The 141,457-nt window shown below is 31.8% G+C and overlaps 1 protein-coding gene across 2 annotated transcripts; it reads left to right on the top strand.

The window, feature by feature from the left end:
• Nucleotides 1-21,990: 21,990 nt before the first annotated feature.
• LOC118189269 (uncharacterized) lies at nt 21,991-128,715 on the top strand. Of its 2 annotated transcripts, none has more exons than XM_085825526.1 (16): nt 21,991-22,118; nt 23,019-23,108; nt 35,859-35,969; nt 36,481-36,652; nt 62,292-62,421; nt 64,723-64,877; nt 67,728-67,805; nt 72,008-72,160; nt 88,563-88,643; nt 92,286-92,437; nt 93,096-93,171; nt 94,640-94,811; nt 102,626-102,744; nt 102,842-103,204; nt 107,593-107,728; nt 117,560-128,715. In XM_085825526.1, exons 2-16 carry the CDS (start codon nt 23,038-23,040, stop codon nt 118,237-118,239), a joined length of 2,649 nt encoding a protein of 882 aa, XP_085681652.1. In that variant the 5' UTR covers nt 21,991-22,118; nt 23,019-23,037; the 3' UTR covers nt 118,240-128,715. The 2 variants fall into 2 exon arrangements, with proteins under 2 accessions (XP_085681652.1, XP_035215742.1); XM_035359851.2 differs by having other exon boundaries at nt 22,009-22,122.
• Nucleotides 128,716-141,457: the final 12,742 nt, after the last annotated feature.

Raw genomic sequence — 141,457 nt, 5'->3', positions numbered from 1 at the left:
ATTTATATTATTATACATTCTTTTATGCATGTTATTTACACTATTAATATTTTATTTACATGTTTGAAACTATTTGTTAATATTTTAATGATAAAATAATGCACTTATATGGTTTCATATACATTTATTGATATTATACATACACAAAAAATGTACTTCCCAAAGATTAGACATTAGAAAACTTCCCAAAGATGATAATTTCGAGTTGCGAAAAAGAAGCTTGGGAGCCTTTGAAGGCGCAGTAAGTTTCTTGTTAATAACACACACACACACACACACACACACAAAAAAAAAAAAAAAAAAAGAAAAAAAAAAAAAAAAAAAAAAAAAAGAAAGAAAGAAAGAAAGAAAGAACTTTAAATCAATTATTGAAAACATGCTACATATGTATAAAAATTTAGGCTGTTCCATAAGCTTTGCTTCCTAAATTCACATTTGAACTTTTTCCTGAAAATCTGGGTGCCGTTAGTGAAGAGATGGGTGAAATATTTTATAGACATAAAAAAAAAAAAAAAAAAAAAAAAAAAAAAGAAAGAAAGAAAGAAGGCATGGAAAAAATGGACAACTTTGATGACAGCTGACTACTGCTTGGTGTTACACCGAGATGGATCCCATCAAGAACATAAAACGAAGAGCGCAAAGCAGAATACGAGAGGTCCACGGAAACTTCGACACGTGAAATAGAATTGTGTATTTTACATGCATTTTTCGTAGCATAAGCTAAAAAATCTGGTGTGTACACCACATGACTTCCTTGTACGGAATATTATACGCATTTTTTCTTGCATTTCATTTAAACTTATTGGATTGAATTGTTGTGGTTTATGCGCTGTCGGCGCTACTTCGCCGACAGCGCATAAACCACAACAGAATAAATGCATTCTTTAAAATTCACACTATTTGTTTACCATAGCGACACTCTGGCGCTAGGTTCACTTAACAGTATTATATTTCGCTCATATTATAACTTATGACTTTTTTCTGGTCATTAACTGCTAAAGAGTTTTGACTACTAAGAGTTACGACAATGATTTTAGTAAGTGGCAGATACTGTATATCCCAGGGTTTAATTTCTAAAAATCAAAAGTACCGGAGCTCTATGGAAGACCTTCAGGTAAGAGGAACAAGCATAAATGAATAAATATAAACTAATAAAACAAAATACGACTAATAAAATTATTAATAATCAAAAAATTAAATAATTCGTTATTAAAAGAATTAAATAATTAATAGTTAAAGTAAGTAGATAATTAAAGTTTAATAAAATACAAAGAGATAAATTAAAATTTAATATAATTTTATTTTTTAATATTATATAATTTTATTACTAAAATTATATAAAATTAAATTTTTTTTTACGAATTTTAATATAATTTTATTACTAAATATAAAATTTTCAAGATCAAATTTTTACTGAAATTATTGTTCAGTTACATAAAAGAAGTACCAGAGACTTCTTATTTAGGGCTCCGATGGGCTCTGGCGCAATTTAAGCTCTGGTGCATCCGAAAATTTAGTTTGGGGATATTCTTCGTTGATGTAAATTTGTTTTTGAACTACGCAATAGCTATTTTCTTATTTCATTGGTGCAAGATTTCCGACTTGCATCAAAGAAATAAGCTATTTTGTCGAGATTTCGTTGAGGTGAACTAATTTAAAGTTTAACGCAAATTAGTCCTGAAAAACCATTTTCCTCCCTTGTTAAACCTACCATTGATGTTCTTTCCAAATTGAAGTAAACAAAAACGCATGTCTGGGAAATCTTGAAAGTCATTTTAGCATTGCATCGAATTATGTTGATACAAGTTGGGCAGAAACATGCACTAGACGATTGTGGCATTTGAACAGTTTTAATAGTAAGGTTATACTACCTTTCGTTTTTCAACCATTATAATACTGGTTACGGTACACTCTGTATGCCATGTTCAGTATAATACAAGGTCTTTTAAAACTCATGGTCAAAAATTTAAGGAGTGATAAAGATGAGTATTAGAAATGCCTTCACGAGTAAAGATTCATCCATTCATGAATAACACATATGCACTGAAAATCAGGCTGCGCTGCTAGCTGTTGCAAAAACCAACCTGCAAACTCGATACGTGGTGCATAATCTGTAAATATCAAGGCTTGCATTTTCTGTACATGGTAAGGGTGTAATCCTTCGTTTCTTAATATTCTCCAAACAATTGAGTACGACACATTTACGGCCCGGAAACCTCTCGCGTGCTGATGATCTTCCATTCTTTGCAGAATGTCCTCTACAACTTGTGACGTCTGAACACTTCTGCCACGCTCTGTATCATACATGCCGGTGACAAAGGATCCCGTTTCACACAGCCACTGGCGCGTGTTTCTCTGAAAACACTGCCTGTGCAATCTTTCGACTTCCAGAGCATTCCTATTCGCAAGACCATACATAAAATGCATGTTTTTCTAAATTTTAAATGATCACATTACAAAATCGTTATCCTCCACTCCGGACGGTATATAATGGTCAGAGAACGTCGACTGTAGATACTTTTAGCCTTGACTTTGAATTCCGAACACAGCATTAACATTTGAGAAAAAAAGAAACTTAAAACCTTTCTATCCAAAAGTCTTCTTTAGAAGTTATTTATAGGAAAAAGAAATAGTGTAAGACCTTCAATTTCCATCCTTGAAATTCTCTTGTTCAAAACCAGGATCGAGCTTAGGCACAATTTGTGTATTTTTGTAAATAATCTGATCAACTTCTCAAGACATGGTCCGCTTGCACGCATTTGTGTTTTAGCACATATTCATGATTTAAAAAATATAACAAAAGAATATTTCTTTAGGGGGGAATTCTTCCTTTCTTTATTTCGTATAATTTTGCACTTCAATGCGGCTTTTAAGCAAATGTTGGCCTGCTGACAATTCGAAACATAAAAATTTCTCCTAAATACTCATCATATTGTTTGAATTAAAAGATGTAACAAATTAATTAAATTCCTTTTTATATCTTCCTTTGTTTCAAAGCATTTTATGTCACTGAAACATTTCCTAATCGATATTACATCCAAATGCATTTGCATTCATCGATTACAGCTTTAATAAACTTATTTGTAACCCCCTGCAACATATTGGAAACAACAGAAAACACATTAATAACATGCTTTTGTTGTGGTTAATCATTACTTACAGAGAATTATGTATCTTGCCATTATTTTCAGCCGACGATTCCCAGTTATTTAATTATTCATTTCGAATTTCTTTGCTTGGTTCTTTGTGCTCTTATCCTTTGGAAAGCGCTGATGGGAAAGTTGCAAGATGGTGCGCATATAGGAAATTGATTGCTAAGTAGTATCGTTTTCTTCGTTAAAATATTCTAAGCATCAGTCGCAATATGAGGATTAGAGTAATCTATTTAGATTCTGAGACGTAGCTCATCATCCAGCTTATCAAAGTTCTTATACATATTATTTTAATCAATACAAATCTAAATGTGTGGAAAATTTGAATGAATTAAAAAATATTTGTTATTACTTGTTTTTAAACCAAGGCTTTCCGTGAGAAGATGCAAATGCCATTGGATGAATGCTATTGAACTGTGTATCTCAAATGATATTCAAATTCTTTAATATATAATGCCTGCTTACTGAACATTATTTGAGCATTTCGTCTTTCAGTTGAAAATGTCATAAATTCAAGCATCTTAGCAAATTCAGACTTTTTTCAATTGCCATTCTTGTACGGATGATTCAATTGCAGGAATAATTCACTCTTGTAGGGATTCAATTTTCAATAGCAAAATAATATGAGATCAAGGAGACTTGCTAAAATATCTCCTGTGCTAGATATTCATCTTCCAGTAAGTTCTTCCTACGATAAGGAATTTGAATTTATCATGAAGGCTTTTATGTTCACGGGAATAGTGTTTCCTGGTTACAAAAGTGGTCGTAGTAAAGAAAGACGAATCTTCGTTTTGTGTCTGGATGTAATGTTAAGCCTCGTTTATGTATACTTCCTAAGTGCAGGCTTTTACCTTGCCGTCAAAAGATCTTCTCATTCCGCAGGCCATGACTTTATCTCATCTTTTGCGAGTTTGATTGGATTTTGTGTGCGATTTATTCTTCTGAAAAAACGAAACAGTATTCGGAAATTTGTAGAATTTTTATCAAAGTTGAGCAATGACATGATTCTTCCCCCAGATTCTAAGTCGTTCCGCTGTTTGACGTGGTCTGGTTGTATATTTTCGATTTCATTTCCACTTCTGATGATGGTATTTGGTGTTATTTCGACCGATTATCACATTAGCAATGAGAAATACCAGAAACTTTACTTTTTTGGATCAAACATTCCGAACAATGGTACATTTTTGATGAAATACATTCCTATTATTTTAAGGGCTTTTAATGTGATACTTTTCAAATCAGTTCCCCTTTTGGCTATTACATTATGCACTTTTGTTTTCACTCGCCTTAGAAACATAAACCAGAATCTTTTATTTCAGCTACAAAGGGACATTGAATTGAACTCACCAGCGAAATTGTTTTCCGACTACACAAATTTCTATGGTAGAATAACAAGCATTATAGAAAAAGAAGAAAAGGCATTTTCTTTACTTTCATTCTTTGTGTATGGTTATATGCTAAGTAGTGTATTTTCAGTAACAAGTTACTTAGTAACGAAGTCTCCTGGTCCCAGACACCTTTTTGGAATCATATATCAGCTGTTAACTTTTATCGAAATAGTGGTTTGTTTCGTGTTTCTGAGTATGAGGGCAGCAAGTGTTAACGAATCAGCAGTGGATGTCAAAAATATTATCCATACCCTTCCAGCAAAAAGATTTAGTTTCAGCCCCAATCTTATGGCAACACTGCTACAACTAACAAATAATTTTGCTGATGAAGTATGCGTGACTGGTTGGGGTTTGTTTACTATCAATCGTGGATTTATTTTGACAACTGCAGGTGTTGTTGTGACTTATGGTGTCATCCTTGCCCAATTGGGAAACTAAAGTACTGTGATGATCACAAAATGACTTGATGTGCGTGTGTAAATGGAAGTTTTTTACATTGTATCTTCATTTTCGTGACTAGTTCGGGACTGTTTACCATCAGTCGTGGATTTATTTTGACAACCGAAGATAATGTTGTGGCTTATGGTATCATCCTTGCCCAGTTAAAAAACTCAAGATGCTATGAAAATCGCATAACAACGTGATGTGCATATGTGAAAGACAGTTCTTGACATAGTAGCTTAATTTTGCAATTGGTTCGGGTTTGATTACTAGCAATCGTGGATTTATTTTGAGAACTTTATGTATTATTGTGAATTTGTTGTCATCCTTGCCTAATTAGAAAACTAAATATACTACTAAAATCACAATTTTTGGCTTGTTATAGAAAAACAACTTAATGTGTATGTATGAAAGAAAGTTCTTGATATTATAGCTTCAAGATTTTCTAATTTAATTTAGTAAAAAATAATGGTTAACTACTTTCGATGAGATGTAAGAAAATTACCATTCATTTTTTTTTTTTTTTAATTTTTTTTTAAATTTTTTTTTTTTTTTTTTTTTTTTTTATTTTCATCTATTGTTAAATACTTTGGCTAGTAAGTTTATGGTTAGAATTAAGTATTAACAGATCAAAAGCAATTTTTAATTCAAATTTGCAGCAACTTTTGTATTTGGCTAAAATATCATAACACTAAAGTATTTTGCATTGGACAAAGTTGTTGGAATTTTTGTGAAAGTTTGCAGTTTTGTCTGTCAAATAGAGAAAGTTTGCAGTTAGTATTTTAAAAAGCATAAATTCTAAAAATACTTTAGAATAATTTCATCATGTTTTGGCTTTCTATAGAAAAACAGTGCAGCTAATGAAGAATATTGATCATTTCTAACTTAATAACAACATTCTGTAGTAGGGACAGTAATCAATATTCTCACTATTTTTTCTTATAGCTGCACAATGCAGAAATGTACATTTTGCTGCAATGTATAGTGAAGTTACTTAGTTCTTTGTACTTTATGATCCTTTTTGTTTATACGTGTTTAATAATTGTGCATATATGTACACTGCTAAATGCTCTAACATAGGTTTTGTGATACAAAATAGGACTTTTTCTGAAATAACATTACTTTTTTTTCCAGATTTCGATTCAACTTCTCAAATTACGCCTAGATATTAAATTTTATAAACTTTGGTGAGAAATTTACGGAGAAATTTAAAAATCTATCTTGGCACTTTTTTTTTCTTCTTTTCAGTTTGAGCCAAGAATAATTCACTTGGCGAACTTCTTAAAATTTATAGCAACCTATTTTCCATTCCCTTTTTTTTTTTTTTTTTTTCATTGTCCACGAACGGAAAAAACGTCATCGTTCATATTTTCAAATAATTTTAACAAAGTGCGTAAATCACATTTTCGTTATTATCGCTTATAATAAATACGCCAAATTTTAAAACGCGCCAAAATGAAAATTCATGTATATTTTCGGAAATTTTGAACAAAAAATTTTAATTTTTTCTAGTATGCGTAGAACTACATCTACTTTAAGAAGATGTCAAAACTTTTACAGATTATAATTCAAAATGTCTTTCGAAAAACTTATAAAAATTATTTTAAAATACGAATTTTTAAAATAAATCATAAAAAAGGGCGAGTTTTATTTGGAATGAACTAAATTTCGAAATATGAAAGGAAGAATCAAATAAGTTTAATAAGAAAAAGAGTTATTAATAAATATATATCAAATTCAATTAACATTGAGGGTCTAAAATTTTGAGAGCTAATTTTTTAAAAACTACTCGTGCGATCTTTGCAAAACTTGGCATTTTGGCATAGTTTGAGTCGTAGAATCGAAATATGGAAAAAAATCGCATGCCATTTCAGAAAGAGTCCAATTTTGTGTCAAAATACCTATATTAGAACAATGATATATATAAATCTAATGCATATCAGCAAAAGCAGGAATTATGTGGATCATCGTGAATATCTTTATATAGCTGTCTTGCAGTTAGTTGGCTGCGCGCGTAGTCAGTAAAAGCGCTTATATACAATAATTTTGTAGAAATCAGTTAGTCATGTGAAGGGAAAATTTATTTACACTACTAAGTTAAAACACTTTTTCTTCTATATAACACAGGAAGTTCCCGCATCACATTAAAATTAAAAATAAAGTGATATATTTTCAACCGTAGATTTATTAATTGCAATGGTCTTCGCTAATTGCAATCATATATCCTGCAGTAATTAAAATATATTAACTGCCGTACATTAAATAATTTTAATGCTAAGAATTTTTTGTTGTAAAAAATTGTAAAATTGTTCTGATTTCCATTTTGAAAAAAATGCCAAAATGTTTTTTAAGATTTATAATAGAAGAAAGAAAGAAATATTAGCTAATTACACATTAAGAAATTTTCTTCTTTATTTCATTTCTCCCAGAATTGTTAGGAAAAAAATTGAAATTATTTTATGAGGAGATTTTTAATTCATTTTCTTATCAAATTAACATATTAAACATAATACAACTGTAAGGAAAGCAGAATATAGCCTACACTGTATTCAAAATGTGCGTTTAGTTTAATTAGCATAAAAATAATTCATCAAAAAAAAGCTAACAATTTTGATGTAAATTCCTCCTGTCATTATCGGAAGACCATCTGCCATTTTAAAAATATGCCTTAGTTATCTGATAATCGTAAAAACGGTTGAATATTCTATTTACATGTTTCTCCTTTACTTTAGATTATAAATTAATATGTTTTTAGAATCAATAAATCTAGTAGAGGGTAAATAGTCGCAGTATATTGCAGCTAAGAAGATTTACCATGAAAACGTTTTTAAACAATTCTGAAAGCTTTCAGATTTTATATTACACATAAGGGACGTTTTTTTCTATTTACACAGGGATACAACTTTGAGAGTTTTTGAGCTAATGTCCCTTTTGGCTAAAAACATTTAAAAACAGCATATCTTTAGAATTTTCTATAGACAGTCTCGCGCACTGGAGATAAAAATGCTTCTCTCTCTTTTTTTTTTTTCCTCTCCTTACAGTGTTACCATTGCTCGCTTTGAAATCATTGAGTTTCTAAAACAAAAATTCGTTAAAGTTTTACAAAATAAGAAAAAGGCAATAAAACAAATTTCGAATTCCCTATTCAGGCTTCCAGGTGCTCATATACGGGGAAGGAGTAAGTTATTCAAAATATGATGCTCTAGGAACCATTGTATTTTCACAGTGCGAGAAACATGCACGCATTCATGCAGATTCTTCATTATTTAATTTCTTTAAATATAAAACAAGGCAATAATATTTGGTGGCAACAATTTGAAAAGTTGTGCATCGCTTTTAGTGATTCAACGAAAATGCCGTTTTTTGGGCTAAATAATCGGAAAATTGAGGAATTAATTTTGAATACCCATAACTTTTCGAGCAATTGAAACGGATGATCACTTCGAAAAATGTGCATATGTTTCCAGATATTTTTAGCTTAAATGTTATTAATATTAAAAGGAAAAAAAATACGTTCTGTCGTATTTGAATTTCTAATTAAAAAAAGGGCTAGATTATCAAGTTGATTTCAGTTTGTGAATATTGGCTAAAAGCCTTTTAAAATTAATTCTGAAACGCTGTCCAAGAGTTTTTATATTTCTAAAAATTTTATTTCTTCCCAAGGGTAGGAAACAAGATTTAATAGAAGTAGCCGAAATATTATTTGAGGAAGTGCCGCTAACTAGTAAGGTCACTGAAATTAAAAAATAATCACTGAAAGTCAATTTTACAATGAGGAACAAGTTAAATTAATTCTAAACGGAATAATTACTGAACGCCTGACTTAAAAAGCGAAAGAAGAACGCCTGGCTTAAGAAGCGAAAGAAGAACGCCTGGCTTAGGAAGCGAGAGAACACCTAGTTCAGGAAGTGAGAGAGCAACGCCTGGCTCAGGAAGCGAGAGAAAAACGCCTCGATAAGGAAGTGAGAGAACAAGATCTGGCTCTGGAAGCAAGAGCATTAGAAATAAAGCGTCTTGAATTTTAAAATCACTGAAAGTTAATTTTACAATGAGGAATAAGTTAAATTAATTCTAAACGAATAATTGCTGAACGCCTGGCTTAGGAAGCGAAAGAAGAACGCCTGGCTTAGGAAGCGAGAGAAGAACGCCTGGCTCAGGAAGCGAGAAAGAAACGCCTGACTTAGGAAACAAGAGAACAACGCCTCGATAAGGAAGCGAGAGATCAAGGTCTGGCTCTGGAAGCAAGGGCATGAATTAGAAATAAAGCGGCTTGAAACTGAAAATCAATTTATACGAGCTACAGAATCAACAGCGAATATAGTAGAATCGAGAAAAAAAATCCAGTTGTCACAAATTACTTCAAAGTTTGACGAAAAAAGTGATGAAATGGGACGGCATTTGATAAATTTTGTTAACGGCTCAGGTTCCTAAGAAAATTGAGTGACTTATCTTTGGGGTGTTTTATCTATCGAAATCTCTAATATGTTAGGCAGAGAACCATCTGAAGATGCAACTAACTAAGTAAGAATATGTGAAAAATCTAATCTTAAGAAGATATAAACTTAACAGTGAAAAGCTGAAACAGCGCTTTTATCGACATCAAAAACTTCTGAAAACTCTTGGCGAAATTATGCTCATGAACCTTATAGTTATTTTACGTAGTGGACTGGGTATTTAGAAATTAAGACATTTGAGAATCTGAAAAATTTAATAGTTATCGATGAACTTAAATATAGGGTACCAGTGGAAGTAAATGTCATTTTCTCGACTAATGGATAAAATTTAAAATTCCATATGAGCTAACAGAAAATTAGACAAGTATGAGAGTATTAAACAGAGCTTTAAGAAGAAAAATCCTAGAAAACAAGGTTTAAAACTTTAAGAAAAGTCATCAAAACGTGAATATAATGAAAAAACTAAGTAGTTATCGCCATAGGCATAATCCTAAAGAAATCTAGAAAGATTTTAATCCTAAACCTATAATTAAGACAGATTGTACTAATAAAATTCATGAAAGGAAATTTGAGAAACGGAAACAACCTCGTTGTTATGAATGCGGATCCTACTCGCATCTTCGACCTCAGTGTAATAAACTCAAGAAGAATTTAGAAACTGTACCCTCCAATTAATTTTCCAAAAATAATTGTAAGGATGTTATTGCTCCATATACCTGCCTAGGTAAATGGCTATAAAATGCCATACTTAGAGATACCGGTGCAACTTTATTTTTAATTTGTCAAAAGTATTTACAGCCTTCCATGGATATGGGAGACGCCGTGTGCATACGAACACCTCTGGAAGAACATCCAGTCTGCTTACCTTTGGCTGAGGTAGAGCTTGAATGTGATCTTGATCATATAATAACAAAATCTTAGGAGAATCATTAAATCAAGGAAATTATCTTTTAGGCAACAAAACCGCTGCATTATTTGAAGAAGCAAAATGAGATGACGTTCAAATTAATATGATAAACGCCATACAACTCAACAGCTACGTGCTAATTGCTCAACAGCGACGTCTAAAAGAAGCAGAAAATCTGGTTTTAGCAGATGAGTTAAATTCTGAAATTGAACTTGACGAAAAAGACACACTGACTGAAAATGAATGTTTGCTTCCTGTGAAATATGAATGTTCTGAATTAGATCTAATCAAGACCTCTCCAGAAATATTTATACGAGAACAGAAGAAGACCGCCGAACTGAAGCCACTTTTTGAAGAAGCTAAAATAAAATCTTCTAAAAGTACGAGGTATAGGTTGAAAGACCAAATGGTCTTTTTCAAAAATGAAGATCGCGATGGAACACAAAGACTATTGATTGTTGTTTCTGAGAAATATCGGAAACAGTTGATGACTATTTGACACGAAGAAACTGCAATCCATCTTGGTGCAACAAAGATCAAGGATGCATTATTCAAAACTTTTTGTTGGCCAGATTGTTACAAAGATGTCGAGAATTTTATTAAAACTTGTGACAAATGTCAAAGATTTGTAAAACCGCAAGATAAAAAGAAAGCCCCATTGAAAATTGTCTCTGTTATCACAGAAATATTTTCAAAATAAATGTTAATGCTTGTGGGCCCCGGCTCGTGACACGTTCAGGAAATAAATATCTTATAACTGCAATCTGCATGTCTTCAGAATATCCGGATGCAACTCCTGTCGCAAATCTTTGTTTAACCACGATTGTTGATGTTTCCTTCAAATTTTTAGTCGAATAGGATTTCCAAAGGAGGTGCAGACCGGCCAAGCGACATCTTTTACGAGTACGCTGACAACGAATTTCTTAGAAAAATTTGGAATTAAAGCTGTACGAAGTTCTGTTTACTATCCACAAAGCAATCCAGTAGAGAGGATGCACTGAGCTGTAAAACGAATTCTTCCGAGTAATCTACTATTAAATCTACTATTAAACAGATGACTGCTAGTTTTGTGTGGCCTGGAATGAAAAAACTAATAAAAGACTGGCCCCAAGTTTGTATCAGATGACAAAAATGTTACTAGGCACATCAAATCTAAATTTTCGGAATATCCAGAACCAGATACCCTCTTCAGAATAGTGCATATCGATCTCATTGGCCCATTACCTCAATTCAAATGGGTACGTATATTGTTTAACCTGCATCGACCGATTTACATGCTGAATGGAAGTCATCCCATTACCATACATCACTGCAGAAGTTTTACGCAAAGCCTTTTTTGAGCATTGGATTTGCAGATTTGGCGTCCCATATAAAATTATTACGTATCAAGGAACAGTTTCAATCACAGTTCAGGAGTTTGGCTGTAATATGTGGGGTTAAAGTCCTTCACACTACAGCGTATCATCCCCAATACAGTGGGAAAATTGAGAGGCTTCATAGAACGTTGAAAACTGCTATAAAGGCGCATAATAATGCACAGGGAATTGAAACACTACCAACACTTCTGCTGGATCTTAGATCTGCTTTACCATGTGACACAAACCACTCGATGATAACCCAAATGGTATATGGAACAAACATTAAACTACCTGATGAATTTTTGATCCACCCAGTTTCAAAATTGACCCTGCTACCTTTGTAAGTAAGCTGCTAAATTACATGGATAACATAAGTCCGATAAAAGCACGATGTCCCATCAGAAACCCATCAGAAAGGTTTTGTCCATAAAGATTTAAAGTTATGCTTCCACGTTTTTGTGAGAGCAGATAAAGTGAAAAAGGCCACTTAAACCAACTTATACAGGACCGTTTCAAGTATCTGACAGAAATGAGAAATATTTTTCTGTGCTCGTTAAAGGCAAAAGAGTTAATATTTCTGTTCACAGACTAAAGCCCGCATACATTCTAGCTACTGATTCTGATGCTGTTCCTGACAAAGTGATTGTGGATAACAAAACTAACTATCATGCAAACGAGAAGTTTCCCCACTCTTACAGCAAAACTCTTACAGCTCAGACCCGTTCCAGTATATAGGTAAAATTGCTCGTCCGGTTTCGAGATTGAAATTAAGCCTACAATTGTCTCTCCGTTCCTCACCACTTGTACTTAGTGTCGTAACTTAGTTACTGGTGAGGAAGTAATGTTAGCAACTACTCCGGTAAAATAAAAAGGAGAAGAAGAAAAAGTTATTGATTCGAGCTTTTTTGGCAACAGAGAAAAAACTGACGATAACTGTAGAACTAGCATTCTTATTTAGAACGTTAACTTGAACTAGACTTTGAGAAACTTTTGATTCGGCTATAATAGAATATTGTTATATTAATGATTATCCTTTTAAACTAAAAATGTAAATAATATTATGCCAATATAAAACTAAGAAAAGCTAAGTCATGTCTATGATTATTTCTACGTGATGAATGATATATTAAAGGAAACGTTAGTTTTTCCCCTAGTAGTTATCAGGAGTATAATACAGCATCAAGAAAATTATTTTCTTGAAATTTATTGAGCCCTTATAACAGTTTTAATATAAATTGGAGTAATTACTATTTGATTTAAAAGACACGCAATAATTTGTAACCTTCTGATATAATTACTGCAATAAATCTTTTAACTATGAAGTTGCGCATAGAAAGGGGAAGCACCATCAAAATGTTGACTGTTTAAATTGTTGTACCTATATATTCTAGGAAGTTTAAAACTTCACTGTTTAAATTTTCTAATAACAGAATATTTAATTTCATATTTTTATTTAAATGTTTGAAAGGCACTTGTACTCATTTGTTGTCTGGGATAAGGTTCGGAGAACAGCCTTGGTTGCGCCAACTTGGCTCCTTTAAGGATATGGGCGACATTTTATTATGCCAACGGAATTAAATATCATGTGGGGAATAGGTGCTAGGGAGAAACGGAAAATACGTGGGGAAAAACGGGATTAAGATGTGTTTATATTTGTTTGGCATCTGATTCCTAATTTTGTTCTGTTATGTTGCTAAATTAGCATTAAAATTTGAGTAATGTGCGTCTATTGCGAAATCGCAGGGCAATTACTTTTTGATCCGATTTTATACATGTATTAATATATCACATTCCTGCTCATATGATCTACATATGTGTCAGATAACTAGCTACTTTTGACACTTATTTCTGGATGTGTATTATTTTATAACTTTTTCTGCTTTGAAAACATAAGTATTGAAACATTATGTGTATGCTTGTGAAAATATTATTTCAGATATTCTCGTATAACTAACTATACTATAATCTCATATTATTCAGTTCTCATATAACTACGATAGAAATGTGCTTCTATTATTTACTTTAAAAATGCAGTACTTGATAGCCTTCCACATAGTAGCCATTCTAGAATTAGTTCTGTAATGTTATATAATGTTAATTGTCTTATGCATTTTTTGTCTAAATATTCATTTTCATAAAGAATATATAATCAATGTAGAGAATGCGAGTTCAATATATTTTAAAGACAGAGATAATAAACAAAAAATAAAAGGGAGACTACACATGCAACCAGATAAAAGTGACCATATTCTAAAGTCATCCTAGAGGAAGTATGTCATCGGATGACAACCATAACGTGGTCTTTCTCCCCTTTTTGTGTTAAGGCTGTTCTTTGAACAATTTGTTACAGATATGCTTGAACACCGTTGTCTTGTGGACAAATTTAATGTATTTAAACTGAAATTTTTTCTTAAAAGTTCCATAGAATCGGAAGAAAAACTTTCCCCGTGAGGGAAGGAAAAAGTTCCCCTTCAGGGAAGGAGTTTAAGACATTAACGCATTTGCGTTGCTACGCTATTATCATATTTCCACTAAGAAATGTAAGGAAACTTTGCGCCTAAAATATCCGTGCTTGAAGATGCATGCGCTTAAAAATATTTTTCAGTTATTCTGTAAGTTTGACTAATAAAGTTGGTTGTTCGATCAAAAATGACGAGATTTCTTTTAAAACTTCATAACACTTTGATAGTTCTCTTACTTTCATATTTATCTGCATTATAGTTCTTATATTAAATTAGAAGTTACGTTTTAGTTATTGTATTATTAATACCTTTTATTTTCAAGAACTAATTTGATATTCTCTTTTTCATCGAAATGCGCGTTAAAAAAGTATTAAACTACAAGAGGTTTTGAGAATGCGTAGGTTTCATCTGTCCCTTTAAAGCCGAAACTGTTAGATTGCCAAAACTGTTTTATTTGTATATCTTCATTGTTCTGTTCTTTAAAAGCTGCGCCCCTACCTTTAAGGTACACTGCTCAAAAAAAAAAAAAAAAAAAAAAAAAAAAAAAAAAAAAAAAAAAATAGGACAGTCCTATATCTCCCGATCTACTGGGCCGATCGACAAAATTCAAATTGCGTTCTTCATGCCTCGAAAGCGCGACTTAGGATATATATTAGATTTATATATAGCACTATTCTAACATAGGTATTTTGACACAAAATCGGACTTTTTCTGAAATAACATACCAATTTTTTTCCATATTTCGATTCTACGGCTGAAATTAAGCCGGAATATCAAGTTTTGTAAAAATCGTACAAGTAGTTTTTAAAATATTAGCTCTCAAAATTTTAGCTCCTCAATGTTAATTGAATTTGACAAATATTTATTAATATCTCTTTTTTTTACTAAACTTTTTTTATTTTTTCTCTCACATTTCGAAATTTAGGTTCATTCCAAATAAAATTTACCCATTTTTTGTGTTTTATTTTTTAAATTTCTATTTTTAAATAATTTTTATAAATTTTTCGAAAAAAATTTTGAATTATAACCTATAAAATTTTTACCATCATCATAAAGTAGGTGTATTTTTAAGCATATCTGCAAAAAATTAGACTTTTTTATTCAAAATTTTCTAAGATATACACGAATTTACATATTTTCGCGTTTTGAAATTTGGCATCTTTTTTTTTTGAGCGATAATAACTCTATGGATTTTTGTTACACTGAATTGCCACAGCTATTTTTAACCTTAAATTTCAAGTAAAATTTTACGGAGAATTAATTATATGAAATTTTTTCCCACAATAAGGCGTAATAAATATTTATTAATACTATATAAAAATCTATTTTTTAAATTATAGATGATATTATTCAAATTTTTAACAATTTTTTTAAAATTTCTCTCTTCCTTTTTTTAAAAAAAATAAGAGTACGTTTTTCTAAGAGTAAATTTTTACCTTCGGCGTTTTATCGTCTGCTATTTTACTTCGTTTAAATCGAATTGTCTAAAACTGAGAATTTTCGCTTAATGTTTATTTGAATTTAATGAAAATATTTTATGACATTAACTGCATAATTTATTTCTAAACAAACTGTTGCTTTTAAAGTGGCTGAAAGAGCGGCAGATACTATCATCCCTATTTTTAAGGCACAGTATACTTTTATAGAAATATAAGATTTAGAATAATCATTTTTATAAAAGTCAAATTATGATATAAACATACAACCCTGTAGAGACTGAATTAATGGAAGTTCAATGGTTATGTAGAAATGATCTGCAGCTACTTAATGGCTGGATAAGTCAGCAGATTCTGTGGACAAGCAAGAATAATTATATAAACGACACCCAACATTCTGTATTTTTGTATTTAATGTCAATTTAATCTGTAAAAATGTATTTTTGTGCTTAGGTTATTTTCATTATATCCTTAAAATTCTAATTTAGAATGTAATTGTCAAGAACTGAATCCTAATCATCAGTAACATAATAAGTAATTATTACGGTTATTAATAAATCCTTCTTATAAAGTAATTGCAAATATTTCAAAAAACTTTCTGTCTGAATGCAAATATTTTTCTATGCAAAATTTTTAATTTATATTAATCAAGATTACACACGACATTATTTATTTGCACTTCAATTTTTACCGTCAGCTCTAGTAGAAGTTACAAATCAATTATATTTAATTAAGGATTGGATTGGATTATTTAATTATGGCAAAGCACACGAGGGCTATCTGCCTAAAGGGAGGGATGCCTTCGTGGAGGACTTTCTAAGGTAAACTGGCTCGTATACACGTTATACATGGGGAAAACCACGAAAACGCCGATGCGGCCAGCCCGTTCGCGAGATTCGAACCTCGGACCGAACTACCAATGATCAGCGTCTTTACCGCTCGGCCGCTGGTGGGCTATTTAATTAAGGAATGACCATCTAAGTTTAGAAACAGCGTACCGTAACAGCAATTCAATTATTGGCGCCGTATCTTTCATGTTATTCCCGATTGGCAAGCTACATGATTTTTAATGAGTATTCGGGTTTCGCTAGTAACTTCATTTGGAAATCGCGCTTAAACTAGGTTAGTTGGTTATTTGAACATAGAAAGAATATGGGAGCTATTTGGTTAAGATGCTTTCCTAGAGAACCTTGGTAAAGAGAACCTAGAAAACTACGAAAACCAACCATGCAAAACCCTGGGTTAGACTTCGCAACAAACAATTAGTATTTAACAATCTTCAAATGCTAGGCAACTGGTGAGGCTCCAATTAAATCTCCAATTTAATATTTTATTTGTAAATATTTAAAATATTGTTGTATACTTAGACACAAAAAGTAGAACTACCAAGCCGTAGTGCAAATGAATATTCATTTTCTTTTGCAATAATTGTATTCACTTAATATTCTTGGAATATGAGCTAAAGAAGGAACGTTCTCGGAAGATTAAAGAAGTGTTTAAATCCAGTGATATAAGGTTTGTCTTAGAAGCTCAGGATCAAAACGATTCTGCAATTGCCTAGTAGTTGACTTGTAAATGGTTGTGAATTAAGCAGATGACTTTTAATCTTACGTTTTCTGTCAGACAACGTATTCCAAATGTTTTGTATTGCATGACAATGCATCTTTTCATTATTCAATAACCAGTCGGAGAACCGCTTGTGTTTCGAAAATAAGTATGTGTACTCAATCGTCCTGCATGTTTTTCAAATTTGTCTTCTTGTGATTTTTTTCTTTCCCAAAAACTAAAGTTGCCTCTCAAAGGAAAGTTTTTTGATATCGAAGAGACAAAAGGAGTATAACATCTAATTTTAGAGGCATGTCAAAAACAGATCTCTACAAGCCTTCTCTTCCATTACATGTTGTGCAGTCAGACAAAAAGTTGCATCAGCGTAAATTCTATAATCTATTTTTATTACACTCTGATTACTTTACTAACGTACAGTGAATATATACTAAATCTTTTACATCGGCTTAAGTAATTCGGAATTTTTGACGGAATTGTTGTCGGAACTAGGACTTAGAAGATAGGTCATATTGAATATTTCGATAATCCAATAAATTCAAGGTCGAAGTTTCAATATTTTATTTTCGGAGGGAGGGGAATTTTTTTCAGTATTGTTCCATTATCCTAAGTATATTTGCTTCGATTCTTTATTTTTTCTATAAAAGCGGAAATCTTACGCATGGTATACATACAACGCATAGCTTCAATTAAAATTTAATAATATACAGGGTGTTTATAATTAATGTTCCACATTGAAACGGTCATAAAACAAAAACTACTGGATCAAATGTTATCAAACCTGGTAATCGTATAAAAGAGATCATAGGAATTTATTTTCCGCGAAGAAAGGGAAGTTCCAAACCTCACCACCAGGGGGAAAATGGCGCTGTATGCAATATTTTTAAACGAAATATGGGTCGGAATCTAACTTAACCTTGTGTTACACGGGTTTAATATGTTACATACCCTTAAGAAATTTTGAAGAAAGAAAATTACCGTTTAAAAGCGTTAAATTCGATAAACGTCGAGTGTAAGTGAGAAATTCGTCCGTGAAAACCACGAATTAGCGATTAGAAAATGTGAGATCGCAAATCACTCGCACAAGTGCGTACAATCTGGAAATCGTTTTCTTACAGATCGCTAATTTGTAATTTTTGAAGCCTGAATTAGGCCCTAAAACATGAAGATACGGATTCAAAACGCTTTTAATCGATTTGGGCCAAAAAAAATCCCTCATGTTATCTATCTAGTTCCATTGCATTCTCCTACTGCATTCGATTGCATAGCAGTCATTCCACACCGTTTGGTGTGGAATGACAGCTAGTTTTATAACTGAACCATTTTTCTCTGAAGAATAGTTGACAGCTGGACTACTGTGATTTCAGCTCACTTAGAGTCAATGTTAAAATGTTTCGTGATACATGAACTGCAGTAACGTGGCATTTTAGATACTACGATTTTTATGCATGGCTGGGCCCCACCTCACGTGTGTCGCACACTTACTTAGGCAACATTTCACGAATGAACGTCTTATAGGCCAGCACTTCCCCTCTTCCCACCAGACCTCAACCCCTGTGACTTTTAGCTATGGGGTTTTCTCAAAAGCACTGTTTATGGTGATAATCTAAAGAATTTGGCAGAAATGAAAAATGTTAAACACTGACGTGTCCGTAACATTCCTCCCGATATGCTAAGAGCTGCTGTTGAAAATGCAGTAACAGGATTTAACTTGCTTTCGGAAAATGCTAGACGCTACATTGAACATGCTTTGTAACACGTTTCGGAAAATAGTAAACACATTTTCAGCAGATGTTTTCGAGTCTTATTTCATTTAAGAATCTTGTATACAGCGTCATTTTCCCCCTGGTGATGAGTTTTTTTAACTATTTTTTCCTCGCTGAAAATAAATTCCCATAACCTCCTTTACACGATTCCCAAGTTTGATAACATTTGGTACGGTAGTTTTCCTTTTATGACCATTTCAAATTGGAACTTTAATTATAACCACCATGTAAATTAAACTTTAAAAGTTTGACAGTTTAGTTCAAGTCCCAGCTTTAAAAATATATATATAAATATAATCTTTTATATTAATCTTCTTAGAAAAAATGTTTTAAGAAGCTAATTTTTTCTCTCGCGTTATAGATTGTATAAAAAAACATGATCTTTAATATGATTTAGATTGTTTCAGCCGATATAAGAATCGGGTCACTCGGTGGTGAAGAATAAACACTGCTGGACTGTTTTATTTCTTTGTCATTTAGCAAAAAATCTTTTAATTAAAATATTTATCCTTTGGACTTTGCTCTATACTTTGTTTATAGTTAAAATGTCTAGAAAATGAAAAAGCTGTCTTCAGCTGAAACACAGTTGATGCAATTGATATTTTAAAAAATTGACAAGAATGCAAAATTTATGGAAATCTAGCAATCGAAAAATCTTAATTTTCTTGTGTGAGCACTTAAAATAACTGTAGAAGGAAAGAAGAAAATTAGGGAGAAAAGCAAGCAAAAATTTGCAGGAAAATTTGGCTCTTAGACATACCAAGATGTTTCAAAAAGTTGGACGCTTTTGAATATACTTTCATTTTACTTCAAAGAATTTAGGCGTTCAAAGAGAAAACAATTGGGCGTGTAGACCAGCAAATACCATCAATTGAACTTGTGTTATCAGAAAAGACAATATAGTTTAGATTATATGGTTGTATAAATTTAAATTACGTTATAGAACATCATATCGTATCATAAATGGAGAATCCCATGATTTTCTCATTCGAATTATTTGAAGATTCAGGAGTTTATCCAGTGATGTATGTGGATGTCACCTAAAGATGTTTTTTTTTCCTCCTGATGAAACAGCGGCCGAGCGATAAAGTCACTGAACGCTGGTAGTTCTGTCTGAGGTCCGAATCCCGCGAACGGGCTGGCTGCATGGGCATTTTCGTGGTTTTCCCCATGTGTAACGTGTATGCGAGCCAGTTTCCCTTACAAAGTCCTCCACGAAGGCATCCCTCCCCTTAGGCAGATAGCCCTAGTGTGCATAGTCATAATTAAATAAACCAAAACCTTTTGATGAAACCAGTCTTTCCTTTCATCTCATACCTTTAAATTGTTTAGCCTAGCTAAGACTGATAAAGGCTCTGACCAAATATTGATGAAATGGATTTAATTGAATTATTAAGTTACGTCAAAGCAGGGCTATCTGCCTAAAAGGAAGGATACCTTTGTGAAGAACTTTCTAAGGGAAATCAGATGGCATACACGGTACACATGAGAAAATCTACGAAAACGCCCATGCAACCGGCCTGTTTACCGACATTCGAACCCCGGAGTGAACTATCAGTGTTCAGCGACTTTACCGCTCGGCCGTTTGTGGTCCTTTATGAAATGGAAGGCGATAACTTTATTTAAAATGATTGTCAGAAACATCAAGATATTTCGAAAATTTGGATACTTTTTAATATACTTGCGGAATGCTTAAAGAAAAAGAGCAAGAATAAAGTAGAATGAAGAAAAAGAGCAAGAATAAAGTAGAATGCCTGAAGAAAAAGATAAGAAAAAATACATTTTACGGTAAAATTTAGCATTTGTATTTTTTTTTTTTTTTAATTTAAAACTTTTTAATCTTATGATATTTGATTTTTACGATTTAAAAAAAAAAAAAAAAAAAAAAATTAACTAAAATATGAATAACATTTAAGAAGCCAAATGTAAGATAAAATTGTGTAAAGCAATGGGCACAATGATAAAACTGTTTAAAGCAGTGTATGCAAGTCATCCTAAGTTAAAATGTCGCAATCCTAAGTTAAATGTCTCTCTTATTTTTATATATATTTTTCTGAACGGAACATTGAAAGGCGTGTTAACTGTGCTTTACTGTATTTTCTCTTTTAAAATACGCAGTTTTCAAACGCATCGTAGTCTGGGTTACAAAGTTTTCCTCCGAAAGAAACGCAATTCAAATAAATAAAATCAAATTCTGGAAAATTTATATTAATAAATATATTTAAAATGCTCAATTCGAAGGAATAAATAGAAAATTTTAAAACTATCTGAAGAGACAATGCAACACAAACAATTAAAATAAAAGTTAAGACTTTAAAAATTGCCTAAAATAATAACTATGACAAAAAATATATATAAAGAAAACTATTTGAAAAAAAATAAATGCTGCACCTTTATTTACGCTGTTCAAATAGGTAAGTAGAAATTTTTAAAACAGTTATTCGAAAAAAAAAAAAAAAAAAAAACCATGCAACTTAAACAATTAAAATGAAATTCGAAAAAGAAAAAAATACTTAAAATAATAAGTTATAATTAAAAATATAATATAAAGAATATTATTTGGAAAAAAGGAACGATGGTGACTTTTTTTCCGCTCACAGGAAAGGAAACTAGGTTGCCATATATTAAGAATTTCTCCAAGTGAACTATTGTTGGCGCAAACTGACAAAAAAGTGCCAACATAAATTTGTGAATTTCTCCGTAAATTTCGCTCCAAATTTTACAAAATTTCATATTTAGGCGTAATTTGAGTCGTAGAATCGAAATATGTAAAAAAATTGGTATGTTATTTCAGAAAAAGTTCGATTTTGTGTCAAAATACCTATGTTAGAATAGTGCTATATATAAATCTAATATATATCCTAAGTCGCGCTTTCGAGACATGAAGAACGCAATTTGAATTTTGTCAATCGGCCCAGTAGATCGGGAGATATAGGACTGTCCCATTTTTTTTTTTTTTTTGAGCAGTGTACATAAGATCTTTGTAACAGAAAGGCAAATTGCCAAACGATCGTAAATTTAATTACACACCTGCTCGTAGCAACAGTTTGAGAGATTTCGAAATAGGACACGTCTTTTAAAAGTTCAGATTGAGTATTAACGTTTGGCAACATCCTCCAAATGTCAGCGGTTTTGGTGTGGTTGATTGACGTTTGTAAATAAACCTCTGTTTGAACTGAGGAAGAAGGATGGTAGGTAAGGCATACTTTTTTTAGGCAAATTAGTTATTACATTCCATTTGATTAAACTCTGAATTTATGCCCTGATTTTCTATTACCTTTAGAGTTAAGAGCGTAGTTTATATTCGGGGGACTGTTTGAGTAAATTTATTAAACACTGAAATTTGATTTTAACTTGTATTTATTTTTCTGCTATTTACAAGGAACTCAATAACAAATAATTATGATAAAAATAAATAAATAGTTTAATGAAATAAAAATTGTAAATACTTACTTCAGTTTTTTTGTTGTGTATGAAATAATATGGAACTCTTAAAATGAAATAATATATAATATTCAATATGAATTATTATGAATAATTCTGCTAGGGAAAAATATAAATAAAGGTGCACATTAAGTCATTTACTTTAATGTGTACCTTTATTTATATTTTTACCTTGCAGTAAAATCTTTGTTGGGTTTAAAAAAGTAAACACTCTACTACACAATAAGTAAATTTTTATTTAGTACCATAAATTTAAGTGCATTTTATGTTTCTAAAGTGCAGTATAATGTATCAGTCAGGTTGTTTGAATACAGTTGCAAATAATAAAAAGTACTTGCATGATTTACTAATATTGCAACCTCTAAAACAGTTATTACTCAACTAAAACCAGTTTTAGGATAAATTTCACTTACCTTTTCCATCTGTTTTTATACTTTAGTTTTGAATATAATTTATACTTGAGTTTTAAATATAATTTTCCATAGTTGTTTTTATACCGTTTTATTTCTTAAGAAAAAGCTTGAGCATATTTCGGTGCTAGTTTTTATATGTTATTAAATTTTATTAATTTTTATAACTAATGTTTGTTATCTTAACTACAAAAGCCTTATATTATGCTAACTTTTTTTTAATTATGAATGCTACAGGAAGTGAATCTAGAGGACAATGACTGTAACCTACAGTGCAGAAGTAGCCACTAGCAGAGGATTTGGATGTTTCTGGAAGTTATTATTTAGGTACATATATTTTCTGTAACTAGAAGCATTTGTTTTATAATTGCTATACTGATTTAATTATTTCATTATCATAATATTCAGAAATTAAAACTTGCTAACAGAATTTCTTTCTAGATCATTTAATTTTCTATTAGTTTGAACATGAACCTGAGTGTATTCTTTTTTAGGAAAATTTTAAAAAAAAATCTGAAATGTAATAATTTCTGCAATAATGAAAAGTATATATGAAAATTTAATTCTCATACCAAATTTCAAGGAATATGTTTGAAAATCTGCAAGTCTGTTCCATCATTATTGTATTTATCTGCTGAGTTCTTAAGAATCCAGCATTATTTTTTACTTGCAAGATATATTTCATCTCACAGTTTCAGTTGACCTTCATATCATCCGAGAAGGTTCTTCACAAATGTTTCAAAATGTAATCCTTCTTTGATAAATATATATGTCAATTGTAATTCTTTCTTTGAAAATTAGTAAAGTTTTTTTATTTCTTCTTCGTGCTGTTGGGAAATAGTTCCTTTTAGATATCATAGTTGTTTGCAAGTTCTTTTGTGGTATTGTGCATTTAAGTCTTTTAATTTGTGGTTCTGTATATTACTGTCATCATTTTGTAAGATTATCATTGAAATACTGATTGTCTGGAAGCATTTCTACCTCCTCTTGATAATGCTGAATCAAATTTTTATTGTAATTCTTCTTTCTTTATATACTTTTATATATTTGTCAATTGTAATCCTTAAATAAAGGGTTGCTAACCCTTTATTTAAGGTTAGTTAATGAAATGTAATTAATGAAAATGTAATGTTAATGAAAATGTAAGTGAAATGATAAAATACTTTGGTGAAAAATTCGGCTAATCTTTGGAATATGGTAACAGGTAGTTTGGCAACATTTTGGAGGCGATAAAGGTGGACTTTGGGAATAATGTGAGAAGTACTCAGTTCCAATTACACATTATTTTGTGTGAGGGAAATGAGAGATCATGAGATATGTCATGTGACATTAATGGACGAATCACTGTTTTTTAATCAGAAAAGGGGGTAAATTTGTAAACATATCTGCTGTACAGCTTTAGTTTCATTCTATGTTCTGTGAAACAATGTTGTTTAATATTTGGATCCCATGGCCCTATATAAAGTAAATCCGAAATTTTTATTGCGTTTATGTGTAATTGAAAAGAATTGCTTAATTGCGGATAAGTATGAATGTCCAACATGTGGGTATGAAATGAGATTGTGTGAAAGGAAGTATATTACAGATAAGTTTGAATGGCGGTGCAAGAAATCTGGTAAAAATGGACATTTTGTGATCCGCCATGCACTCAAGATTCTGTAGAAGATTAGGTAATTTAGTATTTTTAATTATTTGAGGATATTATTTTTATGCATAATAGTAATAAATTAATATGGTATTATTGGAAAATTGTTATTAGCAATGATTTAGTTTAAAGTAATTAGGATTGTAAGCTAATTTTTAGTAATTTAATGTATGTGCTTATTTATATTTTAAGTAGTGTTTTTTAATTTAATTATATTTTAATTTAATGATCGTGATTTTGAGAATTATATGTTTGTAGTATTTTGGAATACATTTGAGTAGAAGTAAATGTGCATGGAAAGAATTTAAGTATTTGTCACTAAGTATTTGGAACCATTTTTAATGTTTGCGTTAGAAATTGGCAGGTGAGGTTTATAATAGATAATTTAGAGGGAAAAGTTTTTGGATATTTTATTTATTTTATATGTGCAAATGTTCATCCTTGGAAAGGGTATATACTTTTTCGCGATCAGGTAATTTCATATATGTCCTTTTTACCGAATTTAAAGATTCACAAAATTTTCATGCATTTTTGTGAAATTTTTCTAATTTATGAGAAAAAAGCAGTGTACATGGATATAGTGCAGAGTGTGCGCAATGCCATTTTTGTGTAATTCTGGGATTTTTTTTAAGTAAAAATAAGTCGACGTGTACATGGTTTAATTATATTTTAATTAAATGATAGTTATTTTGTGAATTATATGTTTGTAGCAATTTGGTATACGTTTCAGTGGAAGTAAACGTGCATGGGAATAATTCAAATATTTGAGACTAAGTACTTGTAACCATTTTTAATGTTTTGTTATAGATTCGTTGGTGACATTTATAATAGATAATTTAGAGGTAAAAGTTTTTGGATGTTTTTTTTTTAAGTAAAAATAAGTCGACGTGTACATGGTTACTGTGTATGTGCGATTTTGAAAAACGCGGCAAGGAGCTTGCGATTCTGCACTTTTTCCCAATTTTGCAGTTAATATTTATCATGATTAAACAGTTTTGTTCCATAAAATTTCTAGCATAAGTGTAATTCGGCTGTTGGAAAAAGTGTTGAGTAAATAAAAAGAAAAGAAACATGTCTTTACTTCGTGAAGACAAAATGGCGGCGAAAAAAAAATAGAGGGTTGCTGTAGCAGAGTTGGTCGCCAAATTTTCGCCAAAAAATCGCTAAGTTACCATAATCCAAAGATTAACCAAAAATTCAAATAAAAATTTTTACCCTTAAACAAATAGCATTTAATCCAAAGAATTTAAAACATAAATTATAAAACTTAATTAAAACTCGCAAGAAGCAATGAAAAACTTCGAGCACTTTCATTAGAAGACAATTGAAACTATGAAGATTGTTACAGTAATGACATATAGGTTTGTCGTTTTGGCTTCATTGGCGAAACTAAAATACCTTAGCGAGAAAGTAATTACTTAAAAGGCTAAAAATTGGAACAAAAGAGGGAATTTTGAAACCAAAAGGAAAAAAACTTCTATGAACATTTTAATTTTGACAAAGGAAAAGATTACTTTACAAATTAAGTAAATTCCCACTCTTTTAAAAGAAATTAAATGTGCCTCCTCCTGATGAAGTGGCATTAAAGTTGATTGAATTCCTCTTCCATTATGTTTGTTTTTCTTTAAATTTCGTTAATTTTTTTTTAATTGGGGTATTGCTTGTTTGAAAAGTTTGGTTTTAACATTTTTAAAATTCTTTATTGTGTTTATAGTATTACAGTCAAAAGTCGTTAATTCGGAGAATCATAATCTGGAATGATCTATAATCCGGACCTCAAAGCTACAAACTTTCTGCGCATGCGTCGCGTTGACGCCGCGGCGCGCAATGAATTGGAAATTTATCTGTCAACACTATCCTTATCTTCAGGGCAGATGTTTTTATTTTATTTGGCTTATAATCCCTTACTAAATGTAGTATTTCATCTCGATGTACTCCGTCTTTGATATAATTTAAATAAAATTCCTCGTCATTATAATTCGCTTTCGATAGTGAAGAAAGTGACACAGAGGTTATTGAAAACAAAAACATTTCAATTGACAAATTAGTCGGTATTCTGGACACAGCAATTATAGGACTTCAACAGTGGAACTTTGTAACTGAAGAAGAAATTATGTCTGTTTATAGAATTAAAGAGAAAGTATTATCACATAAAGCGAAGCAACTTAAACTACTTACATTGAAAGAATTGTTTAATAAAGTAAACAAATAAATATTAAGCTTTTTTTTTTTTTTTTTGTAAATTTTGATACCCTTTAGATCATAATTGTTCTTTATTTCATAAATTACGGTTTCATATTTTTAATTTTATAATTTCTGCATGCCATCTTACCAGATTTAAACTGATGATCTATAATCCGGAAACATCGATAATCCGGAATCGCCAAAGTCCTGACGAGTCCGGATTAACGACTTTCGACTGTATTTGAAATTTATTAATTATGAATTTCAATTTTTTGTCTTTTTGAAAAATTAGTTTTAAATTTCTTACTTTATGTCTTTACTGAAAACTTGTCAGCAGCTTAATGCAGGAAATACTAGGTATGTTTATATTTTGTTTTAAAAAATTGTTTTACATTGTTGTGTAGTTAAATATTGATCCAAAACACCAGCGTCCAAGCGGTAAAGTCGCTGAACACAGGTAGTTTGGTCCAAGGTTCGAATCCTGTGAACAGGCTGGCTGCATAGGCATTTTCGTGATTTTCCCCATGTGTAACTTGTATATGAGTCAGTTTTCCTTAGAAAGTCCTCAAAGAAGGTATAGTTCCCTTTAGGCAGATAGCCATCGAGGCTGTGCTGTAATCATATAAACTAAATATTGATCCATGTTGAGTGTTTTGTGCATCAAAAACTGTTCTCAGCATAAATAATTACTATTAATAATGATTAAATAACTTTTAATTTTTATTTACTTTCATTTTCTTTTCTACTCTTCTGTTATCAGGGGACTGGATTCAGAAATGTACATAGTACAAAGTCCATAATCCAAACTCGTTGGGACTTCGGCGATTCCGGATTAACGGTTTTTTCCGGATTATAGATCATCAATTTAAATCTGGTAAGATGGCATGCAGAAATTATACAATTAAAAATATGAAACCGTAATTTATGAAATAAAGAGCAATTATGATCTAAAGGGTATCAAAATTTACAAAAAAAAAAGCTTAATATTTATTTGTTTACTTTATTAAACATTTCTTTCAATGTAAGTTGTTTAAGATGCTTCCACAAAAAATTCCTTTTTCTTGTGTCATCCAATGCCATACTCCTCGCCTAATTTTGAGACGGATATGCCGTTATCCATTTTTTGAAGCAATTCCACTTTTTGTTTGATGGACATCCAAACATGGTTTCGCTTTGTAGATCCTTTGGCAGCTTCAGAATTGGAAACTCTTTTTTGACATAATCGAAAGTTCAAGCTTACTTTTTATAAATTTGCTCTAACAACCTGTAAAAAATAATAAGCCGGATCCAATTAAAAGATTAAGGAACAGCGCAATCTGCAACATTAACTGAAATGCCTTAGATAATTTTAGCCTAGCTTGTACCGTCCGTTGTACATTAAACGTGCATGCATAAACAAATTATGCGTTTACGCATGCGCATAAAGTTTGTAGCTTTGAGGTCCGGATTATAGATCATTCCGGATTATGGATGTCCAGATTACAGACTTTTTACTGTATATGTATGTACCCATGTATATATATATATATATGTACATACATATATGAATGCATCCATCCATCGAGACATGCATATATATACACATTTCTGAAGTATCTGGCTGTACTGTTATATGCGCCCTAAGATCACCAAATGTGGCGGCGATATGTGTTTTGTGCTGGTTTTTGGTGCAATTCCATGCTGCGGGATGGCTTGGTGGACGATGCTGTTTGTATGGCAACTTTTTTGCCATTGAAACTTAAAGATGTGGTGGTAAGATTTCGGTCGTGTATTTTAGATTGTGTGGAAAGTAAATTTAGTATTAAAAGGTATGATGTTGGTGTTATTAACGGGTCTTTTGTTCATGGGTGTGTTTATGCAGATAGAAGTGCATTTTTGGAATTTCTGTGGGAGTCAGGACTTTTAAAACGGAGTTCGGCATGTCCGAAATGCGGAGCTGATATGAGAAGTCAGACAAAGAATGGTGTTTCTGATAGAGTTGTGTGGGTTTCCAGTCAAATAGTTTCTGCTAAAGTATGTAGCTGTCAGCAGAGTTTAATATTTGGATTGTGGTTTTCGTGTAGTAAGTTAACTTTGGAAGAAGTTTTTATGGCTGATCTTTAGAATATGGTAACTGGTAGTTTGGCGACATTTTGGAGGCAATAAAGGTTACTACCTGGGACTTTGGTAATAATGTGAGCAGTAAGTACTCAGTTCCGATTACGCATTATTTTGTGTGAGGGAAATGAGAGATCATGGGATATGTCATGTGATATTAATGGACGAATTACGGTTCTTTAATCGGAAAAAAGGGGGGAAATCGGGAAAAAATCTGGAAATTTTGTATTTGGCTTTATTCTGTGTTGCGTGAAACAGTGTTCGTTAATTTTTGGATCCCATGGCCCTAACTAAAGTGAATTCGAAATGGGTATTTAGTGGGATTGAAAGGGGTAGTAATAAGTGTTTCTTTAAGGTTGTGCGAGATAGAAGTAAAGATGTTTTATTAAGTTATTTATTTTACCTGGTACCTTGCTGTGAACTATAAGTATGATTTTAAAGATCCTGAAACAGGCGCACATACGCTTGCTTTTTATTTAGCAGATGAAATAAGATAAGTTTATCGGACACGTAATCAAGATTCTGAAGAAGATTAGGTAAGTTAGTATTTTTAATTATTTGAGGATATTATTTTTATGCATTGTTCTAAATGTAAGGTGGAAGTAAAGTAATTTGGTATTATTGGGAAAATTGTTATTAGCAATGATTTAGTTTAAAGTAATTAGGATTGTAAGCTAATTTTTATTAATTTAATGTATGTGCTTATTTATATTTTAAGTAGTGTTTTTGAATTTAATTATATTTTAATTAAATGATAGTTATTTTGTGAATTTTATGTTTGTAGGAATTTGGTATACGTTTTAGTTGAAGTAAACGTGCATGGAAATAATTTAAATATTTGACACTAAGTGCTTGTAATGTTTGCAGTATGAATTCGTTGGTGACGTTTATAATATAATAGATAATTTTGAGGTAAAAGTTTTTGGATATTTTATTTATTTTATACGTGGAAATGTTCATATTTGGAAAGGGTATATACTTTTTCGTTATTAGGTAATTTCATATATGTTCTTATTAACGGGTTTAAAGATTCAGAAAATTGTCATGCATTTTCGTGAAATTTTTCTAATTTATGAGAAAAAAGGAGTGTACGTGGATATGGTGAAGAGTGTGCGCAATGCCATTTTTGTGCAATTCTGGGATTTTTTTTTAAGTAAAAATAAGTCGACATGTACATGGTTTAGTGATATTTTAATTAAATGATAGTTATTTTGTGAATTTTATGTTTGTAGGAATTTGGTATACGTTTTAGTTGAAGTAAACGTGCATGGAAATAATTTAAATATTTGACACTAAGTATTTGTTATGCTTGCGGTATGAATTCGTTGATGACGTTTATAATATAATAGATGATTTAGAGGTAAAAGTTTTTGGATATTTTATTTATTTTATATGTGGAAATGTTCATATTTGGAAAGGGTATATACTTTTTCGCGATCAGGTAATTTCATATATGTTCTTTTTACCGGGTTTAAAGATTCAGAAAATTGTCATGTATTTTCATGAAATTTTTCTAATTTATGAGAAAAATGCAGTGTACATGGGTATAGTGAAGAGTGTGTGCAATGCCATTTTTGTGTAATTCTGGGATGTTTTTTTAAGTAAAAATAAGTCGACGTGTACATGGTTTATGTGTATGTGTTATTTTGAAAAACGCGTAAGGAGTATGGTATTGTGCACTTTTTCCCAATTTTGCAGTGAATATTTGTCATGATTAAGCAGTTTTGTTAGATAAAATTTCTAGCATAAGTGTAATTCGGCTAGTAGATTGTTGGAAGAAGTGTTCAGTAGATAAAAAGAAAAGAAAGATGTCTTTACTTCGTGAAGACAAAACGGCGGCGGGAAAAAAAAATAGAGGGTTGCTGTAGAAGAGTTGGTCGCCAAATTTTCGCCAAAAAATCGCCAAGTTACCATAATGTAAAGATCAACCGTTTTTATCATTACTTTTGAAATTTTGAATCGCAGAAAGACGTGATATAGCAAAATCGGGGCACTTTTGTTGACAGATGTTGTGTGACTTTCGAAATTTTATTAACGTATGTATTATGGTAAGTGCATTTTATTTTATTTTTAGTTTGTAGAATGTTATGTTCATTGTTTTTTTACTATGAATTTCTGTTGTTATTTGAATTGTTTGTAATTCATTTTAGTTTATTTTATTGATTTGTGCACAATGCCTAAATTGTGCAATTTGAAGATTTTTTTCTAAGTTTAAACAGAAATCTGTGTATATGGTATTCTTTGAAATTTATTGTTGTTATGTTAATTTATTAAAGCGAGGTGTGCATAGTTCATAGATTCTTTTGCTGCCTAGATTGTGCAATTCGTAGATGTTTTTTTAAGTTAAAACATATTGCTGTGTACATGGATTCTTGTCAAATATTTTTGGTTAGAAACTTTACGTCTTTGCTATCTAAATTGTTTGTTTCAGATTTTTAGCTTAAATTGTGTGTTTAAAACATGGTTTTTGCATGTGCGAAAACCACGTTTTTGGAGACATTTTAGGCTTAAAGTTTGAAATGTAGACAAAAAATTTTGATAGCAATATGGCACCTTGATGAGAAATTTGGCGACCTGAGGACGCATATAAGAGTAGTTCCATTTTAACATTTTGTTATGCTGAAGCAATGGTTTCTAACTTTTTTTTTGGCTTGCACATTCATGACTACTAATAATGTGGTGGGCTTCATTTACAACTGCAACTGCATTGCAGGTTCTAATGCAGTTCAGGTTCCAATAATAATGCGCATAATATATATATATATATAATATGAATTTTAAAAATGATTAATATTTAAAAATGAAATATGAAATAATACAAATGGTATTTTTTTTAAATAAATCAGACAGATTTATATTAATGTGATTGAATTTGAAGAAGGAATTTTTTTCCCTAATCAGTCATTGAAGTATTGTTTGGTAGATTTAAATTTATATTTTGATTTTATGAGGTTTCATCATGAATAACAATGATTCACATAATAAATTGACCAAAGAAGATTTTATAGTGTCTGCTTGACTTCTTAAATAAAAAAGTTACCTCCAATTAAGCAGTAAATTATATAAGCACATACTGCATGATTGCACATGAAAGTAATGAATCCAATTTAATTGCAACTCTGTAGTGCTGTGATGAGACAGTTAAAAGATTTAAGATCTCGCTTTTTGTTGCTTTATAATAAAGGACTGGGGAACCTACATTAAGGTATGTAGAAAGAAACCTAGCACTGATGACCAACTTCAGTTTAAGACAGTTTTGGGCATGTCTGAAGATGGTTACACACTCAATGTAAATTTGGTTTTTGCTGTGGAGCAGCTGTTTCATATGTAAAGTAAATAAGTTTAAAACTTTTTAATGAAATATACTGATTATATTTAAAAACTAAATTATATGTTTTTTTTTTAATATTAAAAGATGCAAAGGCCATTCTTAAATTATTTACTTTAATTTTTTTTTCTCATTAGAATTAAAGGGGAGAACCTTCTTGAAAGAATCTGAATTATAATCTTTGAAACTTTTTGATCATTTGTGTAATTTACTTTTTTAATCCTTTAGAGATACAAGCAAGGTGTAAATGGTATGAATTAGAAAGACAACATGGATTGCATATGTTTGCCTTAAAGATAAATACAGCTTTGATTTTGCTGCAAGTGTTGGTATATGAATGTTGTTAGAGGAGAATATGTATAAACACATTTATAGACATATTGCACGAATATGCATGAACATATACGTAGGTTTACATTTTCTAGTGATGATTTTTTTTTTTTTTTTTTTTTTTTTTTTTAGCTTTTCTATAGCTTTGTAGTGTATGAGAATAGCTTTGAGTGAGTCTCATTCTGGTTTCATTTTGTTGATATTTGTTGATTTTATTGGCAACCAAAATGCTAAGTGAGAAAAAGTGTAGCGAAATTTAGGCACTTACCACTAAATAAACAAAGAAACTGTTTAAATGATGGTAATATGAATCAAAAAAGAAAAAAGAAAGAACTTACTTTTTATTTCCAAAAATATAAATTCTTACTTAAATAAAAAATTGTAATTTATTTTTTGTATGTCTTTAAATCAGCATTAGCAATTAATATGGCGTCAAATTAATTATCCCCTTTTTATGGCAACCACATTGTTCAGCCAGGTATAATCTTTGAAAATGTCAGCAAGGCATATGAATCTGTTCGTACCATACAAATCTAATTATTGATTGCTGATGCAAAGGCCTCTTTTTTTTTTTTTTTTTTGCTGGCATATGCATTGCATCTCCATATGGCTTTTGTGGTGATATATAGTTTTATTTCATATCTTTGTTTTCATATTGGTGAAGGGTAAGATATCCCTTTCTTAGAAAAATGCTGCAATTTCAATTTCATTTAATGGTAAATTAAAAACTGTCATTATTTTGAATTAAAAAAATTCAAATAATTGAAAAAAAATGTTTAACAATTTATATAATGTGGTTTCGGGTTTGAATTTGAACTTGCGAGAATGCACATGTGATTTACAAGCATAAAGACATGTGAAAATTGACGAAAAATCTCAAGCTTAAAGTTCATGTGCAAATTAATATTATGAGAGAATGGAATATGAAGAAGTTTGACTTAATTATGGTTTGTCATTTGTCAATAAATGGCAGATAATTTGACAATTAATCACTGGTAATTCTGACAAGTACCTTTATATTGTATAACCTTATGAAAGATGGGGAATTTTTTAAGTCTAATCATAATATTTGATTTAACTTTTTATGCATTGTTTCATATTAGATTCTCCTATTCCCTTTAACCCTTTGAGGTTCAGTGCATAAAACAATTTTTTTTTTGGTAAAAATAACTTTACCTGTAGATAATTAGCCCCTAATACAATGTTATTTCATGCATGAAAAACAGGTAAACCTGTAAGGCAATTCATGACATGGTGGGATACCGCTTGTCCCAATGTGCATCTAGAGCAATAAAATGACATTCTCCTAGCATGCTTATCTAAAGTGCTAGTTTTAGCAACCAAATGAAAATGCGAGATATAAAAAACCTTTTTAAATAATTATCTAGAAATTATTGATCATATTCGCAAAATAAAAAATATTTAAAAAAAAATATACAATTTTAAAAAAATCGCTCTCTGTGTGACTTTTTAGATATTTTTTAATGATTTCATGATAGATTTGAAACAGAGAAAATTTTCGCTCCAGTACTTTATTTGCTACAGGTTTGAAAAGGAAGATATTTAGAAAGGAAGTCATATTTATTTATATTTCACCTCTCTTTCCTCTGCTTAGCATATATTTCGATGGTGAATTCAATGACATTTCATGTTACAGAGGAGCCCACCAGCGGCCGAGCGGTAAAGTCGCTGAACACTGGTAATTCGGTCCGAGGTTCGAATCCCGCGAACGGGCTGGCTGCATGGGTGTTTTCGTGGTTTTCCCCATGAGCCAGTTTCCCTTAGAAAGTCCTCCACAAAAGGCATCCCTCCCCTTAGGCAGATAGCCCTCGAGGCTTTGCCGTAATTGAATAACCTAACCTAACCTAACCATGTTACAGAGTTATGTTTTCATTTCTTTTGGAAAAAATACTAAACATTTTTCAAGTTTTTTCATTATTCCAATTTATTGAAAATATAAATTTGCATTATCAACATATAAATGAATGGTGCTGCCATCTAGCAGCAGCAATTCCTACATGTGCGTTGGACATATTTGTCCCACCTTTTAATTTCAATCATTCTAAATTAATATATATGAATTCAGATAACAATTTTTATTAGAAAAGGAAACTTTCACATAAAAAATATTCATTCTAACACCAAAAGTTGTTGTTTAGATTATTAATTAGAAATTAAGGAAAAAAAACTGCTTCCAAATTAGACCTGCAAAGAATTTTTATTTTACATTATTTCCATGAATGAATACTAATACTACTATTTGTTATACATTTTGAGAACTAAAAGGCATAATTATATGCATTTTAAATGGAATTTTGCAGCTTTCATCTGGGAGGTACACCGCCCGCACATCATTACAATGACAAATTAAAATAAATCATTATGTAAATTAAGGTTCTAAATACTATTTTAAACAGCATTTTTGAATGATTTTTAAAAAAGGGTACTTATTGGGTATAGGGGGCATGAAACCAATAGGCACCGCAGTAAATTTTGGCTTAAACTGATTGCTGATATTATAAATAGGTCTCCAAATATGTGAAGAATTAAAGAATGCCATCTTTTAACATTTGAGAGTAATCTATCGGTATAATTTTGTGGATTCCAAAGCCAGGACTCGAATGCAAACCATTGTGAGACTGTGGGAATCTGCAAAATAAGAGGCATAGAAATGCTATGAGAAGACACTTGGACTTGTATCTTGTAGAATGTATCTGGCAGAGTGTTGCTGGTAGTGATAAATTTAATGAAATTTTATCAGCAATAATTGAGTTATGGCTACCACAAATTTCATTGTGATGTAATATTTTCCGCTAAGTTTATTAAATTCCATTATAATTCAAAATTTTAGCAATGTGTTTGTAGTTAATTTATGGTAATAGATAATATTGACAATATTCTTGTTTGCAACAACTCAGAAGAACAGTTGACAACACATGGTTCCTATAACAGATAAGAACCAGAAAAAGCTTGAAAAAATTAATATTTGAAATTTACATATTAAGGCAATCAATGTGGTAAAAGTCATCAAATATTCAACTATGTTAATCATGTGCATAATAATTTTTTAGTTTTAAAAATGTCATCATTTTCATACACTTTTTTTTAGAAGGTTTTATAAACAAATTGCGATTTATTTGTTTAAACTCAGTTTGAAAGCACACATTTGTGAGATTTGTCTGCAGTAGAAGAAACTACAGTAAAATTTCTGCGGAAGTACAGTATTTACTGCCATTTTGCAATGGGAAGCATTTGCTATAAGTATATTCTTAAAGCAACTGGTATGTAAGTTCTACCAGGACTAAAGAAACAAAAGTATGCTTGTAAATAGATTTATGAATTGATTTTTGGGATAAACACCTAATTAAAGAGTAAAACATATTTATATCCATGTAATAAATAATTTTATGGGTATGCTAATAAGTAAGTACTTAATATTAAATGAAATAATTATATTTCCTTATTATTTAGTGTGTTTATTTACATTTAATAGGTGGAGAGGGAGCATTTATAAGCTATTATGGCCTGATTTATCTCTGTATTTTACATTTTATTACTTCTTGAGCATCATCTATAGATTTGCTCTAAATGAATCTCAAAGAAGGTAAGATTTTTTTTTAAACTTTATAAAGTTTTTTTTCCTTATTTCCATTTTTTAATTGTTTTTGCATTTTACACATAAAAGTAAAAAAAAAAAAAAAAAACATTTATATGGTTGTTTTTTGAAGTCAGTTATTATTTAAAATTTTAATTAAAAAGACTTTTTTATAACATTTTATCAGTAAAATATGTGACAATATACCAAGCAAAAATTCATCCATTATATTTCTCTGCTTTATATTGCATTGTGATATTATATTGCATTTATCTGCATTGTGACATAAAAATAAGATACTTCTGTATTATCCTGCCAACTATAAAAATGTCACCAAGCAGTGCGATTTAGCACAGTAGTGAGCACAATGTAACAGTAGTAGTGATGATTATTAAATGTTCATTTATTTCGTAACTAGTTCCTAAATAGTATTATACTGTCTCATGTTGTTTAAAAAATAATTTAATTTTTAGTTTATTTGTTAATAAAATTCTACATGCACTTTTTTTCATATATTTAGATACTTTGAGAAAGTCTCATTATATTGCAAAACATATGGGGATTTAATTCCGGTATCATTCATTCTGGGTTTCTATGTATCTATTGTTGTAAAGCGATGGTGGGATTCATTCAACTGCATTCCTTGGCCAGATACACTTGCATTTTTTGTCAGTGCCTATATTCATGGCCAGGTAAAATAATTCTTGCATCATTTCAAATTTTTGGCACCTCTTGCTTCATTTGTTTTCCTGACAATTATTTTAGTTTCTGCATGTCCTGCAGGATGTAGTTATTTTTGCTATGCTTTGATGCCTTTCGTGAATCTTTTATGTTTTACTTGTAAACTCTGCACATTTTGCATGAACTTGTTTTTATTTATTTTTTCTTTCTGCACACATATATCTTTTTATTAAGGACTGTGTCATTTATTATGAACAAATAAAATTGCTCAGACTTTGAAATCTTGTAAATAAAAATATTATTTATATATACAGTCAATGCTTAAATTGCACTGGAGCCCGCTGGAACCCCGCTCTAGTGACCTGCAAGATTAGTTCTAATTCTGACCAGAATGCACCAGAGCCTCAAATAAGATTAATTCTAATTCTGACCAGAATGCATCAGAGCCTCAAATAAGATGAACTCTGGCACTTCAGTATGAGAAATTGGGCCACGATTTCAGATGAAATTCTTTTGATCCTGTAGCATTTTATTTTAGCAAAAAGTAAGACTTAGACACTAATACACTGACTACCAATAAGTATTTGGACACCTATGCAAATGACGATATCTGCGGTCCTAAAGTACGTCACGGACTCCGCCGTTATATATCGTGTAGGAAACAGCATCAGCTTTAGTCGCATGCAAGATACCTCGCAGTTTGGAGCTCTCTGATTTCGAGAAAGGTATAATTATCGGGTATCACAAATGTGGCCGATCCTTAAGGGACATATCTAGCGATCTGAAGCACCCAAAATTGACAGTGGCCTATGTGATTAAGAAGTGGAAGGTGAGCGGTGGTTGTTGGAATGTGCCCCGAGTCGGCAGACCAACAAAACTGGGAGATAGAGACCGACGAGTGCTGTCCAGAGAAATTCGGAAGAACTGCACCCAACCGATGGCCCTTATCCACGAGGAGTTTCAACAGGCATCCGGGAGTATTGTTTCAATGAATACCATCCGTAAGGAAGCACATCTGCTTGGTTTTCATGGTCGTGCTGCTGCCCATAAGCCTCTGATCACAAAGTCCAACTGCGCTGCTAGGTTAATGTGGTGCAAAGCACTTCAAAATTGGACCGTAGATCAGTGGAAACGGGTTCTTTGGAGTGACGAATCAAGGTTCACCCTTTACCGTTTAGATGGCAGGTTATGGGTCTGGCGTCTACCTGGAGAACGTCTTCTACCAGAATGCATTGTGCCAACAGTCAAGTTCGGCGGAGGTGGAATTATGGTCTGAGGGTGTTTCTCCTGGCATGAGCTGGGACCCTTGGTCTCCATTCATGGTAAGGTCAACTCCGATGCCTACTGCACTATTTTGGATGACAATGTGCTTCCTACGTTGTGGCAGTTTTACGGGTTGGATACCTGTTACTTTTAGGACGACAATGCCAGTTGTCATGTTTCGACGTTAACCAAGGCTTGGTATGGGGCCAATGGAGTTCATCAAATGGACTGGCCTGCCCAGAGTCCAGACCTGAACCCTATTGAGAACCTCTGGGAGGAGTTGCATCCCTGAATTCAGGGGTGCATTGCCCGTGCAAAATCGGTGAAGGAACTTCTATCTCTTCTCCAAGCCGAGAAAATACCACTTGCTGTCATACAAAGACTTGTGGAAAGTATGCCCCGGTGCGTCCACGCTGTAATTACCTCTCGCAGAGGCTCAACCAACTATTGATTTTGAATAAAGTTAGTTTTTCTTTTCTATCACAGGTGTCCAAATACCTATTGGTAGTCAGTGTATTAACTTCTGAAAGTATACTTTTCTTTCCTTGGGTAAGAAACCCATGGATAGGGGTTGAGACATTGAGGGAAAGAAAAGCCCCCACCTACATGTCAAAACCTTATCTAGGAAATGTAAATTTAGAAGAGCTTCTTCTTAGGAACAGGTCTCATGGTCACTCTGGTCTGCCATACCCACTTTCTTTCTTTTCACCATCGACGGAACAGCTGGCCCACTGGGTTAGGTGCTTTTCAGCCTGTTGGATCCCGTCGATGGAATTTTAAAAATACATGAATAAATATAAATAAAGAGCTTAGTACTGTGTCCTCCGGGGATTGGCCACGAAACGAGGAACATTGAAGTGAAGACCAGAACATGGAAACAAGGTGCATGGTGGGGACTGCTGAGACTAAGCGGAACACATTTCACTATTATCGTACATGTTAGGCATACAGTTATATTAAGGATGTGCTATAAAAATCAGGTACAGATGTAAAGATGACCAAATACATTACAAATTGTGGAATACATTAAATGAGTTCTGGATTAGTCATAATATTAAATATAATTAAAAACAGCAAAACAAACAAACAAAAAAAAAAAAAAAAAAAAAAAAAAAGCAAGACATTAAGTAAATCAATATATGTACAGATCAGGCTGCTGACGGCATGGTGTCCAAGGAAAGAAGTCACTCCAGATTGTCAGCAATGCTTTTAGCAATGGTAGTGCAGTCTCTAATGCGGCTGAGTGCATATTTATTCTTAATTGTGCTCTTGAACCATGCTGGCATATTGATTGCAGTTGGTCTTTTCAAATGTGAATTTCCCGTGTGCGAGCAGTCAAACAGATAGTGATATGGGTCACCAGTACTGCCACAAATACATTGGTCACTCTCTCTTAGGCGAAATCTGTGAAGATAGGACATATATGGGCCATGCCCTGTCAAATACTGTGTGAGGTGCGAAGAACTGCTATTTAAATTGTGGTTAACTTTTGGTTGGAAATCATACAGTCTTCTGCCTGTGGTGCTTGTCTCTCAGTAGTTTTGCCACTGCTTCATTAGTTCACATTTGAGAGTAGTTTTCAAATACGAGTGCGGAAGGGGCACACCAATGCTACTCACGTGGGGTTCATTGGCTGCGCCCTTCGCAATCATATCCGCTGCTTCATTTCCTTTAATCTTCGTATGGGCTGGAACCCATTGTAGCTGGGGCCTCAGACTTGCAGGAATTGAAATTAATAGTTTTTGTATGTCTCTGACAATGGGATGTCTACTGCGGCCGCCTTGGATGGCCTACAAGCTTGACATTGAGTCTGTGTAAATTACTTTATACCTGCTATTGTTAGCAGTAAAGTCCAGAGCTGCCTTTAGGGCTGTAAGTTCTGCCTGAAACACTGAGTTACTGGGATGAAGCTTCTTAGCCCAGGAACGGATTATGTGGTCACCCTCCATTGCACACCAGGCACTGCCAGTCCCGAGTTCTCCTTTGGAGCCATCAGTATATACGGCTAAGGATTGTAATACACTTGGAGGATTACAGTTTGCTTCTATATCGAAGTCTGCAGGGTGGCAAGGAAAGTGGGCAATGTGATTCTCGTAGTCCGAGAATACGTAGGTCTTACTCCAAATAGTAACGTCTTGTTTTAGTCTGATCACTCTCACCACAATACTCTCACTCTGTACTATCAAGTGCAGCGGCGGAAGCCCAGCCAATACGTTTAATGCAGTTGTAGGAGAGGTACGGAATCCTCTGCAGATGCCCAGAAAAAATGGTCTTTGCGCAGAATTCAATGCATGTTGCATGTTAATCGTGACATTGACGCCCCATATGGAAACGCCATGAAGAGCTATGCGCTCAGCAACTGTGACATACCATATTTTGAGCATCTGTGAGGAGACACCCCAGTTAGCAGCAGCTGTTCTCTGCATTGTATTAGACAGTTTATGTAGCCTTTCTTTAAGATCCTTGATGTGAGGGAGCCAGGAGAATCTGTAGTCTATAATCACACCCAAGTAGCGGAAATGTCTCATGAATTGTATGTTTCTGCCATGAAGGTTTACGCACGGGGTACGCTCATGCCTTTTTCCTGGGCTAATTAGCATTCCTTTGGTTTTTGCTCTTGAAATTGTGAGCTTATGTTCACTGGCCCAACGGACTATTTTGTCTAACGCTTTTTGGAAATTTATCTCGTAACTGTTACGGCTGTGACCGTTTGAAATTAGCAAGAAGTCATCAGCATACGCTATTATTTCTGATGTTTCATCATCATCAAACAGGTTGAGCACGGTGTCTGCTACCAGGTTCCACAGATGTGGACCTAGGCAGGAGCCCTGCAGGCAGCCTTTCGTCACCTTTTGCATGTGGACACCTCCGTCTGTTGTAGCTTGAATTCGTCTTTCACTCAGGTAGCTGTAGATCAAATCAAATATAGTTTGGGAACAATTAATATCTTTGAGACATTTCAAAATATCATGCCACCACAACGAATCGAAGGCACCTTGAATGTCTATACTGATGACAACAGTATGCAGTTTATTTTGCTTGTTTCTAAGTACCATGTTCTGTAGGTAATTCAGCGCGTGATCCACTGACTTTCCTGCTATAAAGCCATATTGACTAGTATTTATGAGTTTATTAGCATGAATGTAAAAATTCAGTCTTTGAAGTATTATTCTTTTGAGGATTTTTCCCATGGCTGGGAGCAGGCAGATAGGCCTCATTTGGATCTTTATTTCCCTTTAGGAAGAGGGAAACTTCTGCTAATTTTGTGCCTTCTGGAAAGTGGCGAATTCTCCAGCATGCCTGTAAATAGGAGAAAAGTATTGCTGGATACATGTTATGCATAGTTCTGAGAATGTTGTCAAGCCCATCCGGACCTGGAGCTTTACTTGGATTGAGCTTCTTGATTACATCACTCAGTTCCTTGCTTGTTGGAAGAGGCTTAGAATCAGGAATCGACGAAGTATAATATTGTTCAATACTAGTTCGTATTTTCTTCTGCGCTGTAGTATCTTTGTAGGGATCATCATGCTGGAAAATCGTTTCCAGTATATGTGTCACTATCTGGGAACTAGTGTTGGCATTCTGACAGATTGATGTAGTTAGGCTAGTAGGTTTGAAGACCTTATCATGAGCAATTTTGAATAGTCTACCAAATTTTTCTGTTGCGTTCGTACAATATTTCTGCCAACATTCCAATTTAGCCTTTGAAATCTTCCGTTTGTAGACTGCGTGGTTTTTCCTGTATATCATTCCCAATGCCTCTCTTTCATTTGGATCGCGGCAGCCTTGAAAACGGCGCCTAAGGGCCCGAACTCGACTCCGTTCGGCCGCTAACATGGAATTCCACCATGGAGTTTTATTTAAAACAGAGTGACTACGCCGTTTAAGTACTTTATCACAGACCGTCTGCAATGTGTCTATTATCGTATTGTATGCCGTATCGAGCTCTTCCTTATTACTTGCATTTTCAAAGGCTGCTACTAAATGAGAAACATGGGGCACTAAAGAGCTGCCAAATTTCTGGGAATTTATGTATTTTGTTTTCCATCTATTTTTAACTGCGTAATGGTGTTCTAAGTCAATGTCGAATCTAATAAAACAATGGTCACTTAATGATGGGCAATCACTCCACACATTCCAATTGTTTATTCTTGGGTAAATGGGAGTAGTTGCTAGTGTAATATCTGGCCAGCCCTCTGCCCGTGTGGTCCAGAATGTTGGGGGACTGTTAGCTGAATTAACTATCGTCAGGCCATGGGATGTTATAAAGTCCAGAACTGGCACTGCTCTTCTGTTTCCTTCCGGTGCGCCCCAAAGAGGGCTTGCGGCATTAAAGTCTCCTGCAATAATTTTGCTGCGAACAGGGAGGGCAACTACATATTCTAGCTCAGTCAGTGCTAATGCTATATCATGTGAGGGCGGAGTATAGACACTTGTGAAAGAAATGTACCCATTAGGACTCTCAAGCTGAATGGTGATTGAGTATTCTCCTTTGTACAATTTTAATGGTGTGAGCGGATCATTGTACACTATTGCTGCCAGATTACTGGTTGATTGAAATATTTTAAAAGAACTCATACCTACAATTTTTCCATTTCTGGTGTAATATTCTTGCAGTAGGGCCACTGGAAAGTTATTTTCCATTATAATTTGGGCTGCGTTGTTTGTTGCAGCCTGGCATCTTTGGAGATTTCCCTGTAAGACGGAGAAACCCTGAAGTATACTTTTGTGTACAAGACCCTGCATTTTGCTTAATGTTGATAAGCTGCTCTGAGGCGACTGAGCTCTGCTTTGTATGCTGGGCATATTCCTGCACTTGCCGAGTGTGTTACTTCGTATGTTGTGCCTAGTTTCTTATTCGAATCTTCGCAGTTAATACAATGAGGTGTAGTTGTAGTACACTTGCCAACTGCGTGTCCTTTACCACAGGTAGCACATGTGGGGGATGACCTGCAAGTGTGGCTGATGTGACCTAGTTTTTGGCAGTTGTAACACCTCTTTACTTTGAAAAATTGTCTAAACGTGCACAAGCTAAAACCAGTGAAAACACAGGGATGGTCTTTTACAAGGTCAAACTGCTGGTGTGAATATCTACAATCCAATGGTTATCCCCTGAAGACTTACGTACAGGTGTCCTTGGTATTCGATATTGGCAATTTTAGTTTTCCATGACTAAAAGGAAGGCCAAGGAAGAGAGGAACCATTTTTTTATATTTTTAATAAATGCTAAGTGACTCTGGGCATAGCATAATAAAATACTGAAATAGAGGGTTCAGACACATCCATCACTTGTGGCTTCCTGCACTTATTAATTTTTCGGACCAATGCAACAAGCATAGGGAATGAAAATGGTTACTTAATACAGTTCCTAACTTACAGATTAGTTTTCAGATTTGTAGTATTTCTTCTGTTCTACTTTTTTCATTGGTATGCTGAAAAGAAAATTATTTTGGTTCTGCCATTTCCTGAAATATTACATTATACTGTATATTAAGGTTTAAATGCTTCAGTTTTTTAGTGTAACTGTAATTCTAGTCAGAACTCCTTTACGATGAGATGTGGTACTTTATATTATTATTCAGTCATTTTTATTAAATTAAATTTAATTTGTTAATTTTTTATATATTTGTATTTTATTCAACTTGATTATTAATTAATTTATTTACTTACTTTTTCATCTTTCCTGACTTCTTGCCATAGGGTTGTGGCACTTCTAATTTTAGAAATTAAGTCCTGATGACTGTGCATAATTAACATCATTTTCTTAATTTCTTGCATAAGTCTAAATGTTTATTTATTTTTCATTAATATATGCAACTGTTCTTCTAAAAATGTTAACAGTTATGTGCCTAAGTGATATCCTGTCAGGTGGAATATGCTGTTATTAACCCCTTAACTGCCACGGAAAACGTACAAGATTCATTTCCCAGTGCCACGGTTTTTCACACAGGCACGCGTAGTTATGCGATGTATTAGGGGGTAAAAAGGTGCAAGTTTTACTTTCCCAAAACTGTTTATTTTCACAAAATAAAGAATAAAAGAAAAAATGAATGTACAAAATTTAGTGTTTTGAGTAAAAGTATAATAAAAAGATGTAAGTATAATAAAAAAAAGATCCCTAAAATGGAGTTTCGATCAATACATTTTTAGACCAATAAAGTGTAATATCAGGTTTCCATGTGAAATCAGTATGCCTGAAAAAACATATATTTCTTCTGAACTGGTTGAATGCCACGATTTTGTTCTTGATTTTTTGTTTGCAAGGTATTGGTTCCTATACTCGTCTACTACAAAACGGTTAGTTTCAGTAACAATACGAAGCACGAGCAGAGCAGTTCATCAAAAAATAATTCAAAAAAGATAAATGGTTTTGAAACATCTGTTGTTTATTTTCTTTATTCCTGGAACCTACTACAAAAAGTAAACGAAAACGGAGGACACAGAATTAAAAAAAAATATGTTTTACTCAAACAACACCAGCCAATACCGCGCAGTCATTACTTTTACGGCTTTAGACACATCCCTTTCTCCAATTTCTTCCCACACGTCTCTGAAATAGTATCCTCCTTTGCATACTTTGTCAAGGTCATTGTGGTGTTGCATTCGAAAGCTTTGCGAGTAATGTTACGGGTAGCAGCGCAAAGCAAATGATAGTAGTTTGGAAGAGCGTATATATATGCACGGGGCAGTTAACGCATCGGCTGAGCAAGGTGTATATATACGCCTGCGGCAGTTAAGGGTTAATCTAACAATAGTAGGCTTTAACCTAAATTAATAGTAAGTTGCAATATCACTGTTTGTTGCAGTGTTGAAATTATTACAACTTTGTTAATTCAGTATTTTTATGTATATGGTGAAACTGAGAGTTATTCTAAACATTTAACTTTTAGATAAATGATATCAAAATTTCCATAACATATTTACTATCAATTATTCAGTGACGATAAATAGCAGCTTCAGAAATATTTGTTATCCAGTGCTACACTCTCAGTCCAAGATAGAACATTAGCTTTTAAATAATATTAAAACTAAAGAACTACATAATAAAAAGTGTGAGTGAAACCTGTAATCCTGAGCTTTTAATAAAGTACAAAATTTTTCGTTTTTCTCAATAAATGAAAAGGCTGCATATATGTGAAGAGCTAATCTGATGTATAACTCATATTATAAAAGCAAGTGTTGTGACTGAATTTGTAATCAGTGTTATTGTTTGCTTCCAATCGAGAGAAGTCTAATTTAAATTCCCTTCATTTCTAACTTGCATGCAAGAAAATTTTCTGTGCAGCATTTTTAACCTTTTGAGGCTGAGGCTTTGGTAGCAGTAAAAGCCTTGAAAGGACAGGGAATCTTGAACCAAATGCTTTCCCCCCCCTTAAGAAATCACCTTCTATTTGCAACAAAGATTCTTGTATGTAGTTTAATGGATTCTCAGAGGGGTGCATCTATGTCGCAAAAGGAAGGGAAGTGTAGGGATTAGTGACCAGACTTCAAGATGCTTTTCGTCACTGAGGGAAAATTTCATATTACAGTTTTTCTGGATTGAGACTACTGGGAAATGTGTAAACTTCCATTGAAGAAAATGCCATTCTTTACATTATAGGCCATTTCTTTTGCTTTTATAAATTTTGGTTTAAATTTTAAATTGCACTGCAAAACTATGTGTCTTTACTAAGTGCTTACAATAATTATTTCTATCATATCTTTATATTAATGTTATGTCAAAAAATATGTCAACTATTTGATTATTTCCTTGGACAATTTAAAATTTAACCAGTCTTCATATCAGTCTTTTTTTTTTTTTTTCTGTTAAATCTCCTTATAATTTAAAATTTGTTTTGGTATATATTATCAAATATAGCTATATCTTTGAACTTTCTTCCATACAGGGAATAATTAAAAATAAATGCTGTAAAAATGATTAAAAATTAAAGGTCAGTGGAACTTTTAAAATTATGCTCTAAAGGCATAATGAAATTTTAATTTTACATAATTGTTCAAAATCTGCTTGATAACTTACTATTTAAGGATGAAACTTTCGGCAAATTAGAATATAACTGGTTTAATTAAAAATAATTTTATTTTATTGTAGACTGTTAGTAGTGCAATGTCCATCTACATAAGTCTACTAATTAAAATTCAGTTCTTTTCCAAAATTAATGCATAGTAAAACAGATGCTCAAAAAAAGTTTTTTTAGAATATTTTAGTTTTAAAAATTTGAAAAAAAAAATTATTTAATCATGTACCGTTTTATACTGTTTATTGAAAATTAGTAAGTGATATATTTCAAGTATTAATAATAGAATGAATTTAAATTAAAAGTGTCAAATTATTTGAAAATTAAAAATGTCAAATTATTTTGTATGCAAACCCATAATTCAAAACGTAAATTCCATTTGTCTTTTTTTTTTTTCCATTTGTCTAAAGCTAAAATTCCCAGTCTCACTAAAGCCCCGTTCGCATGCAACGCTCCTTCGCACAGCTGCCGTTAGCAAGGGGAGAAAAAGGAGACATGAAAGAGTTTCGTCTTTAGGACCCGTTCAGAAGACCACCATCTTCCTTCCCCTTTACACCTAAGCCTCTGTGAACAATCACGTCTCCGAATTCGCAGATTTCTAATACTGTTTACACATTTTTAACATTGTTTATTGTTGTTAATTTTGTAATCTGGACTTTCGCAACTGGTACCTGAACTTTCGTAATGGTTTCTGAAAAATATATGCGTTTTAATTGTTATTATTTTTATTTTATAAGCTGTTATTTAGTTCACTATTGGTGCTTGTCGCTATTTTTAAAAAATGGTCATGGATTTTTAAACTGCTTCCCGATAAGATATAGAACTCAAACTTAGTACATACACTGCTTGTGGATGTGATGTCACACTTTAAATTTTTAGAGGACTAGATTTTTTTCAAATTTAAAGTGGGAACGATTTTTTGCAAATATTAACAAATAAAATGAGAATTTCAGAATATTATAGTTTGCACCATAACACACTGTGGAGGAAAAAAAATTAAATGAAATTTTTAGCGTAATTTTTTTAAAAAATATTTTGGGAGAACTTTTGAAAAATCGTTCATATTTTTAGACTTCTTGACGCCCATTAATTTTAAAATTTCATATCTAAAAATATAACGGTTACAAACTTCCGACATTTTTACAGCTTATAAAGCAAACGTTTCGCATTTAAAAAATGATACAGGAAATTAATTGGATGATTTTTTTACTTTTTTGAAAGATGTGCAATGAAGGAGAATGGGAAATATTGGTTCTTCTTGGGCATTAATTCGAAACATCGGTTTTAAAGTAATAATCTCATTATACCACACTATTTTTATGACATTATTTATGCTATATAAGTTGTTATTGTTGCCAATTGTTAGTTCAGCGTTAGATTGGAGATATTTCTGAGTTAACTTTCTCTTAAGATGCGTTTTGCATTCAGTTGTGTTTAACGTTCTTATTAGATTGAAGCATAACTACTGATTATACTTAGTGATATTCTAAACACTTGTACGGGTATTTCTGTGAAAATTCCAGAACTTTGAAGTGTTTCTGTTGATAAAATAAATTTAATTAAGCTATCATCGGATTTAAGTGCAATGACAATCATTTATGAACTATTATCAATCTATTACAAATCCGTATGCACGCAACAATATTATAATTAATTAATGTATTAAATTGTTTTGAACGTGTTTTATAAAACAAAAACAGGTAAAGAAAAATTCTGCTTGCGTTTTATGAGTTTTTGCAATTTTTCTGGCCACATAAGGTTTAAAAAAAAAGGTTTGTAATTTATGTTTATATTTACCAATTGAATAAATAGCACTAGGTTTGATTTATATATATATATATATATATATGTGTACTGAAATTCAGTAATAAAATTTTAAAGATTTGAAATCATTAAATGTCTATTTAGACAGTTTGTATTCTTTAAACTGCAAATGCAAACTGAGAAACCTTTTGCATTTTTTTTCAATAAATCCTTTTACTTAAAGTCCTAAAACATATACATGTATGAACTAATTTTTTTATTATTTTTACTGCTTATTTAAAATTATATACTTTATAGAAACAAGGATGGGTTTTGCAAAATACTGAAAGGAAAAAATTATTTGAAATGAAAATGTGACTGAGATCATATTTGTTTTAAAGATTTTAGATAAAAGTGTATCTTTTTTTCTCAAAAACTAATTCATTAATTGCAAAATCATTCCTTGAAGTTATTAAGAACACTCTAATAAATACAATAATAAAACTGGGGGGAGATATTGAAATTTGTAGGAGAAGAAAAACATTTTAATTGTAAAATTTTTCTTCAAAAATTTAAATTAAAAAAATGTTAGCAAAAACTTAAAAAAATAGCTTAAAATTATTTTGTCTCACAAAACCATTTAATAATATTCATAAAAAGTAGATGAAAATGCTTAAATTTTTTTTTAAAAAAATAATTCGAAAGGTACCGAATCCCTTGTCGTGTTGAAGCCGATATGCACTTGTCTTAACTTTAGTTTTAATTTGAACAATATTTCTGGAATACCTAGCATCAGTTAACCTTGTTTGTATTTGTCTATAATTTGCGTATCTTGTACAGTTCTATCTAATTTTTGGGGGGATGCTATCACATCCCCAGACATCTATCAGCGCGATTGTTTCGCTGACAGTCCAGTGAGCAGTAACTAAAATTAAGTGAACCACGCTGTATAGTACGGGAAATCTCCCCATTTGCCCTGCTCCCAAGAAGTAAGGAACATTCAACCAAGTACTACCTCCAATTCGGCGAGGCAGTTAATGCTTGTCCCATGTGAACGGGACACGTTGGAAGAACCGGTTTTCGCTACCGTTCGAATCTGCTCTTGTGAACGGGGCTTTAGGGAACGTGTTCACTCGGGTATCAAAATTTAGGTAATTTCTTAGTGCAAAGAGTTTTTCAAATTGAAGGTAAAATTGTTTGTTATGCATCGTGTCTGCAACAAATGTGGGATAAAAAGTTACATGATAATTAGTTGTTGTGTCTTCAATACTGTATTATGTTATTCTATATTATACAGTCAAAAGTCTTTAATCCGGACTTGTCGGGACTTCGTCGGTTCTGTATTATCGGTTTTTCTGGATTATAGATCATCAGTTTAAATCTGGTAAGATGGCATGCAGAAATTATAAAATTAAAAATATGATACCCTAATTTATGAAATAAAAAGCAATTATGATCTAAAGGGTATCAAAATTTACAAAAAAAAAAAAAAAAAAAAAAAAGGCTTAATACTTATTTGTTTACTTTATTAAACATTTTTTTCAATGCGTGCAGCATACATTACGCATAGTCGAAATTAGAAAATTGCAACCAGAAAACTATTTGATATTTATTCGTGATATTTATAATGACGAGGAATTTGATTTTAAATCATATCAAAGACGAAATACATCGAGATGAAATACTACATTTAGTAAGGAATTAAAGGCCGAATAAAATAAAAACATCTGCCCTGAAGATAAGGATAGTGCTGACAGATCAACTTTCTGTTCATTGCGCATCCCTCCCCCGCAGAGCAGCGTGAAATTGATAAACATATTTCGGAATGGTTAGAGAATCAAAGGATATGCCTTTATCCATTTTTTGCAGCAATTCCACTTTTTGTTTGATGGACATCCAAACATGCTTTTGCTTTGTAGATCCTTTGGTAGCTCCAGAATCGGAAATTCTTTTTGACATAATCGAAAGTTCAAGCTTACTTTTATAAAATTGCTCTAACAGTCTGCAAAAAATAATAAGCTGGATTCAATTAGAAGGTTAAGGAACAATGCAATCTGCAACATTAACTGAAAAAGATAATCAGATAATTTTAGCTTACATCCGTTGTACATTAAACGCGCATGCGTAAACCTATTATGCGCATGTGTAAAGGTATTATGCGCATGCTTTAACGCATGCGCAGAAAGTTTGTAGCTTTGAGGTCCGGATTATAGATCATTCCGGATTATGGACGTCCAGATTAAAGACTTTTGACTGTACTACATAATTTAGCACATTAAGAGAAATTTCCAGATAATTTAAGGTGCCTGGTCAGCAAAATTCTCTCCTGTTTGAAATCATCGTCCTATATGAATTTTTCTATTTCCTGTACTGTTTAAACTAGTTCGTTTCAACTCCAGACTGTCTTTGTAGCAGCTTTGACATCAACCATGGTGGCATATGGTGGAATTTAAATTCTATGATATATTAGTGAGTAGTATTAGCGATATATTAGCGAGTAGTAGATATCTTTACTTGTAGTTACTCAAAAAATCTTCATTGTCAGGTCATGCGAACTCTATACTGACACTGTTGGATTAACTGTTTTTCTCTTTTTTCATTGAAAATTTGGTAGCTATTCATTGGTCTTATTAACACCTCGGTCATTATGCTGTTGTATCGAAACTCTTTCATAACTGAGTGCCCAAGGTATGCCCCCAGGAATTTGCCCTTGAACGTAGTTGCTGAGATATACAGGGGTTGGACAAAAATATGGAAACACCTTTAAAAAAACATGTTTCTTTGCTTAATATGGTGTAGGAAACCCGTTGGCATCCAAAACAGCTTGCAGTCTTCTCGGAATGGATAAATACAGTTCCTGTATGTTTGCCAAGGGAATATTATACCATTCTTCCTGCAAAACGGTGGCAAGTTCAGATAACGATGTTGGCGGTGGATAAAGAGAACGCACTTTCCGTTCCAATGTAGACCACAAAGGTTCGATAATATTCAAGTCTGGTGATTGTGGTGGCCAGGGGAGATGAAACAACTCATCCTCGTGCTCAGAAAACCAGTCCTGGACAATGTGAGCTGTGTGAACAGGGGCTTTGTCGTCTTGGAAGACACCATCACCATTGGGGAACAAAGTTTGTACCATGGGATGAACTTGATCGGCCAAAATGTTCACATAAGTCTTGGCAGTCATGTGCCCTGACACAGTTATCATGGGGTTAGCAGAGAACCACGATATGGCTGCCCAAACCATAACAGAACCATAACAGAAAAAATAATAAGCTGGATTCAATTAGAAGGTTAAGGAACAATGCAATCTGCAACATTAACTGAAATAGATAATCAGATAATTTTAGCTTACATCCGTTATACATTAAACGCGCATGCGTAAACCTATTATGCGCATGTGTAAAGGTATTATGCGCATGCTTTAACATGCGCCATGTTTCACTCTTGGCAACAAGCAGTCTGTATTATAGGCTGGAGATGGCGTTCTCCAGATGTAAATTCGGCCAGAAGTGGGAAACAATGTGAAAGAAGACTCGTCAGACCATATTACTCGCTTCCACTGCTCTATAGTCCAGGCTTTATGACTTAAACACCACCTTTTCCTGTTACGGGCATTAGCATCACTGATGAGTGGCTTCTCAATTGCAGCACGGCCAGCAATTCCCTGTTTATGAAGCTCCCTTCTAATTGTTTTGGTACTCACAGGGTTCGGTAACACAGCATTCATTTCGGCAGTAACTTTTGCAGCTGTGGTCTTCTTATTTTTCGTCACAATTGCCCTTAATGATCGTCTGTCACGATCACTCAGGACACACTTTCGTCCGCGCTGTGATTTAGCAGATTATGTTTTTCCGCTTTTCAAATATGCGGAATAAATCTTCGATACAGTACCTCTTGAAACACTAAACACCTCGGCTACCTTGCTTACGGAAGCACCTACCATACGTGCTCCAACAATTTTCCCACGTTCGAAGTCTGTTAACTCTGACATAATGCAATGACAACCTCACATAACAGTACTCCGACAACAACTGAACTGTTTAGCACATTTACGAAGTTGTATAGGTGGCGTCAGTAGTCAAAAACGCTAGCGCCACCTATATATTTCATTAAAATCAATCTTTCTTTTCAAACATGCATTTCACAAGGTGTTTCCATATTTTTGTCCATCCACTGTTTCTCTAATGAATGACAAAATCACTTAAAAGGTCAAAGTTCAGAAATTAAGATGTGGAACATGTGTTCTTTTAGAACAATGATTTGTATATTATTTGAGAGCTTTTACATCCTGTTTTTATTCTCGGAGCTCAACGGACAGTGAAATTTCACAAATACTACTCTAATCCATTCTGAACATTTTTACTTCAAAATTATTCGACTGTGAAATCGAGACACTGATATGGAGGTACCTTTTAAAACAACAGTACATCAGTACATCTGGAATCTAATGGCTAGAGATGACCTTTCAAACTGATTGACTAGTTTTAGTATATTTACGATTTCCAGGTTTCAAACTGAAATTTTAAAACTACTGTTGTTTCTTTGACACAAAATTTATATTTACGTTCTTGTAATTTGTCTGAATAACAGTACCATCACAGTTAACTTCCATGTGTTGAACGTCACTTCAGCATAAACGGATATATATGGAAATAAAGACAGACAGAACTGTTAAGAATGAACTGATAAGAATGTCAGAAAAAGGCACTTGTACATGTATACAAGTACGTGGGAATTTATATTTTTTTATGGAAATGTATACCTACATATCCATGCAGTATGTATGTCTGCACTGATATAATATGTGCAGATATGCACATAAAGCGGAAAGCATGCATACCCTTAAATGGGAATAACGTATATACAGACACACACATGTACACACACAGGCACACATATGCATTTATATATATGTGTTTGCATGCGGATTTATGCATACGTGTATTTAAACATACAGATATATTGTATGTGTATATATTTCGTCATCAAGCACTTGAAGTTTTCGTATTTCTTCTTCAGTTAGACCTCTTTTCCTTTTCGGCATATTGCTAGAAAAATGTCAAAATAATTCTTAAAAAACTTACAAAAATATGCAATATTCTAAAGCAATGCAAGACTCTGTTTACAATTTACAAATGCAGTTATCGGGAATTCTGTAGCTATGTAGCTACAAGAAATAAAAGGGAAAAATTGAGAAAAACCGGATTCTTAACACAAAGACCTTTGAAAGAGATAAGTAGTTAAAACCCCAGGGACGTCAAATTTGACATTTCACCCAACGACTTCTTATAACAGGTAGACGGCTCACCCACAGAGAATTCGTCTGCTAGGATGTCTCCAACATATACCATGTGACTAATGCTCTTGGGGAGTGATAGCTTAGACTGTTCATCGCCAGTTTGGCCCGCTTTTGATATGGCAAGTAGTGCTTTTTATTTCCGTCTCCTAGCAGTCTGCAGACAACGACCTCGAATTAGGTTGTTCGATTTTTTACAATTATATTTAGATATAACTTAACCCCTTTTTTCCTTAATATTTTATCTATGTTTTTAATAATCGCTTTAAATTATTTGCACCATTGTTTAAGATGTTTAGGTTAAATAATTTTAGGAAGAAAATCTAAAATAAATAATAAAAAATGAGATGGAAACTTTAATTTGAATAACGTTAAAAAATTAATTGCACTACTGTTATAATATTTGAGAAGGTAAAAAAATCTCATTTAATTTTAATGCATTGCATCCTAAAGAGACAAAGAAAATCACATTGTATTACATGTATTTATGCCATTGATGAAATATATACTTACAGACTGTTGACTTTCACCTGGAACTATAAACTATTACTGTCCAAACTTAATATAGTTTATGATACAAAAAGATAAATTATACTGAATTAATTAATTAAAATTATGTTTACTTAAATATATGAAAGTAAAATATTAAAGAAAAATATTTTACTTTCATATATTTAAGTAAACACAATTTTAATTAATTTAAAGTCAGAAATAGTTTTTGGAAGAATTTCATTTACTTTTGACCTCTCGGTGTTAGCAATAGTACTTGCATTATGGAAATGTAGGATAGTAAAGAATTTTTTATTTTTAAAAAGATCTTTATTAAGTAATTGATTATGCCCATTTTATTCAGTTACTTGCATATTAAAGTGCTTATAAATTCAGCAATGTCCAGAAAATAATTTCATGCAAACTTGGAAGCTACTGCCTTAACTGTACATTAAATTTAGTATGATTTCATATTTTGCAGATCAGCTGTAAAATGTACATTTTCAAAATAAAATTTTCTTTCTGAATTATAAATTCAAACGTGACAATACATATTCTATTTTATTCCTGTATCCCAATTAAATAAACACATTATGAAAATGTGCATTTAAATATAGTATTTACTATAAAGTAAGTGGCTTAATTACAAATAAACACTCAAAAATTAAGTAAAACAAAAATATACTACTTATCATGAACACTAATCTTTTAAACGTGAGCAGAACGCACGTTTTGAATAAAAAGTTTTCGCTCTTCACCAGCTGCAAAGGATCCAACTTGCATCTGATGAAGAAAAAAAGCTTTTCGATTGAAAAGCATGTCCTGCTCATATTTTAAAAGTTTGGTGTTCATACAAAGTAGTATATTTTTATTTTAAGTGGATTAATGCTTTATTTTATTTATTAAAATTATTTATTCTAAAGTATATCAAGAACAAGTACTAAAAATCACCTACTCAAAATGGTAGTCAAGTATATTCCAAATTTCTTATTTTTGATATGTGAATAAGTAATGAGCTTTTTAAAACAAAAACACACAATTTGGCCAAAATATAGAAACTAGTTATTGTTATATACTACATGAATAACTTTATGAAATACAATAATGCAATATAATATGAAATACAATAATAATAACCTCTTTTTTCCTGAATATTTTATCTATATTTTTAATAATCGCTTTAAATTATTTGCACCGTTGTTTGTTGCACCCTATATATGGCTCTGATATGAAAAATTTGACTTATCAAACTTTTTTTATTTATTATTATTATTTTTGGAGATGGTATATATTTTTAAAAAATTAGCTTGTCGAACCATTGAAATTTTTATAGATATATAAAGAATGTGATATTTACTTTTAAAAAATGAATACATAAAACAATGTAAATAAAATACAAACTACAAATTAAAAATACATGCTTTTATTTTTAAAAATACAGGACTTGAATAAAACTTAAAATATTATTGTCCCTTAAAAAGTGTAATTTTTGTGTTAACACTGCGTACGTTTTTGTTCTGAAGTTTTTCTGTTTCAACTTTACCTGCATAGTACAGTCGTATTTTCAGGTATTCAAACAGAATGGCTTTTATCAAAGAACTTCTATGGTTATCTAAAGGCTCATGATTTAAAATATGTTCATGCATGCCTAAAAATATATTTGGAGAGTTTTCTATTATACATTTAACACTATCTGAAATTAATGAAGCCATAATGTTTTTTTGTTTAAGTTTTCCAGAAGCTTGGGTGGTTCGAAAAGATTTCTCAGCTGCTCTACATATCTTCACAACATTACCAGATGGAACTATTAATCCTCCCCTATTTTTTCTACCTAATAATTTACTTTGTGTGTAATCAACTGTTAAACCAACATCATACAGAGAATATATACAAGTATCACATTTTAATGCATTTTTCAATTTTTTAACAACACTACCAGCAATGTATGCAACAACATCACTAACAAAGTCTGAGAATTGTTTACAGCTTGTTAATGCAAAAGAATGATCTTCAGTAACACAATTCTCAGAAAAATTAAAATCACCTTTAAAGGTATCTGTGGAGTTGAAATTGATTGACTTCAAGTACATATTAGTGAACTGCTCACATTTAAAATATTTGTATCGTCTAAAACGATGCAATTTGCACTACCTGATGTCATTATGTGATGGTGCATCAGTAAGCGAACATATGCTGCTTTAAATTGTTTTGCAGTAGGGTTGTTGTTGTGACCACCTTTTGTGCGTATGGCACTGAAAAATAACTCAAGGTGGTCCTGTGATAATTTGTATGTCAAAAAGTTTAATGGGTGAGGTGAAATTTCACACAGCTCAATATATAACGATTTAATACTATTGATGCAAACTAAAAATCCTGTTTTCCTGTTGCTATGCAATATGTATTCTCCAATTTTACTTGTTCTTAGGTTTTTTTATGTATTCTTGTGCTGTATTTAAGAAATTTAATATAGTATCTTTATTTTGGGGCTTGATTGGAGATTTAAAATCTTTACTTAATAGGTTTTTGCTGTTTAAGATGTCAAAAAGGCTATTGAATATTTTTAAAAATTTTATGGTTGGAGCACAGCCAATGAATGTGGGGTGTTTTAAATCGTTTTCTAAATATAAAAGAGCATCAGCAACACTATTACTGAGAACCTGGGCTGCAAGTTTAACCTTCATTTTTTCACGATACCATTCTATGTGCCGTGCCCGTAACTTTGTTGCAGCATGAAGGCCTTGCTCCTTTTGAAATTTTTTTAAATTGATTATATGCTCCCACAAAATGAAAGCCACTGTCACCATCAACAATGGATCCTTTTGATGCCAAGCAATTTCTAACAAGCTTCAACATATGGCAAGGATCCATTATGACCTACACATTGTCTCCGGTGGCAGGGTGTGGAAAATAATTGATTAAATTATTGCTTTGTAAATTTGCACCTAATACATTTGCAGTTGCAATATTGCTACTGCAACCATCAAATGTCAAACTTATAATTCTAATGCCAGTCTCTTGAAGATAATGAAGGGCCTCATTAATAAGATTGGCTCTTTCTAGAGCATTTAACCCATTTATCAAAAAATACGAAACTGGAACCTTCCAGCTTCCATTAATGGCATTCACCATGAAAACTAAAGCCTGTTTTGCATGAGGCAGCTCATCATCATCTATGTCAGTACCTAAGTCAACATATCCAGTAAAACGAGTTCTATCCCATTCAATATGTTGTCGTATTGCCATTTCATCGACAATAAGAGCTCCATAAATGGTTTTGTTTATCTTTAAAGCTTCTTCTGCTTTAAGTTTCAATGATTGTAGGGCTTCCTTCGTAAATCCAGGAGAACCACTAACTTTACCATACCACCTTCTTAAAGTAGAAGGATGGGGAAGACTGTCGTTGAACATTTGTCTGACATAATTATATGCTTTTGCCGAATAAAAATTTAAAGTCATGGCAAATGTTCGGAGGTCTTCTGAATATTCAGCTCTTGAATTACTACATTCAAGTCTTTCTATGAAGTCCCCTGCAGCTCCAGACAACTAGAGGAAGGGAGCAAAAAAATTAAGATTTTAATATAATATTAAACATAAAAATTTTAAATATAATATAATAAAACATAGATGAGTTTTAGCAATAACTTATAACATTTTTATGTAATGGTCACCTCAAAAATATTTAAAAAAACCTACAGATGCAATATTTTCATGACACTAATGGAAATACAACCTGTGACATTGCATCCTGCATGTCATTTCCTTAATCAAAGAATTACTTGATTAGACATATATTTCTGATTATTACATTTTGAAAATTCTCAGCAAGTATTCATTATATCTTAGGGTGCATGATAAGGGGCCATCCAAAAATGATGTCACGCTCTGATGGGGGAGGGGGTTTGTGCAATTGTCACAAGGGGGAAGAAGAGTAATAAAAAGTGTGACATCACACACATTTTGGTTAAAAAACAGCATTTAAAATCAGCTGATTAAATTTTGAAATTACAAAAATTGAGGGTATTTCTTTCTATTGGGGCTAAAACAACTTTCCTGGGATTAATAAAAATTCTACTGATTCTTACTAAATGATTTAGATCAGCATTTCCCAGCTTTAAATCAGAAGTGAAAGTATATGTTTATGTAATAGCCTGACATTTGGCAAGGGAAGGAGGATAAAAAATTTTATGAAAATGTGCAACATCATTTATGAATTACCCCTAAATTAAGTTATAGTTAAAAACCAAAACTATAGTTAAAAGCACAATTTCTCTGGGAAATGATGAATAAAATAATTGTAAGAGAGATACAAAACTGGATATTGTAAAAATTTGTTAAGCTTACCCCTAAAATTGTTGACGCTGAATCAGATATTAAATTCTGAGTTTTTAACTCAGTCAGCAGCTCGTCTAAAGAGGCCACACGCTTCTTCAGTCTTTTGTTCTGTTTATCTAACAATTTAATTTTTCTTTTCATGCTGATATTTTGCTGCTGAGCTATTTCAAGAACTTTTTTTGCTTTACTTGGAGATGTAACATCCTCATCATTAAAATCTCCCAAGTAATGCAGCCGTTTCCTTCTTTCAGGAGTTACAGATGTACTTGCTGAACCTACAACAGATTTCAAGACGAAATATTAAATATAAGTGTTATATTAATAATAATAATTATTATTTATAAATCATACTCATATGGAGCTTAATAACGCATTTCAGTAATTTTATGGCTAATAATTTGATTTGGTGTGGAGGAAAAGGATTATTTTATTTGTGTAATGTCTTTCTGAGAGGAAACAGAATTAAAAGTTATGAAACATGAATATTTATAGCAAGCAAGGAGATTTTGAGGGTAATTTGCCATCTTAAATTAGTAAAAAATAAATAATGGGTTTTTCTTCACAAGCTTTCAATACCTTGCAAAATATTAGAGTTCAGGCAAGATGTTGTAGATATAAACTAAATTAGTTTTAAAAGTTCCCATAATCTCAGATTACTTTATCGTGTAATGGTTCAAGTGTTTTAGTTGCTTTAATTAGCAATTGCATAAAATTTTCAAGCTTAGTTCATTAAATTTAATTTACAAATGAAACTGAAACATAAATATAAATAAAAAAGTAGGCTAAAAGTAAATTACAAGCATTCTGGAAATTCTAAACTGAATATAAGTCTAGAATGCAACAAAATTCACCTACTTACAAAACTATTTTTCTCTCTAAAAATGTTATTTAACATATTGAAACCAATACAATTAATAGAATTCAAAGAAAAAAATTACTACATCACAGCATGTTATGTTAGACTTAATCAAAGTACAATTTCTTCCTCGACTCTCTCTCACATACATAAATAAGTATGTTAAGTACATGATACTGAAATTGCAAATAGAGCATCACTTACTTTCTGAATAGTGCATAGACTCTTCTGGATTGGGCTGAAGTGGCTTTTTTGACAACTTTCGCTTGTAAACATTTTTTTGTAAGTGAGAAGGGAAATTAAATAACGTTGGAATTGCTGTGGCCTTTAACCAGGTGCCTCCAAACTTTATTCTATCGAAGCAGTCTGATGTAAAATGTTTCGAACATAACTTTGAATACTTGGTTACTCTAAAGTTTTCCCGCCGCAGTTGTACTTCCCATTGTTTCTGCCTTTCTGGATCTTTAGGGAAACTATAAATGGAAAAAAAAAAAAAAAAAAAAAAAAAAAAAAACCACCTTAATTGTACTAAAGTAGCAAATGAAGTATTAAATTACACACATATATGTATTCCAGGTCATACAGGTATACTGCAGAAGAATGGTAATTTTTCAGAATCATTTAAGAATTCTTTAAGTACATGCTGAAAAATATCATGAAATTTTAAAAGTGTAGTAATTTTTCATTGGAAAGAAATGTAAATATACCTACAAATAGAGTCAAAACAATAATATAATTGTCTGTATATGGGGATGGCATTTTTCCCTTTAGCCTTTTATTACATGAGAATTCTTATTTCGTGATTCTGTATTGGAATGGAAATCAAAGGGTCCTTTTGGACCACCTTAAAGTTCTCTTGAAATTATTTTACAATAGTACGTACATTCAAAAACACAATTTGTAATACATCAAATTACAGGTCAAAAGGTGCCTTCTAGAGAAAAGAGGGTCAAGTGAAATTTAAAAGAAAATGAGTCACTTTCAAATTAGATTGTTAATGATGGGAAAAATTTGTGCTCAAGGCAATGTTGAAAAAAGTTAGTTTGATTTTGTCATCAACAATTCTTTCTTAATAAAAATCTATTAACAAAATTATATTTCACTGCATGCAGGTTCAACTTCTAAAATGAGCACCACCTCTCTTTTCTTGAGATTATATTACTGAAACATAATAATGCACTCTCTTTTCTTGAGATTATATTACTAGAACAAAATAATGCAATCTTAATTACTGATTTCCACACTCATGTGTATGTCATGGGGGATGAATACATTTTATTAACTATAACAAATATTTTATATTGAATATGTATCAAACGGTAACAAACTTCAACTCAGTATTTATTATTAGGATCAAAACGATATTACAGTTAAAAATTCTCTCACTCTCCTTTTTTTTTTAAATACTATTTAAAATATGGTTAAGTTTTTTACATCACATTTTTTCAATTACATTAAATTTCTAACAGCATCGTAGATGAGACAGAATTATAATCCAGATTATTTTTATTTTAATTGATTTTATAGAAAATAATGATACAGCATTGAGCTCTATAAAAGTAATCTGATTTTTAAAATAATGCTGTTTAACTGTTTATGTTCAATGTTGCATGAATCAAGCTTCAGCTTTTTTTTTTTTTTTAACAAAGTAAGCATATCGCACAATCTTTTCTCAATAATTTAATGCTAATAACAGCATTTTTCTTTTTTTATCGCAAGCAGTAATTGTTTATGAAATCAAAACGCGTACGACTTGGTGAAAAAAAGTTAACGCCAATTGGCGCAGCTTTCTATTTCAACGGAACACACGGAAAAAACATATAAAATTCAATTATTTGTAAAGGATGAATCCAGTAAATAGTGTCACAGTATTTAATACATTTTGATGCTAATAATATATGCTGAAAATGTCATATGCAGCGGCAATTTTCTTGTACAATATGGCTGAAAATTTCCAACCAATTCAACAGAGATAGTAAAACGACAGAAATACTGAAAATAAAATAATAAATCATGCAGTTTTAACTTACCTATGAAAGGTTACAGGTCCTCCTTTCACGAAACTTTCTTTACATCCATAGGCGCTGCAGCGAATAACCATTTTTACTTAAATTTTATGTGACCAAGCAGAGCAGCAGTCTTTCGTCCCATAGAAAGCAATGTAAAGTATTTCCGGACTTTCGGAATTCGCGCAGCAGTCACGTGACACTAATGTTGGAACCGGTTGAAGGTTGCAATAAGCTCTCTACCAGTATATTATCTCGTTGATTTCACCCCATTCTTTCAGCCTAGAAAATAGGGGGAAAAGACATGGCCACTAAAGTGGACAACCCCGTCGTTTAAGACAGAGGACTGTATGGCCACTATAATGGCCATCCCATCTTCAAAAGGTTAATACAGCATATATATTTTTTTAAATTGATAGCTTGACAGTACAAAATCCAAGAGCCGCACTTATCAGGCTTTGTCAATTCCAGATTTGGGATTTTTCGAGATTTTTTATCATTAGTTCAAATCTAGTAAGATGACATGCAGAAATTACAAAATTTAAAAAATATGAAATAGTGGTTTATGAAATAATGAAGTATTTATGACCTTAAAAGAAAAAAAATTCGATTTTTATTAGCTTTATTAAACATTTCTTTCAATGTAAGTTGTTTAATTTGCTTTATTTTTTGTGCTAATACTTTCTCTTTAGTTATATAGATAGATGTAAATTCTTGTTCAGTTACAAAGCCCCATTGTTCAAGTCCTATAATTGCTGTGTCAAGAATTCTCACTAAATTGTGAATCAAAATTTTTTCATTCTCAGAAACTTCTGTGTCACTTTCTTCATTATCAATCGTGATATTTTCTGGATTTAGAACCATACTGCAGACTTTGCCATCTGTTAGTTGATTAATGATTGGGGCATTGTCATCACAAAGAAAAACATCTGTTATATCATCTTCATTTATTACCACTTTTTCCACATTTCTTCACAAATTCCATTAATTGAAAATTTTTGGTTTATGATATCTGAAAAACCTTTTGTGGCTCATCTCATAACTTAGCTAGCAGCACATTACGCAATTGGCAATGTGTTGTGAAATTGGGGTTTAAAGGCATTTTGTTCAGCTAAAAAATGTGTTTTGCTTCTGTCGCATGCAGACAAAATTAAGCCTGAATTATATTAGTTCTGCTGCCAAATGCATCCCTGAATTCTAAAAATTTTACCTCCTTTAAATTTTACATCCCAGTGCTGGCCCGAAATTCTAGAGATTTTCCCATTACAAATATTAAAAATAAAAACGTTGTTTAGTCATTATCAAGCTGCAGTATGTTAATTGATATTTATGATAAAAGCAAAAAATAATTTTAAAAAAATGATTTGTGTTGGTGCAAGAGCCAAAGTGAAATTAAGAATCAAGACTCTCCACATCTTTTATTTAAAAGAAATATCAAATGCTTAAATGGAAGGCATAAAAAAAATTTCTTAAAAAAAAAGTTTGAATCTTTTCAGATATTGGATGTTCAGATTTCAGACTTTATTCTGCACTAGTTTTACAATTGCTGATTTAAACATAAAACATTGGATGTTTATAAAAGTGTTTTGCTTTGTTTATCCAATTTGGAGGCTTTAATTATATTCCTAAAGATCTGAAATGTAATTTCAGGATGAAAGGGGGCGTTTGATGCGACGTACTATAATGAGATATGCGAATCTTGCATTTGTAATTACATTAACATGCATTAGCCCATGTGTAAAGAAACGATTTCCTACTATGGATCATTTAGTTGAAGCAGGTAATATTTTTATTATTGAGGTAAGTTTTTATGCTGCAGTTTAAAAGATGTTTGTTTGTACTATAACTTTCTTTGCTCTATTTCCTTGATATCGTATTTTAGTGTTTTTCTGTTTCATTTTTATTTTTACTAAATTTTACAGCTATTTTTATATTATCAGTGTAAGACTTAACTTTCTCTTGTTGGCAATATACTAAAGTAGGGGTTCTCAAAGTGTGTACCATGACCATGAAGTAAAGTCAGGGGTGCCATGAGGCAAGATGTAGTAAACTACATACAAACTAGACAGCTGAAAAAAAGTTTTTTTTTAAAGCTATCTGAGAACATAGAAGCTGAACACACAGTCCTGCTGTCTATTGCAGTTCATGATGACTTTCGCATAGCAATGTCCTATCTCACATGTTTGAGCTGTATCAAGAAATTCACACTTTCCTTCAAGAAGAAGGTCATACGATCACTAGGTATTTTGTCAAACCAGATTGTTCGCTGAAATTAGCATATTAGTGTGATATATTTGAGAAACTAAATGTCTTGAATCTATTGTATATCTACAAGCCAATGTATGGCCATTTTGAAACTTGTAGAAAAGATTTCAGTGTTTAGGAATAAGCTGCAGTTGTAGATTAGGAAATTGATAGACAAGTACTCAAGATTGTTTTTCTGCATAATACCAATACATAGCTTCTAACTGAGTTGTTGTTCTACAGAAATCTCTGTCCATTTTCATGGAACACCTTTCAAAGCTCTCTGATTGCTTTGAAAGCTCTCTGATTTTTAAAATATGTTGTGGAAGATAATCTAGAGCAATTTATGTTGAATCCAAGATCTTTTTCATTCTCAAGCTTCCCAGGACTTTACATGAAAGGAGTTTACTTGAACTCTTTTGCGACAACAGCCTGAAAACAAAATTTGCTTGCTCAGATTTAATCGAGTTTCAGATTTCAATCAAAATTGAGTTCCATCTTAAAATTTTATAGCTTTAAAGATCCTCATTGCCTTTGTGGCATCTTATCTATCCAAAGTTAGATTTTTAGCTGTCATTATAATAAAGACCAAATATCGTTCAAAGATCAATAAGGAGCAAGAAATGAGACTGGCCGTATGAATCCTTCTTCTGCGTTTTGAAAAACTGTGTGGGGATTTAAATGGCTTACCTATCACATTGACTTTCAATTTTGCCATTGAAGGTTTTTTTTACTTGTATTTGATTTGTATGTTTCCTTATCAATTAAAATTATTATATATTTTCACTAAAATGTTGTTTTCATTACTATGCCTGATAAATGTCATGGTAGAAATAGTGCAACTGGGTGCAGTGAAAAAAATAACAAAACTATAAATGGCTGCATACTGAAAAGGTTTGGGAACCCCTGAGCTAAGATATTTGGGAGGGACTTGGGTAGTTTCATGTTGAATGAAAACTTGCTTTAAAAATATTCATTTAATAAAGATTCAATGTTTCCTGTTAATTTTTATGTTCAATTTATATATATTCAATGTTTTTATATCAATTTTATGCTGTATAGTTAAGGAAATTTTTCATGTTATGTAAATTTACATGTACATCATAAAAGCTTTCATGCATATATGCATGTTGTTTTCTTACCAGTTTTGATATAAATATCTTGACATAGCTATAGCACTGAGTAATAAACTCCATTGCATAACAATCTAAACAGATTGGCTGCTTTGAATCTGTTATTTTTATTGTTGCTCAAGGTGAAAGCTTAAGTTTCACCCTTAAGGCTTTGAAAATATATTTTCTGAGAACTTCCAGAATGTCATCAAGTTGGCAAGAAATCTCTATATTATCATACTGGGAAAAAAAAAAAAAAGTGGCAGGATCTAGTAGACTGTTTTAAACCTATTTCTGTAGTTCTATTCGAACTATCTTTTCAATTCAAGCACCAACTGAAAATTAAAAACTCTAGAAAGTAATACATCAATTAAACATATACAGGCGTAATTAAATAGCCACAAATTCAATGTCAAACAAAAATAAATGGAAAAAAAAAAAAAAAAAAAAAAAAAAAAAAAAAAAAAAGCCGTAAACAAACATAAAATTTTCACAATCTACACAAAGTGCCCTAAATGAATAAATAAACTAACAAAACCAAACACATAGTAACACAGAAATACATAGAAATTAAATTGCTAATAAATATGTAAGTATTTGCAGAAATTACAACATTGCATTTTGTCTTGATCTAGCTATTTATGTTTAGAAAATGTATCAGTAGTAATATACATTGATATATGAGATATAATTGGTTCAATTTTAATTAGTTTTTCCTTTATTAGGTATTTTGTTGCCAAATGAGAAAAAAATTATAGAACAATTAAAAACCTCTCATTCCACTTATTGGATGCCTTTAGTATGGGCATCTAGCATTGCCATTAGAGCTCGTAAAGAAGGAAGAGTGCGGGATGACTTTGCTCTAAACACTTTAGTTGAGGTATAATTATTATTTCTTCTAAATAGTAGTTTTATGATTATGTTATCCACTATACACATGAATATTTTAAGTCAGCAAATGATTTATTTCCATATAAATTTTAAGTTTTGTGTGTACATTTTTTTCCTATACTGTTTTAAAATTTTGTTATATACTTTTTTGATTTTGAAAGTAGATTTTGTTGTGGATGTCATAGTTCCTATTATGTTCATTATTATTTCTTCCAGTCTTAGTGGTTTGAATAAGGCTTCTCAAAATAATTTTTTTAGTAGTTTCACTGTCTATAAAGTTTTAATTTGAAAATGAGAATGATGAATCATAGCATTTTATTTTTTTTAAAATATCCGTATTATCATTTCTTTTATATATGCTATAATTTTGTATATCTGTGTTTATGTATATATCTTAGAATTTTAACTGAAAAAAAAAAGGCATGTCTAAAATTAATATGAACAAGAAAAAGGGGGTATATATTTTTTCTCTTATAATATTTTTAAGGCATAGCAGTTATTTAGCATTTTAATTTGAAATTTCCGTTCTTTAAATGCTTATTTAAAATTATGTTACACATTAGAAAATTTGATTTTTTTCCTTTGTTGGATGCACAACATGTATTTCTAGAAGAAATATGCAAGGTGATTGAAAAATATCATGTAAAAATGTAAAGGCAGGAACAGAGGAGCAATATAACATGATTGATGATTGAAAATTGACGGATGAATGGCTAGAATTATATAACCATCTATTAGTTTTACATCTATTAGTACAGATACTTCACTAGATTATGGATAATATTTATATGCAAAAATCAAAAACAGAAACAGCTAATATAACTCCATTGATAATTTGATGGAATTTTTAATTAGCAACAAGCTTATATGTTACAGCTTCTTGAAGTTAATTGTACAGTAAAGATTCAAAGCCAGTGTAGAATTCAATAAAGTAGTTTGGAAGACTCTGACAATGTGTGTGTCCAAATGACACATTGAGGTGGTACTAAGTGTTGTTAACCAGTAGGTAAAAGCCTTTTGCTTGTGTAAATCGAAATTACTACTCAAATTTCAAGTGGCATGCATTACTGTATGAATGTGGAACTCACTGATATGCATTTTATCTGTGGTAATTCAGCTAAAATGGTGTAGCTAATCGAAGGATGAAATGAAAAAATTCAGCTTTTTAAACTTTTAATTGACACTACTCTGAAAACAAGAACTTGAAATAAGAAATAAGAAAAACACATTCCAAATTACCACAGATAAAATGCATATCAGTGAGTTCCACATTCATACAGTAATGCATGCCACTTGAAATTTGAGTAGTAATTTCGATTTACACCAGCAAAAGGCTTTTACCTACTGCTTAACAACACTTAGTACAACCTCAATGTGTCATTTGGACACACACATTATCAGAGTCTTCCAAAATACTTTATTGAATTCTACACTGGCTTTGAATCTTTACTGTACAATTAACTTTCAAGAAGCTGTAACATCTAACCTTGTTGTTATTTAAAAATTCCATCAAATTCTCAATGGAGTTATATCAGCTATTTCTGCTAAAATGGCGTAGCTAATCAAAGGATGAAATGAACAAATTCAGCTTTCTAAACTTTTAATTGACACTACTCTGAAAACAAGAACCTGAAATAAGAAATAAGAAAAACACATCCAACTGTGGTCATTAGATTATGTTGGCATATATATCCTTTTGTAGAAAATTATTTGGCATGTGCTGTCATACAATAGAAAGGTCCAAAATACTTTCTTGAATGTGTAGATTTTGAAAAGAACATTGTAAAACATATAAACTGTCTTTTCTAGCAGGTGAAGTTTTGATACAGGGCCAATAAAAATCTATACTGTATTTTGTGATATTAGAATTGCATAAAAAATAGTGTGTTTGATTTCCTTGTGATATAAATAAAAAATGTAACTAATGTATCAAAATTTATTGTTTTTACTTATTTTATGCTGTGTTTATGGTTTTGTTAATGTTAATCTATTGTAAATTTTCGCACTGTCTTGAAATAATTTAAAGCACTTTTTTCCAGTATTTAGAATAGATTTAATTCATACTTTTAAGAAAGTATTGTCTAATTTAATGATATTTTAGAATAAAATTGCTGAATTATATCTATTTCATTTTTCCTTAATTATTTATTTCTTTAGCAGCTTTATAACAATAGACGAAATGGGGGAGAGGTCCTCATTAAGTGTCTAGATGGTGTTTTGATGTATGAAGTGTGCTTCCACTCTTGTTAAGTTAAATAGCTCAGAAATCTTTTCTTCTCAAAAGCAACGAAATTATATTCTTTCATATAAAAAGTAAAATTGCTTCTATATTTAATTTTGGGAGATAATATTTGGTGTTTAACTGTAACTAATGATTACATTCTTATCTAATCCAATCCAAGTACTAATTTGGTGATATAATTTTCTTTACATCTAATCTGGTGTCTTATGTATTGTATTACTTTCTAGTTCTGCGCATTTGTGTAGCATTTCAACTGATTACCTAATTTGGAAAACTCATTTTTAGATGCCCAATACAAAATTGAATACAAAACTTTTTTCTCCCTGCAGATTAATTCTTAAAGTAAGTGCTAAAATTTGAGAAAAAAAAAAAAAAAAAAAAAAAAAAAAAAAACATTAGATGATCTTTATAATGAATGTGGGAATGGTGTGGCATCTGTGAAAAGGCAAAGTAAATTCAATATAAAAATGTATCAAAGTTCTGAATTTTCAGTTTTTTTTTAAAGCATTTGATCTTTGCGATTTGTTTGATATGCAAGTATTCGCATTTATGTTTTTGTTTCAAGGTTCTTCATTATTATCATATACCGTATTTCAGGCTATAGCAAATTACCGCTCTCTTTGTGGAGGATTATATAATTATGACTGGATTAGTATACCTCTAGTATATACACAGGTAACGTTTTCACTGAATCAAGTTTCTATATTCTTTGTTATTGATCAAATGTTTCATTTTGTTTCATACACACTGTTAATCATTAAAATTGCTGCACCATGAAAGGAAGCAAATAGCAGAATCTTATTTATTGTACATAAATAATATAATAATGAGGGGAAAGCATCGTTAAATTTACAAGTATTTTGAGATGCACATTATGCAGAATTCATAACATAAAACTACCTCCTCTGGAACCAACAATGGTTGTAATCTGCACTTAATTCCATGCAGTTTCAGTTGTATACCAGAGTTAATCAATCATAGTGATTTGTGAGCAGTGGCATGCTAGTCTCTTGATGGCCCATAACCAGATGTTCTGAATATGTGAGAGATCTGGAAAAAAGCTTGTCAGGATAGCAGCCGAATACTGTCTTAATCAAGGAAGGTCAGGATAGCACGAGCAATAGGCAATCATACATTATCTTGTGGAAAGATGCCATCATGCAGGCCTTGGAGATAGGGCACAATGTCATATGTCAGAAATATAATGCTGACTGCGTGACTGCGTTACTGGCTGTGTGAAATAAAAAGTTACTAGTTTTGTATACTCAATGGCACCATAACGAATGCAAGCCAGCAATGTTTGTTTTCCTCATCACCTCCACACACTACATCCATGATGCTCTACACACAAATGGGATTCATCTGAAAATATCACTTGAGGTCACTCATATGCCCTGTGTGTTCATTTGTCATGCCTGTCTTTGCTAGAAAGCTGCAATAATGGTAACCATGCTGACAGTCTGTGGTGCTGAAAATGTCTTTGCACTGTTCGTGCAGACACTTTTCATCCTGCACATGAACCAAGTTCTTGACTCTGGGTGTCTCACGTTACTGTAAGATCTTGCGCAACCAAGTGGAAAATATGTCTGTCCTGTCAGGCACAAGTGGCCCGATGCTGCTGAGATTCTACTTGCCATCCAGTATGGACACTCTTGAATCCATCAATTCCACACTCATCTGACAATCATACAGTCTCATCATCATGAACAGCAATGTTAGAGAACAATAAACTGCAGTACCAATAGGCCATGATTCTTCCACAATCAATTTTTGACATTTTCTGGTAGGAGTTTCTCCTTCTTATAGGAGCCATAACACAAACTTTACACAAACAATAAACAACATTCAAATGCAATTTCTAAATGGGAAACCCATTGTACAGTCTTCTCATTTGTACAAAGTGTAGATGCCATTACTCATACTTGCTTTGTGTGCATGTGTTGGTATGCTTATTATTAGTGTATTTCAGGATATTGTGCCTTTGATGTTTGTTGCATGCTGCTTTCATGGTGTAGCAATATTAATGAATATCTGTATATTTTGTTTAATTCTAATTTTAAAAAGTTACCAAATATTAAGTATTTGAAAAAAGTTTTATGTAGTTTAAAATGCGTATATTATTACTAAAAATTGAATTTTACATTTTCATTGTATTTCGTGGTGTTTTTTTGTTACATGTACACTACTGTTTAAATGTATTAAAGAAGTCTTTCTTTGTTGTTGTGTGTGTGTCCCCCCTTCTATGTAGTTATACAAGGAGTAACCAGGTTACTGTTATATACAGGAAAATATGTTTAGTCATTTAATTTCAATAACAGTAGCATACTCAAATTATGTTATTTCATAAATGTTGAATTATCAGCTCAATATTATTAACCCTCTGATGGCAGATACAAAATTCATAAAAAGGTAAAAAGAATACATACCCCGTTTTTCCCTGCAAAATTGATCACCTATGAGTGCCTTCTCAATACTTATAACTTAAATGGAAATTTTTCTGAAAGTGAGGGGGAAAAATATTTTAATGTCATAAATATGATAGTAGGAGTTGTAATACTGCATTCACAAAAATGAGCATATCATATGAACATGGTATGATATGAATATACTATAGTATGTTCAAAGGATTAGAAAATGAATAGTTTATATAAAATCAATTTTGTTTAATCATGTTTTTCAATGACTGGAGCATTAAGAAGGCTGATTTTACTAAAATTTGTGTGTTTTGGGAATCATATTTACTTTTAAATGTATCACCCCACCAGTGGCTGAGAGGTTAAAGATTGCTAAATACTAGTAATTAGTCTGAAGTCTGAGCCCAGGAGAATGTGCATGTTGCATGGATGGTATGGTTTTCATGGTTTATTCATGTGCAGTATGAATATAAGCCATTTATCCTTAGAAAGTTCTAAGAAAGGCATCCTTCCCTTTAGGCACACAGCCATTGTGTGCTTTGTCATATTCAAATAACCTTAATTTTTTTTTCAAGCTGCTGGCATGCAGAATCGCAGAAGATTTCAATTTGGATTGAGATTCTATGCTCAATGGTGTAGGATTAACTGTCCAATTGCTTCTGTTTTTTAGGTGATTTCTGCTTTGTTTTGAATCATTGTTTTGTTGATAATAAGCTCTATGACCAATGAACTAAATTCATTTAATAGATTATGATGAAATACATTTAATTATTATATTTTATTAACTTTACCATCAGTTTTTTATACACATTTTCTATTTGTTTAATGGTAAAATGCTGATAGTAGCCCTTAACTATTAACCATTAGACTGGTTTAATTGTAAATAACAAATCAAGCAAATGAGATAAGTAAATTCTGTTGCTTTCAAGAAATCAGACTGCAAGATCATTTATGATTCAGAAAGTATTAAACATTCTGCCTAAACTAGACACAAAGATTAAATGGTTGTATTTTACTTGTCTGTATTTTAATATTGACAGTTTGGGGCAAAAATAAGGCAGATCTTGAAACTTGCAGATGAAGAAAATTTTAGTCGAGATATCACTGATTAACAGAAAAACTCTTGCCTTAACTCTTTCGCATCGAGAGAGGGCAAAATCTCAATTCCCCAAACATCGAAAATGCCTAATCTAAGAATTTCTCCTGGAATGCTTTTCCTTCCCCCATGACAAGTTGAATACTACGGCGCTAACAATAGCCTTACTTAAGTAAAGCGAGAACTTCTTTCTTCGACGCTTTGACACTGTGTGAAGTTCCCCCTTGGGACGGGATTGCAACTTCGGGCATCAAAAGCTAAACACTGACACTAAACAAAGGAAAGGAAGGAACAAAGGAAACAAGGAAGCTATTTTTAGTAGCTTTAAAAGAATGATTGACATGTGATTTAACAACACCTGAAAGCAATGAGTAATGCAGTAACGTGATGGGGGAAAGCACTGGGTAGGAAATTATTCAGGCGTTTCGGGTGTTCAGCCGATGTCTGAATGCTCGGGCGTTTGGGGCGACTTCGATGCGAAAGAATTAAAATATATTAAACTGATTTCAAAACTGACATCAGTCTTACTTGTCACCTATTGTTTTAGAGATGCATGACCAACTTACAGCTTTAGAGATCATCATATGGGTATATTTATTTATTATATGTATCTTATTATTTATTTGTTTATTGTAAAATTTTTGTGTTGTACTAAAACTTTTCTCTTGGTCTTCATTCAACTGTTAAATTTATTGGAAAGTAATCTAATTTGATAGGCAAATAATGAATTGATAGTCATATTATAGTCAGTCTTATCAAAATGGGAGGCCAAATTCTTTACTATGTGAGATTAGTTCAGTGATTTCTGTTTCCCAAGAGGGTTTTTTAGTAACTAAAGCACATAGAACAATCAAGAAACTTAAGAATAAACATTGAAATTTTGGAGTTTCACTGAAAATTCTTCTTATGTTCTTTCTTTGCTTAATTTAGAGAAGTTACTTGTTAAATAACTAATTCAAATAACTTTAATTATTCAAAATTTTCAAGCATTCTGGCAGTTATAAATATCTAATGATGGCAGGATGATTTTACATCTGACAGCATAAAGGTGCCCAGTTACATTTAGTTTTTCAGCTGCTGCATCTGTCCTCAAAAGCCCTAAAAGTGTCCTTGATATTTCATCTTTTTCAGAACTAAATTAATTTTCTTTTACTTTTCTTTCGTAATGACATAGTGACCGAATGTTTAATTTCTGAAGTACTGGGAAATATGACTAGTGTTAATTATTAAGGTTTTAAAAAAAGGGGGAAATGCCTTAATACTTTTGCACAATACTTGTACATAAATATTCAAAATAAAATTTGTGCTTTTAGTCTAAAAGGAAAAGTCTAGTTTTATTTAATAATCATAAATTATTATTATTTCAGGTTGTTACGCTAGTAGTTTATACTTTCTTCTTAGCTACACTGATGGGAAGGCAATATTTAGATCCAGAACAAGGACATCCGGGCTATGATGTTGATCTTTATATACCTATTTTTAACTTTCTACAATTTTTCTTCTACATGGGCTGGCTAAAGGTTTGTTACTTAAACTTTCCTAAATTAGCAAATTTTTTATATGTTGTTTCTTTGTCCTATAAAAAGACAATAATGGTCAAGTTTCCTATGTTTTATCTTTCTGAATGTTACTATAAGCTTTAAATTTATGATATATGAACTTTTTTTTCAAAAACTGATTTTGCTATAAATAGTTTTCTAAATTAAAACTATGCTGATTTTTCCATAACATCCATCAAAAAAGAAATCCCATTCCATTCGATCAAAAAAGGAATTTATTACTCAAAAACGAATATATGTAATTCAAAATAGACAAGCATGATAGTTACAATACTAGATACATGTTAGATATATGATACATACAACACTTCCTTGTATTAGTTAACTCTAATTGAAAATAGGAATTATAATTACTTATTTATGGCTACATTAAATCAGTTTTCGTTCTCTGTTTTGAAGCATTTACACTAATGCTTAAGTTTTGCTTTGTTTTTATATCATATATATGTCAATTCATTTGTTTCAAATTATAATTTTTATGCTGACTTTATATTGTACTGCTATTAATGATTAGACATTTCTTAAAAGGAAACTATGATAAAATAATTTGCAACTGAGGGTGAAAAAATCATGATTTTCATTCCCACTTATTTAGTGATTTTATTTATGACATTTCTGGAAAATTTCAAATACTAGATGGAGTAGTAAATGATGTAATGGTGAAATGAAAATGTGAGGGAGTTATAAAATTGCAACTTTGAGCAGACCCCCCTCAAAAAAATTTGGCAGATAAGGCCCATCAGTGCCTCATATATAATGAAGTCAAAATGGGAAATTTCATTAGAAATCTGGCTGCAGACTTTTAACTACATCTGGAACTTATGCTAATAAATGTATCATTCATCAAGAGGCATTTATTTATATTTGGATTCCTCAGATAAACTGTAGCATATAATCTAGTGATCACTAAACTGAATGCATACAGTTGATTACAGAACAAAAATGTTTCTTTGGATCACAGAGCAGTTAAAGAGCACCGTATGAAGTGATGGATATTGTTATACATTGCAGCATTCCAGCTGACCAAGCAAATGTCAGACAAAAATTACTTAAAAGTGCTTTTTCTCTTTTATGAAATTTAGGAAGAGGAAGAATTATAGTGTGCTTTTTTCTTGATTTTTGTCGTTGTTTTGGTCCACTGTTTTTTATGCCTTGAATCCCAGTGCTTATAAGATGCCAATGCTTATATCATGGCTTATATACATGAAGGACTTCAGTGATACCCATCCTGTGCCATCAGTTTGTAACCCAGTTTTATTATATTCAATACAACAATATTGACCTATTCATAGAGCATAGATGAGTAATTTGAAGGAATGAAGGAATTAAGCTAGACAGCCCAAAATCTCCTTCTTAGGTAAATCAAACATCTTTGGGATGTGTTAATGAAATGGTTGAGAGCTGTCACAGGATTATTTTGCATTTTTAGTCTATCACAGAATTGTTTGATATATTGCAAACTCGATATATCATAGGATAAATGGAAGAAAATTCTTACAAACATTTTAGTGCACAGTTTCCTCAAAGCTATGAAAGTAGCAAATGGCAGGCTGTCATACAGATACCATATTAATTCCAGTTAATTACTTCCTGCAGGTGTTTGGTAATTAATGGTAACAGTATATTAAAATTCTCTGATGTGGAAATCAATTACAAAGTCTTTCAATACATGTGTAGTAACAAGAAATAAATAATAAATCAAAATCTCTGTAGCAGGAATCTCTGTAAATGTAACTGTACAGAGGGTAGTTACTTCGTGTTTTTAGAGTGATTTTGGAGCCACTTAATGAATGTTTAAAATGTACAGAGTATTTTCCTAAATGTTTAATCTGATAGCCTTTTTTCTAGAACATGATTTCCAACATGTTTAGAAGGGCTTTTCATAAAATTTCCAGGAATATTGATTTTTCATTCCTCTTCTGCTGCTTTTCAGAGTCCATCAGTCATGTTGGGTGTATGATTAGAAAGAGCTTTTTTCAAGAGACCAAATACGCAATAGTCCATAGGTGAAATATCAGAGGACTTAGCAAGAATATTTTGAAAAGGTATATATGCAATACCTGTATCATTCCTCATTTTTTCAAGGAATGCAGTGGTACATAATTTGTTGCTTTGTCTTGTTGAAGTTTTACTTTTTGAAAGGCCATCGAGACAAATAAATGGAGTTTCTTCTGTAAATACCAGCTATAAAATTTTTTGTTGAAAGTATGTTGAGTTGATTTTAATGTTTTTTCCCACTCTTCCTATTTTTAATTTCCCATTGTAAGAGAATTCTGCAATAATAAATCCCTTGCTGAAACATTCTTTACATTGACTAGTTTATACTAGATTTTCTTCCCTGAATTTTCAATAATAATTAGACTATTTTTTTTTTTTTTTTTGGTTGGACTCATTTAGATTAAAGCCAAAGGTCGCAATATATTTCCATTTATCTCCTGCTACAGAGATTTTGATTTGTTATTTATTTCTTGTTACTACACATGTATTTAAAGACTTTGTAATTGATTTCCACATCAGAGGATTTTCTATTGTTACTAAGAATTTAACTTTAGAAACATGACATACATTTTTTTCGGGTGTTCGTTTGAAATCTGCTTCCCATGTAGCAGTAATGATTGATGATTTATAATATTGATGATAATTTTCAGTTAATAATGTTGTTTATTTTGCACTTAGTTTTATACCATGCATTTCATTGTTTTTGAAGTATGGAATTAGAATGCTTCTCTTTGGAAAGTGAGAAAATATATCCTTCAGTCCACAGCTTGTTTACATGTGGCATTTTGTAAAGAGAATAAATTTAAAAGTAGTTTATGCGAAAATACAAAATGAAAAAAAAAAATTATATTGAATTTACTTTGTACTTAAGTTCAGTCAGGCTGCTGAGTAGATCTTAACCAATTCATTAGTTTCTATTCTAACAAGGAACTTTGCTTTTTTCATGGAATTAAAAAAAATTATGTGCAAACATAATTGACCATTACATCTTTTTTCATAGTTAAGTTATGCCATTCTAAAAATATAAAAACATCTACATCACTCGAATACTGTTTCTTCATGCTCTCTAATATTATCAGTTCATGATTTCGTAATATGGTAGCAGATGATATTTTTCATTTCAAATAATTTCTGTTGCCAGAAATTTTTATTCCAAACCATTTGGTTTTTACTTGCTTGTATGAAGTAAAGGAAGTATTGTAATCACGAAAAGTTTCAGGAAACATTTCAATGAAAATATCGATTTTGATCACTCTCAGATCCTTATGAATGATGTTTTGCCTGACATCTGTATGTGTAGATAGAATAAAGGACTCTTTTTTTTTTTTTTTTTTTCCATTATAGATTGTCAAAAGAGATTTTTCATACAGACATTATGAAATCTATATATATGTATGTGTCTGTCTGTATCTCACATAACTGAAAAACAACTAGCCATAGAAGGTTGTATATAGGACTGGCTATAACATGTAGCTGTGCAACCTCTCTTTTCCATTGAATTCAGCCGCACCAAGCATACATATATATATAAAACACATACGCCCACTCTGTCAGCTGGCTCATTGAGCTCAGTATTTTTATTCTTGTGTGCTGGTAAATTATACATTTTTTGTTTCAAAAGTACCTGAATTATGTTGTTCTTGTGTTCTAGTCAAGGTTTTTATGCCTTTAATTATTCTGCATGTAATAGTTTAGAATTATCAATGGTGCAAAAATTTAAGTGACGTTAGGCCTAACAAGGCTGCCATTTGTTTACATTCTAAACTGTTAGTAGAATAGTGAATTAAGCCAGGGGGTGCTTGAACTTCAGTGTCTTTTTGTTTAGTGGGACCAAAACTTTCAGTTTTGTGCACTAAAAATTTGTTCTTCCTGCGTGTTAGCCGACTGACTTTTTGGAATTTTTGTAAAACATTTTTTACTGTATTTGATGTTTTAGGTTTTTCTGTATTTCACAATTTTTAATGTAGGTGTGTTGAGTTTTTATGTATTTTTGGCTTGCTGCGAAGTGATAGCTGAATTGATTGAATGAGAATGTATCACTAAGGAAATTCGAGGGAATAATTTTAAATGAAGTGCAGCAAAAAATATATAATTTAACACTTGGCATGCCACAAACTTACGTGTGCAGCAGGCGTTTTTTCATGAATCACGCGGAAATATGGTTATTCAAGAAAATCACAGTAAATTGAAAACTACTTCGTTTTTATGAACGGAACTTTTTTTATTTTGCACTTAAACCAGGGTTCGTACGGTCCTTAAAAGTCTTTAATTTTTTCAAAAATGATTTTTGGTCCTTAAAAGTCTTTAATTTGGGCCAAAATGAATAAACGGTTCTTAATTTTGCTCATTTGACATTTCTTATCATTTCTAATGATTGCCATTCTAAGTGTGAATTGCGATTTCTCATGAATATGGAATTAAAATTACATGGCTCTTGACCAATCTGTTGGCGGATTTGTGTTGCAAACGATAAAAAAACAATTAGCCACCCTAGAACGAAAGTATCGGTGTCTGATTGGCTATTTACCCAATCTTTTGAAACAGGTGTTATCCATAAATTTAGGCAGCTTGTGACGAAAGCGTGAAGCTGCAAGTTCTTTAAGAGGCGAAAGTGAGGATGAAGGTGCTCGAGAAAAAAAAAGGGGGGGGGGATTCTGAAAATATTTACCAAAATTAGAACAATCCCAACCTGAACGCCTATTCTATGATCACTGGATCTGTCTACAACTTGAGCGAACAGTATTGACTAAAAAAAACTGGTATGGACAGCCATCAACAACTTATTGGAGAAAGCCATTCTGTGGTCCTCAGTTGGTGGGCGGGTGAGTCCATTTAACTTTACTGAAAGGGTACAAGGCTTCAAGGAGCTTTGGACCAATCGCAGTACAGACGAGTGACGAAATTTATAGCACGCGCTGGCCGAAGTTCTAGGAATATTCTCCCATTATTTCACTAATTCACACGCTGCATTTGTAGTTTGAAAAAAATTGCACAAAACAGTATTATGACCAACAAGCAGCAGAAAAAGCTGCTGTGTTATGTGAAGGAAAATTCTGTTTTTTAAGGGGAAACTTAATGCAGGAATTTAGAGCTAAGAAATAAAGAGTGATATGGGATACCACGAAAGCAATGGTAAATAGATAAAAGTAAATGAATTAAGCTTACTTCAAATCCTTTTAGAAATAAATAATTTTAATCATTTAAATTTATAATATGATTAATTTGCATTACAATCTAATAGCAAACTAAAGTTTTTTTTTCACCCCCATGCTTACATTAAAACTGTTTTCCTGCAATTTATTTTACAGTTACTATTGGAAAAATATTTATTTAAATAAGAAATTCGAAAGAAAATATTTTTCTTAATATTTCTTCCCTTTTTTTATTTTCTTTTTCTATGAAAATTATTTCTTTCAGGAAGAGAAATAAAATTCATTCGCTATGACGGTATGGCCGATTGCTGCTGCATTCAACTATCACACACGCATCAAAATGCTTTATTTTAAATAATTTATTCTATAATTAACATGAAAGAAAATATTTTTTCAATATAAAATATATAACCAAAATTAAACTAATCTATCCTGTATGTGTGATTAATTCATTTTGCAATTTTTGTCACACAATTACTAATACCTTTTTTTATATTACATTGCTGTTATTTGAATTTTTTATATATATATAAACTGCTCAGTTTAAATATTCTTCCATCTCAAAAGATTTTATTCTGTGAAAATAATTAAAAGACAGTAATATTTTCACAGTGCAAGTACTAAAGTAAAAAAAATCAGTGTAGGTCTCCTGCAGTTGAAGTCCTTGTCAAACCAGCGTTTCGAGACATTTTAAATAGAAAACTAATAATAATCAATATCTCTTTTACAATATAAAAATGAGAATGCTATGAACAGTATTTTTTTTATTTGCAAAGAAACAATGATTTTTTAATACTATAATAGGTTACAAAAGTACTATTCCATGAACAAACCCTCAGTCTTATAGCATTTTTACTTTATAGCATAATACAATAATAATGCAGTATAATTCTGCTAACAAGCCCACCAGCCGCCGAGCAGTAGAGTCGCTGAACGCAGGTAGTTTGGTTCGAAGTTTGAATCCTGGGAACGAGCTGGCCGGCGTTTTCGTGGCTTTCCACATGTGTAACTTGTATACGAGCCAGTTTCCCTTAGAAAGTCCTCACTTAGAAACCAGTTTTAAAACGTAATAAAATTACACACACACAAAATAATAATAATAAATAAATAAATAAATAAATAAATAAATAAATAAATCTGAAAGCTTTCAGATTTTATATTACTTCCAAAGAAAGGACCATTTTTTAACGTTTTGCGTGTTATCTTTATTTATTAAATATCATGTTTTTCGCACTTAAACCATAAAATTCAATTCAACAGCAATATAATTTAAAAAAGCATATCTTTAGAATTTTTGATACATAGTCTCCCGTGCTAGAGATGAAAATGTTTTCTTCCGTACAATGTTGCCATTGCTCGCTTTGAAATCATTGGGTTTCTTAATCAAAAACTCATAAATGCTTTACAAAATATGAAATCTATAATAATAAAAGCAAGTGTAATGTGTCTGTCTGTCTGTCTGACCGAGCTCTCCAGCCAAATCTATCGCACGCAGGGACCTGGAATTTTTTATACGGAAGCACAAAGGGGCTGACCACCAGACCTCGAAGCCCGATTTTTGAATTAGAAAAATTTTAAAAAAATTATTTATAATTAATTAATCATGGTTTTTTTGACTCACTGATATTATTATTTGTTTTCAAATAACGTTCGATTGTAACAATTGATTTCTTTATTCTAGCATTAGTTTGCTGTTTTGACGATACATTAAATCGATTAATTACAATTCATTTCTTTTTTGTAGCTTGTGGGGGGGGGAAGAGAGAGAGACAGTCTACATGTCCTACACTACTATTCCTGCATTTTCACACTTATCTGCATTTTCTAAATGCACGGGCAACGCCGGGCGGGTACAGCTAGTAGATAATAAAACAAATTCTCAGTTCCAAATTTGGGCCTCCAGATGCCTATATTAGGATGGAGGATTACGTTATTCAGAATGTTATGTCTCTAGGTACCGTTGTTTTATCACAGTGCGAGAAACATTCATACATTCTGCAGATTCCTCAGTATTTAATTTCTTTAAATATAATAGAGTGCGATAATACTTAGTGGCAACGATTTGAAAAGTGAAACGCCACAAAATGGCAAAAAGAAATTAATAGCCTCTCTGGGCTAAAACTTATTTTTAAAAGTGTCACACTAGTAGTAGTACAGCTACTGAAAAAGATATTATAAAGCTATTTTATAGTTTTATAATTTTTTTAAAATTTTTATTTTACAGCAGTGTGAATTTCGCGTAATGATGAACAACATTCTTTTTCGTGTTCACAGTATTATTCGTAATTTATTCAACTGTTAGATTTTAAAGTAAACGTAATTCTTGCTGTACATAAATCGAGTAGAAGCTTATCGGGTGTCTATATTTGTATTAAAGGAAGAAAGTTTATGTGATAAACTTATTATCTTCTACATTTTTAAAGCATACAATTACAATTTACATCTATAATTTCAGGAGTAGTATAATTCTTTCAGTAGAAATTGCGTTCTTGTTTTCTGAATGTGGCTCCAAATACTCTCTCAGTTCATCGCAAATTAAAATAACTATAAATTTTGGTAATCTGAAATACACAAAACATCTTTTGGCAGAGCAAAAGCATCAATATATTTTCTATAAATTCGCCACCGATTCAGAGATCTACGACCGTATTCTTCGTTTAAATATGAAAAAATCAGCAGCGAAAACACATACAAAGCCATTGTCTACTTAGTATGTCAACTGCACAACCCTGATTGACGACGCGGCAACACTTTTTCACGCGCTTCTGACAACTTCCGTACTCAAAGAATATAGGATGTCGGGCAGACCTGTTTTTTACTAGCAGCGACATCTGGCGGCCCACAACTTGCTGTCGACTGTCATAGCATAGAATAACCATCCTGAAAGGCCACAACCCTTCCGACATCAATAGGAACGAGATGCCTGGAAAGTGCATTTTCAATCAACTGTGGCGTCATCAAGCTGACTACAAAGACTGGATATTGATGGATGACAATCCTTATAAAGCTAAATGTGGTCTTTGTCTGAAACAAATTGAAATTTCTAGAATGGGAGAGTCAGCGCTGAAAATTCACATGAAAGGTAAGTTTCGTTTTATCATTTCAATTTGTTTTTACACGGTTTTGCTTAGCTTAATTTCTGTGTTTGTTTCAATTAAGCCATAAATTAATTTTTTATCACCTTCTACAGAGTTTATTCTCTTTTGCACATATATGTACAAGCTATCGGGATTATGAGTTTATTTCTGCAGAGGGTCTGTTATTGATTTCGTGGGAAATCTGTTGGCTCCATTTCGGTTTTAGGTTGCCAGGGGCAAATTGGGTAATGCTAGCCGAGAAAAAGTTCGGAAATACGTTTTGAAGCTTCAATAGACAATTAAGTATTTGGTTTAATCCTATGCTGTTGATATTAATGCATTATTTTTGCTAATGGCGATACAATGATTAGTTGAAAACAACTAACTAATTAAAAAATTTTTAATATTTTTAAAGCTGAAAACAACTAATTGAAACTAATTTTCCTGAATTAACTAGATGCAAAATTAACTTTCATGAATTACTAAAGTTATTGGGTAGAAGTTTAACTAAAAATATACATTCCATATTATATATATATATATATTTATACAGTACAAAGTCCGAGGTCTGGACTCGTCGAGACTTCAGTGATCCCAGATTTGAGATTTTTCCGGATATTAGATGATTTTAAATCTACTAAGATGGCACGCAGAAATTATAAAATTGAAAATATGAAATCGTGATTTATGAAATAATGAAGCATTTATGATTTAAAGGGTATCAAAATTTACAAAAGAAAAGAGCTTAATATTTATATGTTTACTTTATTAAACATTTCTTTCAATGTGAGTTGTTTGATTTGTTTTCTCTGCTAATACTTTAGACTAATACTATAGACATATAATTTCTTGTTCAGTTATTAAGTTCCATTGTTCAAGTCCTGTAATTGCTGTGTCGAGAATTCTGAATAACTTGTCAATCAAAATTTTTTCTCTTTCAGTAACCTCTCTATTACTTTCTTCACTATCGGTAGCTGTATTTTCTGGATTTAGAACCATACTATAGATTTCGCCATCCGTTAATTGATTGATGATTGGGGCATTGTCATCGCAATGAAAAACTTCTGTTTAACTTCCCTAAATTCTGCCGCCTGTTGCGGCCATGCGAGCTGGTTCTTGCTTTATGTGACTAACAAATCAGTTTTTCTTAATTCAAACAGCACTAAATATAATCGTTTGTCCTATAAGTATCATTAACAAAATCTTTTTTTAGCATAAGGAAAGAAATTTCTGTTAAATCTACCCTTGTCAACATTTTAGCGCATTAAACTTAAATCTGTAATCAGATAATACTCTGTTATTTGCAGTTGCTGCATGAGTCATCACTCAAGTTGTCATCCGTTGATAAACATGCGGTGATGAAAGCAAAATACAATAAATAATGATTCATGATTTTGGCATCAAGGATGTAAAATATTAGTTGGTTGTAAAATTAACAAATGTTTTGGCTTGAGATTATGCCAAGCAGATACGCAGCTATGGAGTCAAGTTACTAATCACAAAAATTTATGCTAAAATAATTATACTATATGAGATAAAATAATTATATATATGAGATATTTTATTTAGTGCCAAACGGAGATTAAGAATCGGGATTTCCGGCATGTTTTTTATGATGAGGAAAAAAATCTAGTGCGCATGCGTAATGCATACCCCTTCCCTGCAAAAAAGCCCTGGTTGGCAGAGCCTTGGCCAAAAAAGCCTTGGTTGGCGGAGACTTTGAGGTCCGGATTTTAGATCATTACAGATATTGGATGTCTGTATCTCGTACTGTATATATATATATATATATATATATTCAGTATACATTTCTTATTATGTATATAGATTTCTTATTATATATACATATATACATATATATATATATATATATATGATACTTAATTTTACTAATGCCTTGCATGTAATGCCTCTTTTAGGTGCAAAACATCTCTCCCTTCTCAACTGCAGAGTTTCGTCTAACAGTATCATGAATTTTGTCAAGTTAGAAGAACCATCTACTTCAGGAAAAGATGTAACTGCTAATTCAACATCAATAACTGTAAAAATAATAAAATCAATTCTTTTCTTTTCAGATCTGAAGTTACAGATGCAGAAATATTGTGGGCTTTTAAGTGCATCAAAAGCCACTATTCTTTTAAATCGTGCAATGATATTGGGCCGTTATTCACTAAAATGTTCCCGGATAGTTCCATAGCAAAACAGTTTTCATGTGGTGAAAAGAAATGTGCTTATGTCGGTTATTTTGGTCTTGGCGCCCTTATTTTAAAACTTTGTTACTAAAGCATTGTAAAAATGCTGAGTTTTTTATATTACTATTTGATGAGACTCTTAATCTGACAAATCAAAAGAAGCAACTACATATTTATGTGAGGTACTGGCATCACGGAAATAAGGTCAGAACTCAGTACCTTACTTCTGCATTTATAGGGCATGCAACAAGTGAAATTATTTTATCAAATTTTTATGAATGTGTTGAAAAGCTAGACTTGTCAAAACTCTTACAAATATCGATGGATGGTCCTGCAGTAAACTGGAAATTTTATGATTTATTGCAACAGGACTTGACAAAGGAATATAACATTCAATGCTTGGCATTAGGGACATGTGGTTTACACATTCTTAACAATGCTTTCAAGCATGGGATGTCATCCACTGGCTGAGACATTCCATCATTTTTATCCTCCTTATATTGGATTTTTAAAGATTCTTCTGCAAGACTTGAAGATTTTTTAAGTATATCTGGCTTAAAAAAACGTCCTGTGAAGTTCTGCTTTTACCGATGGTTGCAAAATGTCCCAGCAGTTGAAAGAGCCATTCAAATATGGGATGACTTGCTACGGTACATTAAAAAAGTTGAAATGGGGAAGTTTAAAAAAATTCATCGAAATCCTTCTCAAATATTTTGGAGGCAACTAAAGGTAAAACATTTCTTATAAAATTAAATTTTTTTCTCTCTCTGTTGAAAATATTATTGCCTTTCCTTGAATATTATTCCCTTTTTTGCTGAAGATATCTTAAAACTTGTAAATGACAGCACTTTAAAATTTTGAAACTAGAATATTCAAAAATAACTAAAGCAGAAAATCTTTATAAATTTAATTTTAATGATCAAAATTGTTATAATGATAAAAGTAAAGTTTATTTGGAATTCATTGCTGAGCAGTTAATGAATGATGAATGCCGTAAGAAGGACATTTCACAAGCTGAAAGTTTTACATTGAAACAAGAAGGTCAACAATGTATCTTAACAATGGTACAACACTTAATGTCTAAATGTCCAATAAATTATTCTCTTATTCGAAATGCATCTTGTATAGACCCATGATTGATGGCTAAAAGTCCAGAAAAAGCCCAGAAAAAGCCCAGAACAAAATGAAAATAGTTCTAACGGTATTAATGCGGAATAAACGTGTTTTACAAGATGATTGTGATGAAATTCTGCTGCAGTTTGGAGAGTTTCTAGACAAAGTAGTTAAGACAAATTTACAGGAATTTTCTACTTTTGATCCTCAAAATCTTTCTCTTGACTCATTTCTCACTTCTTATTTTCATGAATTTCACTATTCAAAAGTATGGAAAATAGTGAATATGATTCTTATCTTTTCACATGGACAGGCCTCTGTGGAAAGGGGCTTCTCTGTAAATAAAGCAATTGAAATTGAAAATTTAAGTGACTCATCATACATTTTTCAACGCACAGTATTTGATTACATAAAATTTTCTGGAGGTATTCTTAATATCGAAATTAATAAAGAAATGAGATCAGCAGCAGCTTCTGCAAGGTCAAAATATATGCAGTATTTAGAAAAACAAAAATCTTTAACTAAATCTGAAAATTCAAAGAGGAAAAGAAATATTATTGAGGAAGAAATTGATTATATGAAGCAGAAGAAAAAATTTCTTCAAAGGGACATTAAAGATATTAATGAAGAAGTAGATGCTTTAGCAGATGAAGCCGAGACCAGCAGGAACATTGATTTGTTTATCAAAGCAAATGAACTTAGAAGAATAGTTAAAGAAAAGGAAGTAGACATAAATAAATTAAATGTTAAAATAACTGAAAAAATTTCAGATTTAAAAAAAGCATAAATGTTTTGTATCTTTTATTGTACAGTTTATTATTCTAGTATCTTTCAAAAAACCAAAGAAATAAATTGTATGTTTACAAATCTGTTATTTTAATCTGCAAAATATTCTTACATTGTGATTATAATACTACTGACTGTGTTTAAATAAATATCAAATAAGTTAAATAATAATCATGTAAATCTCTAAAATATCTGTGACTGTTATTAGTGTAAAATGCACTTATACATGTTTTTCAAGAAATTATGTTCCTAATTTAATGTTAGCTACTTCATAACTTGTAGGGAGTTAGTTTAATGTACAAAATTGTTTTATGGTAAGTATAAAATTGAATTTAATAATAGTGCATAATACACACTTCTGTTAGTTTCTTAAAGTGAAATTACGAGCATGAAGTCGGTTTGTATGGATAATTGCTTTATTCTATTCATTTTTTTGTTTGCTGATAGGTCCTTAATTTTTTCTTTGATGGTCCTTAAAAGTCCTTAATTTTCGTGTAAGGAAATATGTACGAACCCTGTTAAATATATACTGTATGATTATATTTAACAAAAAAAAAAAAAAAAAAAAAAAAGATATTTTTATGAAATTACAAAAATAAACGATTTTTAAAATTTTACAATATATTCAATAATATTTTTTCATAACAAGTGCAAATAGAACTGATAACACGTTAATAGTTCTTTACAGTATGGTGCCATTCAAAGCATTTACCTCTATGAAGAGGAACATGGCAGAAGCTACATATGAAACACGTTTCACTTCGCACTTTTTTGACTGCGCACATGCGACATTGTCTTTGTGGATTTTTCTTCTTCCCGGCACCAACAATTTTCTCAAATATATTTTTGCGCACATCCATGGACAATCTTCCAGGAGAGTCATGTTTTGATATCATTTGCTCTGGTTCTTCAGTGCTGATTTCAGGTAGTTCATCAGTAACCCAATGTCGTGCAAAAATTTCTTGTATTTTATTTTTTGTGTCTTTGTCGAATTGTATACTACATATGCATTGAAAAATGCACAATTCATCATATACATAGCTAAGCGCTTCATCCACTGCACTGTTTTACGCAAAATACTATACAGTCAAAAGTCGTTAATTCGGACACCCGTAATCCGGAATGATCTATAATCCGGACCTCAAAGCTAAAATCTTTCTGCGCATGCGCCGCATTGACGCATGCGCATAGGCGTTTTACTCGTGCGCGCAAGACATTTACGACTGCGCATATGCATCTGCGCAAGTGCAGAATACGTTTTCGCGTGCGCGTTTAATGTATAACGGACGGTAAAAGCTAAAATTATCTAATTATCTATTTCAGTTAATGTTGATAATTGCGTTGTTCCTTAATCTTCAAATTGGATCCGGCTTATTATTTTTTGCAGACTGTAAGAGCAATTTTCTAAAAGTAAGCTTGAACTTTCGATTATGTCAAATAGAATTTCCGATGCTGGAGCTCCCAAAGGATCTAGAAAACGAAAGTATGTTTCGATGTCCATCAAACAAAAAACGAATTGCTACAAAAAATGGATAAAAGCATATCCTTTGTTTATCTAACCGTTCCGAAATCTGTTTATCAATTTCACGCTGCTCTGCGCGGGGGGGGGGCACGTCGCGGCGCGCAATGAACTGGAAGTTGATCTGTCAACACTATCGTTATCTTCAGGGCAGATGTTTTTATTTTAGTCGGCTTATAATTCCTTACTAAATGTAGTATTTAATTTCGATGTACTCCGTCTTTGATATGATTTAAATCAAATTCCTCGTCATTATAAATATCACGAATACAAATCGCATAGTTTTCTGGTTGCAATTTTCTAATTTCGGCTATGAGTAAGGTATGCTTTACGCATCCGCGCGTTAAAAGAAATGTTTAATAAAGTAAACAAATAAATATTAGGCTTCTTTTTTGGTAAATTTGGATATCCTTTAGATCATAATTGCTCATTATTTTATAAATTACGGTTTCATATTTTTAATTTTATAATTTCTGCATGCCATCTTACCAGATTTAAACTGATGATCTATAATCCGGAAAAATCGATAATCCGGAATCGCCGAAGTCCCGACGAGTCCGGATTAAAGACTTTTGACTGTAGTAGGACAAATACTGATCGGCCTGATCTACTCCTTTCATGTACTTGTTGTAGTCGATCAAAGCATTTGGTTTTATAATTTTTTGTCTCTTGATACGATCAACATTACTACTTTCTTTCATTTTCACGAAATGGATTGAAGAGATGAGACTGACTTCTTTCTTGGATTGCCAAACTTATACCAATAGGTAATTTTTTCTTCGAAAGATTGTTTCTCCTTTTTTCAAATTAGTTTTTTTCAGGCACTTTGGTAGACCTCTATTCTTCCTAATTGTTCCACAAATTCGTATTTTTTTTTTTTTTTTGTTAAAAAAAAAAAGGTTAAAGGGCTTCCGTGTTATCAACGCTTTTGTAGTAATTGTCCATGTACAAATGGTGCCAGACATCAATGTATGGCAAAACTACTGTGAGTATCGTTTCAATCAAACGTAATCCTTGAGCTGTATAAACTTCAAAATTGCAAATATAACCAGTGTCACTTTCAGACAATATTCGTATGAGTATGCCGTATTTTATAATTTTTCCAGCATTGTAAACTCTAAAAAACAATTGTCCTCTCCAAGGTATTATGCCCTAATCTAACGATACTTGTTGTTTCGGTTTGTAAATGTTATTGAATTTTTCAACAAAATAATTTAGTATAGGCCTGACTTTGAATAATTGATCAGAATCGTCCATGATGTCTCCATTGTAATTGAAATGCCAAGCCTTCCATATTTGGCGAAATCTATCTCTTGACATTGTTTTTGAAAAAAAACGGTGTACTTGTGCAGACATGAGTTGACCAATCATCGTCTCGGGCGTCTTTACGAACTTGTCCCATGAAAATAATAAGCCCCAAAAATGTCATCTCCGGAATCGTAATATCTCTCCATTTCATGCTTTTGGGAGATATTTTGAACTGATTCATATTTTGATAATAATACCTGTTTGATTCCGCGACTAAATATGCAAAAAACATCATCGCCTATAAATAACTTGCATCAGCTGTGGATTCAGGAACATTAGCCATGTTAGTTATCCCAGGATGACCCAAAAACTCTTCAAGGTCTGGAGGATTGTCAATCGATGACCATTCATCTGCTTCTTCATCAGAAGTTGCTTCAGAACTGCTAGAAATTCTTCTTCAGACGAACACTCGAGAACGTGGAATAATCTCATCGTCACTTTCTTCGATATCTTGACTTTCAGAATCACTATCATACTAAAAGTTCGATAATCTGTCAGCGCAGATTTCTTCATCACTATCATTCGATTGAAGATGAAATAACTCAACAAAAGACCAAGTAACTCAACAATCATAACTTGTTGAAAGAAAAAATGCAAAGCGTTGCCTAGCAACGCAAACAACACCCATATAATGTCACACATACATATAATTTTACATATTTAATAGAATTTGTGGTGGTTAGCGGGTCCACCACAAATCTGCTAAATACGTATTTTTATGTGACCTGCGCTTCAATGACAGACTGCAAAAAACGTAAAAATACGTTGCCCGCATGCCAAGTGTTAATAGGCTGTGCAAAAAATCATGTGGTATCTACATTGGATAGTTTTAATTCTTTATCAAAATCATTCTAAAAGTGTGTAAACATGCTCTACATATAGATGATTTTCTATGCATAATATATAGTGTATAATTTCATTTATTCAGACTCATAATTATATGCACATTTCATTAATATATGGATTCCTTTAAATCTTAGAAATTAAAGATTCTGAAAAAAGTAAGAGCCTTGAGTGATTTATATATAAGTAATATAAGTATTTTATAAGTAGGTGATTTATAAAAAGACCAAATTGAAGTCATTTCATAAATTACTTTTAAATTTAGCTGTTATCTTTTTAGAGGAAATTATGATATTTTGTGTCTAAAAAATTATAATATATTAATTCTGTATTCCTGTCATATGTGTAATGCATAAGTTTATCATGCCCCCATAGGTTGCTGAAACTTTAGTTAATCCTTTTGGTGAGGATGATGATGATTTTGAAGTTAATTGGGTGATAGATAGAGACATTCAGGTGAGTTTTAAGGCAATTTTTACGTATATAAATTTATTATGTAATAATAGTTTTAAATTTATTATTTCTTTGTTATAAATTTACTATTTTTTCATACCATTTTGAACCACCAGATATATGTTTGTTTCAAAAACCTTTTAGTAATCTCATTTAATCCATCACTTAGTTAGCCATATAAATTATTGAGAATGTTGGCTGTGGTACTCCGGGGTGTACAACAATGTTACACTCATAGAAAGAGCGAAAGACAACTAAAAATACTCATGGTTTCTCCAGTATTCAAACCCTGGGCCAGTGCCATGGCAGGTGCAGATGAAGCAAGGCTGGCATTGCATATTTCTGTAGGTATATTAGGTACCACCAGACGTAGCTAACTGTTAAACTTCTGCCGTAATTTTGAGAGAGAACATCCTGGAGGGGGTGAGTGTCTCCCACACCTCTCTTTCCATACCACCAACCACTCAGAAGGACTTTCGACTCACTGTGTATTTTAAATGCAACTTCTAGGATGCTTTCTTTAGGATTCGGACATCAACAGGATGGCAAATTTACTGCTATTATATAAATTATTCGTAACAGTTGATTTATATTAAAAGGCTTAGCAGTATTTAATGCATAAAAAATCAGAAAATAAAACATTTTGCTATTTTCTCTCTATTGAAATCAAAACCAAATAGGAATGACTAATCTGTGTAAGTAATTTTTTTCTGTGTTGAAGTCACAAATTGAAATATGAATAACTCAGTTTTATAATTTATTTTGTGATATTCACCGCTCATATCAGTCAGTTTAATGTACTTTTTATCTTTGTAATATATGTGTTTCAATTTGCAATTCAAAATTTTAGATTATTGTTTTATTTATACTTTCATGTATGCTTTCTTTTTGTCTCAAATTTCATCTGAATTAATTAAAACTTAAATATTATATGTATATCACTGTAACAAAACTAGGAAAGTTTCCTTATTGTTATCAAGAGGCTATGTTTTTACAGTCAAATTGAAGCTAACTTCTGCATAAACTGTGTGAAGTCAAAATACTGTATTATGCTGAAAAATTACCATAGCATAAAACTCTTTTATGTACTCTATACTGGTTAATATTACTAACTAAATATATTTATGTTTGTTGAAAAAAGGAAAGGGGATTTTATATATGAAATTATGATAATTTCAAACTATATTTGCAGGTATCATGGTGATTGCTTTTTGTGTTGTCCTTTTCATTAAAAATTTTAAATGCAAGTAAAACTGAAATATAAGCTTCTTAATCAAAGAACTAAATAGGTTACCTGAAACTTATAACTTTTTATTCTGTGCATGTTATTTCTTTTTGACAAGCTTAGTATCAACAAAATTTTAATACTTGTATTCTTTGATAACATTTTAAAATCTAAATTAATTAGCAAAAGTTATTTTTCTTAAAATATCAAGGTTCAGATTTACAAGTTAATCCTTCTTTCATATTAATAAACATCTTATTATTGCTGATCAAATTTATCAACCATTTTATTTTTATGTATAATTTCATTCTTTTTACAATATATATGATATAGAAAGTTTATCAATAGTCCAGATGTTATAGTGACACTGACTACCATAACAAAAGGTCTGGAGAAGACATGGGCATTTGTAGATGGAGGAGGAGTACACCCTTACGATTGAACAATGCTGGCTCTTTATGAATCAGTGCCTGATGTACACATTCCAGCTGCTGTGAGTACAGGCCTGCCATGATGGTTTGGCCCACTGGCAGGAGCTCATAGTGCACCACTTGGCGACTAGTCCACCAGATGCAGAGCATGATCTTGCATGGGTGGAGAGAAGGTATCACATTGTGGCACAGGCACAGGGTCCGGTAGTGACAAGCAGAGCCGTAGCTAGGGTTTTCATCGCCCAGGGGCATCTGAAGATTTTGTGTCCCCTTCTATGTGCCAAGAATGGGAAAGATTTAATTCTAAAATTTCATAACATCAAATTAGTGGCCCCTGGATACTGCACCCAGGGATAGGTGTCTCCCCTTGCCTCACCCTAGCTATGGCACTGGTGATAACCAATGTCTGGAACGGCTGTGTGTGTCATACTGAACCCACTTTTCATCGCTGGTGAGTACTCAATCAAATATGGATGCATTGCGGTGCCAACAAGCAATGATAAACAGGAAGCGACACGCTGTTGTTTGTTTGCATCGAACAGGGAGTGGGGTACCCACTTGCTCAGCTTGTATGCCTTTCCTATGCAGTGCAAATGGAGTCTGATCGTTTTATCACATACCTGCAAGTGCGCACCAAGCTCACCACATGTTTGGCTACTGTCACGCTCTATGGCTGCTCTCAGGACCTCATCGTCCAGTGCTTGTGTAGCCAACTGCTGCAGGGTGCATTATTAAGAAACATAATCCCTGACCTGAACTTCTGGAACCATTGTCTAGCAGTTCATTTGTTAACAGCATCATCCCCAAAGGCCCCGCAAATTTGGTGACTTGATTCTGCTGCTGACAGGCCAACTTTAAAATCATACTGCAAAAGACTCCGAAAGAGTGCCTTTGATGCGTCCATTTCAGACAGTCGCTGTGTGAGTATGTTTGAAGTACGGATGCAATGCACTTTTATACTTTTGGTCAATGTCTGGACTCCCATCCTAACTACTTCATTGCCAGGTTTGGCAACTATTTTTATGTTGAGGCTCACTCTTCCAATGTCATATCAGAAATGGCAACAATTTTTTTGGTTACCTTGTATTTTTAATACATTTTATTTAGTTCTGTATAATTCCATCTTTGTTATTTTATTTGAGTAATTAACTTTAAAGTTTCAATTTCTAGTTTCATTATTTTATTTGTTTTCTTAAGATTCAAAAATCAAACAGAATAAAAAACAAACCATGCACATTAGAAATTTTGATAATAGTTTGCCTGAAGAGGGTATTGAGTAAGAAAAAGAAACTTTGATCAGGGATCATAATGGATGAGCCAAACAATGCTTCAAAAACTACAGCTTATGCTGATGTGGTTCCTCTAAAAATATTTTATGTAATGAGGAAAACATTCAGGGTGGGGGGAAGTAACTCCCTATTTTGAATTTGGAATAGCATTGATGTTATGTGTATATTGCAATGAAAGTTACCTTGTTTCGTAGACTGTAGTGTGGCATTATTTGTAATATTTTTCTTTTTTTATGTGTCTTAATATTTTTTCTTTTTCGTTTCCAACCCCCCCCCCAAGAGCCTCTGAATGAGAGATGTCACAGCGATTAAGTATTCAGGACAGAGCGAAAATTGCAGCAAAGTAGGAAGGTGGGGCAATCTGTAACGCAGATTTAACAGTGGCTGTGTTACAGATTGCCACACCTCATAACTTGCTGCAATTTTTGCTCTGTCCCGAATACTTAATCGTTGTGACATCTCTTATTCACAGGCTCTGAAAAAAAAGATAGAAAAAATATTAGAATATTATGAAAAAAAAAATATGACAAATAGTGCCACACTACAGTCAACAAAACAAGGTAACTTTCATTGCAGTGTACTCATAACATCAATAGCTATTCCAAATTCAAAATTAGGGAGTTACTTTCCGCCAACCCTCTATTTTACTTCATTTTGTTATTTTTTAGCATTTCCTTGTAACTAAAAAGAATCATTCCAGGTTTCTTATCTGATTGTTGATGAAATGCATCAAGAGCATCCAGAATTAATAAAAGATCAATATTGGGATGAAGTAATGCCTGATCTTCCTTACACTGCTGCTGCTATGCCTTTCTATACAGAGCCTCCTATGGGTTCAGCAGCTAATTTAATGTGAGATTTTATTTTCAGAATTCATGTCTAAATTGAGATTCTAAGTTCTTGTTCAGATTTTAGAAAAACCATGCATTAAAAAGTCAGGAAAAAAAACCTAAGATACTGCATTTTTTAGTATATTAAAGAGATTATGTGTTGGATAAAGCATACTAAAAATCCAAGTATTTTTTAAAAAGTATTATTTTTGAAGTCTATGTGGAAAAAGTAACTTTAATTTTATTAGGAATGTGGAAGATTTTCTTTAGATTTCTTCTAAAAATTTTTTTGTGCCTGTTAATATAGATGTTTGTGACTTTAATTTATCAGTTAAATTTAGATTTTAAAAAATTCTAATACTTAATGATCTTTTAGTTAAGCAATATAAATTTTAATTGTATTTAATTGATTTGCTTAAAATTATGACATCTTTTGAGTACATTTTGATTTTTTATGCATATCCTTCTTTCCCAGCCACTAAATTTTAAATTGCTAGGAAGTAATAAATCTAATGTTAATAAATAAAAACTTTGACATATTTTTAGGTTTTGGGATTGTATTTAAAAAGAATAGCACTTACAACTGTGTAATTATAAATTGTATTTGTTTTCAAAAAGTTTTGTTTTTAATTTGCATTAGTTATTTAAATTTTGTATTTAATAAGACTAATGTATTTCAGAATACCTCCTCATGAGGCTGAATTTGTGCCTCTTGAAACACTGAATGAAGATGAAGATGGACTTGAAAGTATTAAGGTATATATTTAAAAATTATTCTTATATTACTTCTCAAAAAATTAAGTATACAAAATTTATTAACATGTAGGATTTGCTTTAAGAATTTTCTTTAAGCAGAATTTACTTTAAAAACTCCTTCATATCATGCGCAGTTGGCTGAACCTTAACTTTTATTGTGCATCTTTCTTGTATTTTTCCTAAATAAATATAGAAGATTCTGCGAGGGCATTTCGAAAAGTAAAGATACAATGGCTTGCATTCCGTAAAAAAAAAAACACATTTATTTAGAAAACGTTAGTTATGTCTTATTAACTGGATTATTTATTATTTTTCGACATAATCACCGCCGTTATCTAAACATTTGTTAAGTCGGTGCACAAGCTTTTGTATCCCACAGTCATAGAAGGTTGCCGCCTGTTGGAACCCAGTGTGCACACATTTTCCTGTACCCTAACTTGACAGTTACAACTTCATAAAGAGTTGTCATTGACGCTTCCGGTATGATCTGATGCAATTCTTTCAATTTGAGATGTCTATTCGCACGAATTGCTTCCTTTGTTCTCTGAAGAAGGGCATCAGAGATCACAGATGGCCGACCTGTTCTTTGTTCGTCATGAACATCGGTCTTACCTTCAGAGAAATGACAATACCATTTCGTTACATTTTGTCGATTCATAATGTTCCCATAAACAGAAACAATTTCTTTGTGAATATTCGCTGGTCGCTGACCTTTTGCATGAAGAAAACGTATGACGGAGCGCACTTCGCATTTGGCGGGATTCTGAATTGGCGCAGCCATTTTAAACACGACCTACACCAACCAGAATCAACATTGAAATGCCGAACGACCGCGAGGAGAAAGCTAACGGTTCAAGGTTAACACCTGTGTTGCCAACTTGCTCACCAAAACATTTCTTTTCTTCTGACGTACGGTGTATCTTTACTTTTCGAAATGCCCTCGTAGTTTTAAAAATAACTTTCAGATCTCCAATTATTAACTGACATTATAACATGAACTCTAGAGATCATTAAAGCACAGCTTAAGAATCATTATGTTTTGGAACATTTTACGTTAATAATATATTTTTTTAAGCGTAGAATCTAATGTGTCATAGGAATAAAAAAAATCTAAAATGCTAATTTTGTTGTTTAATTGAAAAGAATTTCTTTAACAGAATATTTTTTGTTCTTTTAAATAATTAAACTTAGGCTTAACTTATGGTGTTTTTAATAAAATAAGTAAAATCTTTTGCTTATTTTATTTCATGTATTGTGTTTGCTCCCTTAAAATAAAAAATTATAAGTTATGTGTATTTGAAATAAACATTTCTTGAAAGGAAATTAGGCAGCAGTTACAGTCATATTATTTATTTCTACTGCTTTAGCACATTTTGTGTAATATTTAATATGCATTTTACTCATGTACTCATAAATTAGAATTTCTAGAAGCATTTGATGAGATTGTGAAATAATATATTAATTGTAGGTAAATGGAATACCATGTGAAGTTTCTAGTGACAGAAATAGATTAAGTCATAATTTATCTGGAAGTTCATACAGTGGCATTTCAAAACTGGGCCACTCTTTCCATCCAATGTCATATGAGAGAAAAGGAATACTGACCATGATGCAGGATTTTCTTAGCAGAGAATCATCTGGTAATTGTTGTTATTTTTCATTATTGTTATAGTATAGTTGCACTCACAGACACATAGCGGCGTAAATGAGACACTTTACCGCTTGTTATATTGTAGCGCACGGCACCGCAACCATGAAGTTTAGTCGTAAAGAAAAACTTCCAACGGGTGTAATTGTTCATGTTCATCCGAAAGGCTGGATGGACGAAGCTGGAATGAAACTGTTATTACAGAACGTATGCACGAGGCAACCTGGTGGACTCTTAAGAAAACCCTCTCTTTTGGTTTTGGATCAGTTTAGCGCCCGTAGAACTGAAACCATAAAGAATAAAGCGAGAGAATTAAAAACCCAGATAGCTGTCATTCCTGGTGGACTGACTAGCCAATTGCAGCCTTTAGTTGTATCAGTGAATAAATCATTTAAGGAAAAAGTGCGAGAACGATGGAACAAATGGATAGGAGAGCCACATCACGCCCTCACACCCTCAGGTAGAATGAAGCGGACCTCTATTTCACAAGTGTGCGAGTGGGTAAAAAGATCTTGGGAGGACGTAAAGGCTGAAGTAATTGTTAAGTCCTTTAAGAAGTGCGGAATCAGTAATGCTCTTGACAGAACAGAAGACGACGCATTATTCGAAGAAGGTGATACTAGCGATGACGGAAACAGTAGTGATGACGATATTCTCGTTTTCGATGATGATGATAGTGAAAAGGATTTTTATGGTTTTGAAAGAGATTGAAACTTTTTTTCCTTGTGTGGGGCCTTCTAAATAAGGGTGCATCTTATATGTCAAATACGGTAATTTTTTGTTGAAAATGTTTTTTAAGATGGCAGGCAAATGTAAATAAATACATTTACTACGAGTATAAAATACTAAAGTAAGGTTAAATTATTACTTTCATATAGCAAAGAAATAGAATAAAAACACCGCTATAAAACATTGTGCCAACGTTTAATTGGATTAAAATATTACTTAAATTGAATATCGAATTAAAAATATCATACCAACGTTTAAAAGAGTTAAAATATTACTAAAATTCAAATCCTTTAAAATAAGTTTTATAGGATATATTTATTTAACATTAAAATATATGTGGCAATAAATATCTCTGCAATTTTTGAAAACAGTGTATTAATTTTTTTTAATAAAAATTGAAGTATACAAGTATAGAGTTAAAAAAAAATGTACTTACATTTTTTTGAGTATTTAACCTGTTGTATATTGATAAGTACAACAAAAAAAATCTAATAATTTAGATATCAATGAAAAAAATTTGAAAAATGTAATATAATTTTAAAAAATGTGATCTAAGGGAAAAAATTTGAAAAATGTAATCTAAGGAATTCGAAGAGATGAATAATAAAATTTTAAAATGGCACGGTAATATGCAAATATTCAGTAACCAATCAGGGAGCTGATTACAGCTTGTTAATGCACAAATATCTGTAACCAATCAGGGAGCTGATTACATCACAAATAGAATTAAAATTATTTAAATAATCATACATAATAAAATCACTTAAAACTGCAAAATTAAATTGTATTTTAATATTTAATAGCCATAAATAATGTTTTTAAAATATTAGCTTAAATTTATAGATATTAAAATCAATTACTTTTAAAGTAATGTGACATCATTCATTACATCATCCACAACATAAATTTCCATAAAATATCATAAACAATAAAAATTTATATCAAATAAAATTGCAAAATTAAATTAATTTTTAATATTTAGAGGCCATAAATAATATTTTAAACCCGGAATTTAGCATAATAAAACGGATTATTTTTTAAATAAAATGACATTAAAGTATCAGTAGTCGATTTTTAATCAGTAAATATTATACTTAACTTCTTTTACATAAATATATGATACATTTTAAAGTTTATTCACAATAGTAAGTATACTAATTATATTTTCAATGCACTTAATAGTACTTTGATAACTTTGCACTTTCTATGTTCAGTGTTTTCTCAGTTTAACAATGTTAAGAAAATTACAAAATGAGATTAGCCAAAGAATATAAAAATTTAGAATAGCTAATAAAATATTAATATGTTTTAAAAATTTAGAGTATCTAATGGAATATTAATGTGTTTTACATCAGTTGAATAACCTGAATCATGTGTTATAAAGTGATTAAGTCAATCTGGACCCCACAGCACGAAAATCTCTCAGAAACTCCCAGTTTTTCATATTTCAGGTTTGGCAGCTATGTTATGGTTTGATTTAAGTGCTTTTTTCTGAGTCTCCATTGTCCCTGTGCACCTTTTTTTCTTAACTATAAAATTAGTGAATTTTAATTAATTTTAATTTTAAAGAAATAATCTGAAGCATATCCAAGAATTAAAGATACAAAGACCATTATTTAATCAAAAATAATTAATGGACCAAACTTTCATTAAAAATGACTTGCATTAAATAACATTACATAAATTGCTCTATATTTTACATAAAATTCCACCATTACCCAAAGATTTATTAAGTCTATATATCAGCTTTTATGTCCTTGCATCATAAATTTTTGCTGCATGCTGTGTGAATTAAATCATAACTTTTTATTTTACTTTCATTGTTATTGCTGAACTAATGCCTAGTGGAAAGATTCTTTAGATAAAGAAGTAATAAAAATTTCTGAATCTTAAGTCCGGGTTTAATGCTGAGTGATATAAAACTTCCAGTTTGAAGGTTCCCAAGGAACAAGTTGTGATATGCATAACATGGGTATAAGTCTCATCATGGAACAGATCAAGACTGTGTGTCAACATGTCTCTCCTTTTGTTTTGATGGCTTCTTAAAATCATTACAAGATCTCACAATGTGTATCATAATTTGTTATTCTAGGCTGCATTAACTCAGTCAGCAAAATTTCATGTCTGTCTCAAAAAGCAAATGCTATAACTTTATGATCTAAAACTGAAGCTTTAAATATGTGTTGTGTGGGGAATTTATTTTGTGCCGTTGAAGTAATTTTTGCATAGAATCATTTATAAGGAGATAAATTCAAATTTTATCCCCAGACACAATGGGCTCAGAAATTTATTGCATTTTTCTGCATTAAGACATGAGAAAGTTAAGGTTATCATCAACCCTTTTGGTTGTATATTAATGCAACTTTTTGTCTCTTAATTCTTGATTATGGTATCGTGAATAATAGTTTCATGATTTGGGAAAAGATTCAATACAAGTCCCTTATAATGGCATACAATTAACATGAATTTCCGTTCTGGTAAAGATTCTCAGAGATTAAAAATGACTTGGTTTCTTTTTACTTCCTTGTATGAAGTAAACAGGAAGTATTGTAATCACAAAAAGTTTCAGGCAGCATATTTCAACGAAAATATCATTTTGACCGCTATCGAATGCAATTTAACAATGTTTTTGCGTGATATCTGTATGTAAGGACGGAATAAAATACTCTTTTCCTTCAAAAAAATTATATAACTGCTTTAAAATGAATTCTAAAGAGAATTTTTCGTGGCGTCTGTACGAACGTATGTACATATGTACGTATCTCGCATAACTCAAAAACAAGTAGCCTCAGAACGTTGAAATTTTGTATATAGGACTGCTATAACATGTAGATGTGTACCTCGTATTTTGGTTGCAATCGCCCGCACCAAACGTATATAAATATATGAGGCGTATTCGGAAAATAAATACCGTTTTGAAAAGAAAAAAGAAAAAAATAGTAAAACAATTTTTTCGAATCCAATTTTATTTTTACATGAAAATACATGTCTTAAACTATTTTTCAACATAGTTTCCGCCAATGATCAAACCTTGTCATAGCGGGTGACCAGTTTTTGTATACCATCGTCAAAGAAATTTCCCGCCAGTTTTGATAACCACGACTCCACAGCATTTTTCGTGTCATCGTCAGATCCAAAGCACTTGCCACCAAGCTCACGCTGCATGTGCAGGAACAAGCGATAGTCGGACGGCGCCAAGTCCGGGCTGTACGGCGGGTGATCGAACTGCTCCCAATGAAACTGTCGAATTAATGATTGAGTGACACCAGCAGTATGGGGCCGAGCATTGTCATGGAGCAACACAATTCCTTTACTGAACATTCCTCTTCATTTGTTTTGAATGGCACGTCTTAGTTTTGTTAAAGTCTCACAATATCGTGCCGCATTAATGGTTTCACCTCCGGGAAGAAATTCAGTAAGCAAAATGCCTTTCCTATCCCAGAAGACAGTACATATGATTTTTTGTGATGATATTGTCAATTTGAACTTTTGTTTTTTCGGAGAATGAGTCTGTCTCCATTCCATCGATTGTTGTTTCAATTCTGGTGTGAAATGACACACTTAAAGTTTCATCAGTGAAGTGAGAAATGTCAGGGCACTACCAAGTCGCTTTGTTTTGTGAACATCAGTGAGCATTTTTGGAACCCATCGGGAACACAGTTTACGATAATTCAAACAGTCAGACACAATTTCGAACAAAACAGTACGTGAAATTTGTGGAAATGCCTCTGAAAGAGTTGTCATTGTGAAGCATCTGTTCTCATGAATTGCTTCATCAACTTTCCTTACCAAATCATCGGTGACAACAGAAGGCCGACCACTCCAAGCCTCGGCGTGGACATTTGTTCGACCTGCATTAAACGTTCTTACCCACTTTCTCACCATTCCATCACTTATCACGTATTCACCGTAAACTTCTGCCACTTGATGATAAATTTCGGCCGGTTTAACATTTCTCGCGTTCAAAAATTTAATCATGGCACAAATCTCACAGTCAGCGGGAGAACTAATTGTCTTAAACATTTTGAATGTGCACAGCAAACTGAAAATGCAACATAAAGCAACCAAAATGGCGACAATTGAAAGTCAGTGAACAAGAAAGACTAGTGCGCAAGCGCGGGATGCCTACCACAGCGCTGCAACGGCGCTAGAATGAAATGGTACTTAGTTTCCGAATACGCTACATATTTATATATATATATATATATATCTACTCTGTTACCTGGCTCAGTGATCTCAGTTTCTTTACTCTTATATGTTTGTAAATTGTACATTTTTTGTTTTAAAAATGATTGTCTTTATCTTCCGGTTAAGGATTTTATGCCTGTAGTAAATCTGTGTGCAATATTTTTAGAATTATCAGCAATTTTAAAGTTGTTTAATTGCCGCTAAGCCTTTTTTTAATGGCGGCCATTGATGTTTACATTTGAAATGGGAGACTAGTGGATTTGTTGCCAATCTAGGGAAACTTAGCTTCGCAACAACAAAGATAACGCATTCATTTATTATTGCCAATTAAATCATGCTTAATTCTTTCTGGAATTTTTTCGAGGAAATAAGTGTTTGAGATTTACTTCGTAATTTTTAATATAGATATTTTGAGTTTTTATGTATTTTTGCCTTCTCGCGAAGTGAGAACTGAATTAATTAAATGAGAAATACTCAATCGTCTGTGAAAAACTGTTTCTTTTTTGTTTTGTTTGCTTAATTTCTTTTATACATCATTCTAGCTTTATTATGGTATTTGAATAGAACATGTGGCAACGATTAGATAATTCTATTCTTTAAATGATATAAATTTTGTGCATTATGAGTTATAATATGAACGAAATATATAAGTTAACTGTTATATTATTATTGGATTATACAACAGTTAACTTAGTTTCCGTTATATAATTATTATATAAGTTAACTGTTATATAATTATTAATACTGTTAAGTGAATCTAGCGCCAGAGTGTCGCTATGGTAAACAAATACTAGAGTGAATTTTAAAGAATGCATTTATTCTATTGTGGTTTATGCGCTGTCAGTGAAGTAGATTTAATTCAATCCAATAAGTTTAAATGAAATGCAAGAAAAAATGCGTATAATTTAATATTCCAATACAAGGAAGTCATGTGGTGTACACATTAGATTTTTTATTTATCATGAATGTCACAAATTAAAAAAAACCTGGCAGTTTTCTCTAAAACTTTGTTAATTCATAAATTCATCATAAACAGCACATAGGTCTATAAATTTATGTTGGGCTTCTGCCTCTTGCATGAGAAACCACATAACAAACTACAGCTGACACTTTGCGGAATTCTAATTTCCCACTGCCATTTCAAGCATGTCTTATTTGAATAAATTTTAATGTAGTTTTGATAGTTAATCTCTAAAAGAAAATAAAAGGTTTTGGATAGTTGACAATAGAGCCACTCATTGCTTACCAATGCCCCATAGTAGCTGATAGCAATTTACTTTTAATTTTTAGATATGTTATATATTAAAAAATGTTGGTCACCATTAAATCACAAAAGTATGTCATTGAATGGCATTTAAGAAGAATAAACCTGAGAATAATTCAAATTTATTTGTAAAATGCAAGTGGAAAATTATTTGAAATATTCCAGAATTTGAAATTAAATATTCTTGCTTAATTTTTGTCAGACTTTTTATTATTTTTTTATAAAGAGTATAAATTTTCCCTTAATATAAAAACTGGGAGATATTTTAAAAAGTTAGTTTTGTAATTATTACAGAATTTGTTGCTTTTAATTTCAGAATTCCAAACTCTGAAAATTTATGTCATTGAAAATATTTTTGTAATGGAAATATGTTCCTTAACCAATGCTTTTGAAACTAAATACTGGGTGAGGACTTTCATGGACATATCTATAACAATAGAAGTTTAAAATGTGATTATGTGACACAAAGAAATTTGATTGCTGGATGCCTGTTCTTTTTTTTTTTCCTCTTCTAGTTTTTTCCTGAATAATTAACATAACTAAAGAATATAACTGCAAAATGATTGGGCCTAAGAATCAAATGGTAGGGATTGAGATGATACATTCAAAAACGTTTATTACAGTTATTTTACAATTTAGGCTACAGAGGAAAAATAACCAAATTAAAATAAAGACTTTAAGAATTGTTACAAATTAATTTTAATATTTTATTTTATGTGTATAAATGACACCATTCCTTAGTTTTTCATGTTTCATTATTATTTTCCTTGACAGAAGGCAGCATATTCATGTTTGCTTTACTTCTAATACAGTTGTCATATTTCCCATTTTGGAAAATTTTTTGCTCCCAAAGAAGAGGGACTTGTGTCTCATTACTTGAAACAGCCCTCAAAACTGATGCAATTTTATTCAAAATCTACACCAAAAATAAGTTGCTACTTTGCCTAATTTTAAAAAGAGGAACTTTAACTAATAGATAAAGTATTAACCAGTATGGTTCCAAGCTTTTTGTGTCTTTAGTCATCAGAAACAAATTCTAAACTTTTGATTGGGATGTTCTCCATTATCCTCCATGCTACCTGGATATTGTCTCTTATGATTATGACTATTTACTGTTTCTTTCATTGATAACATTATTTTCACAATGAAATATTTCATTCAATAAATGACATATATGCATTTGAAATAGTATTTTGCTGGAAAAACAAAGCGTTTGGAAAACTGGAAGTGAAAGAAATGTAATGGGGTAAAGCAGATCACATATAATTAAGGTAATAAAATATAAAATATTTAGACAATATTAAAAAGCATAGTATAATATAAATAAAGCATATACTGCTTTATTTATTAATAAAACGAGAAAAAATGTTTGGGGATAACTTTATGTTAAGAGAGTTTGCAAAAGTATGTAACTAATGAAACAGTTTTAGGATTAAATATTTCCTCAGGGTTTTTTAATTAGCTGATTGCTGATATCTAAATGCTTTTCCAGAACTCAAATTTTATTACTTGTGCTCAGTGTTATGAAATTTTATGTATTTGATAATAGATATGTATTTTAATAAAAACTGTCAATAGTTGGATGTAACCTGAAAGCAATGTGTTTGAAATCAAAATATTTTCAGTGAGGAAAAAGAAACTGTGGAAGGTTCCATCAAAAGATAGTACGATGGATCCATCTCCATCTTGCGATACTTCAGGTCCTCCGACCCCTGATGAATTAAAAGGCCACAGTGTTTTCAATGTAATTTTTTTCATATTCATATTTCCATTTTTTTAACTTAAGGTGACTGAGCTAAATTATTTATATACTTTTTATTTCATCTTCTTACTGACTGCAGGATGACATATTTCGATTGTCAGATCTATCTTTGGCGGATTCACGTGGTACAAGCATAGCACAGAGTCCAGGAATCTTCAGCAATATACAGGTGTCAGATTTTTTCACCCGCATGAAACCTGAAAGACCACATCGAATGAATTTGAAAACCCAAGTATCGAATCCAAAAGTCTATACGCCCAAAAGTGAAGCTGCAGAGGATGATAATCTGAAGTTGTCGAATGTTCTGAGAAAGCAGCGTACCAATAGTTTAAAGCATTTTTTTCGATCAGGCAAATACAGAGGTTCTCAAAAGTCATTACTTGAAACAGTCAGTCGTGAACATGCTAATTTTAAAAAGGACTTGCAGACTGGAACTAGTGAGGTTTGTATTGTATGATATTTGCATGTTATGACTCATATAACTGCACCACATGTAATTAAATATGTTATGGGCATTTGTACACGTTTCCATTCATTCATTCATTGATTTTAGGTGATAGTAATTTCCTTTTTTTATTGTTCCTCCCTTATCTTGTGAGCTTTTAAGTTAAAAAAAAAAAAAAAAAAAAAAAAAAAAAACTTGAAAAGACATTATAAATAACCTGAAGTAACATTTAATTATTTTTATAATCTACATATTTCTTATATTAGAAACCTAATGAGAAGAAGAGATATGAAAGTAGAAAATATCCATCCTTAATATCTGTTTTCTACCAGCATTAAAGTATTATATTCATACAATGAATATCTTATGAATATAATACTTTAATACTGATAGACCTGAATTATATATGATTTTTTTTTTTAAGTAAAATATTCTGTGACGTAAATTTACTGCGCTTTAGTGTTCAGTAGTGAAGTTTTTGCTGTATAAACATTTATTTAAATTCAGTCAGATTTTAATGACCTGTGAAAACTAAATAAGCTTTTGTTCTATAGTTACCAAAGTTTTATTTAATTACTGAGAATATTTTTTTTTTCTTTTTATCAGGACTTCTATTATAATATTTAAAGTAAGTCAAACCTTGCTTAATGAGTACCTCTCATAATAAGTGATTTTCATAATGAGCAAAACATAATTTTAAAAAATGACTTCCTTATGAGCGATGTTTTGAGAGCAATGTTTTGCAGAAGGAGTAACATGGAGATATTGTGACATCATTTGCAGAATCCTGCCTGCATTTTGCTGTCAGTCTGTGTTTAGTGTTCATTCAGCTAGCATCTTCTTGTTGCTTGTGAAAATTGTATTGAAACACGTTATTGGGTATATTTTTAGTTCAAAGTTTAAGCATGCTTACATAATAGTCCCCAAAGAAACTGCTGCAAGAAGACGGAGGTAAGAAAAGTCATCGTAGAAGTCAGACCCCAAATCACTGAGAAGTGAGAATGAGGTGTGAGTATGGTTGACCTATCACACAATATAATCAATCTACATCAAACACTATGTTCAAAAAACAAAAAAAGGATTAAGATTAAGGAGATTGATGCTTCAAAGAATGTCACAGGTATTTTTACACAATGGCCACACATCACATATTCTTGACAACATTAAAAGATTGCTTCTCATATGGATCAACAAGAAACAAATGCAAAGGCACTGTTAACAAAAGCATAATTTGTGAGAAAGTGAAATTAATTTTTGCCAAATTCATTAAGGAGATGCCAGGATCAGCAGATGAAGAAGCATTCAAGGCAAGAGGAGGTCGTTCAAAAAGTTCTAAGAGAAGAACCAACATCCACAGCTTTGTGAGGTAAAGAGAAGTAGCAAACTCAGATACAAGGGCAGTTGTATCAAGAACTTCATTAATGTATTCAAGAAGTTTGGGAATTCTGAGGCTTATCTGCCACAGCAGGTTTTTAATTGTGATAAGATGGGTCTCTTCTGGGAAAAAAAAAAATTCCAAAGCTAATATACAAGTATATTACAGCAGAAGAGAAGGTATTGCTGGGCCACAAGCCAATGAAAGATTGTCTCATGTTGTTTTGTGCAGAATGCAAGTGGTGATTTGAAAATCTAAACTGCTGCTTGTTTACCATCCTGATAATTCAGAAGTTTTCAAGAAGTATAAAGTCCAGAACAGCAGGCTAAATGGCGCATGGATATAAAACAAAACTTGGGTGACTTTTTTTTGGTAGATTGAATTCCATCTGTAAAAAAATTATCTACTTGTGATGAATTTGTCACTCTGTCTTGCTTGTTATGGACAGTAGTTCCTCACATCTTTCAGAACTACAAGATGACATACTTGAAGAATTTAAATTCATCAAGATCCATTTCTTGCGTTCTGACAACGCTCTTTATCCATTAAAAAGCAGATCATTTCAAATTTTAAAAAGCTGTATATAAAAGCATTCTTCAAACATTGTTTTAAGGTAACTGGAAGAGCCAATCTCACTCTGAGAGAGTTTTGGAAAAGTGTTTTTCAATCATTATCTGCCTCAAGATGATTGCCAAGGCTTGGGAGAGGCTCACAAAGAAAACCCTTATTTTTGCATGGAAGAAGTTTTGTTGAACACTTCAGTGCCTCAGAGGTGTTTGAGCAAGTGCTTGTGGGATATGTACGAGGGCCATCCAGGAAGTAGATTACGTTTCCGTCTGTGTCCGCTAGGGGCGGGGCTAGCGCGGCCATCTTGGGGTCAGAGCGTTGCGCAGCTCAGTCTGCATCTAGCCGTGCTAGTGAGAGGTTCGTGCTGTGCTCCGTTCAGATACTGTGACGGTTTGAAATGTCTGCGTTAATTGAAAATCCCGCGAGCTGCGCTCAGTAATAAGGTTTCTGACTGCAAAAAACTGTAAACCGATAGAAATCTATCGGCAGCTTCGTGAAGTGTATGGGGACAACATTATCACTGAAGGTGGAGTGCGTCAGTGGGTCATAAGATTTCAAAATGGCCGAACCAATGTTCACGACGAAGATCGAAGTGGGAGACCCAGCATAGTGACCGCCAAACTTCTCGAAAAAGTCGATGCTAAAGTCCGTGAAAATCGAAATTTCACAATAACGGAACTTTCTTTGAGTTTTCCACAAATTTCGCGAAGTTTGTTGCACGAAATCATCAGCGAAAAGCTTGGTTACCACAAGTTTTGTGCAAGATGGATTCCAAAAATCAGCGAATGGCTGCAGCGTTGAACTTTTTGGACGCTTACCATAAGGATGGTGACTCTTTACTCGATCGCATCGTTACTGGTGACGAAACATGGGTGAAACATGTGAACTGTGAAACGAAATTGCAATCAATGCAGTGGGGGCACACAAGTTCTCCCCAAAAACCCAAGAAATGCATGCAAACAATGTCGGCAAGGAAGATGATGGCGACTGTTTTTTGGGACAGAAAAGGTGTAATTTTGGTGGACTTCCTGGAAAGAGGCACTACAATAAACTCTCAAAGGTATTGCCAAACTCTCCAAAAACTCAGAAGAGCAATTCAAAACAAGCGCAGAGGAATGTTGAGCTCTTCATTCACGACAACGCCCGGCCCCACACGGCAAATGTCACTCGTAAAGTTCTTAAAGTGGGAGTTGTTTCCTCATCCGCCGTACAGTCCCGACCTGGCACCGAGCGACTTCCACCTATTCCCAGCAATGAAGAAGTGGCTGGCTATGCAGCGTTTTGATGACGACGCACAGCTGCAAGAAGAGGTAACGAAGTGGTTGAAGGCGCAGGCGGCCGAATTTTTCGACGAAGGAATTTCCAAGCTCGTACATCGCTACGATAAATGCCTTAATTTGTATGGTGACTATGTAGAAAAGTAGTATTTGAGTGTGGCTTTCATCTGTATATAATAAAATTTGTTTCCTATACTTTGTTTATTTTTTTATTCCAAAACGTAATCTACTTTCTGGATAGCCCTCGTAATTGATGAACTTGCATCTCTGACCAAGATCATGGGGCTCTAGCTCACCTCTAGGTGGATAGCAATGTCATCGATAAACTAATAAAAGAAGAGAGCCAGGAGCTGAGTACTGAAGAGCATATGGAGCTGCATTCTGTGTCACAGCAAGAAGTTGTGGAGAAGACTTCATTGGGAGTGAGGAATTTTAATGATGTTAAAAATAGCCTCAATAAAGAAACAACCTTCCAATAAAATCAGGGAAATATTAAAAGCATTTGAAACTGTTGTATCATAAGTTGCAAAGCATCGCCCTAATAAGGCAGTTTTTATGTGTGCTACAAATTTATTTAACTATTATGCTGTGACTTATTTTCACCAAATTTTGAAACATAGGCAAATAAAAAAGGATGTAAATGTACAGAATCTTTGTATGTCTTTTTTTTTTTTTTTTTTTTTTTTTTTTTTTTTTGGTTGATCAAGTTCCTTGGGTTATCAGGTTATCATTTCCTTTTAGATTTTTGTACCAACTTTTTTTTTTTTTTTTTCATGCAAGAAGCATGATTGACTTACAAATTGTAGGCCTTTTTATTGTTTAAATTATTTTTCATAAAATGTCTTGCATTTTTTTTCCTAAAATACCCTAACCATGCTGACAGATTTGTATCAGCACTGAAAATTTTTTGAGTCTGCATATAATTTGCAAGATTATCTCTCTCCTTCCTTTTGCTGATATTCTGTCAGAGTTATTTTGCGTATTAACATATTGATATTTTATGAATATTTTTAGGTTATGTATATTTTGATTGCAAAAGTTTTTACACCTGTTTTATATTATTGTATTATAAGAAAAATGATTGTTTAATATAGCATCTTGAATAGTTTGTGTCTTCAGATTTGAATCTCAGCATGAATAATAATCTATATTTTACATCAAAATAGGATATTGGGAGTAATGTTGATGAAGCATGTGATGATATGGATGGAAAAGATTCTAATACAAACTCTGATGAAGAAGTTACTGTCAGAGAAGTCTATGAGAAACCTAAAGAAACAAGTAAAAGCAATATTGATTTAGGTAAAGAAAAATTTTATGCTCTCTCTAAAGAAAATCTAATTAATTAAATATGTAATCATATAATGTCTAATATAATTAAATATAATAATTTAAATTACTAAGTAACTTTAATAGTATATTGCATATTCCTAAATTTTGTGTGAAAATCATGAAGTAAATTTTTAGTATTTTCCTTTCACTTGTGATTAAAATAGAAATGCAATCAACTTTTGTAATTTTGTATCTAGATCATATGTCAGTTCTGTTATCATTCCACCTGCCATGTTTCAATTAATGTGAGACAAGTGTCACAGCTAAATTTCTTTAATGCCTGTATCTTCACACATAATCAGTCAATAAGCAACTTTTAATGTTCTCCGAGAAAGCAATCTAATTTTGTTTCTAGATCTGTTTATGGATTTCTTTAGCATTGGATACACGGATCTCAATATTTCTTGCTCTGTTTTAACTGAAGTGTTATTAACCAGATAAGTTCAGAAACTGCTTAATATTGAAAACTGGCAAGGTTTGAGAGGAAAAAAAAATTCCCCTTTCCCTATCATTTAAGTTTTCTATTCGGCCATAAAGAGTTGATTCTATGATCATTATAATTTTTATATGATATTAAATGAATATTTATAATTTAAAAAAATCACCTAATGTCATTAATGGGCTCTGATAGTGTTTTCTATTCTTCATTAAAAGTTGAATTTCTCTGGGAGCAAATGATTAATATCAGTTTTGCCCCGCTTTGAATTTTTTTAGTGCTTAAAACTTTTTGGAATAATTTTAGAACCCCTTGCTCAAATTCTGGATGCATGTTTGACTGAAATGAATTGTTAAAACCAAATGCAGTTCACTTTAATATTTAGTGTAGAGCAACCATTGCTTTCAGTACATATATAACCTATGGTTTATAAACTCAGTGAACAAAAGACTAATAATAACAGGTGTTTAAGGAAAAAGCTGAAGTAATGCTTCTAATGAAAAATTGTAATTAACAAAACTTCTTTTGTTAATGCATATCAAGGATCTCTTTATACCTTTATTCTTGTTGCTAAAGATGAAACTTTGAACTCAATTTGGAATGATTGTTTAATATAGCATATATGTTTTGGTCATTTTCCAATATACAATGTATCCCATTCGATTAGTTATATATGTATAAAAAATTGTGGAGATACCGTAATATGATTAAAACACATTTTATACATTTACATAAAGTATGATTTGTAATTCCTCAAGAGTTTTGACAATTTATAGTACAGAAGCTGTAATAAATGTAGCATAAAGGTTCTTATCAATATATAAAGAATCTCTTTGATTTTTTGTGTGCCATACAGTCAAAAGTCTTTAATCTGGACATCTATAATCCGGAATGATCTATAATCTGGACCTCAAAGCTACGGACTTTCTGCACATGCATAAATACATAATGCGGTTATGCATGCGCAGAAATGCACATAATAGCTTTACGCATGCGCGTTTAATGTATAACGGACGATATAAGCTAAGCTAAAATTATCTGATTATCTATTTCAGTTAATGTTGCAGATTGCGTTGTTCCTTAATCTTCTAATTGAATCCGTCTTATTATTTTTTGCAGACTGTTAGAGCAATTTTATAAAAGTAAGCTTGACCTTTCGATTATGTCAAAAAGCATTTCCGATTCTGGAGCTGCCAAAGAATCTACAAAGCAAAAGCATGTTTTGATGTCCATCAAACAAAAAGTGGAATTGCTGCAAAAAATAGATAAAGGCATATCCTTTGTTTATTTAACCATTCCAAAATCTGTTTATCAATTTCACTCTGCTCTGCAGGGGCAGGACATTGCAGTATGCAATGAACTGGAAGTTGATCTGTCAGCACTATCCTTATCTTCAGGGCAGATGTTTCTATTTTATTCAACTTATAATTCCTTGCTAAATGTAGTGTAACAGCTTTACATATTATTAAAATCTTGTAGTTTAAATAATTTAAATAGATGAACATTGAGGTATTTGTGAATGGCAATATTTGAAACCAGACTCGAGTGCAACGTGCGACTCTCGCACAAAGAATGTAATTTATTTTTAAATGTTAGAATATGTTTTCTCTTCTTGTTTGTATGTCGCCATTTTATTTAGTGTTAAATAAAAGTTATTGCTGTGTTCCCTCATTGGAGTTGCTTCATATCGCCAAAGAAGCATCACAGTCTTAATTATTTTGGAGGCACTGACCGAGATCGAATAATCGTGCGTATTGTTATTTTATTAGTTCATCACTGAACATAATATTAGTGATACCAGATTATTACTTAATGTTTATATAGAATTGCTTTATGTTATTAGTTCATCACTGAACGCAATATTAGTGATACCAGATTATTACTTCCTGTTAATAATAAATTGTCTTATTTTATTACCGTATTTGATATTATATTTAATATTCATTTTAGTTGTCCAGACGGTAGATATATATATTGCTCTATGTTATTATTCTTATTTTAATCACAATTAATGTGGTAGAGAGAATGAACTTCATATAATTTAAATATTTCATTTTTGAGGTATACGTACTTAATAAAGTGCATTTAATTTCGTGATTCCTGACTGCATTAATTAACTAAAGTAATTGAATTGAGCTATTTTGAGGAAATATAAAGAACACAGTGTTCGTTAATTTTAAACATAAAAAAATGTCCTACTTGGGAAGAGCTCGTAAAGAAGATTTGCAAAATCTCGCGGCTGAACTGGGAGTTCATGTGACTGCAGATATGAAAATAGTCGATTTAAAACAGAAAATTGTTGAAAGTAGTGATTATGAAGTATTCGTCAAAGGAGTCTTAGACACAATAATAGAAGAACGTAAAGAGAGGGAGAAAAGAGAGAGAGGAAAGAGAAGAACGGAAAGAGAAAGAGGAAAGGGAAAAAGAAGAACGGAAAGAGAGGGAGGAAAGGGAAAGAGAAGAACGTAGGAGACAGGAAGAAGCAGAAGAGCGGAGAAGGAACGAACAGTATGAATTAGAGAGATTAAGACAAAGTCTCAAAATACCGGACAGATCCGGCCGAAAACGGAGCTGCGTCACCTTATGCAGAAATTCGATGACAAGAAAGGAGATATCAGTCTATATTTGCTATTGTTTGAAAGGCAAGCAGAATGGGCTAAAATTAATAAAGAAGAATTTGTATCTCATTTACTAGGACTACTTCCTTACGAAGTAACCCAGTTAATAGCTAGAGAACCCTCCGATAAAGCTAAAGACTATGAACACGTGAAGAATTTATTGTTAAGACGGTTTAAACTAAGCCCGGAAAAGTTTAGGCAGAAATTTATGAAACATCAAAAGAGTACCGAATCCACATGGGTGGATTTCAATTATAAAATAGAAAATTATTGCAAGGAATGGGTGACTGGTCTAGGAGTTAAGACTTTTGATCAGTTGCTAGATTTGATGGTGATTGACCAACTTAAGCGTTGAGTTCCTCCTGAAATTCGAGATCATTTTCTTGATGAGTGGGTAGAGATGATTTCATCTAAAAAATTAGCTGAAAAACTTGATGCCTATGAAAACGTTTGCGAAAACTTTAAAAAAAAAGCCTGTAGTGGATAGGCAGAAAGAAAGATACAATGCACTAACTCAAGGTCACTAACTCAAGGTAAATTGAGTTCAGATAATAAAAATAAAACTGAAAACAAATGTCATCTGGATTTAATACGCAAAATTTGTTTCATAGACCTAGAAGTCCACGTCCAGATGATAAATATGAAAAACGAAAGACGCCACAATGCTATCAGTGTGGGTCCTATCAACATTTAGGGCCCCAATGTCCAAAACTTAAGAATAGTACTGAATCTCCTGCTAATCTTAACAGAATTAGTGCAAAACCAGAGGATAAATTTCTATTACCTTATACTAGTATGGGTTATGTAAATGGTCATAAAATTCCTATATTAAGGGATTCAGGTGCTAGTATTGATATAGTTTGTCGCAAATACATCACGCCGGAAATGCTGGCAGGTGAAAATGTGTGGGTGCAACAGCCATTAGACTTGAATCCAACCTGTTTAACATTGGCTGAGATCGAACTAAATTGCGATCTTGGGCAAGTAATAACTAAGGCTGCCATTATTAGAAATGAACTCGACAAAGGAAGGTATTTATTAGGCAATCGAACTTTTGCACTGTTGAATAAACAAGGAAAGGAGCCTGATAGTTGTCCTCACCAGGTTAATGCTGTCTCTACTAGAGCTTAAAGGAAAAGAGAAATAGCTGAAGAGAAGCTCTTGGAACCGACGAAGGAAGAAAATAAAGCATCCAGAGATGTTTTTGAAGAAGAAGATAATTTACCGGAACTAAATACGGAAGATGAAGCTCTCATGAAACTGGTAAAAATTGACTCAGAAGAAGTTGCACGACTTCAGCTTACTGATAAGGAACCGTCTAAAATCATCCAAGAAGTTAAAGAAGGTACATGCAAAAATGAAAACTATAGTCTGACAAGAAAAGAGCTTTTAGTTAAAAAAAAACGACTGATAAAATGGGCTTTGAAAGACAGCTTGTAGTTATACCTGAAAAACTCAAGTTGTCAATTATAAAGATGTGCCACGAAGGAACTTCTGGTCATTTGGGTGTCAAAAAGACCAAAGACAGACTTGCTAGATATTTTTATTGGACGCGGTGTTACAAAGAAACTGAAGATTTTGTAAGAACCTGCGATGCTTGTCAGCGCGCTGGAAAAGGAAATGACAAAAAGAAGGCTCCAATGACATTAGTACTAGTAATTTCCGAAATATTCACTAAAATAAATGTTGATGCTGTTGGTCCGCTACCTATTTCAAAGACTGGAAAAAAATATATTATTACAGCTCTGTGTATGTCGTCCAAATATCCAGATGCTGTTGCGGTGACAGACATTTCTTCGCCATCTGTGATTGATGCTTTCTTACAGGTTTTCAGTCGTATGGGTTTCCCAAAAGTGATCCAAACAGATCAGGGGACCTCTTTCGTCAGTGCTTTGACAGAGGAATTTTTGGAGCGTTTCGGAATTAAACATGTAAGAAGCTCTGTGTATCATCCGCAGAGTAATCCCGTTGAGCGATTCCATAGAACGCTAAAAAGGGTGTTAAGAGTCGTATGCATAAGAGCGACTTCTGATTGGGAGAATTATCTACCATCAGTTCTTTTTGCTCTCAGAACAGTCACACACGAAAGCACTGGTTTTACACCAGCAGAATTAGTTCATGGCAAAAACCTACGAATGCCAGTCACTTTACTTTATGAGCAGTGGCTAGAACCGATTGAAGAAAGTAATAATGTTGTCAGTTACGTTTTTGAACTTATTAATCGAATGAAGAAATGCCAAGAACTTGCCATGGAAAACATGAAAGAAGCTCAACAACGGAGGAAAACATGGTACGATCGAAATGCAGTGAAAAGAGAATTTACTAGAGGAGATTTAGTTCTTGTTTTATCAACGAATCGTCAAAGTAAACTAGAAGTACAATGGAAAGGACCTGGAAAAATAGAGCAGAAAATTTCAGAAACCAATTATATTGTAAGTTTCGAGTAACAAAATGAGCCAAATCAAGTATATCACATTAACATGCTTAAAGCATATTACAAAAGACCAGAAATGATTAATATGATAACTGAAGTGGAAGGAGACTTAGAAATGGACATTCCTCATTTACCTTCCAATCCAAGTATATTTAATTTCTCGGACATCATAGAGGAGAATGAACTCGATAAAAGGTTGAAACCCGAGCAAATAGAAGATTTACGAAAGATTCTTTGGAAACATTCTGGTTGTTTTTCAAATAATCCTGGACTAACAAACTTAGTTTGTCACGATATTGAACTATTAAATAACGAACTAATACAAATAAAGCCATACAGACTGTCACCTCGACAGACTGAAATTCTCAAAAAGGAAATCCAGAAAATGCTCGATCTTAAAATTATAGAGCCGGGAGAATCGGACTATACATCTCCCATGATTTTGATAGAATCTTCATCAAAGGATCCTAGGCCTTGTATTGATTATCGTAAACTCAATGCTGTTACTAAAACTGAATACTATCCTTTGCCTAATATTGAAGAACGTATCGAAACTGTAGCAAAAGCAAAATATATTACCCTATTAGATTTATCTAGAGGCTACTGGCAAATTCCGTTAACAGAAAGAGCCCAAAGATATGCAACATTTGTAACTAGTTTTGGAAGTTTCAGGCCTCTACGTTTACCCTTTGGATTAAAAAATGCCCCATATTTTTTTAGCAAAGTTATGACTAAAGTCCTGGCTGGATGCGAAGGATTCGCTGTACCATACCTGGATGACATTGCCATTTACTCAGAAAACTGGGAAGAGCACCTTAAAAACCTAACTTCTGTTCTAGAGAGAATACAGAGAGCAAACTTACGACTAAAACCATCAAAATGTAAATTTGCACAAGATCAAGTGAGATACCTAGGCCATGTCGTGGAACAAGGACAACGAACCCCGGATGAAGTAAAGATCCTGGCTGTGAAGGAGTATCCTACACCTAAAACCAAAACAGAAGTACGTGCTTTCTTAGGACTGGTAGGGTATTATCGCCAGTACATACCGAGATTTTCAGAAATTGCTTCACCTCTCACGGACGCTTTGAAGGGGGAACAAAAAAAGGAAATATACAATGGCCTGAAGTATGTGACAAAGCTTTTAAAAATTTAAGAGAGTTGCTATGCAGGAAACCAATTCTGTATGTTCCCGACTTTGATAAAAGGTTTATTATACAAACCGATGCCTCAGACAATGGCATGGGTATAGTACTATGCCAATTAGATGATGAACAACATGAACATCCTATCTTGTATATAAGCAAAAAATTTACTAAGTTTGAAAAGAATTATTCTACTACTGAAAAGGAGTGTGCTGCTATCATCTACGCTATCAAGAAATTACATTTTTATCTGGATGGTCAGCAAGAATTCTTGATTCAAACTGATCATAACCCTTTGGTCTGGCCACAATCCAACGCCAAATGTAACTCTAGATTGATGCGCTGGGCACTCTCATTACAACCTTATAATTTTAAGGTCATTCATCGCAAAGGAACTTTGCACAAGAACGTAGATGTTCTGAGTAGAATTAAGTAATATAAATATATAATAAGAGTATATACTGATATAATAAGAGTATGTAACCACGTTTAGAATTTATTTTATTATTTAATGTATGCTCAACTGATGTATTTGAACGATCTCCATTCCTTTTTATTTAAATGTGGTGTAAAAGTATTTATTTAAAACTTAAAATCTTTGGCCTGAACTTTGTGAATTTATAAGAGAAATTACCTTTACTCTTTAAGAAATTGAGCGAGCCGAGCTTATAACTTTCGAATTTTTACAGAACTTTTCCCTTCGGTAAAAGTCTCTCCGTTGGGGGAGAGGTTGTAACAGCTTTACATATTATTAAAATCTTGTAGTTTAAATAATTTAAATAGATGAACATTGAGGTATTTGTGAATGGCAATATTTGAAACCAGACTCGAGTGCAACGTGCGACTCTCGCACAAAGAATGTAATTTATTTTTAAATGTTAGAATATGTTTTCTCTTCTTGTTTGTATGTCGCCATTTTTTTTAGTGTTAAATAAAAGTTATTGCTGTGTTCCATCATTGGAGTTGCTTCATATCGCCAAAGAAGCATCACAGTAGTATTTCATCTCGATGTACTCCATCTTTGATATGATTTCAATCAAATTCCTCGTCATTATAAATATCACAAATACACATCAAATAGTTTTCTGGTTACAATTTTCTAATTTCGATTATGCATAATGTATGCTTTACGCATGCGCACATTGAAAGAAATGTTTAATAAAGTAAACAAATAAATATTAAGCTTTTTTTTTTTTTTGTAAATTTTGTTATCCTTTAGATCATAATTGCTCTTTATTTCATAAATTACGGTTTCATATTTTTAATTTTACAATTCTGCATGCCATCTTACCAGATTTAAACTGATGATCTATAATCCAGAAAATCCGATAATCCAGAATCGCCGAAGTCCCGACGAGTCCGGATTAAAGACTTTTGACTGTACAAGTTCTTAATGTGTATACATTTTATCATGTGGCAGACTTCAATATCAATTAATGGTCCCAACTAACCTGTTCATATTATGTTGTATAAGTAATTTTGTCTTACCGAACTTGTTGTACCATGTGCAAATTGTTCTGCAAATAAATATTTGTTTAATTTCTCAAAGAAAATTTGCATCACACCATCACATCTGGTTCATACTGAATTCTAAGTCACAATAATCTTTGTGCTCACTGTAGAATGCCATATTTGCATCATGCAGTCATTTAGCATTATGACTGCTTAGTGACTAAACCTACAGTTGCATAATATGGTCCATTATGAATGCAAACTTGTAGAAATTCTTTGGTGCACTTTTCTGCTATATTTATTATAATTAAAATAAAAGCTTGACTATATCATGGAAGGTGTGAAAAAACTGTAGAAGAATATTATCATGTATTAACTTGAATATAGGCCTACATTTAACCTTCCAGAAGGCATGTATGTGAGAAACACATTTGAGTTAAATATGCTTCTATATCTGTAAAGCAGAAAGAACTATGAACTTCTGATACTGGCTAATCTTCTCACTCTCTTGATGTATCTTTAGTCACCATCTTAATTTTGAGGCTTTAATAGGAATACAAATGCCCTCCATTTGTATTTCAAAAATACATGCTATCATAACGGTAATTTTTTTATATCTGTTTTTAGGGAAGTAAGGTTTATTTTTATAGGAAATCTTTATTGTTTGTTTAGTTGTTTTAGTTTTATTGTTTGATGGTTTTTTTTTCTTGTATTGTTTCTTTTCTTTAAATAAAAATGTAATCTAGTAATATAAATAAAACTTGTTGGGAGGAAAAACTTACTTTATTAACAACATAATTTCAGTGGTAAGAATCATAACAATTTTAAATTTATGAAATAGTATACCTAGAAATACACATGGCTGTTTGCATTGGTGTAGAGAGCACCCTGCTAGAAAGTGAAAACTGTGGAAGATTTTTCAGGAGGGATTCATGTCAGACGTAAGAGTCAATAATATACAAATGTGAAGCATAATCTGATTATGAAACCTTGTTGACTGTCTGCCAAGTTCCTTCTAATTTGAAGAATTTTGAAGGTAGATATTTGAAGGAACAGATGGATCTTTCTTTTTAGTTAGATAGCTGAAAAATACAAATTATAGGTATAACATATAAAAAACTTAAGTCACTTCTCATAACTTTTCACATGTGATCGCCATTGTGTATCCTTTTTCAGAGGTGCATATCATGACCATTACACCTTTCTTAATGCCAGAATCGTAATTTAGAAAATATTTCACTCTATGCTGTTTCAGTGAAGGCAGGTTCTGACTCAATCTCTGTCATGAACTTTGAAATCTTTCACATGTTCCTGTTCTATGCTAACTTCCCAGTGAAGAGAGTTCTGAATTCTTGGAATAATCTGATGAGTGCAACTCAAGGGAAGCAGGAGGGGGGAAGTAATCAACATCTTCTGAAAGAGAGCCATATAATTTTAAATTTTTGTCATGTCACATTTTAGATGCTATAAGCAGGGTTCCAAGTAATAGTCCTATATATGCTTTATGGTGGCTTTATAAATCTCTTATTACATAATTTTTCATTAAAAACATTTCTAAAATTCTGAAGTATTCCAATTATTTGAACTTTTCGATTAATTGAATAAGAGATTGTTGGAATTTTACTCTATTGTATTCTGTTGTACTTGAGAGAATTATGAATCACCCTATATTTTGAATTATAGAAATGTAATTAAAGCATATTTTATTTTCTACAGTGCAAAAAAGTCCATCAGCTTCAGAACCAATATCCATTAAAAGACATCACCACAGTGAAGCCTCAACTATGTCATCAGACGATCATGTCCTTGGTAAATTAGCTAAGGAGCCCAGTACATCCACTCTTGTAAATGCTGATAGTTCGTTAGAATCCACTCCTCCTTCTAATGGGAAACTCAGTGACGAGAGTGCGAAAAATTCTGCCCAGGCCGAACAGGGAAATGAAGATGATGTGTTTTCTGATGTCAAAGCTGATGATTCTGGTAATAATATTTCTTTGCTTCATGATACTCCAACGAAACCAACTCATACAGTTTTGCCACAAAAGAAACTATTTTCTAAGTTTCGAGCAAAGAGAGCTGTTAGTCTGCGCATTGATGGATATCATAAAGATTGTGATTCAGCAAGTTTATCTGGCCTGCAGAAATTTTATGCTCAAAATAAAAGACATAAATTTCTGCGTACTGTTAGTCAACCAGTGAGCCCAACAGAAATCAATTCCCCCACTTTTGCTGATAAAATTCCAACCCATAGAAGTCTCTTCAGCCGAAGACTGAGTAAGGAGCAGCCAACTGGGGAGAAGCAATGTAAAACTTCTCAAGCAAATCCTGAAATAGTTGTGACTTCACAAAAGATTTCTGAAGGAAGCATTAAAGGTCGAAGGATTTCTGATGTGTAATTTTGAAGTAGCAGTTTGCCAGTATTGTGTTGGCTATCACTTCTCAATATTATGAAATGCCTTAAATATGGTAAAATATTGTTTTAACTTTATTTCTTAAAAATGTTAAAGGTATGTATCTAAATTAAAAAGGTAAATGTTAAAGGTATTCTAAATTGTGAATCACATTGTAAACACTGAAGATGTAGCATTTCTTGATTTTGTTATATGTGTATCATAGTGTGTTTCCATACATTTACTTGTAGTTTTGGAAGTTTCATTGCTTAGATTTTAGTAATATTTATTAAGATATTTTTAGATGTATTTGTCAGTTACTGATTCTTATTTTTTTTTTTTTAAATCTTGTATTTGTGTCTTCCTTTATTACATTACACATTAAAAAATATTTATACATGCACGATGGCCATTTACTTAAAGTAAATGAGAAAAATCTGTATTTGAAACAGGATTTTGCTTTTTATGTTTCATTTAGTCATAAGCTTAAATTAATGCTTTATTTAGAACCGATTTTGTGTTTTTACAAGATCTCAGTAATGCAGTAATTGCAATATAGAACATTTAATTTTGTTTTATTTTTTACGTAGTCGTACAGTGCAAACATTAGTTCAGTATTGAATTTTTTTTTTTTTTTTGTGTGTGTGTGTGTGTGTGTGTTTTCATTTGTCTGCAGTTTTGCACTTTTGGCTAAAATAAGTATATATATTTTATCATATACAAGTATGAATGAACATTTTAGCTTTGGAATTAAATGGGAACAGAAAAAGTTTATAATGGCAGTTTTATATTTGAAAAAATAATGGAACTGACAATTGTAGTTTGTAAATTGAAAGTTCATAAATTGCATACCTGCCATTTTTAAGATCAAAATTATGAATTTCAGTCAAAAATCAGATTAAATTGGAATAGACTTTATCTTAGCTCTTTTATTCATTTGAAAATGTTAGATAGGCTAGCAAAACAGAATAATTAATAAATGTAATAAAGAAATAAAAACTATGTATATCAAGATTTAATCTTAAAATATGAATTAATTTATTCATAAACTAATAATATGTTGTGTATAATAATTATAATGACATATATAATTGTTATTGCCACCCATATGGTATAATGGTTAGGGGAGCCTGACTGCGATACTGAAGGGCCCAGGTTCCAATCCAGGAGAAGGCATGGATGTAAAATTGTCTATCCCTTCATAAGAGGTAACGGTGGCCGCCTATTAGGTGCCTTCACAATAAAATGGCCACCAATTCTAGCCTTAAGAGTGGCCTATGCCATTATAGGCAAGTGTCCGCCATTGGGAGAAAATAATAATAATTGCTATTTAATAATAAAATATTAAGTTGCATCATTTTTGTATATTTTAAGTATGCATACATGTGTGTTGCCAAGTCCCAGTTTACTGGAATGGATGGATTTGGATTATTCAGTTATGGCAAAGCACACAAGGGCTATCTGCCTAAAGGGAGGGATGCCTTTTGTGGAGGACTTTCTAAGGGAAACTGGCTCATATACAAGTTACACATGGGGAAAACCATGAAAACACCCATGCAGCCAGCCCGTTTGCGGGATTCGAACCTCGGACCGAACTACCAGTTTTCAGCATCTTTACCGCTCGGCCGCTGGTGGGCCTTACTGGAATGGAAATATAGATTTAGTGAGTTAGATTTATCAAACACCGTTTAAAAAAAAAGTTAAAATTGTTTATTCTGGAATAAGGAGAAAATTGCTGTTACAAACTATATATCAGTGTGAAACAAAATTAGCTGCAGAAAATACTATGAAAAAAATGCATGGAATACCAGCAGGGAATGGTGTTATAGTGTTTAAGAGTTATAGTGTTAAGTGCAGCAGTGCATGATTTAACTGTACATAATGAAAAATATATAAACAATAATATGTAAAATATATAAACAATGTTAAATTCTATGTTAGTATATTAGTAAATTGTCTATCTGTTGTTCATTAATAAAAATAAATCAGTACTTATATAGTTTTCCATTGACTCTGAAAGTTAGCAGATATCTCACAAAATGTTCACCAATCATTTTAGTGGAATTTGAGTCAAAATAACATGCCCAGTAATGATTGTTAGAGGAATTAAAGTAATATGAGTAAGTGTAATATTCATAAATTTGCAGGACTAGTTTTGAAAGTTTAAAAGCAGGACCTACTTCTTCAGCTGCAGAAGTGCAATTGAATTAAATTTAAGCTTTGCAATTCTGCAGCTGAAGAAGAAGTTTATATATTTAAACTTTCAAAACTCTGCAAGTTTTTTAATATTACACTGATTCCTGTTACTTTATTTCTTCCAATAATTCCAGTAGAAGACTGAAGGAACTGATTGTTCTTTATTTCATTAAACAGTCAGAGATTATTCTTTATGAGATAAACAACAATCGATAAGTTACAGATATAGCATATAAAGAATTTAGAAAGGAGGTCAAGAAAAAAGAAATAGGAGATCAAGTTTTGAGATTATCTGGCAAACAAATTTATTAAAAGTTGTGCCAGTCATTCTAACAACCAGAATTCCCTAATGGTATTTAATATAGCAACAAAATAATTACTATCTTTCGGAATTAGGCACAGCATAAATTCCTTTAAATAGGAACTGAATGATATGCAGTTGCATGGCTTCCTGCAGCATCTGCTAAACTCCTGAAGTTTTGAGTTATGTGCACCAGTATAATGTGTCCCATGATTTTAAAAATATTCTAATGCTTGCTATTTCTTAAAAGGCATTTTTTTTTTCCAGAACACAAGAGCAAAACAGAGCAATAGCAGTTAACTTTTATCCTTTTTTACAAAAACTTAAGTGGTTTATTAAGGATCATTGTTGCTAAAAACAAAACAAAAATCTGATGTGCATGTTACAATGTCATGCTTAACCATTATTTATCTTAAATCACATAGCTTGGTAACGGTTTTTGTTTGTCAAAAATGTTTGATGGGAAAATATGCATGTGTCAATAAATTTAAGTGTACAGCCACTAATCTTAGTTTCTTCATAGTTCATGATGTTTATTCTTCCATTGTTCGCAATATTTTGAATACTGATTAATTTATATAACCAAGTGAACTTATTTTCAGGTTAAGCTACTTTAAAACAAAGTAAACTATTAACAATATTTTTTCTGTTACTTATAATCTGTTATGTCCCACTTTACCGTGTTCTTTTTAAACTGCTTTTAGATTTACTGCCAAAGTTGAATATGAGCATCATTCCTCGTACTACCCAGATGAAAGGGGAATTGACTGCATATATGTCTATTTTTAAAAAATTGCATGAATTTAGTTTTATGATAATATAAATGCTTATATAATATTTAACTATTTTAAGTATGATTAAGCTAAATGCCCTAAGTGCCCGGTTTTAAAAAAAATCTCTGAATCTAAATCTACCTCTTCCCTACAAGATGCTTTTATATATTAGCTGTTAGATCTAGATAACGATAACCAGCTCTTTAGCCAAGCACAATAAAAGGTGCTTATACGTTGCTTAAATGTAAGCAAATCAGTTATTTTAAGAGCTTTTTACTGCTGCTGTGATAATGCTGTTGTTAAATGAAGTTCATAAATTTTGAATAAAGTTTGAAAAGCAGTTAGTGTAAAAATATAAGTCATTATTTATAATTGTATCATAGTATCTAATATAATTCTTATTGCTTTCAGTGGAAAAATATATGAAGTTATATTTTAATGTGATTACATTATGATGATAGTTAGTAAAATTATATAGCACTGAATAGTTGTAATTAATATTAATATTTATAACACATTATTTTGCATAAAATTGCTACTTAGTGAGTAATTGTGATATCTGTTATTCAAAATATATGTGAGCTTCTAAATTAATTGTAAAATTTTACTTTTTGCATTTTTAGAAATGTGTTCTATGTTATCACTGTTGATATATTTTCAGTTATGTAATTAGCATTAATATATTTTTTACATATGGAAATTATTTGAATAGGATAGATTTAATGTTTAAATCTTGTTTCGTATTCTTATTTATAAATTCACTCTTTATTACATTTGCATTTGTTTAGTATTTACTGTATGGTTAATCATGTATTAATTTTATTTCCCATGTTTTAATTAGTGTCATACTTTAATTAGTTATTTTTCTTTTAAAGCACAAATACTAAGTCCATGCCATCCATTCTGTGCCATAAGAATGAAATCTAATCACATAAACTGTGTATTTTTATGAAGAAGCTAAACATTGGAATATAAATTTGAGGACTAATTTGATGAATCTCTCACCCCCCATATCTAAGGTTATTATATGCATGAACTTTAAAAAGGCCTTTCTTTGTGACATGCAGTAATAATTCATTCATATGATGTGGGTAGTTTATAATTACCTGGAGACATTAACAACCTTTAAACAAAGCATGCTACAGAAATAAATATAGAAAGTAATAACTTTAACACTAACTTGAGTAGTGAAATTTGAAATAATTAATACTTTAATATGGGCACTTTTAGAAATTAGCTGAATATTTCTTGTTTGGAAAACATCTCACAGTTGTCTAAAACTTTTGAATAGTATCTGATCCAGTTATCTTCCCCTTCAAACGATTGGAATTTTTTCCATTTAACAACACAAAATATATTTACATGGTATTGCATTTTTATTTCATAGTGTATATCTAATTTTAACAAAAAACTTGCTTAATTATTTTAAAAGATTTTAAATTTTAAAGCATGATGTTTACTTAACATTGAAATATACTCATAATAGAATTTCAGAAGAGCATAGATTTGCATAATTAAGTATTGTAGGAAACTTGCATGTAGTAATAGGTTTTTGGAATTTCTTTCCAGCTATTCCGTAAAAAATATGAAATGAATTAAACTCCTCTGTAATTTTTTAAATACATTCTGTGAAATATAATTGTATATTGTTTTCAGAAGACTTGTAATAGATTTCCGAGTCTTATGAATATTGTATGGATAGTAAACTAACATGAGTATAACATTTTAAAATTATCACTTGTAATTACGCTATGTATTGTATACAAGATTAAGAGATGCAGTTCCTGCTTGCTCATTATTGCTCAAGCAAAGATATTTTTATGAACTATTGTCATTATTGCATTTCTTGTAATCTGATTTTTATATCATGCCTTAATTTTTTGGAAAGAAGTAATCACAAAGCCTGACTTGGTTTTAGTTCTTAATTACCTGAATTTGAATGTCATTGTGAATTATATGAATATGAATGTCATCTTAATGTAATTTAAAGTTGTAGAATTTGAATTGTAACTTAGTGCCTTCCATTAGTTTAAAATGTTATATATTTACTTGTTCACAATGTAATTTATAATGCGCGTAGTTTCAATCTCCGTCACTTTTATCTTAGCAAATCTGTTAGAGTAATTACAATTTATCTCCTGTATCTGAATCATTCATATTCTATATTAGTGTTATTTAAACTGAGTATAAATATCAAAAGTTTTCTACTCATGAATTATGATGTCTCTAGAATATTCTCATCTGTGGTATAGATAATGGATTATAGAAGCACCTGCATTTAATGCTTTTGAGCTGAGAAAATTGTGTAGAATCAGCTGAAAATTAAGTGGATATCAGAGCTGCAAATTTTTAAAATTTTAAATCCTATTATGGTTTGCTTAAAGGATTAAAAAGGGGGAATTAATACTGAAAAGTTCAAGTTTTATAGCTTTTGTCTGTAAAGCATTGGTTAATTTTTATTATTAGTGTCATTTGCAAGCAAAAAAGTTGAGGATTCTGAAATGCCTTTTTCACATGCTTTGTAATGCTTTAGCAGATATTAAGGTGCAGATATTCTATTTTCAGCAATTTTTATTTCTGTATTTATGTTAATAAAAATAAGATGCATACAATGGAATTCTATCAAAAGCTTTGATACATGATAGTTTGAAATGTAGTTAGCTTCTTTATACTGCTGATGTGATTTATCACTGAGGTTTTGAAGTCTTTACGAAATGGCTTGAGATATAAGAATAATAAGTTTATATAAACAAGATGATGGTTAGATTGTTTACAGTGCCATAAGCTTTTAATGAATGTTTCATATAAAAATTCTTAAACAGTAAGATTCTTTGAGCTTTATAAATAAATTATTTGTTTCATCAAATTGAGGTTTTTTTTTTTTTTTTAATTTTAATTTTAATTTTTTTTTTTTTTTAAGTTTAACAAATTTCTCTGGATTTGTAATTTATACTTTGAACTTTATTTAAGAGGTTTTTATATTTTACTCCATTTGTTTAATTTATTACATTAAATTATTTTCTTACAAACGTTTGCATTTTTAAAATGAAAAAAAATTACATTTTTTGTTCCCAAAATATAATTTCATGTATAATTTTTATTGCTTAAATCAGACCTTCAGTTATTCAAATTTGATATAAATGCAGCTATTTATATTTCACTCCTTTATTATCATTAATATTGATCTCGCATTTTTCTGTGTTGTATCATGCTACTAATTTGAGCATGTATAAACTGGAATTAAAGCTCAAAAACTATAAAGTATGTATTGTATGCTCTTAAATAACTAATTTATAATAATACACCTATATATATATTTTATAGTATAATTTGTTTTGTAGTATAATTTGTTTTGTAGTATAATTAAGTTTCATGAAAAATTCTGCTCCACTATCATAAAAGAAAAATCATATATTATCTAATCTTTATTTAAAAAGTTAATTAAAAGAGCTGTCAGTTTATTGCATGCATTTTAAAACTCATTGTGGCTGTGACAGATTTGGCCTTTTATAGAATTTGTATAATGTACTTTCTCTGCAAAAACACTTTTCTATAATGAATTTTACTATCATATAATTTTTGTAGCAGTTAAAAAGCAGAAAGAGAAGTTTATCATGGACTTTTTTTGTGTATGTATAATGCTTTACATAAATGATTAGCCATGCAATGAAATTTCATAGAAGACTAAAAATTTCAAATACTTTTACAGTTATTTTGAAATTTTTCACCAAAGATGAAGCTCAGTGATGGTTATATTATTTTTCTAAATTAAAAATTAAAAGTATAAATATAATTATGGTAAAAAAATCTAATGCAAAAATTTCTATGAGAAATTTGTAATTACTATCATTTTAACCAGCTTTTATGTCGTGTTTTTAATCCAAACTTTGAGATTTTTGATATTTAATAATACCCTTTACAAGTAAAATAAAGTAAAAAAAAATAGTCCTCATGTCATTTTCTTGTAGTAAAACTGATTTTACAGGGTCAAGGTACAAAATATTGATTTCATTTTGAAAATAACAGTTTAGAGTGTTTATTTCAAAATATTAACATTTTTATTATTTTCAAGATAAGAGAAAAAAATTGAATGGATAGAAAATTATTGGGTGGTGTTTAAAAAAGTATTCTTAAAATCCTAAGTAGTTATTTTTAAATCTTATCAAAAATAAATAATTAGGTAAATTATAAGTTATTTTATCTGTGATTATGCATAACTTTCAAAATTTCATCTATAAAGTTATTTACATATTTTTTATAATAGCATTAAGTGATCTAATATTAATGAATTTCATAATGTTTTTAAAAACTATGTGTCTTAGTAATTCAATTATTCATATTTCATGATTACCTATTATGAAATATGATTAATTTCATGCTCACTTAATATTACATATATCTTTTTGTCAAGATTGTTTTATTAAATTTTATTAGCTTACCAAATTGAAATACCCAGAGCTTTTAAATTTCAAAGTTTGGTCGAGTCATGGGATATTTAATAATTTTAAAAATGTTTTGCCACTTAGTTTTACTCTTTAGCATCAAGAAGGAAATGAGATGAGTTGTCTTATTTCAATGTCTGTGTTCAAACATGTGCTTGTGTATTGTTTTCTTAGAGTATGCTGTTTATAGATGCTTTATTAAGTGAAGTTAATGACCATCAATTAAGATTTTGATGAGTCATTTTAAAAATCACAATTAAAAATGTTTCTTGAATAAATTTCATTAAATATGACTTACATGTATATTTGCATTTTGAAATTTATTTTATTTGAAAAGTATTATTGTGTATGATATATATTATTCTGGTACTTATAATTTTGGAATTCAGTGTGCAGAAAGATAAATATTTTTAATTCTGCATTATTAAAAGTGGAAGGATAAATTGTTTTTAGAAAAGAAAAATAATTTGTTAATTAATTATTCTATTAATTTTCAAATGCAGTTTTCGGTGTTGTTATTATTAACCTAACTGATAATTACATAATATTTTATGTATATTTGAAATTCATTAATTTTCATGTTTATAGATGGAACTTTAAAAAGTGGAAATCTCTGCATATTTTTTGATTTGATTTCAGTTTTTTTGGCATCAGTGAATTAGATTTTTTGGATTAAGGAAAAACATGCAAGGGCTTAAGCAGAAAGATGCCTTCGTGAAGGATGTTTTGAATCGTATTTTGAACTTTATGTGACAGCTGTTGTTTTACAGATTAAAAAATTTAAATCAATATATATGTTAATTTAAACTTAAAAAGAAATCTCACTTTTTCCTTATTAAATAAAATTGCAAATTGATTTAAAAGACTTATCTAACTTTTCTCCATTTGATAAAGTCATGTGTTTGGCAGATATACTTATGTAATTGCACTATATATATATATATTTAAAAAATCTATCATATGATGCAGAGTTACCATTTGAATTTTGTATCAGTCATAGTGACAGTTTAACATACCGAATATTAATATTTATGTATAGTCACATTAATTCAAATTATTTTGCTTTTTGTTTTACATTAGCACCGTCTTAAGGAAATATATTTAAATCCATAATTTGGAACTGTTACATATAAAGCTAGTTTTTGCGTTATATATTTTATAGTATGTACTTTTTTATATTAAACCGTTAGCAAGTGCATTTGAATTAATTCGAGATCCAGATGCTAGCAAGAAAGTCTAGAATTAATTTGAATTTATAACAAACCCTGTCAGAAATTGACAGTCTAGTGTTTACTTGAGCAGTGTTTCATTTCATGAAACCATAATGTACTTAGTTAAATAAACACAGGTAAGGAAAAATAATCTCAAAAGAAAAAAAAAATGTCTTAAGAAAGAATTACTACTTAGTATTTATGTAATCTGACTAAATTTTAAATGGAATTTTTTAAAATTTTCATAAGCTTTTAAGTATTTGATTATCAAAAATTTTTATTGATTATTTGAAATATAATTTTTAAATTTTTGTCCATTGAAAGATTATAGTTAATGTATATGATTTTGAGATAAAAAAATATCTTTTTTATTTTTACTTTGTTTTAACCCCACTCCCAATGCATTCAGGGGATCCAAAAAATATCTGATAAAAATGTAAAAGTAGGTAAAGACTGAGATAAGGAGATCTTGTAAAAGAATGTCTCTGCAGAAATGGTACGTTGAGGTGCTACAGGGCACTGTTAAGCGGTAAGTAAAAGCATTCTGCTAGCGTAAGTCGTCATTTCTCGTGCAACTTTCGAGTGGTATGCATTTTCTGTGGGTCTGAGGCTAAAATAATCAATAATAATAAATAATCCAAACATAGCCCTACAGTTAAAATCCATATCATTCGAAATTTTGTTCGAGGAATAAGGATTTACGCTTTTATCTGCTGCTCATGAGCAACCTATACCACTTTAGCACATGATTTCTATACATGCATTCCATTACAAAATCTGCTTATTACGATTCCGTTTTTAAGATTTTACATTTTTGCCAGGTATTTTTGGATCACTGTGTATAAGTGTCATTCAAAAATATATTCAGAAGCAGATTTTTTATTGATTAAACAAAATTGGGGAGAGGATTGACTAAAAAGGGAAGCACTTGTTAATAATTAAACTATAAGGCTTTTTTTTTTTTTTTTTTTTTTTTTTTTTTTCCGTTTTTTAGAAGATTTACATTCATTTGAGCATTTCATATTAGACAGAATAGTGTTTTTCTTTATTGTTTTATCTTTTTTGCTTTGTGTTGAATTAAATTTTAAATGTCAAAATGTTTAACTAGAATTAGATATTATTGTTTGGTTGGTTTTAATATTTTAATAAGAAAAGTAAAGCATTATTAATTTTTAATGTGTTCCTTTTTTATCACTGAAAGAAAATTCGTCTATATTAGTTAAAACTATCTTTGGAATTTTGAAGTGTTTTAAAATTATATTTACATTTTTCTACTGAATAGTTAAAAATGTTTTCTTGAATATTAATAAGGAATCTTTCTGCACATGAAATTCAATGATACTCAGTTAAGATCTAGTCATTTTTATTAGAATTCTTAGTCATTAATGTACTTGTGATTTATTTTCACTTTTTTCTCTCTTGGAAAAAATGTGATTTTTATATCTGTAACTGTTATGGAGTTCTGATCTGTGAAGTACATTTGTAAGAAAACTATATATTTGGAGACTTCATGAAAGATGCTTCACAGTCAAAATAAATTGTTTTTATTTACTGCAAAATTTGAGTGTTTCTCTTTATCATAGAGTAATTTGTATGCAAAACAAATCAGTATGTGTGAAATGTCATTTCTTTACTCGAATCATTGAAATTAAGAGAAAATTAACAGATGCAGTTAGTGGCATGGCTAGACGGGGGGTAGTCAAAGGAGGTGAAGAATATTTAGATTCTAATATGCTATACAAAATTAAACAGAAGTAAACGAGTTTTTAACTCTAGATACAGTATTAAAAAAAATCACCACGTAATTACAACTGCCACATATTTTTGTTATGCCTTTTTTATTTGGTCTAAACTTTTAAATTCAAATTACGAATGTCAACTAAAATTATGATCACGATGACATTCATAATGAAGAATTCTTTGTTAAGTATTTTAAAAGAAGTATTTTAGAGTTTTATTTCCATTATTGCCAGGGAAATAAAAACAGGAACTTCGAAGGGCAGTACTTTTTGAATTTTTACACTTTATTCTAAAATACACTGTGTAGAACAAAGTTCCAAATATTGCAATGCTGATGCAAACTTTCCTTTCAATTGTTATAAAGTGTTGCTAGTTGGGAGAAGTATTTTCTAAATAAAAATCATTTAAGAACTATAAATGAAAAATTTGCATTTTAAAAATTCTTTCTTTGCTGTCTAACAGCAAGTGGAATAAGGGAAGTAAAAAAAGTAAAAGGAAAGAAAAAAATGCTTTGGGACCTCTCACCACCCTTCCTCGTCCCCCATGCATTTTGTTTTTAAGTCAGTTCCCCCTTCCCAGTTCTATGGTGATAATAAATCAAACCAAAGAACTTGCAGCTTGCGTGCCATATATTGGATACCCAAACAGAGAAATAAATTAAATTCATACTCCTGATTATAATATTGCTAAGAACTAAGCGATGGAAATGACTTTAAAATCAAAGCAACGGCATTTTTATAAATAACAACAAAAATTAATTTAACAGTGAAAAAACAAGGCTTTCTTAAGTAATCAGAATCTGAAACAGATCCACCGCACAGAACGGAAAACTCACTGAAAAGCATTCCTCAATTAAAATGTTCACTATTAAGCAAAAACACAATGAATTAAAAAATTAATTTCCAACTAAAAAAGTTGAATACAAAAAAAGCTAACAGTCTAAATGTGAAGAATCTCAAAAATGGATATCTGCGTAATTTAAAAATTGAAACTAAATTAAATGAGAATTAATTAAAAAAGAAATATATTTTTAAATAATTGAAAATGAGCAATGTAGTTTTAAATTTTTTGTTAAAGCTAAGATATATAATTAAAAAGACTAAGAATTGAATATAGTCTGTAACTTACAGAAACAGTAGACGGTAAATTTCATGAACCTTATAAGAGATAGACTAATCCAGCGGGCAGGGCGCGCGTCATCCACATGTCGGAAAGAAGAGTAGGGGCGATTTAGTTTATCGTAACATTGAAACCTATGGCGTTTGTATCACATAACTGTTTTTAAAAGTGATACGTTGTATAAGTGATGATATAATGAAAATCACAGTTTTTGCTAATAAGATTTTATATATCTCATGAAACCACTTTTTAGTGCATTTTAAGCATTTTTTTTTTTTTTTTTTTTTTTTTTTTTTTACTGCATTTTGAGCATAAGCGTAATTCTTGTATAAACATCACTAGTTTGATAAAACGGTAAAAACTCTAAACACAAAATTTATGAATTTACTTTTGCCTACAAATAAAGTAAGATTGATAGTACATGATGCTATGATACATATAAGGTAAAGTTAAAAAAGATTTTATAAACATTTTCAGGCAGTAGTTGCAAATATTTATCATTTCACATATGTATAGAAACTACGGTTTGTTTTATTTATTTTTCTGTTTTTTAAATTGTTATAGTATTACAAGATGATCATTTATGACAATATTAATAATTCATGAAATTTTGGAGCATAAACTTTTCTGAGTGTAATGAAAAATTAAAAAAAAAAAAAAAATTCACAGTAAATAAAAAAATCTTTTGCAGAACTAGAAATAAATTTAAAAATAATTACTATAAAATACCAGATATTATATGTGCAATCTTAAATTTTATTAATGCGTCTAAAGTAACCTTGTAATTTTATATACATGTAAATACTTTTAATAAATTCTGTATTTTGGTCCTCCTTTTTCAAATGCATCTTCTGAAAAATGTTTTGAACATAGCTTCGAATACTTTGTAGGCGTAAATTTTTTTCTTCTTACAGCTTTAATCCATTAAGAGCGCAATTTGGGATTATTAGGAAATCTAGGGACAACAGAAAAGAGAATTGATTATATACTTTTCGTTCTTAAATATTCTTATTTTTGATCAGTTATAATGCTAGGAATTAAAATTTGCCTATAATTTAAAAAAGCAGCAGAACAATTATAAATTTTATAGAAAAACATTCAAAAATTTATTTTTAGGCATTTTAGTATTTTTTACTTATTAACACCAATAAAAAGCATAAAAATTGTAAGAGAAAATTACTTGTTTGAATTTTTCTGTTAGTTCAGATTTGAAATATTATTTTCTAAAAGAAGAAATTACAAATTCACTTACAGAATAGGAAAAGCTAAAAATATATACAGGCCTGAAAGCATGCAACAGCGTTATAATTATTTAGAACTTTAATTATGTTTAATAAACATGCTAAATATTTAAAAAGCAATCTCAGTTTCAAAAATAAAAATATTAAAAAATTCTTACTTGTGAAATGAGGCATTACCACCAGCTTTTTCTTGACAATTATACGCGCTGCAATAGCCAACCATTGCTAATTTCTGCAAGTCGTCCCTACTCCTCCGGATGTGGTCAAGGTGACAGCCGGGGATGCGTCAGACGAGAGAGAAAACCTATTTGGGTTAGTCTATTTCTTATAAGGTCCACCGAAAACTTGTGATGACGTCAGAGGTCATATGAGCCTGCGCAACTATGACGTCACAAAAAGCACGTGATCTCTGACGTTATTTGAGAATTTTTTAGTCTTCTTTTGTTACTTTAGTTGAAAATTTTCTGGCAACACTGCCTGCCATCATGGTGTGGGAAGCTATTGGGTATAATTTTCGATCTCATCTAGTGCAGATTGCAGTCAATCTCATTAGTGACTGTTACATAAGGGAAGTTGTGGAGCCAGAGGTCCTCCCCATTCCAGGCGCTGTATTTCAGCAGGATAATGTCTGTGTACATGTTTCTCAGACTGCACAAGACTTTAGAGTACAGCAGATTTCGCTTCTTTCATGGCTTCGGATATGATTGGTCAACGACTCGTTCAAACAGCTGATGAGGCACACACTAACACTGAACTCTGGCGTCAATTCGAAAACGCCATCTCCAGAATTACATTCAGAATTTGTATGATTTAATGCTACGACGTGTACAGCCTCTCATCGCTCTGCGTTGCGGACACACAAAGCACTGATTTTCCGATGCTCGTTTTTGTCTTGTAAATATGATCATTTATTTGTACCACTATCAGTAATATGTGAAATAAATCTCATTCATGTCCGACAATTCCTTCATGGTGTTGCGTTTTTCACAAACATTAGTGTATTTAATTAGATGTTGGAAGAGGTCTAGTTTACAACCATACAAAGGCATCCCTATAAGCTGTGCTGAACGGAGTCTAGTTGATCTATTCTAGTTGTTCTCATCCTGTTTTGCTCTGATTCATCATTGCTAGAAGTCGTCCCCCGTCCTACCCAAAACTAGTGTATACGAGTCAGTTTCCCTTAGAAAGTCCTCCACGAAGGCATCCCTCCCCTTGGGCAGATAGCCGTAATCACACACACACACCTACCCAAAACTCAAAAAATACATATACATGTTATTTAGATTTAGATCGTTTTTTAACTTGTTTTATAAATTATACAACAAAGAGTATAGAAAATGTTGATAAATACCAAAACTTGAATAAAAGTAATTTTGAATATCCATAAACTAAAACTAAATACTTAGCAGCTAAACAAAAGGCTTACCGCATTTTCGCTTGAATCTGTGGGTCCGGTTTCAGGAGAATAGGCAGGCTGCATGGGCGTTTTCAATGTTTTCCCCATGTGTAACGTGAAAACGAGACATTTTTTCTTTAGAGTGTCTTTCACAAACTCATCCTTCTCCTTAGACTCGTAATCAAACAAACCAAACCATCCCACTCGCTTCTGAACTATTCGATTCTTGATTCTCCCCAGAACAATGATAAATTAGCACCAGAACGAAGGAAGTTGAGTCTTCTGCCTTCAGTGGTAAACTGTGAAGATTCAAACTAAACTGAATTAAAAAAAACGATGTGCTGTTTAGTATGAGCAGTTTCTAGTCAGAACTAGAAAAGACTAGAAACTAATAAATTAGAAAGTTCTGAGCACTTTTGACACTAAAGATGCTTTTCATATCCTGGGAAATTGTTTTACAATGCTTTGCATTTTTGCTCAGAAATAGATTAAAATTATTGCTAGTAACTTACCACGAATGAACGATTCTTGTAATGAACGTCACCATAGAACGGTTTACGTTGCTTTGACAGGGTACCATTTTATTGCATTTTTTAATTTAGGAAGTCTATAGCTTAATCTTTCCATTTTCCACAATATATGCCACCTCGACTTTGTGGTAATAAGCAGAATTCACAGCATATACCATGGGCTCGAATCTGAATCCCGGATTATATACGGATATTTAAGATAATAGTGTATTTGAGGCATACTATACAGTAGAACCTCTGTTAACCGAAGCAGGTAATCAGTTTAAAAAAATTATTGGGATATGTAACACTAGAAAGCCAAAGCGAAAATTATTTGTTGCAATCATGTTTAGTGATGCTTGGTGGTATGTAGTTGATTGCTCGTGTCGCCATCTATTAATAGCGATCATAAGTGCAGCAGCGCATAAAACTCGTACGCCCTTGATTATATTAATGACCTTGGGATTTGATATTGGATCTGTTACGTGGCGGTCGTATACCGTACCACTGTCGCAAAAGAGCTGTCGTGCAGAAGATTCTGATATTTGAACTGCTTTGTAGTGCGAATGTTTGATTGCTCCTTGATATCGTTATACATTCTGTTATCAATGATCTTTTTGGCCTTTCTCATTTTGGATGGGTCCTTTAATGACTTTCAGCCTTTCATATTGTGCTATGTGTCATTATAAGGATGAAAAAAAAAAAAAGTATAAATAGGAAGAAAAATAAAATTCTTCCCCCCCTTTTTTAAGTCTGTAAAAGAATATAGCATTACAATTCACAATAAAATACAGGAAATGAGCCTTTAAAATGAAATACTGAGAAACGTGTATGAATTTGTGAAATGGGAAAAAAATTTAAATGTCTAGTAGGTTTTTATTGAACTAACTTTAATCGGTTGGTAAACTCTCTTGTTTTTAAGACTGATAAAAGAATATGGGTAGTAAATATAAAATCTATATACAAGGAAAGTGAAAAAAGAAATAATATTTATAAAATGGCAGAAGGTTTCTGCATTAAGCTTAATTTCTTTCTAGTAAGGAAAAGGAAAAAGTAAATAGAATAAGTATTGGAAAATCTATATAAATGCAAAAAAAAATGCTGTGATGTGATAACATCATAGTCTTGAAACTATGTTTCCAAGCGATGCTAGAGATAGAATCCATATTTTCCCTTCTGCTTATACTGACTGCCACATTTTTTTTTTTTTTTTTTTTTTTTTTTTAAGATAAGTAGAAAATCACCCTATTAGTATATCTTTATTCCTTTTTGTTTTAAAGAAAACAAATTTTCTCTTTTTTAATAACCTGTGAAAATTTCGAACTGTGTAGCCTTAGGCAATAACATTTTAAAATAATAAAAATTAAGGAGTTGAAAAAAAATCGATCGGTATTAAAAAAATTTAACAAAAGATCAGAAATTATGTTAAAAGTTCGTCTAAATTTCATGTAAAGGGTTTTTTTTTTTTTTTTTTTTTTTTTTTTTTTCTGTTCTATCAGGTGGTACAAACAGTAAATTCTGAGATGTGAGAAAACTTTTTTTTAATATAAATTGAAAAAATTCTAAATCGAATTTGGAAAAAATTTCATCGCAAACTGTTAACCACATCGGCAAATACCATATGAATGAGCTAAATGAAAGGTTGAGAGGTTATAAAAACGTACCAATCGAGTCTCACTTCTGTTTTCAAGAATACCATTAGGCAAGTTTTAGAATGACGAAGAAAATCACTCGCGCCGTATATCTGGAGAACAATAAAATTTGAATTGATGAAGCTCTGCTGGTCAGTTACGTTGCGGATGACGACGAAACAGAAATGCACAATGTGATAATTGGCCATGCTAAAATGGGCGCTGAAGCCTAGATGAAAGTTCTTCGATATTTAGAGCAACGTTCTGCATTTTTCCCTCTGGATCTTTTAATCAAAAAATGCGGTGATTGTTCAGAGATTGATAGCTACCAGAAAAAGTGTAACAGACCTAAGTCTAACGAAAATGCCAATCAAAGTTGTACAATTTTCGCAAATCTTGATGGGGTTCCTTTGTTTCAGTTTCGTTCTTGAATACTTTTGTCACGAAATCAAATTTTGCTTGGATTATTTGTTTCAAAATATTTAATCTTCTAATAAAACAGTTAAAATATTAAAAACACACACTTTTTAGAATTTAATGTACATATTTTTACAAAATCTTGTTAATAGATAAATTGACATGATTTCAAATCTAGTGTATATTAACCGAATCTTCATGATTATGGTCTTAGTTACCTTGGATATTAGGTGAACACCTTGAAAAATAAAACGGGACAGATCTATAGCTCCCGTTCTCCTAGGCCAAGTTAAATTTTGTTAATCGGCCCCATAAAGCAGAAGATATAGAATTTTTTTTTTTTTTTTTTTTTTTTTTTTTTTTTTTTTTGTGTGTGTGTGTGTGTGTGTGTGTGTGTGTGTGTGCAAATTTACCTACAGTTCTGTCAACTTATGAATTTCACACTTTGAAAGAGGTGCTCGAAATCGACATATTCTATTTCTCTGTTGATCAAAACAACTAGATAATGCCTGGGCAAACAGCCTTTTTGTGCTTTTCCTAAATTAAATAATCCATTACAATTCAATTTTCGCATGATATTACTTCATGTTGCACTACCAGGGCATTTATCATCCTCAACATCTGCAAATTACTTATTCTTTCACACTTTTACCCTGAAAGGTAAATTAAAACTGCGTCAAACTGAGTGATTTAAAAACATAATTCTTAATAAATCCCTTGCCTCAAATTTAAAGACTGAAAAAATATAGTTCTTAATAAATAGTACTTAAATCATATTTCTGCTGACACTCTAATTCACGGATTCCCAGTGGGTTCCACATTGACCTCCTGGCGATCGAGGGAATTTTAAAGGGGTCAGTGGTAATCAATGGGGACTATGGCCGAATATGTATCTCAAATTGATTGGCATGATAGGATTAAATGACATGTTGGTCCATTACCAATCATATCTTGTGGTTTTGGATTCAGTTTTCACCAGACATACTGAATTCTGCGGTTGTCGTCACTGCACGACCTATGCAGTTTTTTCAAACTTGTGTTTTCTTACGTTTTGGACTTTTGCCAGTTATTACGGATTTTCAGATTAATGCTATACAAGAGGCCTCTTTTTAATTAAGCGGAGCCTAGATGAATACGACCACTTATGGAATTTAATCGACGAAATTGCAGGGCAAATGCATCGAGATAACTTTGGAAATGTCGCTGTAAGATTGCAACGAACTGAAACGGATTTTATCAAAAGAATCATGTGAAAAATTCCTGTCAATTTCTTGATCGTAGCTAAATATTACTGATGGTCTTTCTCCTAGCCCCAAGACAGGGAAAAAAAAAAAAAAAAAAAAAAAAACAGGGATGCGGAATGCTTCGCAAACTGTAACAATGGAATGCGCTAGCCCAGTTAGTAAGAAGATGATCAAGACTCAATTTCCTGTTCAAAGTGAAAGCTGAATTTCACCGAGGAGGCTCGCTAAGCCCTCAGTACCCCAGGACAGCCCTCCAGCACATGAAATTTCAATATCTTCGGTATGCTAGAATCTAAAAACCACGGGACAAACAACAGCTCATGCTTGCTGATGAGATGAGACATGAAGAGACGCTCATAGAAGTTGATCCTAACCCTATGGTGTCGGATAAGAAAGAAAGATTGCCGCCAATTATCTGTACTCGGCCAGAAATCACTTGAAATGAACTGACGGGCTTTTAAAGGAGAATGAAATTCAGTTTAGTACATTCGGAGCCGAAGCGGACATTCCTTTGAAAGTTCTTATGCGGGGTTTTTCCGTGGATATCAAGCCCGAAGAAATCGATAATGAACTTTATGCTAAGGGCCTCCCAGTTGAAAAGTCAAAACAATTCTCCAGGGAAAAGGCAGATCATGAAATGATGCATCTTGTATTTTTCGTTACTGTGAGCAGAGTAGATGCAGGGAGAAAATTCTAAACCATGAAGACCTTATAAAAGTTTACTGTGAATATCAGAAGATACCATTCTGGTAAAAAGCTGATCAAATGTTTTAGATATCAAAGCTTTGTTCATGGCTAAACTTTCTGTAATAACAACCTAAAATGTTTCAAGTATTCAAGAGACTGCTTGACTTAGACCTGTAAGCTTCCGAAAGATGCAAATCCAACTTGTGTCAGCTGCAAACTGAATCATGTTTTATTGCTGACATGTTGTGAATTTTCCCCTAAAATTCGCAGAAAGAACTAATATGAAAAAAATCAACTCTAAAGCAGATGAAATTCTATCCTGGCATAGATTCCAGTTTCAGGAAATCTCTTCATGAAAGAACGCTCTCGAGTGCTTGTACGGAAAAGACTGTGACGGACTTGATTTCAGATATCAGCAATTTACTATCCAAAGTCCTGGAAATTGCTGAAAAAATGCAAAACAATGAAGTTGCCAATTAAGAATTTGAAGCTGGCTTTTCCTTATTAAAATTTTTGGAAGAAAATTAACTTTTCTTTCAGTCAACGAAAGTTGAAGCAAAGTGGACATCACGTGACGTCGACAAGCGACGCTCAGATTTTACCGCCGAATTTACCATAGAAATTTCTACGAGAAACAGAGTATCTCACGTTCATTTAAATGTGTCTTCATGTTTCTTCGTTTCGAGAAATGAAATCAGGTACCTCTCATCACAGGACCCATTGTAGATTATTGGGAAATACTATTTCGGTAATAGAACCCAATATAATTATAATCGTATCAAAGTATCGAAGGGGGCGATAGCCGAATATGCACGGGGAACTCATTGACATGTTTAAGAGTATCATTGAATTTATTTTTTGATTACAAAAATATTATTAATAAAACTGATATTTAATTGTGTATTATAAAGCTGTATCATGCAATAAAGAAGAAATTATATAAAATAAATACAACAAAAGATGTACACCAAAATTATTTACTATATTTCAAAAAACAGTATATTTTTTTAAATACATAATTTTTTATGTAATATGAGCAATATAAAAATCAAAACGCAAGAACACAAGAAAACATCATAAAACAAATCTGATGGGGATACCACATGATTTCCTTGTACGACTTATTAAATTATACTTTTTTTTTCTGTATTTCATTTAAAATTATTTCTTAGAATTATTCTAACTTAATTTACCGATTTCTCAAGGCAAGTTAAAAACAGTAAAATTTCAAGTTAGATATCCCGGAAAAATGTTTTCGTACTCAAATCAAATGTCATATTATTTTATTTTTTCGTAACGAGCATAAAACTTTCCTAAATACAAATATATGGACCGGGAGACCGTATTAAAATGTATGTTTCGTTATTTTTTTAATTTGACAAGGACAAAATGTGAATATTTTCATGATTAAACACACTTCTGTAATTGTAAATATTTGACTACGACCAGCAATTGTGAAAACAAAGGCTGGGTAATGACTTTAAAGCCGGGTAAGGCGAGTGAGTATGTCTCTCTCTCTACCTATATATACTCTTTTGAAAAAAAATCGAAGCACCATGAAGGAAGTAGCTGTTTTTAATGAAACGGAATATGTGCATAGCTCATACACAGATAATAAAATGATTAAAAAATCAAGGTCATAGTACCTGTTCACGGCTTTACCATCCTGCTGAACATGGTAGGTCTGGCGGCCGACCATGTTCCAGACACGCTCAATTAGTGGAAGGTCTGGTGACCTTGCTGCCCAAAGAAGAGTATCAACCGCACGGAGACAGTCCAGAGATATGCCAGCGGTATGTGGCCTGGCAATTATCTTATTGGAAAATGGCCCCAGGATGACGTGCCATGAAGGGTAATGCAACCGGCCGCGGTTATCTCTGCATGTAAAACAAAGACTGATTGAGACCACTGGCCCCGTCCTCTCCAGACACGAACACGGTATGCTTCAAGAGTGAAGCGGAATTCATCGCTGAACACTATACGATGCCAGTCTTATATGGCAACCATGATGGTCGACTGCGACACCACTCCAGACTACTCCGCCGATGTTGTGGGGTCAAAGGCAAATGTCTTAAAGGCCTCTGCGAGCGTACCTTTGCCTCAGACAAGCGCCGTGAGGTGGTGTGCGGTACCATGGGATGTATAGACGTGGCTGTAGTGCGTTGAATAGTCGACAATGATACCGTTGGGGCAGTTGGGGCATGGCGAACAATCATCCTGTCTTGCCTTGCATTTGTGCTCCTTGGCCTTCCAGAGCCTTCATTTCGTCGGGAATTTTCTTGTAGCAACCATTGCTGCCAACATCTTTGCACAGCAGTGTGTCTGCACGCTGCAGGTGGCGGCCTATTGCTCAGTATGACCACCCAGCTTCACGCAACCCTACAACGCGACCTCGTTCGAAGTCGTTTAGTTGTCTGTAAGGTCTTCGACATCGTCGTAATGGCATCTTTAGTTGCTTCTTTACAGAATTACAATGGCGGCATCAAAAAGAGATGAATTTTCCTCCTCTGTTACTGTTGAATTTTCCTCCTCTGTTTTAAACTTTACAAATTGCGCACTATGGTCGCAATTCCTGTTCATTTGCCTTGAAACTTTGATCATTTGCATGTTCGATCAAGATGTTTTTGCATAACAAATTTCGTCACGATCGCAAAAGTCCTTCTTGGTGCTTCGATTTTTTTGCAAAAGAGTGTATATATATATATATGTGTGTGTGTGTGTGTGTGTGTGTGTACTAAATACTGCCTACTGCAATAAAAAAGGGAGGTGCACGACTAGATGTTATAGCAGACACATATGCAAAATTTCAACATTCTACGGCTAATTGTTTTTGAGTTATTAAGGTTATTTGAGGTTTTCGAAGTTTCTCTCTTTTAGAATATAAGCAAAATTAGCAAATTCTTGTATCGATGGAGTTTTCCTATAAAACTAATAACAATCTAAGGTTGATTTTTACTCAGTTTTATATTTGCAATAAATTTTTCAGGCCTTTTCTGTTATGGTTTCAAAGATTTTGAGAGTAGAAAAGTACATCACAAGAAGTTTAAAGTCGATAGTAATTTTAATAAAATATGAGATCATTATACCTCTTTTTATAAGCTATAAATTTATAATTTTTTTATTACAATTGAAAATTTTTAACATTTCCAGGCGACAAATGTAGAACATGAAGGTGAAATTCCAATTTTTACCTCGCCTATGTGTTTCCTTCTATCAAGGATGAAAGGGAATCTGCTGAAGTCATTGCATTTTTATGAATAAATTGGTAACTGCAATGATGAATTTAGGTCAAGGATAGCAACAAATAAAGAATAGCAGATTAATGCTGTCGCGGTAAAAGACGCTTTGAATTCTATTTCATGTACTTTGCATCAAATTAACATTTTAATAAGCAGAAATATTACAGCAGAAGAAATTTATCAAGGATATAAGGTTAAAAACAAGTTCGAAACATTTTCTTCTTCCATTCTTTAATTCAAAACGGGAAAAAAATGTGTGGAATAAGTGGTTTAGAATTTATTGCATTTTTTCTTCTAACTTTTCTGCATTTCAAATTTTAAACTTTGTTTAAAACAAGTAAAATTTGTAAAAGTCATTAATTTGCACTTCTGTTTTAAACTAATGTTCTCGTAATTACTAGGTCCCAGATTGGTGAGGAAAATAATAATTTATTCTATAACCAAATTTTTCAGTGCAAAACATCGCAATTTTGATAATAAATAGGAAAGGAAAGTTTGTCTGGATCTTTATTAGTCAATCACGTGAACACAGTTGATGGATCAGTTCGAATGTCTACCTATAGATTTCATTTTAAATCGAGAAAATGTATAAGCAACTTTACTGGAAAAACGTTAATGAATTTTCATATATGGCATCACATACCTTGAGTTCTTCGCATTTATTGCGAAGCGAGTCAAATATAAAACATGATTAATATAAATATTATTTAGTAACCCATTTAGACAAGAAAATATTAAATATATATTTTAAATAATTTTTTGATTTACTCTGTATATGAGTTTTAAAGACTTGGCAATGGCAAGAAGCAAGAAAATCATTCATAAAAATTTTGAGATTTAAGTTGTCGATAAATAATAATCTCAAAAAACATAAAAAAGCTTCTATTTTTTTTTATATTTTTCTGCCGTTTTATTATCATTGCTGTTACTATAGTTACTCGGGCAGAACGAGACAACACATCTGGTATGAAAATTAAATTCGTCAGAGGATTGCATTTATGTTAAAGTTTAGATTCTGTGGCTGGCAATTGTAAGTACGATGAACTTGTGCATGGATATAGATCAAAATAGTTTTAAA

This window comes from Stegodyphus dumicola, chromosome 10 (genome assembly GCF_044657685.1).
Source record: "Stegodyphus dumicola isolate Sdum_Otavi_A_Nest chromosome 10, ASM4465768v1".
NCBI classification, from domain to species: domain Eukaryota; kingdom Metazoa; phylum Arthropoda; class Arachnida; order Araneae; family Eresidae; genus Stegodyphus; species Stegodyphus dumicola.
This window is presented reverse-complemented; position numbering and strand designations above follow the sequence as displayed.

What these genes read in the sequence shown, in the direction of transcription:
- LOC118189269 (XM_085825526.1), top strand. Translation starts at nt 23,038, where the DNA reads ATGACTGTAACCTACAGTGCAGAAGTAGCCACTAGCAGAGGATTTGGA. An exon ending in TCTACATGGGCTGGCTAAAG is followed by an intron (nt 72,161 to 88,562) that starts GTTTGTTACTTA and finishes ATGCCCCCATAG; the next exon opens with GTTGCTGAAACTTTAGTTAA. An exon ending in AAGGCCACAGTGTTTTCAAT is followed by an intron (nt 102,745 to 102,841) that starts GTAATTTTTTTC and finishes TACTGACTGCAG; the next exon opens with GATGACATATTTCGATTGTC.